Genomic DNA, 144,179 nt, shown 5'->3' with positions numbered 1-144,179 from the left:
ACTGCACTGTACAAGCAAAAGAGAAATACAAAAAGGACAAAAGGTAAAAGATACAAACACCCATCAATCATAACATGTAACCATTTGGTTTCTACACTCATTGTCCGTTTCATCAGCTCCACGGACAATTACAGACTGTAGTTCATCTAATGTATTACTTACATTGTCAGCCCCTTCCACATTGTTTTTCCGCCAGAGGACAACCACATGGAAGGTATTATTTAAGTGGTGGATCACTCTCAGTGCTCCAGTGACACTGAAGTGGTGGTGGTGGTCTGTTAGTGTGTGTTGCACTGGTATGAGTGGATCAGACACAGCAGTGCTTCTGCAGTGTTTAAGTGTAATGCATGCTTGCAGGGATTTCACAGTCTGAAGTCATCATTGGCAGATACAAGGACTCTGAATGTATTAATACCCTTCTTCTACTATCTTATATCAGCATCTCACTTCCTGTCCCAGCTGTTTTGGAATGGGGATGTAGTTTCCAGCAGCAGTGGTTTTGTAGTAGTCTATTTTGTAGTTTACTTTGCTGTTTGACTGAAATATGAAAAATTGTATCTCCAGCTGAGCCGATCCCTCAGAGCGTAATGCAGGCCGATCCTGGAGAGGTAAGTGATTTAACACGTTTAAGTTAATCACCTTACAGTTAAATGTAAAACTAGCTTTAACTATTACAGTATGGGTGATGACACGTTTCAGAAAATGTAATGTCATGTAATGTAGAGTCAGCTGCACCATTTAATGGTAAATTAAAATCTAGAATATATATTGTCGCTAACCCACTGGAGAAAAGTCATTTTAGCTGATTGTATCCACAATCATAATTTTTCAGGCATTACCATATGCATAAAATAAGAGCTTAGTTTTATAGCTCAACTCCCTTGCTACTTCAGATGCTGCATCTCACGTCTGTCCAATATCACAATCCCTTTTCCCATCCCTTGGGTTAAGGGAGAATACAGTCTTTTCTGAGAGACAACCATGGTCTCAGACTTCACATTGGTTGCAAACAACTCAAGTGTTCACTGGAGACCTCTGTAGAAAGAAGCCAGAAGACAACATCATGTGCAAAATGCAGATATAACATCTCCTGAACCCCCTGACAGAAGCCTTTGCTGTCCCAAAATATTTGTTGCCACCCTGTCCATGAATATCTTTAACAGGCATGGAAACAAGGCACAGATCTGTGGATCAGACACAGAGCACGCTTGACTTACTGCAGAAACCCAACCCACACTGAAAGTACAAGGTAATTTGCCAGTGCAGAGTTTTTCAACTACCTGGGTAACCTCCACCAAATATATGTAATTTCAAATGATGCCAGCCTCCAACCTGACCTCCTGCAGAGGAGGCATGTCTCTCAAGTTTAGAAGTCCCCCAAGTGCTCCTTTCAACACCTGAAAATATTATCAGTTGAGTTCAGAGTTGCACCATCCTTGCTGAACACTTGTATCCCATTCCCCCTTGAGCTGTGTTTTATAGAACCTCTTTGAGGTTGCCAGGAAGTCATTTTTCATGGCCTTTTCAAAGTGTTCCAATCAATAGATTCTCCTTCTGCCAATGCTGCAAATGTTTTTTGGCCTGCCAGAACCATCCACTGAGTCAGGATTCCCCAGAACCCTTTCGAAAAGCCTCCATTCTCCACAAGAGCCTACATCACCTGAAGTGTCCATTACTGGGTTCTTTGGCTGTCACCGTAACAGGCACCAATATGATTTTAACCACAGCTTTATGCAGCCACTTCCACAATAGTGAGCAGGGCCTATTCAGGCTCTATGTCTCCTACCTCCTTCAAGATATGAGAACCTCAGTTGGAGCTGTTTAACTTTAGTGTTTAAATTAACTATACACTTTTATACAGTTAACATGGTGGAAGGGCAGCTGGTGAGTTTGAACTGAGGAAACAAAAACAGACTAAAAATTGAGATGCGCCCTTGTGTTAGGAGATAATTTACAGTAGAACTAATGGATGTGTTTCTTCAGGATGACAGAAACTATCAGGAGGTTGATGAGAATGAACAGAAGACTGGTGTAGAGTACACGGTGAATGTTATCTACAGTACATCAGAACCTACTGATGATCCACTTTACTCCAATGCTGAAACATCTTCTGATTTACTCATATACATTACACCAACCCTGTCTCAGCAAAGTCCAGAACAGTCCCTTGTCTCCACTGATTACTCTACTGTAAACTCCACAAAGAAATCCCCTATTTATTCTGCAGTGTCTGTCCCCAAGTAAAGTCAAAACAATCATACACTGCAACAATGAGGTCTTGGAATAAAAAACATATACATTTTATTGTAACTATATAAAAATATGTCATTTAAGTTATGTAATAACATAATTATAAGAGTAGGGCCACTCCCATACTCCTCCCCTCAGGTTTATATACAGTATACCCTGCAAACTCACATCATTTCCATGTTGGAAAACTCACTTCCACCTCCACCCTGTATCCCCACTCCAATTTCATTAATCTGAGTTCACCTCCAAGTTTCAGCCTTGGCATGGTCCATAATAGCAAATTCAGAAACTGCAAATACCTGTGTCAAGTATATATTTAAAAAATGAGCAAAAACTATCAGTAAAGAAATAATTCTTATAATCTTATACTTACTCAGACCTCAAAATAGTAGGTTAATTGACTAAATTAAAGTTATTTTTCACTGGCCTGTGTTTGTGTTTATATGCCCCCCCCCCCCCCAACCCTCCTGTAACATGACATGAAAAAACAGAGGAAACTTGACACTGAACCAATGTTAAAAATTCATGTAACTGTAACTTGTAGTGAAATTACAAATGGATGCTACCTTCCTTCATGTTTTTTTTTTATTTAAATATATGTCAAATTCTCTGACTTCTCCAAAATACCAAGTGTTGCTTTTCTTGTTTTATTTGTTTGTAATTTGTTCATTTGTTAATATGCTGACAGGTAAATGTTTTTTATAACATTTAACTTATTGTGCTTTGTTTGTGCAACTTATTTTACTTCATAATCTGGAGTATTTAAATAAAGTTTTGGAAACAATATCTGATGATTGTCTGTGAACGTGGGGTATTTAAAAATTTATGTGTTTTAAGGTGTAATATATAATGTGCAACAGACGTTAAACAAATATAAATGGTTTTATTATCTGACATACAATGCACCATTTTTGTGCAGAAAACATTATGTTATGACTTGCACTGTGCACTATTTTGTGTGGAGGAAGACACTTGAGTTTCAGCTTATGAAACAAAATGGCAGCCAGCAGCTACCACTTGGTACAATGTATATTGCCAAAATAATAGTTCATCATATCCTGTTAGTACGAAACAGTATAGTATGTTAGTATTTTGTGTACTAACATGTCTATATTTTAAGGTTAGTACATACTATGTACTGTGTAGTATTAGTCAGTAGTTCACAATAGGGATTCAGCCTTGTTCTACTTTGTCTGTTGTAGCATTAACATTACTCTTGATAGGAACTAACGGCCAAACTTAGAAAACAGCTCCAGACTACTGTAATGCCTTCCAGCATGCAGTGTTCTCCTGAATTTCATCAAAAACATATTCATGCGTCATTGGTCTATGGAAGACATATTTCCACTGCTTCTTAGTTCAGTGTTAAACAAGAAACATTTCATACCTCTTTATCTCTCACATTAACCAAGAGAGTATGCACAAGTTCTTTCTCAGAGTAGAGTACTGCAAGGTTAGCAGCTGTTCGGGGCCTACATCAGAAAGCTTTCAGGTCAAACGTGTGAATAAGTTATGGTTCAATATCAGTTCATATGAATGTGTTGCACACTAAATCTGTACCACAGGGACCATGAACACACCACAAAACACACCGAATACAGAGGTACTGCAAAGACATGGTCAACTGCTGTACATATTCTACAGCAACGACAATCACAAGTCTCTCTCTCTCTCTCTCTCTCTCTCTCTCTCTCTCTCTCTCTCTTTCTCTCTTTCTCTCTCTCTCTCTCTCTCTCTCTCTGTGTGTGCTGAAGGCAAATGAGAGTACTCTTTGTTCTGGTCTGCTGAACCACAAGCACATAAACACATAAAGAAACAGTGCTCAAACAGGAACTGAAAAAGAAAGACAACAGGTTAAATCCCTGAACAGCTAATGTCTTATTTCAATATTGACAAAGCACAAATGACCATGAAGATCCTCCTCATCTTCAGCCTCTACTTGATCTCAGGTAAGAAACACACTTCTAAATCATCAGCTCTATCAGCAGTGTGACATCCAGCCTTTCTTCACACAGACATTCCTCCTCTTTTAGCAGCTGCTGGAGGATCCAAGAACAAGAGTCCTGCACAAAGCCATCCAAAAGTGACTGAATCGTCAGGAGGAGTCTTCATCAAGTGCAAATATGAGAGCCAATACATATCAAATGCAAAGTATTTCTGTAAGTCTTTATGGAGAAAATGTGAGGAAAAAGTCAGGACAAATGTTAACAATGAGTGGGTGAATTCACAAAGATTCTCACTGTTTGATGACACCAGTGCTGCAGTTTTCTGGGTGAAGATCAGAGACTTCAGTGTTAAAGATTCTGGAACATATCAGTGTGCAGTGGATATTCGTAGCATGAAGGACCGCTATACCCAAGTGGAACTGAAGGCACAGAAAGGTGAGTGTCTCCATCACTGTCACTGTCTTTATGATATGAATCCTCCTGCATCATTAGCTTCAGTTTCAGTGAGAGAAAACACATAGAAGCCCATGAAGAACCACAATCAGGATTTGTGTTCTCACTGTGATTTCAGCTGTTCAGATGATGACTAATGGACAGTTCCTATGATACTTCCTCATTCATGTTTATTTTTAAAATGTGTGTTACTGAGGTTAATATGTTGACTTGTTTTCCTTAGTAGAAATTTGGCATAGCTCACTAAGTAAATCTGATTTCACAGTGGAGAGATGAATGAGTTTTCACACTGAATTCAGTTTAACCGTGTTCCCACACAGAGACTTAATTGCTGCAGTGTCCTCCACTGTGGAGAAATTTGTGATTTTGTATTTTGTCTGAGAATAAGATAAATAAATTTTGAATATAACTTCTATCAATAAATAAAAATAATTAAGAATAGCTTAAGATACATTTTCTCATTTTCTTCAGTGTGCAGTAGAGGGGTGTATAATAACCAACTGTGGAGCAGTGTTCTCAGGATCCAAGTTCTTTTCATGTGATTGCTGCATTTATTCAATCTTTTATGTTTGACTTTTACAGACTTTGGAAAGAGCATCAGTATGACTGTCCATGCAGGAGAACATGTGGCAATCAGCTGTAAATATCCACAATTCCGTGGTTATCGACCCATGTTTTTCTGTAGAATGGACTCTGGTGACTGTGTTTCTAAAACACCTGGTATAAAAAGTGGAGAATGGGAAAATCAGGGGAAGTTCACATGGTATGATGACAGAATAAAGAAAGCCCTCTCTGTGTGGAGCAGTGATGTAAGAGAAGGAGACTCTGGTGAATACTGGTGTGGAGCTGAATCTGCCTGGCATTCCTCTCATGGATACAAGCTCTACTTCACACACATCAACCTCACAGTGACCAGTGAGTAGAGTGAACTTTTATTTCAACAAAATAATATATATATATTTCTTTTTTTACTAAATTATAAAGTGCTCTTGTTAAAATTATGGCTTTTCTGTTGTTAGGGTCAGTTTCAACCCAGGTAGAATTTTAAATAAGAAAACAAATAAGAAAGTGCCAAATCTGGAATCATAAACACACTATACAGTAACAGCCAGCTCTTCCTACAACCACTTAAGCTTCAGTCAGGGGTTTCTATCTTTGCCTGTTTCACAAAACAAGGAAAGACATACATGTCCAGACATGTAAGGCCAAGTCAGTTTAGAGTCTGTGTTTTATAGAGCATACATCTCCAGTTTACAGTATGCAATGTTGTTAACTTTTGCTGTATTGTGAAGACAGGTGATGGAAAAGAATCTACACAGACACGGTTAAAAGTGTAAATACATCTTTATTTACCAAAACAGTGTCTTACGGGTTCTTAAGGATCCCGTGAGAGGGTGTTCAATTGAGCGCTCCGATCATCTCTCCCCTCCTGGCTCGGATCCTTTCGTCTATATTGTTCTTTCCTTTCCAAATAAGGCAAACATAGAGAATAGTTTACATTTGCATGCACTTAAGGGAGGGTGTAAAATTGATAGTGTCCTGCCTCACTGACAGCTTATCCTAAACATCCCTCTCTGTAGCGCACATACATATGTTCAGCCATATGCTCTAAAAAACACACTGAACATTTCTTAATACTGTCTTATGAGGCCGTCTGATAAATATACCTCAGCAACAATGACAAATTAAAACCAACCCTTTCATGGACAAAGAAATCTAACAAGGTAAACAAGAGGTAAGAAACAAATTGGTTGATAATTAATTGTTTTTAGGGTGTCTTATGGCTTATTTAAGACACGGGTCAAAACCAACCCACTAACATAAGAGATGGTGACAGAAACACAGGAGGAAGGTTAAGTAAATTCACTTTTACAGCTGCCTGTGAGCACAAATGAACTACACATGATTTCTGTATAAACCAGGTGTGACTCTTTGCAAGTTTTATGTTTGTAACACATCTGTATAAATGACACTCACTGAACAAAAACAGGTGTATGACATGTGTGTTGTTTGTGTTTAAATCATCCATAAAAATACATGATTCAGGTGTAATATTTTACCTGTGAAATTTTCATCTACATCAACAGAACGAGAACAACTAGCAAAAACTACAACTACAACCTCAACTACAACCTCAAGCTCAACTCCAACCACCCACACATCAACTTACAAGAGGACATCAACAGGTAGAGCACTGACCCTATGCTCCTTGTGTCCATCTTGTCGTATGTTTACTATGTGTGAAAGTCTGTGTTATTGCGATATGTATTTTGCAGATCTGAAGCAGCACATATACAATGACACTGACTGGTCAACACCAGGGGGAGCTGTCTATGAAAGGGACCCACCTAGGGAGAAGCGACAATGCTTTTTTTTTCTGAGATGGCTTCCGTTCTGTTCCTGTTTCCCTGATCCAGCTCAAGAGATAATATGCCCCTATGTTAGAGTACTGTGTGTATCTATGATACTCTGAAATATTCACCTGGTCTGACCAGGAACTCAGACTTGTTTACTACAAGACCACTCCTCAATATGTAACCCTAACAATAACCCTAACCCAGAGTGTGTGTAGTTGTTTATGTACTACACTTTTGGAGATCTTGGAAATCTACTGTGAACGCTGATCTAAGATTGTGGCTCAGTCTCTGCATCTAAATGTGTTCTTCAGAGATCTGGGGAATTTGGGTGGAGAGTCAACACATTGAATTGTTAGTTCCTCAAACCATTCATGAACAGCGTTTGCAGTGTGGCAGGGAGCATTATCCTGCCTCGGTGATTAGGGGTGTTCTTGGTCTCGAGTGATATTTAAGTTAGTTGTACCTGTCAGTTTACATCCACATGAACACCAGGACCCAAGGTTTCCAAGGAGAACACTGATCAGTGCCACACCCAGTCTCTACCAGCTTCCCAAGTTTATCCTGGTGTCCCCTATTCCCCAGGAAAGCACAGCACATGGGCCCAGCCATCTACATGATGGAAATTAAATCAAGATCCATCTTGTACCAGTATAGCTACATGCTCTAGTTATGGTGCTCACATGCCCTATTTGGACACTTTTGGCAGTTGCCAGTGGATGAGCTCGTCTTCACTCCCTTGGTGCATCAGTGAGATTTCAGGAACCATGATCATGTCACTGGTTCATTGCTTGTCCTTCCTTTGTCCACTTTTGGTCAGTACCAACCATTTACCACTGGGACACCCCACTAGACCTGTGTTTTGGAGAAACTGTGATGAAAATATGACCATCACAATGTGGCCCTTGTCGAAGTGGCTGAGATCTGTCCGCTGAGTACTGCTCCTGCTTCCAACATTACCTTCTACCCTGCCAGTTCATATCCGCACCTAAACTGGGGGCCCAGTAACCAGATAATCAGTGTTATTCACTTCACATGTTAGAGGTTTTAATCTTGTTTTCATCTTGAGACAAGAATGTCTGTATTAAAACAGTTCTATATATCGTGAGATTATGTTTATAACGTGCAATTGTATTGAATTTTAAAATAATGCAAAATTAAAGCTTTCTCTTTCATGGACTGTGGATTCAAAAGTGTTTGTCACAGAATTATAAACTGCGACTTTTCCCTGTAATACTAGTTATAACATTATGACATTTCCTTCCCTTTAGGAGCAGGTGTTCAGCCATCAAGGGAAAATTCACAGACCACACAAGTAGCCACATCCCCAGTTTCGAACACTAAACTATCTTCATGGTCTGAAAATGGTGATTTCACATATGCAAATCCAGCCTCTCTCTCTCTCTCTCTCTCTCTCTCTCACACACACACACACACACACACACACAACACCAGTCTGATCACATCTGAATGATCAGAACTGATTTCATGATGATTCTGTTTCTCCTGAATTTCCAGGTTCCACTGTGACCTCTGTGGTGTCTGTGCTTCTGACTCTTCTCTTGATTGGACTTTGTTTCATTGTACTCACTCTGCAAAAGAGAAGGAAGAATCGAGGTAGCACACACACAAAACCATGGATATATTACTCTTTAGGCTACACAATTGTCCATAGAAAACAAAGAAGTTACAGGATGTAAACGTAAGGATTTTAGACAATTTTAGGCACAAGATGTAAGTGAAGAGCAAAACCCGTTAGTCATGGTACCCCCTGCCCCACAGCTTGTTTCTAAAATTGGACCCCTGTATGTTATATGGGTGATTTCATTCTTTTCTGTCCTTACTTTGGGACCCTCTGTTTTAGTCACCGTGAAGATGAAAAATTCACCGTTTCCAGTTTCTCCTTTTGAAAATAATAATTTTCTGTTCATACCAAACTTCAAAAGTGAAGCCCTGTATTAAAGTGACTTGTTTACAGACTTGATAAATCATCAGAAAATTGCTGGGATCCAGACCTTATGTAAATATTCTTTCATATTTTATATGGTCTGGCTGAAAAAAACGTGCCGTATTTGAGAGCTATAATTCAGTCTCTCCACTGTTCCCCTTTAATGATCCGGAGAGTTGCCCTGTTTTCATCTTAAGTTGATATTAAACAAAAAAAGCTGTGCATATGTAACTCGACTAACTCGAAAATCAGTAACCATCAGGTGTGTCCGTGTATTTGTCTCGTAATGGGGACGAATGGGACGACTTTCAGTTTTGTAAAATACAGAGCAGGAAGTGAAGGCTTCTGGGACACAGAAACACTTCCAAATGCAGACTATGTTAAATTAACACATTTCTGTTTGAGGCTCCATTAAATCAGTGATGTAAGCACCAGAAGGCGCGGGCTTGATCCCTCACAGCGCTTTTGCTCACCTATAACAACATCATCAAACATAATCGAAGTGTACACTTCAAGAAAGGGATTTGGGCATATTGTAGGAATTGGGACAAGGGAAAGACTGTGAACGGCAAAATCCCTCACAGTTTTGGAGATTTAGAAATCCATTTTTATGTCCCGAAAAGAGGACATGCCCAGCGAAAAGAGGATGTCTGGTCACCCTAGCTAAATTAACAGTGGTTTTCCAACTGTGGTGCATGTAACTCAGGTGGTAGTCCCACTGCATGGCTAGGCTCAGCCCTTTCACTAAAACGTGTATGGTAAATACATGTATGCCTATGGTATAAAGGTTTTTTGGTATGTGTGTGGTGTGTGTTTCTGTTATATGTCACACAGGTGATACTTGAAATTTGAGAACCACTGCTATAACAGATATGTGCTGCCCTCTGATGGACGTAGGTCCTCATTTTAAATTCTATGCATGAGCTAGAAGTTTATAAATATTTACAATAATATTCTGAAGGAAATGTTCCATTACTTAATGTAAATGATTCCCAGAAGAGCAGAGGCTGAAAGTGCAGTACGACTACCACTAATTTCAGAAGAAATGCAGGATGAACTTTTATTAATTCTTTCTTCTCAGACAAAGCCTCAAGTCCGAGTAAATCCATCAGAGGCTCCTTAAATGGTCCTCAGGTGAGACAGCTCTGTTTCAGTGTTATATTTATCAGTCAAGTCTTTAATAATGAACTCACAATAATTTATTATTATGTTATTCATAATTTATATAATGAAATTAGGATCTTACAGAGCAGATATAATAATAATATATTACTCTTATTATTATTTTTATTTCTACTTTAATATTTCAGGTGACTCTTGCTGAACTGGACTATGAGGACATTAAAGAACTTGAAGTTTCCACAATCTACGTTACTGCCAACATGCCCACAGGTTCCTCTGACCTTTCCTCAGCTCTTTATGGCAACGTTCAGTTATCCACAAGCTCCTGCAACATTTCAGACCCTATTTATTCCACAGCTGAGATATCCACAAATCTCTCTGATTCTGGGAAGGATCTGAATTACTCCACAGTGAATGTCAAGAAAGCAGACGGCAATGACACAGTTACCAAGGCAATGACCAACAAACCACAATACTCCTGTGAATATGCTACTGTCAGACATCCCAACAAACATGGTTACGTTGTGACAAGGTTGTGACAATGTATTTTTTTGGTGCCCACAACGTTGTCTTTTTGGTTGTCACTACGTTGTCCCAACGTTGAAATGAAATTCCTCAGAAGGTTGTGAAAACATTGTCTGACATCTTTCTTGGAGGTTGTCACAACTTCTGAGGAATTACATTTCAATGATGTCACATGTTGTCACAACATAATCCTGTTTGCTGTACAACTGTTGTGAAGTATAAATAAATACGAGACCTTCGTTTTGAAGGAACAAATGCAAAAAAAAAACAACAACAAATAAATAAATAAATAAATAAATAAATAAATAAATAAATAAGTAAAATAAAATATTAAAATTGTATAATTCTAAGATAAACTCTGCCAAAACTTCTTTCTACCAACAGTTCTTTAATTCCACTATCAAGCTGAGACTGCAAATTATTAGTGTGACTGTGTGTTTAATTTAGACTAGTAAAACATATATACACTGTAAAAAAAATCCGTAAAATTTACGGTAAAATACTGGCAGCTGTGGTTGCCAGAATTTCACCATAAAATATACGGTCACATTTTTGGCAATCATAAATTTTACATTTAAGGACTGTTTTGTTTACAGTACATTTCTGTTAAAAAAGATGGTATTTACAAAAAAATAACAAAGAAACATTGTTTTGCTATAAAATTAACATGTAAATTGTGTGACAAATTACAGAAAGGAGACTGACATATAGCCATATTTAGATATAGCCAAACTGCATCCTGTTTTCAGCCCTTAAAAGGTGCCACACGTGGAACACAGGCTGATGGTGAACTTTCCTGACCAACACACGTCTAGACATAACATGCACAGAAACACAAACACACACAGTGATCACCCCAATACAACCCAAAATCAGTAAGTCTCAAAGACAGAAAAAAACAAAGAAACAAAGTCACAGAAAATATGGCGAATCAAAGCATGCTGGGAGCTCCCTAATGAGTCTCTGCTCCTCCCAGTCCTTGGACACTTGTACCGTCCCCAATGGTTTGTGTGTTTAACAGTGAAATAATGTATATTTTACAGTAAAGAGATGTTAAAATTTATATTTTGGCTGATAAAAGTATTTACGGTATTTCACTGTTACAGAAACTGTTTTTAACCTTTTTAGAGTTTACAGTCATTTACTGTCATGGTTTTACAGTTTTCCACCGTAAAATTCACAGACATTTTTTACAGTGTGTGTATAATAATAATAATAATAATAATCAATTTTTATTTGAAAGCGCCTTTCAAGTGACCCAAGGACACTGTACAATAAATAATAAAGATAAAAAATAAAATAAAATAAAATAAAATAAAAATGAAAATAAAAAGTTAAAAAAGAAGAAGAAAGTCAATGAAAGGTAAATGCACATACAAATATAAAATGACCATAGAGACATATACATAGTATCATCCATATGCTAGTTTAAAAAGATGAGTTTTTAGTCTGGTTTTAAAAACATCTACAGGTGAACAAGCTCGCAGTTCTTCAGGAAGACTATTCCACAGCTTTGGACCCGCAACACAAAATGCTCTATTTCCAGAGGTGCTTAGCTTAAAATGTGGGACCTCAAGCAAATGGAGGCTTGAGGACCGAAGAGTGCGCACTGGAGAGTATGGTTTCAGTAGACTACTTAGGTAGGAAGGGGCAAGGTCATGCAAGGATTTAAACACCAACACAAGCAATTTGTACTGTATTCGGTACTTCACTGGAAGCCAATGAAGACGACTTAGGACTGGAGTAATATGCTCCCAAGATCTTGTATGGGTCAGCACCCTAGCAGCAGAGTTCTGGACATACTGCAACCTGCTCAAAGCCCGAGCAGGGAGGCCACACAACAGAGCATTGCAGTAGTCAAGTCTAGAAGTGACAAATGCATGGACTATGGTCTCGGCAGCAGTGAGAGAGAGAAAAGGGCGAACCCTAGAGATATTTTTAAGATGATAGAAGGCTGTCCTACATGTGTTGTTAATATGTGAGTCAAACGATAATGTAGAATCAAACATTACTCCGAGATTTCTCACTAGTGATGAGGTAGAGACAACAAAACCAGGGATACAAACAGTAGTGTCACCAAGCCTCCTAACTGTTGCAGGAGAAGCAATTATGATGGCTTCAGATTTTTTATTATTTAAGCTCAGGAAGTTCTCGATCATCCAAGCCCTCACATCAGTTAAGCATTCCAGCAAGGCACTAGGTGGCAAGCTGTGGGAAGGTTTTGTACAAATATATATCTGGACATCATCAGCAAAACAGTGAAACTGCAGCCCATGATGTCTAATGATGTCACCAAGAGGAAGGATGTACAAAATAAAAAGCAGGGGCCCAAGATCAGAGCCCTGGGGGACACCATGTGACAAGGAGCATGTGTCAGATTTTCCTAAAACCTGATTGGAAGACCTCAAACAGATCACATGATTGAATATGTTCTGTTAACTGAGCAGCTACTGTTCGCTCCAACAGTTTAGCAAGGAAAGGGAGATTAGAGATGGGCCTATAATTTGCGAGGTTCTCAGGATCTAAGCCAGGCTTCTTGTGAACTGGAGTAATAGCTGCCAGTTTCAAAGAAGCTGGGACCATTCCTGAACTAAGTAAAGCATTGATAATTTTGGTAATAAGAGGAGAGATAAATGGAGAACAGGCTTTCACCTGCTGTGTAGGAAAAGGGTCTAATTGACATGAAGTTGCCTTTGAGAAATTAATAATCTGTGAAACAAGCTGTTGGTTTACAGTATTGAAGGTGGAAAAATAGCTGCTGCTGAACTGAGGAGATAGTTGTGGAATGTTTAGCCTGGTTGCAGTGGGCTGGAACTGAGAGTAAATTGTAAGTATTTTATGATTGAAAAAGTCCATGAACCGAGAGCAGAGTTCAGCTGAAGGAACCATAGGGAAACTTTTCACAGGGCTCAATAGCTTATTAACAGTAGAAAAGAGAGCTCTAGGGTTACTGTGGGCACCAAGAATAACATCAGAATAATAGAGTGTTTTAGCTTCCTGTAGTTTTTTCTTATAAAACAAGACATGATCACTGTAAGCTAGGGCATGCACAGTCAGGCCAGTTTTGTTTGAGAGTCGTTCAAACTGGCGACCAACAGCTTTCAGCTTGCGCAGCTCAGCAGTGTACCAGGGAGCAGGCTGAGAAAATGTAACCAAGCGTGTTCTTAGAGGTGCCAGGTGGTTTAAAATATGTGACAATGTTTCATCATAGTGGGTCACTAACAAATCAGGATCTAAGCAATCAGGTACCGGGCTCTGACTGAGCATCTCCATAACAGCAGGAGGACTGATATTTTTGACGCTCCGGAATGTAAACTGGCGTGATTGACGCTGCCCTCGCAGTTGACATGTCAGTGGAAAGTCAAAGAACACAGCTTTATGGTCAGATACACACAGATCAATGCCTCTCATATTAAAAGGGGTTTTACCCAAAGAGCAAACAATGTCCAAGGTGTGGCCCTTGTTATGTGTAGGGAAATCAACGTGCTGAGAAATATCAAAGCTCTGTAAAACATTAAGAAATTCTTTAGCAAACAAACAGTTACCAGAATTGATATGAATATTAAAGTCACCAAGCAGCAACAGATCAGAATAAACAGGAATAAGTGTGGAGATTAGCTCAGAAAACTCTGCCACAAAAACAGATGAGGTTTTTGGGGGGCGATAGATAAGCAGAACCAATACAGGCTTAACAGCAGAGACCAACAGCGCCAAACACTCAAACGATGTCATATTTGGGATTAAAACAGTTTTAACTTTGAGGCCAGGGCTGTACACCACTGCAAGTCCTTCTCCTCGTCCAGTTAAACGAGGTTTATCCACGTATTGATAGTGTGGAGGCAGAGTCTGATTGAGCGCGAAATACTCGTTGGGCCGCTGCCAGGTTTCCGTGAGACAAAGCAGGTCAATGTCATGTTCCTGGATAATATCTGCGACAAACGTTGCCTTATTATTTAAGGAAAGAACTTTAAACAGAGCACATTTAAGATTATGATCAGTGCTCGGAGCGTGTAGAGATGTTGTAGACACGTAACACAGGTTCCGGTTATTTGCGTGATCAGTTGAGCCTGCCGTCGCCTGGGAAGATTTACGGCGACACGATGACCACAGTGAGGAAATATTGTTGGGGTGCTGATAGTAGTTATAAGTCCGACCAAGACCCCGATGACAATATTTAGGTCGTCGCAAAATACCAAGGTGACGATGGATCAATAGAGGAGCAGGAGTTTTACACTGTGCATTTCGGAGCGTAAAAAGTTCACCAAAAGAGTACCTTATCCTCCTTGTCGTCATGATAAGGCCACAATGGAAGTTGCAGCCGTAACAGCCCAGGATAAGCCAGAGAAATAATCTCGAAATAATCCACATAGCACGGGCGACACAGGTGCTCTCGCGGCAGATGTTAAACACAGTCACGGACGCTAAACTCTAAGAGAGCTCAGAGCCACAAGGAGAAATCCAAGGCTCATATTACAGTAAATCCAGTACAAAGTTTGATACAGTGTGTTGGGTTCCACAGCACTTTTGCACACAGCGGGCAGAAAAACCGAATACAAACTTTAAAACTATTACAAACTTTGTCACCGGGGGAGAAGCGGCAGCCAAACGTGCCAGCGTATCTCTTGCAACCCGGAAGTCCTACCTACCCATCTTTTTATATATATATAATGCTGAATTTAAGCCAGGTTCCAAATTTGTGAAGCTATCAACCCAGCAAAATGCAGGTTCTCTAAAATAGAGACTGAATTCTTGAAGAAGGAAGTCACAGTCTTAAGAGTAAAATGGCCAAAACCTTAACAGGAACACTTTCAAACAGGTGACATACCATTTGGGGCTTGAAGAGTTTGCTCTATAGGGATTGAATTCTGTTGGTGCATCTGTTTCATAGTCCAACAAAATGCTTTGCCTCAAATTTTTGTTTTAGGCCATCTGGATATTTCAATTTCAGTGCATAAAACAGTCCAAACAGTTCAAATCCTGAAACTATGGATACTGTAAGCCTGTGCTAGCATTTCTCCTGCTGTGTTGCTATCAGTGTGTGAAGAGTGGGAGAAGAGCGTTGCATTGACAATCCAACACTTTGAACACATTTTATATGTGGTCAGAAACTTGTAAATAACTCATGAAAGAATAAATTTATGTTAAAACCAAGCACACTATTGTTTTTCTTAAGAAATTCCCAATAAGTTTGACGTGTCACATGACCCTCTTCCCATTGAAAAAACAAAAGTTGGATCCAAAATGGCTGACTTCAAAATGGCCGCCATGGTCACCACCCATCTTGAAAAGTTTCCCCCCTCCCATATACTAATGTGCCACAAACAGAAAGTTAATATCACCAACCATTCCTATTTTATTATATATATTATCCATTATATGGATAAATATAATATAATTCCATAAAATCCATATAAATGGCCCACCCTGTAGATGAAGTTACATATAGCTTAAAGTTAATAACAAACTGTAAAAACACGAAACTGCATTATGTTAAAGTTACATAGTTTAATTAAATATATCTCACCAGTGTCAGAAAATTTCCAGACAAGGAATACTAATTTCAGAGTTACTGTTCCTTTTTCCTTGCATTGCCCATGCGCTCCACTCGCTTTGTTCGTCTAAATCATGGCCGCTCCAGGATCAGATATCAATCCCTAATTTCAAATCCAAGTCTTTGGTCACATGAACAACTGATTTATTCAGGAATTATATACAGCTCTTCAGTTCTGAGTCTCTCCTTCACTGTTACACAGCTGATTTATACTGAGTGGCAAGAACATTAACTTACTGAGCGACAGACTCTGTTTTAGGGTTTCATTTTCATATGTCATTTGAAATAAAAAGGTTATTTTCCCTTTTATTTCCCATGTTTTTTGTTGTTTTGAAAAAAATAGAAAAAAAGGATTTTAAATGATTTTTTACTACTGACAATATCAAATAATATAATAGTTTCAGTATATATACTCAGTTCTCATGCTTCCCTTTTAGGAAGTTACACTTTAAATTACTGCATGCACTGCCTATATTACAGGGAACAGAAATACCAGAAAGTACAGGGTACTAAACTTACTTATGTTTAGAATTTCAATAGATTCATAATTGTAGTTACATGCTTTATTGGTAAAATATTTGTAATATACCTGGTAATGAAACCATACATCTACTGTCATATCCTTAACTGTAATAATGTTTTACACCTAGAGGTACCTATTATTTGTCTAAGTAAAATGTTTGTAAAAACCACTTACATCTATTATCAAACCCTTTATTAGTCTTCGTCTTACTTAACAGGTACCTACTCCTTAAGTTACTTGTAAACTTTTTTATAAGATACCAGTGATAACTGCATACATTAGGTACTTTACTTACACTGTACTTATTTTTTGTTATACTTACCCTGTAATTTGCAGGCCGTAATTTAAAGTGGAAGACAACAACGATGTATATTCCCTGCTGTACCCATGTGAGCAGAAGAGAAACACCCATTCATAATTATTCAGTTATGAACATATAATGCCTCATTACATATAAGCAAAGTAGTGTAAAATATCTCTGAAGTATGTGATGATCATTATTGTGGTAAATCATATGTCTTGAACCTAATGAGTATAAATCACCTTGAAACTCTGCTAGTGCCTGTAATGAAAGTAGCCGACTATGTCCTTCTCTGTATGTAAACTGTAAATAATTTTAAAGGATCTATAACTACATTCAGACCTATAGTGAATTCAAAATATTAAAAGCATTTCTTATTTATAAAAAATGATAGTAATCGTCATTTGCATAAACTGTCATATTTTTAAGTCAATTTTATAATCTATAATTATGCTTAGAAGTACAATGGTTTTCAGAATGCAATACTTTGTAAAATGTACTTATTTGTAAAATATTTGTAAGATGCCCAGTAATAATCACACATTTCTAGTATCATACCCTTTACTTACTCAGTGCTTACCATATATTATGGCTTACTTAACAGGTACTTTACTCTGTACTTACCCAGTAATTAGCAGGCTGTAATTTAAAGTGTTACGAGATACTGTTATATACAGGATTCAGAGCTTGTCCCTACAAAGGCTGAAATACCAGGTAAACATAACCCAAATGTAAGACCAGGCTGCAGTCAATGTAGAGCGACACAACACCTTTCAGTAGAGCTAGTTTAAGAGCTGCACAAAGAGAATGGTCCGCAGTCTACTGTGAAGACAGTGATATGGACAGCTGTACTATGGTATAGTCAGAGTAGTTCTGACATTTCATCTCAATTCATCTGAGGTAGCCATATGTGTGAGGTTATGCAGAGTGCTTATGATGCTAACTTTCACTGCAGGGCAGAGAGAGATAAAGATAGGGAGGTTACTGAGAAAGAGAAGTGCGAGAGGAAATGTGAATGGTTGAGCAGTGACAAGAGCAGAATGCAGAAGCGACAAAATACAGAACAAGAAACAAACAGTTTCGGACACAGAGTCCAACATGTGGCCACTCGTACTCCTCCTGTCCAGCTGTTTTCCAGGTGAGTTTTATATTGCACTTCATTTACCACAACTCCTCCTCACTTACCACTACTGCTACCACTACTACAACTCATTTACCACTACCACCACAACTACTACTGTTACTGCTTCTCGTTTACTACGGTGTCTTCTACAACTATTTCAACTACTAATCTTTTACCACTGCTACTTATACTGCTCATTTATTGTTACCTCTAAAACTTATTTACCACAGCTTTGTTAGGGGCTACTACTCATTGACCCCCATTACGTCTACTAATACTACTATTGCTAATTTGCAACTATCAATATCATTGTGGCTGCTTATAGTTTTATTATTATTACTACTGCTCATTTTCAACTACAGTATATAGAGCTTCCCTAATTCAAAAATGAAGTATAGAAAAACACTGGTGCACAATGAGATGTAAGTGTGTGGTGTTCAAAAGACGGATTCAGTTAATTTTTCAGTGTTTTTCAGTATTTAGCTGTATTTAGTATTAAAGTCTTTATTTCATTAATTTCAAGTGTATAACACTAAATCAGTGAATGTGTCATCTTTACTGTAACCAGCATGTGATCATGGTCAGAAAGTAGCGTTATACATCATCAGAATTTTAAAAGTGGAGTGTCTAAAGTAGATGTTTTGTATATAGAACCTCTGAAACTAAACCTGGTTTATGTATAATGAAACACAACCAAGGCCACATCAACTTCCCGCACTGAAACCAGTACGCAAGTACTCAGAGCACAGCCAATGAAGGTTTAAAATGGTCACAGAAAGAGAACTTAAAACTGAAACTTAATGAACGACTGTAGTCAGTCCAAGATAAATAATTATTTTTTCAATCGAATTAGACCCCAGTTCTACTGTAACTGTTACATGAGAATCAGACAGAAATAGAAGCATATATAACTTAAATCATTTAAATAATTCATTATATTACACAATGTATTGGCTCTAATCACAGTGAAGAGTAATAACATGTAATTATTATTTTATTATTCCTATTATAAATGTATGATTACTAATATTTCTTTTTGATCATAGCTGTGTGGCAGTGAAATCCACATTCACAATGAGCTATCTCATTATGCTTTCATCAAGAAGCATATAAAACAGCCACTGTTGGTTGTTGCACTCAGTGTTTAGCTCATGTTTATTGTTGCGGATTGTGTTTTACAGCTGGAGTCAATGCTGTTAGAACTGTAACTGGACTCAGAGGACACTCAGTTCAGATTCACTGTCCCTATGAGTCTGGATATGAATCCAAGACAAAGTATCTCTGCAGAGGGGAATGTTCTGTCTGGAAGACTAAAGACATTCCTGTTGACTCTAAATCATCTAAAGATCAGAGATTCTCTCTAAAAGACCACACAGTGAACAGAGTCTTCGTCATCACAATTACTGACCTGAGAACAGAGGATGCAGGAATGTATTGGTGTGCAGTAGAGGGAGCTGTGCGTGATGACTACAGTGAGATTCAGTTACAGGTGAAATTTGGTGAGTGACTCATCTAATTTTAAAACTTGAAAAATACTGACATTTCAGCTCCAATTGTCTGAACTGAATTGTCCATTTTCTAAGGAATGTGCTGAACTAAAGACAATATAAATGAACAAATATAATGTATGCACAAAAATTTGCAGAAAAGTACCATATTTTAAAAGCAACACTGTTTTGTTCTAAGAATGTGTGCTTATATTAATTCTAGAAATCAGGAGAGCATGACACACCCACACTTTACCACACAACCCTATGTATGTACATTGTAAATGCTTAAATATATTAGAAGTATATGTAAATGAATCTAAGGTACTGTGGCCAGGAGGAATGATGATCAGATGTCCAAAGAGACTTGGACATGTAGTGTAGGAATTCTCAGTAAAGTATACAGAGATTCTACAGGTTTATGTAAAGGGCACAAATGTCAGTGGGATGAAAATATCTTTACTTTTTTATCATTGCTTAGATAACTCAACACCTCCTCCATCAGATCACACACAGTCTACATCTCTCTCTAATCCTAAAGGTATGTGCTCTCAATTCATCTGTGGTCTTTAATGTGTATCCATGTGTATCCACTGTTAACCCACCAATCCAGTGTGTTACATGATCCTCATGCTTTAAAGCCCACATTATCACAAGATTATGACTCAAGCCGAACAAATGACATATAGCCGAACTCTACAACATATTCAGCTCCAGCTTCATATTGTCTGAAATACACTGGCAGTCAGGATGAAGTGTTACCAGAGAGTGGGCTTTCAGGGTCATTCTGAAAAATAGCTCTGATTTGTTCACTCACTCTCTCTCTCTCTCTCTCTCTCTCTCTCTCTCTCTCTCTCTCTCTCTCTCTCCTTCCCAAAGGTCATGACCCATACTCAAACTCTTCCAGTACAACTCTCACTGACCAAACCACAGTCCAAAATCCACCAGAACATGCATCATCAGGTAGATGCTCTGCCTCCTCACTAATCTGTGATGACATCCATCTTGGAGATGACATTGTATAAAATCTTATGTAGACGACTAGAGTAGAACCCTAAATTTATTTATAAAATATAAAATATGCTATGCTCAAGGACTCTTATGGTGCATTTACATGGCATAGAACCTACTCTACTCAGATATTTTGCTTTTCCACTAAGAAAATCTGGTATCTGTTCCCTGAAAGCGTCGCTGCTCAAGTCTGGTTTGAAGCAAGCCAAGTAGGTACTAAACATCACGTGTTGACTTGCAGAGTGCTGACTGGCCCAAGAGACTTGTCAATCACCACGAAATGCAGATCTCCAGCACAATTTCTCTATCTCAAAAATTTCCAGCTACAGCAGATATCCCATTTGTTTTTATCTGACTCATGACAGGCATGATCCAAGTACTCATTAAAACTCCCTGGATCGGTAGCTTAAAAAGTCCAGTTAGATCCGGAAAACGCATGGATTTCAAAGCCTGCAGTTCCCATTAGAGACTGGATTTTGAGACTATGCCAGCTATATTTTGTGGGGGAGCTGTAGTAGTGGAAAAGCAGTGAGAGCAAAGAAAAGGAAATGAGGTCAGAGCAACTCAGTGGTGTCCATAAGTGGAGTTTATAATTAGGTATCCAGTGACTATATATAGATGTTTCCATTAAAGTGGCCAGCAGGTTGGGTCTACCAGCTGGTTGGGTCTACCAGTAAGTTCCCTAGTGAGTGAAGGTTGGGCTTTCCGAAAACGTGACAGTGAGTGAAGTTGTGGTGTTATTTCCTCAGTGGAATATGTGAAATTTATTCATGTGACACAAAAAAAAAGTGGAAGTCATGAGTGTGTGTTTTGTCATGGTAACTGTGGTTTTAGTGACATTGATATGCTCTTTTAGATGACCTCATGGCCTCGAGTGCCATGTTAAATTTCACTACACTGGTCGGAACATAAAGTGTTTTGTTGGTTATGAATCTTATTTAATGGAAGGCATTTAGGATTTTGCTGGGGTTAGGGGTTTTGCTGGACAACATTACATTTGATCTACATTCTTTTTATGGGCTTGGTGTAAGAAGGCCTCTTATTTTTCCTCACTATATATTTATTAATTATTTCCTTCCCTTTTCTTGTTAGTACTTCTCCTATTTAAGCACATGGTTGTGGTTTAATATTTCTGTTATTGAGTAAATGTCCACAGACCTGTGACTACAATGAATGCAGTTACCTCTGTGTCTAGACTCTGTGATGTACATCGGTGGTGGGTTGGCGTTTGTGGTGATGGTTCTGCTGGTGGCCATGACAGTTCTATACAAGCAAAAGAGAAATACAAAGAGGAAAACAGGTACAATCAAACACCAATCAATCATAGCATTAAACACATTTGTTTCTACACTAATTTCAACAGCTCCACTGATGAAAGAATGAACATCTGCAGTGCTACAATTACAGACCGTTGCAATTCTGATGACATTAATACTTTGTTAGCCCCATTTCACCTTGCACCTAGTGGATCATTCTGAGAGCTGCAGTGACACTGACGTAGTGGTGATGTGTCAGTGTGTGCTGTGTTGGTACATGTGGATCAGACACAGCAGTGCGTCTGCAATATATCTTTGCAGAAAATTCACAGTCAACAGTCAATATCAATACATTTAGGGACTCTTGAGTATATTTATCACTTCTTTCTTGTTTTTACCAATTGGGATTTGTAGTTTCCATTGGATTGCTTTATTGAAATATGACCCTTGTGGGGTTTTTTTTATCTCTAGGCGAGCCAATCCCTCCAAGTGTAATGCCGGCTGACCTTGGAAAGGTAAATACTTTAAGTATGTTTATTAATTGATGATGCACCAACGTTGGAAGCAAAATTCAGGACACATTAAAACAAATGCTCTGGCTGAGTAAAACACCTTCACTCATTATGTCTTACTCATGACTTACTGCAGAGAGTGTAAAACAGCTCACACTCAGAATACAGTAACTGAGCATCTAAGTGAATCCCAGATTACCTAACACACAATTTCCTGTGATATATGGTCATATGTTTTCTCCAGATCTATATAACACATCTAGAGTACCAAATCCCATGTCCGCTCAGTTATCTGCAAGAAGGCAAAGACCTGGTCTTTGGTTCCTCCTGAATCAGAGGTTCAGTCAATAATGGATTCCCCTTTTGAGTGCCCTGTCATAGACTTTCACAGTCTGATGCCTCAATTATTAGCAAACTTGGTCCAATCCCAGTTTTAAAAAATAGGGAACCACCACCATGTTGTGCCAGTCCAGAGGCACTGTTCCTAAGGTCCATGTGATACAGAAATGACAGCCCTCCAACGTCTGGGGCCTTCAGTAATTCTAGTTGAATCTCATCCATGTCAAGTGCCTTATCACTATGGAGCTTTTCAAACATCTCAGCAACCTCCACCAAGGAGGCATATCTCTCATGTTTAGAAATCCTCAAAGTGCTCCTTTCAATGCCCAACAATGTTATTGTCGAGTTCATAGTTGCACCATCCTTGCTGAGCACTTGGATTTCATTAAGTCCTGAGCCTTATTTCTCAGAAGCTCTTTGAGGTTGCCAGGATTCTCCATGGCCTCTCCAAAACACTTCCAAGCTCTGGAGATTGCTTCTGCCACTGCTGCAAGAATTTTTGGCCTGCTTGTACCAGTTATGCCAACCAAGTTTGAAAAGCCTCCATCACAGGGTTCTGGGGGTGATGCTGTAACACCAACAAACTTTTGCCCACACTTATATGCCGCCGCTGCCACAATGGTGGTCTGTTCAGACTGTGTGCCCCTACCTCTTACGCAAATATCTGAGATTCTAAATATTCTAAATATGGTGTTTAATAAATTTTTCAAAAATTTCACACAGCTAAGAGGGTGAAAGTTCAGCTGGTGTGTTCAAACTGAGAAAAAAAAAAAAAAAATAAAAATAGAGATGCACAAGGGTGTTGGTCTATGATGTACAGTAGAACTGATGAAGGTGTTTCTTCAGGATCACAGGATCTATCCAGAGATTGAGGTGAAGGAACCTGGTGTACAGTACACGGTGAATATGATCTATGGTACGTCAGATCCTACCAATGAGTCACTTTACTGCAATGTTGAGGAACCTTCTAATGTACTCATATACAGCACACCAACCCTGTCTCAGCAAAGTCCAGAACAGAACCTTTACTCTTCTGTAAACTCCACTGAAAACTCCACTATTTATTCAGAAGTGACAGTCCCTAAGTAGAGTGAATACAGTCATACACTGCAAAAATGAGGTCTTGGAATGTAAAATAATTGTAGTCAATGGATTTACTATTTATTGCTGTAATAATAGCAAATGTATGTAATTGATATTTCTCACATAATTTGTATTCACTGTGACTTATTTTGAAGTTTCAAGTACACCTTGTAAGAAATAGTAAATTGACTAAATTACTCTTGGAAATGTATTCAAGGATCATGTCTTCTTTCATGAAACGGTTATAATTGTAATTGTTTTTGGTAATAATATACTGAATGTATATATTATATGTATTTAAAATATGCTGAAGTGTAAATAGTTGTATAATGTTGAATTTTCTGTGTTTATTCTTCTTTGTGCAACATATTTTACTCATGTTTTAATAATATAATCTTCATTTAAATGTATGTATATATATGTTTAAATAAACATCCAGATAACAAATGCAGTATGGGATGTTCTTTATTAATATAATATAAATGAATGTAATATAATGTTCAACACGGGCAGCTTGGTGGTGTAACAGGTATTGTCGCTGTCGCACCGCTGCAGGGTCCTTGGGTTGTGGGAATATAAAAAGGGGAATATATTCCGTATGTGGACACACTGAAACCAGATAATACCAAAGAGGCAATGCTGGAAACATACGCATTCCTTCTGGTACACAACTGCACATAGCTGTAGATTATTCACAGAGAACATGTCGTTTGACCAGAGTCAATCCTCATGTGGCCGTGTGGACATGGGTCTTGAGGGCCTAAATCTTTGTACAAGCTTTAGGGTGAAATATGTTTGAATAAGTTATGTTTCAGTAACAGTTTATATGAATCTGTTGCACTGTAGTTCTGTACCACAGTGACCAGGAACACACCTCAAAACACACCGAGTACAGAGTTACTGCAAAGATTACTGCAAAGAGTCTACTGCCATTTTTGTATGTCATTCTACAGCAACCAAAATCACACCTCACTCTTTGTTCTTATCTGCTGAACCACAACAGATTGTGTGAAGTGCACAAACACAAAAAAACAGCCCTGAGAAAGAAAGACAACAGTTAAAAATCCTGTACAGTTAATGTCTTTTTCAATAGGGATAATGCTGAAATGATTATGAAGATCCTCCTCATCTTCAGCTTCTACCTGATCTCAGGTAAGAAACACACTTCTAAATTATCAGCTCTGTCAGCTGTGTCACATCCAGCCTTTCTTCAGCTGCTGGAGGATCCAGGAGAGTGAGGGGATTTTCAGGAGGAGTCCTCATCAAGTGCAGATATGAAACAAAATAATAAAGAAAGCCCTCAGTGTGAGGAGCAGTGATGTGAGAGAAGGAGACTCTGGTGAATTCTGGTGTGGAGCTGAATCAGACTGGCTGTTCTGTCATGGATATATGCTCTACTACATACACTTCAATCTCACAGTGACTAGTGAGTAGATGATGCTTTTACCTAAATTTACATTTACAGCTGCCTGTGAGCACTACTGAACTGTCACATGATTTCTGTATAAACCAGCTGTGACTCTCAAAAAAGTGGTGTATGAAATATGTGCTGTTTGTGTTTAAATCATACACAAAATACACGATTCACCTCGTTCAAGTGTAATATTTTAGCTGGGAAATTTTCATCTACATCAACAGAATGAAAACGACAAGGAAAAAAATCGACTACAACCTCAACTACAACCATCCAAGCATCAACTTCCAAGAGGACATCAACAAGTACAGCACTGCATTCTGACACTGTGCTCCTTGTGTCCTTCTTGTTGTCTGTTTACTGTGTGTGAAAGTGTATGTTATTGCACTATGTATTTTGCAGCTCTGAAGCAGAACATATGCATTGACACTGACTGTTCACCACCAGGGGGAGCTGCCTATGAAAGGGACCCACTCAGGGAGAAGCAACAATGCTTCTGTTTCTGAGATGGCTTCCGTTGTGTTCCTGTTTCTCTGATCCAGCTTGAGAGATAACACATCATATTGTAAAATCAGTCCTCGTATTAAAATGGGAATACGGGCACGTTAGTATCTCCTGCTTGAATCACATTTTCCTCAACAGGACTGCAAACCACTCGTTTAATATACAATTAAGACATGCAGGTGAAAATACAGACGGCTCTTACTGCTGTTCCAAGAGATCAGCTGGATTCCAAATGTCTCTATACAGCCTCTGTAGTGCACAGTGTAGGTCAGAAAGTAGCAGTTTCTGCACTCATAAAATACATTCTATATTGAATTAACCTGCCATAAGCTTCACATCCTCCAGTCGAACTGGTGCACTGCGTAAGGGGTATGATGCTATGTAGGACAATGATGGAGCCTCTCCTCTGTTGTTGTTTTGCAAAGTTACTGCTCCTGGCTGAAGTGATGACAGCTCTAGGCTTATGTGTACAGACTAAACGATATATGTATTCCCATCTGACTGTTCATATTCATTTCATATGCCCACAATTACATGTCTGATCTAGGACCACATTTTGAAAAAAGACAAAATCGGATTTCACGTGTCCACACAGCACTAAGACGATTAGATTTGAGTGACATTCATGCAGAAAATGAGTCACTCCAGCCTGGTAATGTGAACATAGCCTAAGTTTAAAAAAGTGTTTGTTACAGAACTGTAAACCACTGCACATCCCTGTAATGTTCAAAATAATATTATGACACTTCCTTCCCTTTAGGAACCTGTGTTCATCTCTCAGCCTGCAACAACCCAGACACCACAAAACAAGCAACATCTTTAGCACCAAACATGGAACTACACTCATTTTCTGGAAATTATGATCACACATATGCAAACCCAGGTGCTCACACACACAGTGCCAGTCAGATCACTTCCACTGTGATCCCTGTGGTGTCTGTAATTCTGGTCCTGCTCCTGATTGGACTTTTATTTTTTGTCCTCACTCTGCAAAAGAAAATAAAGGCTCAAGGTAACACACACACACACACACACAAACAAATAAATAAGACATATTATTATTATTAGGCTATGATATTTTCCATAGGATACAAAGACTGTAATCACTCTCCTGGGAAGATTCACCACTGTTCCTGTGTCCACTGTCCATTGTTTCAAAAGGTTTCTCCTTTTGGAAAAAAAACTCTCAGTGTGTTTTTCTTTTGCTTAGAAACTGCATTTAAACCCTTTCCTGAAATTAGTTAAACTATAAATAACCACCCCAGTGGACATAGATTAACAGGTATGTGCTGCCCACTGCTGGATGTACTTCACCATGCTACAGGCCAAGCACGAGCGCTTCCTAGAAGAGAGGGTGCTGTAAGTGCAATACGACCAGCATGGATTTAAAAGGAAATGCAAGATGAAGTGTTATAATTTTTTTTTTCTCAGATTCAGCCTCAAGTAAATCCCTCAGGGGCTGCTTAGATGGTGACAAGGTTAGACACATCTCTGTTTCAGAATCATATTCACCAGTGAAGCCTTTTTTAATGAACTCTCAATAATTAACTAAACATTATTATTATTATTATTATTATTATTATTATTATTATTATTATTATGTCCCTACAGGTAACCCTTGCTGATGTGGAGTATGAAGAGATTAAAAACTTCACAATTTTCACAATCTACTCTACTGCTGACCTGCCCACAGACTCTTCTGATCATGGAAAATCTATATTAGTAACCACGATAAATGTCTGATATGAACAGAGCTCAACAGGACTCTGCTGTAAATTATATTTTACAGAAATAAATGCTAATGTGTTCTGCTTCTGCTTCATTCGCTGTGTCGTTTAACACAGCAGGAGATAAACGAGAGATAAAAGAGTTCATTTAAAGATAAACATTACATTTACCTGCAGTTTAATAAACAGCTTCTTGCTCCTTAAAAAAAGGCAAATACATTTTTCTTCTTAATAAAATTTAAACTCTGTTTAATAAAAATTAAACCCTGTTCGCTCCTCTGCTGACCTCTCAATATTCTGAAATCCCCATGACACACAATGAACTATGGGATATCTCAGCTGGTGAAGGATAGTCCTGTTGCAGCCTTTGTTTCTAAGGAAAAGAAGGATGAATTTGTCAGCCACAAATGAAGGTGCTTCCGAAGTGGGACAGTCTAGTAGATCCACTGAGATGTAATTAGCCTACAAATGCATTCTTCGAAAGATTCAGCCACTGAACTGAGATGCACCTTGTGTCTTTATGAATCTAACTTTGTGCACAGGGGCACAGTCCTGTTTGAACAGGGAATGGTCAAATTGTCACAAATTTAGATTTGCACAGTGGTCAAATGAAACTTTGACTCCTTTGACACATGGAACATCTGGTGATATGACAGTACCTGGTCAGCACAGAATACAGGTGTGAATAGGGTACAGTGCATCTCAAGGACACATTGTGATTCGATCACTCAAACCATATTCAGAGATAGATAATGGCATTATTCTTGTAGAGTAAACTACAAAGCATCTCAATCAGTCGTTGACAGAAATAAGAACCACCCACATCAACCTCATCACGGCCCCATGCAGGGTTTTAACGAGTGATGAAGTTTCAGTAAACAGCCCTGTATTTTGGCCTTCACATGTAATCAAATGATCTGAGCCAAACCTGGGGGAAAAAAAGCCAGACCCTTATCCCTCCTCCACAAACTTTACTCTTAACCCTATACATTCCAGTGTGTAGAGGTCTCCTGAAATGCATCAAACCCAGATTCATCCTTCAGTCTGATAGTAAAGTAATCCCTCTGTCCAGAGAAAGAATTTCCACTGCTTCACACATTCAGTCATGATCTTATCTCTCTCTCATCAACACAAGTTCATTCTCAATGTGAACAGTTGACGTATAGCTGTTGTTTATTCGCTGAGAACTTGTTGGTTGACCAGAAAAGGCCAATCACTTTCATGTGTCTGTGTGAACACTTTTACTTGAGGACGCTTGTAAGAAAGTTTTCAGGTCAAATAGGGACAATGAGTTTACGGTCCAGTGACAATAACAAAGACTTGTAGTGCACTCTGTAGTTCTGTTTCACAGAGAGCAGACGAATACTGCAAAACACACTGAGCATACACTGAGTTATCTTAAAGATAACAAAAAGTTAACTCCAGTTTCAGTTTTTGTCACTCTACTACAACCCCAACCACAACTCTCTCTCTCTGTCTGTCTGTCTGTCTGTCTGTCTGTCTGTCTGTCTGTCTGTCTCTCTCTCTGTCTGTCTGTCTCTCTCTCTCTCTCACTCTCTCTCTCTCTCTCTCTTTCTGTCTCTCTCTCTCTCTCTTTCTCTCTGTCTGTCTCTCTATCTGTCTGTCGGTCTGTCTCTCTCTCTGTCTGTCTCTCTGTCTCTCTCTCTCTCTCTGTCTGTCTCTCTGTCTCTCTCTCTCTCTCTGTCTGTCTCTCTCTGTCTGTCTGTCTGTCTCTCTCTCTCTCTCTCTCTCTCTCTCTCTCTCTCTCTCTCTCTCTCTCTCTCTCTCCTCTCTCTCTCTCTCTCTCTGTGTGTGTGTGTGTGTGTTTGTGTGTGTGCGGGCTAAAAGGAAATGATCATATCCACATTATTACCACAAGTGCACAGGAAGATGATGAAACGGCACTCAAACAAGCTGAGAAATACAACAGTTTAAAGCTTTAAATGTCTAATGGACAAAGCTCAAATGACAATGAAGCTCCTCCTCATATTCAGCCTCTACCTGATCTCAGGTAAGAAACACACTTCTAAATCATCAGCTCTATCAGCAGTGTCACATCCAGCCTTTCTTCACACGGACATTCCTCCTCTTTTAGCAGCTGCTGGAGGATCCAGGAGAGTGAGGGGATTTTCAGGAGGAGGAGTCCTCATCAAGTGCAGATATGAGACACAATACACATCAAACACAAAGTATTTCTGTAAGGGTTCACGGGTGACCTGTGCTGACCAAATCAAGAAAGATGTTAAAAATGCATGGGTGAATTCAGGAAGATTCTCACTGATTGATAACACCAGTGCTGCAGTTTTCTGGGTGAAGATCAGAGACCTCACTGTAGAAGATTCTGGAACATATCAGTGTGCATCTGATATAAACTGGAGTGGTGACAGCTACACCCCAGTGGAACTGAAGGTAGAGGCAGGTGAGTGTCTCCATCACTGTCCTTTTTATGATCTGAAACCTCCAGTATCATTAGCTTCAGTTAGAGTGAGAGAAAATACATAGAAGCCCATGAAGAACCACGATCTGGAACTTTGCACTATTTATATATATTTCCTTAATACTGCTCTGTGTTCACACACTGTTTTTTTGTTGGTTGACCAGAAGTGAAGTGGTTCACATTGTTAGTCAATGATCATATCATAATTCTCTGGTTCTGAGCAAGATTTTCCTGCCAGTGTTGCATTGGCAATGCTCACTTACTTCTAGGACACTGAATTACCTTAATTGCTTTGTGAAAATAATGCACCAACTGTAAATAATGTCATCTATAATCAAAGTTGAATTCAGGTGAGTGCCATTTAAAAACATGTTTCATTTGATTGTTAATGTTTTTATTAATATTATTCTGACTATTTTTAATTGACAGATCCCGAGTTTGGAAAGAGCATCAATGTGACTGGCCGTGCTGGAGGAAGTGTTAACATCAGCTGTAAATACCCACAATCCCTCAGGAGTAGCCCCAAGTTTTTCTGCAGGGGGATGGACAGTGTTGGCTGTTTTTATAAAACAGCAGTTAAAGAAAGTGGAAAATGGATAAATCAGGAAAAATACTCACTGCATGACGACAGAGTAAACAACACCCTCAGTGTGATCATCAGTGATGTGAGAGAGGGAGACTCTGGTGAATTCTGGTGTGGAGCTGAATCGGACTGGGAATCTGATAATGGATACAAGCTCTACATCACACACATCAGACTCACAGTGACCGGTGAGTAGAGAGCAATTTGGATTCATCCATTTCTGTTGAGCGTTTATGGGAGTTCAGAGGAAATGTATGTACAATATTATAATCTTTGATATTTTAAAAAAATTGCAGAGTCTAATACTTGCTTTATCTGTGAAATGTTAATCTATATCAACAGAACAAGAACAACCAGTGAAAACATCAGCAGCAAGCACAACTCCACAGACCACAGCAACAACCACAACAACAAACACCCGAGAATCAACTTCCAGAAAGTTAGCATCAGGTACCACATTCTGTTCTCACATTCTGGCCCATTTGTACATGCTCCATCTGGAGAGATAACACAGTGTGTTTAATGTGTAGGAGCTCCTCTGTTAGAGAAGAGTGAATGTTTGGGTATCCATTCTCTCTGAAGTCTACTGTAAACCCTGATCTAAGATGGAGGCTCAGACCCAGATCTGTTGTATATAATAACTCTTATCAGGAGGCTAGTTCTGGTTTGTCTTGGTTTTCTCCTGGTGTGAATTAGTTGGGTGATTTAGTTCTCTCTCCTCTGTTCTAGTTTTCCTCAGGCCTAAAAATAATAAGTGTTTATTTGGCAGACTGGTTGATTGTGAAGATGGTCACCTGCTGCAGACAGTGCAGACATGCTCCAATGGTCTAAGACCACTTTGAAATCTTTCAAAATATTTGAGTAAGATGAGAAAAATGAAGTAATACATGCAGTATTTACACCTATCAGCCATTACATCAAACCACATGACTACTATTTTAACTGACTTGCACATGCCACTAAAACAGCACTGACTCACTTAGTCATGGATTCCACAAGACCTCTGATGGTGTCTTTCAGACTCCTGGGATCTTGGAGGCCAAGTCAACACCTTGAGCACTTTGTGGCAGGGAGCATTATCCTCCTGAAAGTGGACACTGATATTAATGTAATTTTTTTGATAGGGTGCTTTTTGACATCTGCGCAGAATAAAAGTGCTTTCACTAGGGAACAGGGGTAAACTGTCTGAACCTACACAACCCCCATTCACAGCACTCTACACTGCATGGTGTGTTCTGTCCCTGTTAGATCAAAGCAGCATTAACTCAATATTGTTTGCTACAGTAGCTCTTCTGTGGGTCTGGACTAGAATAGCTGGCTTTCACTCCTCTGCACTTCAGTACACCTTGGGTGCTCTTGACCTTGTTACCAGTTTACCGGTCAACATTCTTTGGACTATTTTGGTCTGTACTCACCACTTCATACTGGAAACACACAACAAGACCTGTGGTTTTGGAGATGCTCTGACAAGTCAGATGACTTCTGAGTGATCCGGTCTGATTTAATGATGATTCTGTTTTTACAGGATTTCCAGCTTCCACTGTGATCGCTGTGGTGTCTGTGATTCTGGTTCTGCTCCTGATTGCACTTTTATTCTGTCAATACTCTCTGCAAAAGAGAAGAAAGTCTCAAGGTACCACACACACACACACACACACAAGGATAAATTATAATTTTGGATACATTATTTAACTTAGGGGAAAAATCAGTTCCTAAGTCTTGTACCACTGTTCCCAGATTTGAAAACAATGACTCTCAAGGTGGTTTCTCTGAAATTATGATATTACCCATTTTAAACACAGTATATATATATAAATCAGTTCACTAGGCCCAAACTGTGGATTTACCGTAATAGATATGTGCTGCACTCTGCTGGTTCTTGGTTACAATGCTAAATGGCCAGCATGAGCTAGTAGGGGTGGATGTTGTTTTTTTTTTATTAATAATCATATCCTGACAGAAATTTTACATTATCTAATGTAAGTTTTTCCAAGATGAGCGGAGGCTGAAAGTGCTGAACGACTACCACTGATTTCAAAAGAAATGCTGGATGAACTTTTATTAATTCTTTGTTCTTCAGCCTCAAGTCCGAGTAAATCCCTCAGAGGCTTCTCAGACGATCGCAAGGTGAGACAGCTATTTCAGAATCATATTCACCAGTCAAGTCTAATAATGAATTGTAAATAACTTAACAAGTTATTATGATATTATCATGCTATAGAAAATGTTGTATTAAAGTCATTAAGCACACTTAATCAAGTCTAATATTTTGTATTTTCAGGCAAGCCTTGCTGAAGTGGAGTATGAAGTGATTAAAAACTTTGGAATTTCCACAATCTACATTACTGCCAATCTGCCCACAGACTCCTCTGACCCTTCCCCAGTTCTTTACGACAACGTCCATTTACCCACAAGCCTCTGCGACATTTCAAACCCTATTTATTCCACAGCGGAGTTACCCACAAGACTCTCTGATTCTGCAGAGGGTTTGACATACTCTAAGGTGAACTTCAGCAAGAAAGCAGATGGCTGTGATATTGTTACCATGACAACTGCCAACAAAGAGCAAGTCTCCTGTGAATATGCTACCGTTAGACATTAGCAAAGGTGTCTAGGTTAGCATGCTAGACATTAGCTTCCACTTCCACCAAACATAGATGGACAAAAAAAATGTTATAACAATAAAAATTGCAAAGTGTTTAAAAAGTGATTAAGTAACATATTTGCAATTTATTTTATGGAGTGTAGCTCACAGGAGGTGAAAAATCAAACTGCTTTGCTACACCCTAATGAATCAGTTTAGGGGTGGACATATTTAAAATTGGTTTAGTACACAGTTTATGACATATCCAGGCCACTAGAGGTCTGTAAATGACCGGTTTTAAAATAATAGAAAAATAAAGTGTCACTAATTGTAAATGTGAATGTAATGTAAATGTGTAAATGTTCATATTTCTGATCCTAATGAATTGATAAACTCTATGATTCTGCTGTCAGAGATTTATGGATATATTATTATTAACCTAATTATTATTTGTTTATTATTCTGTAACTGCTTTAATTTACTCATTAACCACTATCAAACTAATAAGCAGATGATGTACAAGACCCTCTGAAACAGCTGCAATCAAATCCTCACAGCAAATGTTGCAGCATGGTGTGTACTTACTCCAACAGTAGAAGCTGTTCCTGTAGTAAAGGGGATTAAACTCCTGATGATGATGAACTCCCCTCAGTTTGGAAGAAACTTTAGAGTAGCAGGTGTTTAAAAACATAGGGACCTTTCATTCCATTCTTCTAGGAATTGAACTGGTGGTGTCAGTAGAGCTCTCATCATTCAGACCAACACAATGCCATGAGTCATGAGTTCTAGACCTCACTTTCTGGATTTTACATACTGCGGAAAATATCAGGTGAAAATGTGTAAGTATTTAGATATTTAGTAACTAAAGTTTTTTTTTTCAATAACCTAAACACAGAAAAGATTTATACATTTAAACAGAACCCTAAGCAATATTTGGTATGTTTGCTACTTGTTTCCCCTTTACAGCTGCAGAGTGTAAGGGTGGTTTCTTACCCTTTACATTTGCATTCAGAAGTTTTTTTGGGTTTTTTTTTTGCTTAGTTTCTGTAGTGCAGAGACTGGAGTATCAACAACAAAGGCTATTATCCCTATTATAGTGGAGCATTTCTGATTTTAAGCTGTGATTTTAAGGTTAAAATGTTACCTAGTAGTCAAATTGGTTCATGTGGTGTTGTGGATATGAGATTAAGAGCTTTTATTAGACATTTTCCAGGCTGAACCATGGATGATTAGGGTAGGATTAAGTGATAATAACAAAGACTTCTATTGCAGTCTGTAGTTTTACCATGTACAGAGACCAGAAAAACAACACAAAACACACCGAGCACTGAGATGTTTAAAGATCACTGTATATAGTTCACTGCAGTTTCTGTTCATGTCATTCTACATCAACAAAAAAGAAAATGCCTCTCTCACTTTCTCTCTGTGGATGCTAAAGGGAAATGGGCGTACACTTATTTTTGTTATGGTTTGCTGAACTACAAGTGCATAAACAGATGACAAAATGGCTCTCAATCAGAAGCTGTGAAAGAAAGACAACAGTTTAAATTCCTAATGATGTAATGTCTTTGTTAAATACGGATAAAGCTGAAATGACCATGAAGATCCTCCTCATCTTCAGCCTCTACCTGATCTCAGGTAAGAAGCACACTTCTAAATCATCAGCTCTATCAGCAGTGTCACATCCAGCCTTTCTTCACATGGACATTCCTCCTCTTTTAGCAGCTACTGGAGGATCCAGGAGAATGAGGGGATTTTCAGGAGGAGGAGTCCTCATCAAGTGCAGATATGAGACACAATACACATCAAACAGAAAGTATTTCTGTAAGGGTTCAAGGTTAAACTGTGCTGACCAAATCAAGACTGATGTTAAAAACAAGTGGATTGATTTTAAAAGATTCTCACTGTTTGATGACACCAGTGCTGCAGTTTTCTCTGTGATGATCAGAGACCTCACCATAAAAGATTCTGGATTATATCAGTGTGTGGTTGGTAAATGGTTGTGGGACAGCTACACCCCAGTGGAACTGGAGGTAGAGGAAGGTGAGTATCTCTTGCTCTTCCTTAATTATGTTAATACTTAAAGTAAAATCCAGTTAGTTTGTAAAATAGCTGGGACACAATAAAGAGTGAAAAGCTTATACTATATTCAAAATATATCACAGTCTTGAAAGATTCCATAATAAGCAGGTGAACTGGTAAAAAGTGAGGTATTCATGATAGAATATAAACTTTGTGAGAAAACTGTCAAAAAAATTAAATATTCAATGCAAGATTTGATTTAATGAAATATATTAAATCAAATGTATTTCACCATATACTGTACCTAATATTTTAAGAAGAGGTACTCATGACAATTGCTGTATGTGTATGGCAGCACTTTTATGTTACCTTGATAAATATAGTCTGACTATATAAACTGACTAGGGAGAACTCTCGAAAGCTTTTGTCAAATAACAGTCCACTGCTACATGAGGAAATGCAACCTGAAACTATATTTTGCAAGGAGAAATTCCTACATCTGTCGAATGATGAATATCTAATAAGTTGTCTGGAAGCAAGCTCAGTTCTATGGTCAGAGGAGTCCATGTTTCAGCTTGTCCATGGTTATTTAGGAAGAAAATGCCAGGCATCATTCTGCACATGCTACAACAACATAGCTTAATAGACACAGAGTAGTGTGGCTGATGGATCTGCCTGCAGTCCAGATCTGTCTATTATGGCGCAGGACAATCAGGCATCAGGACAAACAGGCTTTAACCACAGACTGATGAGTAGCTGAAGCTATCAAACCAGAATGCACAAACATTCCACTTGCAAAACTTAAGCAACTGGTATCCAGTTATCATGTTTAAGAGAGAGCTGTTGGACATGTTTATGTGCTTTTAATTACTTTAATAAAAATAGCTCAAAAACGAATCAATGAATTGCTCTAGAACAGCTGCAAATTGGTTAAAATCCACTCTGCCCAATGAAAACTGTTCATTATAGAGGTATAAAAGGCACAAGTACTGAGGTGTAAAACAGTGGAATTGTGTTCTCTGGATAATCAGACTGTTGTGCATTCATCATAACTATAATTCTATGTTCACACTGCTCTGTGTGTATACATTGCTCTTTGTTTGTTTTGTTAGATCATTGACCACAGGAGGATGGGTTCCTTTTCTGATTCTTGGTTCATCACAGTAGTTCTTCTTGTTCTGGGAAGCTTTATCTGACACTGTTGCATTGCCAGTGCTCAGTTGGGGCTAGGACTTGAAAATCTGTTAAACAGCTTTATGACAACACCGTCTGTAAAAAGAGATTTATAAATAAAATTGACTTTATGATTGACAGATTTAGAGATTGGAAAAAGAATCAGTGTGACTGGCCACACTGGAGAAAGAGTGAACGCCACCTGTAAATACCCAGAATTCATGAGGAGCTACCCCAAGTTCTTCTGCAGGAGAGTGAGCAGTGGTGAATGTTTTTATAATACAGCCGTTAAAGCAAGTGGAGAATGGCTGAATCAAGGAAAATACTCACTGCATGAAAACAGAGTAAAGAACACCCTCAGTGTGATCATCAGTGATGTGAGAGAGGGAGACTCTGGTGAATACTGGTGTGGATCTGAATCAGGCTGGGAATCTGATCAAGGATACAAACTCTACATCACAAACATTACACTCACAGTGACCAGTGAGTAGAGAATTTTTTGGCTAATTTGTAAATCTTCAGACACTTTCTGTGGAGTGTATGACAGAGTAGAGGCAAGACGTACAAAGATACAGTCTAATATCCTTTCAGTGTATTACACAATGTACAGACTGGATGTGAAATATAAAAAATTGGGAATGGCTGAATTCCTAGGTATAGGCTCAACCAAATTTTAAAAATATTTGATCTAAATTCACATTTACAGCAGTCTGTCATTAGAGCTATGTAAAAGTCACATGCACATCAGGCTCACAACTGTAAGAGTTATGTTTATACCACATCCGTAAGGAGTACATGCAGGGGTGGCATATGGGGTGGAGATTAAGAGAGTCCTAAGGACCTGAGACTGACAGGCCCTTATAATTTACATGAAAATACATGTTACATAGGTTTCAGTCCAAATAATTCAGCTGTGAAATGTCCTACATCGACAGAACAAAGACAACCAACAGAAATATCAGCATCATATCCACAGAGTTTGATAACAATCTCAACGTCAAACACAAAAATCACCGCAGTGACAACCACCCAAGAACCAACTTCTAAGAAGAGATCAAAAGGTACAGCATTCCTTACTGGTCTTTTGGTTTGTTTCGGTTTTCTTCTGGTTTAATTTAGTTGGGAAGACAGGCGCTTGTGTTTCTGGTCTTTTGTCTGTTAGGGAATTCAGAGTTTAGTAAATGTAAGTGATGTTTTTTTTTTGTTATTTCCCCTTCTCTGTCCTCTATTACAGTTTTTCTCTATCCTTTCCTCTTATAATTAATATAGAACTCGAACAGCTTAAACTGATACACTTTATAAAGTGTTTTTTTTTCTGACTGTGGGAACATAGTAAGGGGATCTCAACTGTCACATTTAGTTCTGACTCATCAAGTGTCTCTGTGTCCTTGGTTATTGGGCACCAACTGATTAGATGTAAAAACTTAAAATTCCTGACATTTGCAATTCAGCCATGTTAAATCAACAAAATATGTGTTAAAATGTAACAGACTTTAAATGTAACAGACTTAATAATGTTCATTTAACACTGGTTAATTTGCTGTGTGGGGTCTCCAGAATTCAGACTTTTTCCAGCACATCCTGTTGATTGGATTAAATTTGAGGAACAAAGTTTCCCAAAAGTTGAAACAATTTTTTCTATCATGACATAATGTGTGTAATATGATTTGTTTTTATTAAACATAAAAACAATTGAAAGTAATGCAAAATTAAAGTTTTTTCTTTCATGGTCTCTGAATCCGAAAGTGGTTCTTACAGAATTATAAACTGTTGCATGTCTCTGTAATGTATTCTGACATTTCCTTCCGTTTAGGAGCAGGTGTTCAGCCATCAGCCCCCAACAGTTCAGAGACCACAGAACCAGCCACATCCTCAACTTCTACTGCTGAGTTATCTTCACTGTCTGGACAAGGTGATTGCACACACACACAAACACACACGCACACACACACACACACACACACACACACACACACACACAAACACACACGCGCGCGCACACACACACACACACACACACACACACACACACACACACACACACACACTAATTTCTAAATGATCAGGTCTGATCTAATGATGATTCTGTTTCTTCAGGATTTCCATCTTCCACTGTGATCTCTGCTGTGTCTGTGGTTGTGGCCCTGCTCCTGGTCGGACTTTTATTATTCATACTCACCCTGCAAAAGAGAAGAAAGTCTCAGGGTAAAACACACACACACATGAATATGGAAATGTCATTATTTAGGCTACAATATTTCAATAAAAGGCAAACAATACACTATTCACAAGTGTGGGAAGATTTACCACTGTTCCCAGGTTTCTCCTTTTGAAAATGGGTCTGGTAAGGTAGTTTGCCCATTCAAATATGGCACTGTAACTCCTTCCAGCTATACTTAAACAAAATTTAATTGTTTTTATTATTATTATTATTTCCCATTTATTGAAGAGCAATCAGCTCCGGTTTCCTCCCACAGACCAAAAACACACGTTGGTGGGTGGATTGGCGACTCGAAATTGTCCGTAGGTGTGAGTGTGTGAGTGACTGGCGCCCCCTCCAGGGTGTATTCCCGCCTTGTGCCCAATGATTCCAGGTAGGCTCTGGACTCACCACGACCCTGACCTGGATAAGTGGTTACAGATAATGAATGAATGAATGAATGAATGAAGAGCAATCATAATTAACTAGGTTTCACCGGTGCATTTGAATAATGGCTCTGTGCTGCCCTCTGCTGGGTGTAGTGACCATGTTAAATGTCCATACTGTTCTAAAAGGGCATAAAGATGTTTTTGCTTTGGTCTGTGGAGAAATGAAACTGTGCCATCAGTCATGTTACTTTGGAATCTGTTGGAGTGGAGTTAATGATCCATAACTAATCATTCAGCACCTGATCTCATTAATATTATGGGGATGGATGTAATCAAATCCTCTCAGCTAGGTTTCAATGTCTAGTGTGTAAAGCCTTTACAGAAGAAAGGAGGCTGTAAAATGGGGTATGAGTACCATTTATTTTAAAAGAAGTACTGGATGAACTGTTAATTTTTTATTCTGAAATTCAGCCTCAAGTACGAGTAAATCTCTCAGAGTCTCCTCAGATGTCCACAAGGTGAGACACAGCTCTGTTTCAGTCATTCACCAGTGAAATTTTTAATAATGAACTGTAAATAACAATAATAATAAAACAACATGACCATATACATTGTATCTAAACACTTTACCAGCTTTGACATCAACTTATTATTATCTTTCAGGTGACCCTTGCTGAAGTTGATTATGAGGAGATTAAAGACTCTGGAGTTTCTACAATCTACTCTACAGTTGACCTGCCCACACACTCCTCTGATCATTCCTCAGTTCTTTATGACAACATCCAGTTACACACAAGCCCCTGTAACATTTCAAACCCTATTTATTCCACAGCTGAGTTACCCACAAGTCTCTCTGATTCTGGAGAGGGTCTGAATTACTCCACAGTGAATTTCTGCAATAAAGCAGATGACTCTGACATTGTTATCACTGCAACCACCAACAAACAGCAAGACTCCTGTGAATATGCTACTGTCAGACACTAGCAATGGTGTCTAGATTAGCATGCTAGATGTTAGCATGCACCTAATCCAAATATAGGAGGATGAAAGTTTAAAATAAAATGTTAAAATATAAATTAAAAACGTGTTTAAAAAGTGATTCCGTTTTTTTTTTTTTTTTTTTTACCATACATTCAATGGCGTGCAACTCACAGGGTGTGAAATATCAAACTAATTGTTTTCCTTGAATTAACCATTTTATTGGTGAACAGATTTTTCTGATACATCTAGGCCACTAGGGGTCTGTGTAATAGATTCAAAAGATTTTGCCTGTAAATGTGTTTAATATTGACAGAAAAATACATATTTCCTAATCATAGATGAGAAATGTACTTACATATTTTTGGTGTGAGAACTTAAATGAGTGTGTGTATTGCAGCCATAAAGTGACCACACAAACAGAGATTGTTAGTTTTCACTGGACATAAAAAGTCTCAGTGCTCTTCTAAAAAATCTTCATGACCAGAGGAATCACTGGCCATATGTTTGAAAGATCGAGGCAGCTTAGAAGCAGCAAAGCTGCCAAAACTCATTTTCTCCTGAACAGGTAACATCAAGTCATTTCTGAATAATATGTAAAAATACAGATGCCTATGTATAGATTAAAAGTGTAACCACCATAGCTTGGGGTTGATTGAAAGGTGCAAGGATGGTGTTTTGTGTGTTTTATGTGAAGGTGGTGAATAACAACATGACTGAAATTGTAAATAAGATTATTTTAATGAAATTGAGACAGATTAATGTGTGTTTCTCTGTTGTTTGGGTGTGTTTTAAACTAAGTCAAAAGTTGAGTTGAATAGTTCAGTAGTTGAATCAGAATTTAATTTTTTCTCTGAAGCAGCACTGACAAAACTAATTTCAATTTCATTTTCTATGCTGGTATTTCCTGGTCAAATCTAAAACGAAAACTTTAATGAGGAAAACAAAATTTCATACACCACGTTAGCTTTACTTTTTGAGCTACATAGTAAGAGTGAAAATGAAAAAAAAAATTCATTTAATTTTTAAATGCAGTATGCAACAGATGACACAAAATTAAAATGAAATTGAAAAATTCATTCATTCATCGTCTGTAACACTTATCCAGTTCAGGGTCACGGTGTGTCGGAACAACACGGAATCACTGGCCGCAGGGCAAGAACACACCCTGGAGGGGGCGCCTACACAGGGCGACACACACTCGCACATTCACTCAAAATCTCACACCTATGGACACTTTTGAGTTACTGCAACACTACCTGCTGCGCCGCCATTCCGCCCTACAGTTAATCAGTGTTTGATTTATATTTGTTTACTTTTTTAAAAGAAGCAAAATAGAATTATTGATATCGAATGTAATATATGCTAACCACAGTTCATCCCAAAGTTGACTGAATTAGGTCAGTGCCCAGGAGCTGTACAGTCGTGCTACAACCAGAAATGGCCATTCCTGAACTGTGGTCATAAATTTGGTTTGTGCAACTTTAAATTTGGTGATTAGATGCCAAAGATGCCAAACTGATGAAAAACATCCAGTCTATTAATGGTTTTGGAGGCGGGATATCCAGACCATTATCCCGCCTCCAAAACCATTTATATTTAGCACTATGAATTCCATGGGTGGCACGGTGGTGCAGCAGGTATTGTCATTGTCATAAAGCTCCAGGGACCTGGAGGTTGTGATTTTGAGTCCTGCTCCAGGTGAGTGTCTGTGAGGAGTTTGGTGTGTTCTTCCCGTGTCCACGTGGGTGCCTTCTGGGTGCTCTGGTTTCCTCCCATGGTCCAAAAGTATGTTGGTAGGTGGATTGGTGACTCAAAAGTATCTGTAGGTGGGAATGTGCAAATGTGTGTCACCCTGTGAAGGACTGGTGCTCCCTCCAGGGTGTGTCCCTGCCTTGCCCTCAGTGATTCCAGGTAGGCACTGGACCCATGATGACTCACCAAACTCCTGGTGTATAAGTCATTGTACCACATACACAGGAAATTTGTCTTCCACATATAACCCATCTGTGGTAGTGAACACACACACTCACACACACAAGTGCACTAGGGGCTGTGAACACACTCTCAGAGCGGCAAGTGCCTTGCTCAATTGTACCTCAGCCGTGGACTGATGGAGGAAGACAGTGCTGTTCCTTCACACACACTGCCCCCAGTTCTCCTGCCGCTCGTGGGAATCGAACAGCAACCTTTGTATTTGAAGCATAAGCAAATATGATTAATCATTTTCAGTCCAACTAATTCATCTGTGAAATGTTCATCTGCATCAGCAGAACAAGAACGACCAGCAGAAACGTCACCGACAAGCACAACTCCACAGAGCTCAGCCACCTCAAACACAACCACAACAATGCACACAATAGTACAAGAATCAACTTCTAAGATGACATCAATAGGTAAAGCATCCTGTTCTGACCATGTGTTCTTGTTTGTCCCTGTTTAGTGTGTGTTCTTGTTTTATTTATTTTTTTTGCAGAGCTATTTTTTTTGCAGAGCTCTCCTCTCCTGGTGTGTCTTCTGGTGTATTCCCAGGTCCCAGATGGATCTCTCAAGACAATATAGTCTGTTTAATCCATACAGACTACATTAGCTCATGTGCTGATTTTAGTGTACTGTAAATCCTTAGTTAAGATGGTTTCTCAGTTCTGTACCAGTTGGACATTGGGCAACACTCCACCCTGAATGATAGTCACTCCTCCAAGCAGTTTGTTGAGCTCTTCGTCATTACGAACGGCTAACTGCAGATGATGAGGAATGATATGGGTTTTCTTGTTGTCACAGGCAGTGTTCCCAGCCAACACCAGAATCTCAGTGGTCAGATACTCCAGTACAGCTGCCAAATAGACCAGGGCGCCAGCACCAACTCGCTCAGTGTAGTTTCCTTGCGCAGATGCTTATGTACACAGCCAACTGGAATCTGCAGCCCAGCACACGATGAACTAGTTTTGGCCTTGGCTCTGGTTTTCCCTTTTTTAAAATCAGCTTTATTAAAGGGAAATCATCACAGCACATTCATATACAGGGGTTGGACAATGAAACTGAAACACCTGGTTTTAGAGCACAATAATTTATTAGTATGGTGTAGGGCCTTCTTTTGCGGCCAATACAGGGTCATTCATTGGGAATGACATATACAAGTCCTGCACAGTTTTCAGAGGGATTTTAAGCCATTCTTGTTGATCTTGGTCTGATGATGATTCTGTTTCTCCAAGATTTCCAGCTTCTACTGTGATCTCTGTTCTGACTGTGATACTGACTCTGCTCCTGATTGGATTAATATTCTTCATAGTCTCCCTGCAAATGAGCAGAAAGACACAAGGTACCACACACACATTATTGTTTATGCTACAATATTTTCAATAGAAGGTAAAGACTTTGTTATCACTGTCTAAGTCTGGGAAGATTCACCATTATTCCCAGGTTTCTCCTTATAAATGACTCTGAAGTAAGCTTGCTGGCTCTAAAATGGCAGTGTAACTCCTTCCAGAAATGCTTAAACTACTCTTTTTATTTATTCAATGTAGAAAACTACTGTATAATCAACCATTTACTAAAGATCAATAATTAAAAGAAAAACAATTCACTTGACCTTAACAGTGACTTAAAATAATGACCCTGAGCTGCCCTCTGCTGGATGTAGTTGACCATGTTAAAAGCCAGTCATGAGCTAAAAGGGTATAAAGAGTTTTTTCTCCTGGTTTCTGTCTGCGGAGAAGTGAAACTTTTTAATCCAATTTCTTTGGGATCAGTTAAAGTGGAGTTAATGATCCACAACACTGATTCAACATCAGTACCTGATCTCACTAATATTATGGGGCTGAATATAATCAAACCCTCACAGCTATGTTCTGGTATCTAGTGTGTAAATCTATTCCAGAAGAGAGGAGGCTGTAAGTGCCATATGGTTTCTTGGTTTATAAAGAAATGCTAGATGAACTGTTATTACCGTATTTTCCGCACTATAAGGCGCACCTAAAAACTCAAATTATCTCAAAAGCCAACAGTGCGCTTTATAATCCGGTGCGCCTTATATATGGACCGATATTGAGCCAGGTCTCACAACTACGGTAAGCAGCCGTCTACTTCATTTTCTTCCGCGCGCGGTGCATGCTGGATATATACCGGTATATATATTTCATTTCCATTTGTTTTTTATGTAAAGACCCCAAAATGGCTCCTATTAAGAGACACGCATATGACGCAGAGTTTAAACTCAAGGCGATCAGTCACGTAGAAGAACACGGGAATAGAGGAATAACTTAGTAAAGTGAGCTTTACGTGTTTATTTTGTGTGTTGTGTGATTTTAACGTTTGAGCAACTTTGAGTTATTGATATATTGTTATCGCTTTGCACTATTTCGAGTGTTACTATATTGTGATTATTATTATTATTGAATCGAAGAAAAGTCCCCCCCCCACTATGTGGGGTATATTAACATTGCACTACATGTTTTACCTTAAACTACGCTGGGTTGTAATCTATTAATAAAGTTGAACTGACCTATCTGACTGTTTTGTTGACATTCCCTTTAGCGCAGCTCCATCTAATTGATGCATAACGTAACCCCCAGCCTCTACTGTAGCGTCTATTGTATGCGCCTTATAATCCGGTGCGCCTTATATATGGACAAAGTTTTAAAATAGGTCATTCAATGAAGGTGCGCCTTATAGTGCGGAAAATACGGTAATTGTTTGTTCTCAGATTCAGCCTCAAGTTTAAGTAAATCCCTTTTTTTCAGGTGACCCCTGAAGAAGCTGAGTATGAGGAGATTAAAGAATCTGGATTGTTCACAGTCTACTGTAAGGTCAACCTGCCCACAGACTCCTCTGACCCTTCCTCAGCACTTTACCACAACGTCCTGTTACCCACAAGCCCCTGCAACATTTCAAACCCTATTTATTCCACAGAGTTTTGTTGAGTCTGCAGAGGGTCTGAATTACTCCATGATGAATTTCAGCAAGAAAGCAGACAGCTACGATATTATTACCATGGCAACCACCAGCAAAGAACAAGTGTCTAAGTTAGCATGTTAGCACTTAAACTAAATATATTACAATAGAAGTTTTTAAAAAATGTCATGTGCCATGCAGTTTTTTAAAGAGTTTTAAGTTGAAAGTTTTAATTAGTTATTCTAAGCCGTGCAGCTGAGACGAAGAATCAAACTGCTTTGTCATCTCTGAAGGAACCAGTTCAGGAGGCAGCCATATTTAACATAAATATAACATTTCTGACCCATCGAGACCACCAGGGGTCAGTATTACTGCTATTATAAAACATGGTAAAAATGAGTAATTCAGTCTGTTAATATGTTTGTTTAATATTGAGAATTACATTTTTATTTATATTTTTTTAATTTAAATGTATGTGATGTAGATACAAGACGCTCTGAAACAGCTGCACATGAATCTAAGATCACCATGTCCAATCCTGAACATGCTAATGTGACTGAGTGCCATCAAATCCTCACAGAAAATGTTCCAGCATGTTGTGTAAAGTCTAACTCTCCTCAGTTCAGAAGAAACATTGGAGGAGCAGGTGTTTAAAACCCTAGGGCTCTTTCATTCCTGTTCTTCTACGAGCTGAACTCTAGGTGGAAGTAGAGCTCACCTCATTCAGACCAACACACTCTGACTCATTGAATTATGCTCAACGTGCTTCAGTTCTGGACACTTTCTGGATTTTACTGGGACAAATATCACGCAGAAACTTCTGAAAATTATGGAAAATTTTATAAATATAGAAAGATTTATATAAATATATATAACAAATATAGAAATCTAAATTCAGAAAGTGTTCCCTAAAATCTGCATATTTAAGAGGAACTTAAATTGCTTTAACTGGTGTCTGGTTTTATTATAAAACTAAGTTTCCTAAAGATACCCTGCTCAAAGTGCAGTGCACTGGTGTTTACAGAGCATCAGAAAGTGGCAGAGGTGTGACATCACTACTGTTTTCACCATGGAGCAGGTTAAATAGTGAACTCTCCTTGGCATCGGGAAATGTAAGTTTTAGAGCTGACCATCAGACTGATAACTTAGTAAGTCTTCTGTTGAGAGAAGGCCTTTCACTTCTCCTGATTTCAGTGTTAAATTAGAATCATTTCACACTCTCAGTATCTTATCTCTCCTTTCAACAAACAGTGTACACAAGTTAATTCTGTGTGTAAACTACTGCACTTCTAGCTGTAGAATATTAAAAAAAATAGTGAAAATTTAGTGAGAACGTGTTTTGATCAGAGATGGTGAAATATTTTTATGTATGAATGGACATAAGGTTTAAGAGGCTTCAAGACTGCACAACTCCATAAAACACTCTGAGCTCTCTCTCCCTCTCTCTCTCTCTCTCTATCTGTGGGTACTAAAGGGAAATGGGCGTACACATTGTTCTGGTCTACTGAACTATACGTTTTTAAACAGAAGCTGAGAAAGAAAGACAACAGTTCAAAGTCCTACATGTTTAAGGTATTTTTAATAGGAACAAAGCTCAAATGACGATGAAGATCCTCTTCATCTTCAGCATCTACATCAGGTAAGAAACACACTTCTAAATCATCAGCTCTATCAGCAGTGTCACATCCAGCCTTTCTTCACACAGACATTCCTCCTCTTTTAGCAGCTGCTGGAGGATCCAGTAGAGTGAGTGGATTTTCAGGAGGAGGTGTCCTCATCAAGTGCAGATATGAGACACAATACACATCAAACAGAAATTATTTCTGTAAGAGTTCAGCGCCAAACTCTGCTGACCAAATCAAGACAGATGTTAAAAATGCGTGGGTGAATTCAGGAAGATTCTCACTGTTTGATGACACCAGTGCTGCAGTTTTCTGGGTGAAGATCAGAGACCTCACTGTAGATGATTCTGGAACACATTAGTGTGCGTGTGATATAAAAAGGAGTCGTGACAGCTACACCCCATTGGAACTGAAGGTAGAGGAAGGTGAGTCTCTCCATCATTGTCCTCTTTATGATCTGAATCCTCCAGCATCATTAGCTTCAGTTACAGTGAGAGAAATCACATAGAAGCCCATGAAGAACCCAGATCAGGAACTGTGTTCTCACAGTGTTTATTTTCACAGCTCTATTAAGAGGCGAGTGATTAAGAAGCAGTGCCAGTGATACTTCCTCATTTATTTTTATTTTTAATGTTCATGATTTTGAAGGCTAAAACTAATTTTCTACACTAGAGACGCCTGATTACAGCAGCAACTTTTGTTTCAGGACGACGTTTTGTGTTACTGTTAATATGAGGCATGTAGGAAGGATGCACCTTTTAGTGGCCTCAGCTTATATTTATAGTCAGGGTTAGGATTAGCATCAGTCAAAGCACAGGAAGACAAGCACAAAGTAGGCAGTTTCTTACTCTGCATCCAAAACAGAGGTTCAGAAACAGAGATACAGTAGTATTTTTTAATTTTTCATAACATAATAACATTCTGCTTAAAACCAAACAAAATATTGAGATGTCTGCTACAGTAACAAAAGAGAAAATTAGATTGCATATTTATTTCTTCCAGAGACATTTGTGATAGTCAGAGCAGGTAAACACGATGGTCTAGGCGGAGCCTTACCGGTTTATGGTGTTGTCTTTGAAAATCTTAACCCAATGTGTACTAACCAATCAGGTTCATCACCAACTTTGGGCTGGTAACCAGTAATCTTCCTTCTTCCTCAAAGGCAACACTGCTTCCAGAACCATTCTGAGCAGTGATTTCGCACATGAGTGTGTAATTACCGAGGTGGGGAGCCAGGAGGGAGCTGGAGCAGGAAAGAACCTCTATCCAGGAAGAATGTTTCAGTCCATACAGTGTAGAAGTGACAAAAACAGTTTCGTAACAAAAACACAAATTATTATTGCTATTATACAATGAATAGCGCCCCTTTCTGGAGTATTTCCAAAAAATGAATGAGTATGTATGTGAGTGAACGAGATATAGTCAGGTCCCTGGTCCTTCTTAAAAAAAACAACAAAAATGAAACAAAAGATCAGTATTAAATTACTACAATGCTGTAAGCTTAGTGTCCACATGCTCAGTGCTAATTCTATTCAACCCGGTCTCACACCTACTCGTGATATAGTCACATATGTAGGGGACTGCAATTTGTGAGTGAGGGACCTGGAGGTTGTGGGTTCGATTCCCGCTCCGGGTGACTGTCTGTGAGGAGTTAGTGTGTTCTCCCCGTGTCCGCGTGGGTTTCCTCCGGGTGCTCCGGTTTCCTCCCACAGTCCAAAAACACACTTAGGTAGGTGAATTGCCGACTCAAAAGTAAGTGAATGTGTGTGTGTCTGTGTTGCCCTGTGAAGGACTGGCGCCCCCTCCAGGGTGTATTCCCGCCTTGCGCCCAATGATTCCAGGTAGGCTCTGGACCCACCGTGACCCTGAACTGGATAAGCGCTTACAGATAATGAATGAATAATGAACTTTTCTTGCCGTGTGGTCCATGTTCATGAAATTCCTCAGAGTAGGAGTTTTGACTTAAGATCAGATCCATCTCTTATTTACTTTGACTTGCATCAAGAAATCCTGAAACTCACTTATATTAAGAAGCTTGACGAATACAGACCAATGTTGCCAGCATTAAACCAGCCCAGTTTGGCTCACTATAATCATCATCATCATTAAGTTACACTCTTAAAAAAATAAATATATATATATATATATATATATATATATATATATATATATATATAATACAAATAAAACATAAGTACTGTACATGTACTGGGGATGTGCAAAATAATTTTCTGGGATTTTGTTGATAAGGTATAAATTGACTATATTTTTGCATTATTCAAATATGTGAAAAGTCTTATATTTTACTAGCTTGCATTTCTAAAAAGATATGAATGGACTAGAAGTCATTAATCCAAAATGTCATATCAATAATGCATGCTTCTTACCGTAAATAAATAAGTGAATCAAAGTTGTGTCTGGAATGAAGAGTTTATAGGAAGATTCATCTCTACTTATGGCTAAAACAGAGCATTACATCTTCAATATCATATTAAGGAATTAACATGATTGAAAAAACGGTTAAATTAACACTCCCCCCACCCCACACACACACGATGAGTGAATATAATGCTAATGTCACAGATGAAGAAAAAAAAACAATGAGGAAAAAGACAAAAAGTACATAAGTAGAATCACACCTTCACCAGGACAAAGTAAGGATGAGTATGAACAACAGCAACAGAAAGCGTAGATGGAGACGTGGAGAAATAAAAGGAAAACAAATAAATGAACATTAAAAAAGCAAAAGACAAAGAGTACTGTGTAAACGGAAAACCTGTGTTTTTACTTTGCCATATTATAAATCACCTGTAAAAATTTGTTTTAAAAAGTTTAAAAGTTAACAGAGGAACAGTGTCAGGATCACGAATTACTGTTTCTGCATGAAAATTGCAATGGGTGGAGCTGGGGAATTAATGGAAAATTAAATCAATTTCCACATTCAGAATCTAATTCATGTAAATCTTGCAAATATTTATTATATTGATGTTTCTTTTAATTCTGGTCATTCTATTTTAATTTTGCTAATGTCCTGGTGTGTGTGGATGTAGTGTCCCTTTTAAACTAACTATACTGAGCTGTAGTCATGTGATTCTGACCCATCCAATCTGCCACATGGAGGCAACAGAACCTAAACACAGCGCCAAAAATATAGCACATCCTATGTCTGTCAGTTAGTTCACAGTTCCAATGTAAACACTGACAAAAACAGTTTAACACAGAGGTATTTCATTAAACACTCAATTCACCTGAGATTAATGTAGACTAAACACACACAAATACTTAGTTGAGTGCTACAGTGACTTGAGTGCAGCATGATTTGGTGGAATTATTGGTCATTGTACGTGTTACGAAATGTGTCTTCCACATTTAACTCATCCGTGACAGTGAACAGAAACACACGCACACACTAGGGTCAGTGAACACACCTGGAGCAGTTATGCGCCTTGCTCATGGGCACTGCACATGTGGATGGTGATGTAGGAGGGCAGTGCGGTTCCTTCACTCTCCCCATTCCCAGTTTTCCTATTGGTCAGGGGAATTGAACCAGCAACCTTCTAGTCCCAAGTCTGCTGCTTTTTCTGTAAACATAACCATTCACACGGGGTAGGTAGAAAAAAATTCTTCTCTGGTTACTGTTCTACTGATGACTGCTGTGTCTAGCAACTTGAATGGGTAAAAAGGTGGCTACGATCATGGAACCATAGTTTGAACAGTATCCTGACATCAAATATAACCACAGAGGGCTGCATGGTTTTCATTCCAAGCAGGGGCACAGCCGATTCCAGTTCTTTAATAAACTGGTTTCCAACAACTGATTAGGTGATGCTTCTAACTTGACATAATAAAAACCTGCAGACACGTGGGTCCTTTGCAATAAGGACTAAACACCTCTGATCTATAATATGCTGAGCGTTAAAAATATCACATAACTGTCCCTCTCTAACACATTTGACCTGTAAAATTATCAGTACATTCTCCACGACATTCAAGAATGTTGACTGATGAGTGTTGACTCAATGGACTGTGAGTAGACTATAAGAAAGGACCAATAAGCATCCAACAGAAGTATTATAAGACCTGGATGAGTAACTGAAGGATTTCTTCAGAGGAATGGAAGAAGCAGCACAGCCCGAGGTAAAAATAAATAAATAAATAAATAAAATAACCGGCTGTTCAAAGAAACTAATATCTCTGAATGAGAAATCAACTAGATAAGGTTAAGGTACATAATCAGAACTCCTGGTAACCTGCAATTTACTCCAACCCCAAAGCCCCCACCCCCACCCCCCGGTTCTCATTTCAATAGTGAAATTGAACAGCTTATTACCATTAACAATCAATATATTCTTTAACAAATTTGCCAATTTTACTGAGAGTACATGATTGCGTTAGGTATAATCTTCTAATTGTCAATTTACTGTAACTGGAAAAAGTGCCGTTAAACGGCTCTGACAGGACACTCACGCGAGACTTCAGCGCGAATATTACTGGCCCGTTAGCTTCTTGGCTAACATTAGAATTTTCCGTTCCACCTTGAATGGAGCAGTAGTTCCTATTTGCTGTTTAAGGTGGAACAGAAAATTCACCTTAAGAAATTTTCCAAGTTCACTTCCGAAGTGCTTGCTTCACAGTACAACCACATCTGTGTCATATATGGCTAAAATAAGCCACTAGATGGCAAAATAACAACACAACTTCCATACAGTGGAAAAACTACACGTTTAGCTTCATTCCGCGGATATTATCTCTTTATTTTCAAAGTGTCTCAAAAATATGGAAGGCTCACTGATAAGAGACTATTAATATCCTGAAGATGAAGACATTTTACTGTGGAATTTTTTTGTAATTGCCCTGTGGACATGGACTGGACATGATAGAATGTGTGGAGAAATTGCACATTTGGCTTAATTAATTTGATATGATCTCTTTATATTCAAAGTGTCTCAAAAATCTGAAAGGCTCATTGAAGACATAATATAACAGACTATTAATATCCTGAATATGAAGAAATTTTTACTGTGGAATATTTACATAGCCAACTTCAGCGTTGTATGTTGCACCCAATGAATTTCCTGTTCAAATTCACGTTCATTTCAGAAAAGTCAGATTTTTTTTAAACAATTTTTATTATTATGATTTTTATTATTTCTAAAATAATACATTCAATAGTATCATATTTCACACTTACCTCTGCCGTGAAATATAGATCCTATATAGATCTGTTTCTCAGGCCAATTACAACCAAGAGAAACGCACCTTACATTAAATATTAATCATAATAATCAAAGATCTTCTAGCATTTGTTAATAAGCATGAAGGTAAATAAAGACAATATTTATAGACAGTTAAAAAGCCCTGTCCAAATCAGTTCCTCCATAAACGGACACAATAAATGTGGATAAAAGTTCTAGCTAGGAATACAAATACTACATTGTAATTATTATTTAGGCACTACGGGGGATCAGTCTTTAAGTTCGAGGAATATTTATAGACTTGGTTCCCTAAAAAAGCATCAAGTAGGAAAAGATTTCAACTATACAGCGCTTTTAACCCAAGTGGTGCACCTGTGTTACTAGCATACTTTGTGGCAACTTACCAAAATTTGTGAGTTTATTACCTCAAGTAACATTTATATCTGCGATAGGGTAGCCAACTATATAAGGCCTCACTTTATTTTGCACTTGTTTGGTGGTCCGCTCCCACCCTAGCAGTGACAGTTTGTAAAAAAAAAAAAACTCCAGCAACACTGATGTGTCTGATACACTCATAATAGCACCACCCACAATACACTGAGTGTCACCTCTGAGCTGAGAATGATCCACCACCCAGACATCTGGACAACAGCAATCCTGTGGTCAGAAACTGAACAATGTGACAGAGGGTACAGTGGCAGAGAAAGCCCAAAAGCACTGCAAATTATAACAAGCTTCAAAACACAAAACACATCCATCAAAACAACAACACCTGGGCTTCATTTCACAAAAATGATACATATTCAGAAAACAAATGCAAGTTCTTAAACATGATCCAGGTTCAGAAAAGCTGCAAATCCAGTTACAACACAACCAAAGTTTTCTGGAGGACCCTAAAAGGTGTTGCCCCTACAAGGATATGTGATGTGTGTACACAGAACAACAAAGCCCCACCAGAATCTGACTCACACACACGTCACAAAGCAGCACTGGCACAAGAGATTGCACTCTACATTCTTGTTGTTTCTGTATGAAAGGTACTATACAAATAAATATATTACAGTCAATTGTATTTAATTGGTTAGTAGCATAATTTTTGTATTGTATAAAATCTAGTAGTTAAAACAAAAAGCAAAAGGTTTCCCTGTACCAACATTTAATGGTCATTTCAGCCAACATTCCTAGATGTTTCAGGTGCTGTTCTAGTCTTTGATGTAAAGGAAAAACAAGCCTTATACTTGTTTTAAACAGAAATAGGAATTGTGAGTGTAATCTGTTGTGCCCGTGCTGATTTGTGACACGCGTGCACACAAATGGAATTGGATTCTGGTCTTTTGGTGTGCAGCACCTTTCAGGGTCCTCCAGAAAACTTCAGTTGTGTTGTGACTGGATTTGCAGCTTTTCTGAAATAGCATTGCACTTCTTAACATTGTTTTAAAGGATGTGTTTTTATGCTTTTTTGCATTTATTCCTGCAGTCTATAAAAATCTATACAAAATCTACAAATTATTTACATACCCTCTACCCCATTAATCATTGGACAGTATATACACTGAACAATTACTGCATTAGGAACACCTACCTTGCACTCACTGCCCTAAGAATTATCCACCACTCAAATCATACTTGCTCTGTGAGGATTCTGACCATTAAAGAACAGAGTGAAATGATGATAAAGAATGCAGAGAAACAGGTAGATGACAGTCTGCAGTTGTAGAACTACAAATTGCTTCTATGTGGTCATTGGAGCTGATAAAATGTGCAGTGAGTGTAGAAACAAACAAGGTAATGGTTCCTAATCGTGATCGTTCTGTGTATGTTCTGTTGGGGTCTATATTGTGTTTGGGGTCTATTTTGTATATTGTGTCGTCCCCCCCCCCCCCCCCCCCCCCAAGGTTGCAACTGAGAGTATGTATGGTGGAAAGGGATTTTTTTATACCGTTGACTGAGACAATTGTTTGTGTTCAAATTTTTTTGTTTGTGTATCTGTCTTTCTCTCTCTGAACAGTATGGCCAACTCAAAATATGCCATCATACTGGACATTAAGGCGAAAAAGTAAAGCCAGAGTTAAAAGACAATTGGAGTTAATAAAGAAAGAGGATACGAGAGTCTGTTCAAATGACTGTGTTACTCTACAGGATGTAGCTGAAGACTCTGATGATGACTTTATGGACTGTCAATCAACAATAGATGAATCAAACACAGATGATATATTTGTTGATTCATATATGGGATTTGAATCAGAGACTGATTCTGATTCTTCAGAGCATGAGTGTGCTACATTGCAAAACAGTCTAGCCATATGGGCAGCAGAGCACAACATTTCTCATGCTGCTTTAAATGATCTAATTAAGCTACTGTCCAACCATCATACATCTCTTCCAAAGCATGCTCGGACATTGCTGGGCACAGCTCGATCTGTTCATGTACAAGAAAAGGCTGGTGGCCAGTACTACCATTTCGGCGTTTTAAATTCAATCTCTGAAATTTTGGAAGAAAGGTCTGCATTTAGACAATAACCATATTGACCTGCAAATAAATATTGATGGCTTACCTCTTTTCAAAAGTTCAGGGACTCAGCTGTGGCCAATTCTTGCTATCGTCCAAAATTTTCCCCACAGTGAGCCTGTGGTTGTTGGATTGTTCTGTGGAACAAAAAAACCAAACTCACTAGATGGATTTCTTGAAGAATTTGTTGCTGAAATTGTGAATCTAGAAAGTGGGTTTGAGTATAAAGGCATTCAACTTATGCTGAAACTTTCATCAATGGTATGCGATGCACCAGCTTGTGCATTTCTTAAAAACATCAAAGGACATAACGGATATTATGGATGTGGAAAATGTACACAGGAGGGGATATATAAAGACAACAGGGTTGTATTCCCAGAAACTAATGCTCCTAGAAGAACAAATGAGAGCTTTAAAATAATGAGTGATGAAGATCATCACCTTGGTCCATCCCCACTGCAAAAAACCTCATTAGGAATGGTGTCAGGATTTCCACTTGACTATATGCATCTAGTTTGTCTTGGAGTGATGCGACGTCTCTTGATGCTTTGGCTAAGAGGTCCACTTACTTGTAGGCTATCCAACTTTAATGTTAGCAGGCTCTCCCAAAGGCTTATGGAGGTCAGACAATTTGTGCCCAATGAATTTTCTTGAAAGCCTAGAAGCCTTCAGGAGCTTGACCGATGGAAGGCTACTGAGATGAGACAGTTTCTGTTGTACACTGGACCAACTGTCTTGAAAAACATTGTGAGCACAGCAGTTCACAACTTCTTACTGCTTTTTGTGGCAATTTTCATTTTGTCAAACAGAAGACTCCTTGTTGACTATCTACAGTATTCAAATTAATTACTCATTTTATTTGTCCAGAATTTTGGAGACCTGTATGGGGAGCAGTATTTATCCTACAATATACACAATCTTGTCCACCTGGCAGACGATGTAAGAAATTATGAAACTCTTGACAATTTCAGTCCTTTCAAATATGAGAACTTCATGCGCAAACTTAAGAGACTCGTGAGAAAGCCTGAGTTTCCACTGAGTCAAACTGTGAAAAGACTTTCCGAAAGGCCCAGATGTAGACAGAAAAAGGACAGACTCCAGCTCAGACAAAAGCATACGTCTGGTCCTCTACCTACATCACTTTTCAAATTCACAAGCAGAACAGTTCAAGGAGATTACAACAAACCATTTCACACTGAAATTAGATATGACAAATAGTTTTGTTTGCATTGGAGGTTCTGTGGCCCAGGTTAAAAATATCATAGTTTCTGGCACTGAAACATACATTGTATACAGTGAATTTGCACACCAAGAGTCATTTTTTGACTATCCACTGGCAACAAACACATTCGGAATAAATGTAGTTGACAAGTTGTCCAAATCAATCAAAGTCTGCAAACTTGGCTTTATAGACAAGAAAATACTTAATACCACATGAGAGCAAATTCGTTGCAACGCCCCTTCTACACTGTGACTGAAGCAGTTAGCCTTTTTTTCTTTTTTCTGTCTGTATGTTTTGGGTGGGATGGGGTTTATAGCATCATGTATCTATTGGTGGAATTTACTGCAGAGGGAACAGCAAGTCCATTACCCAAAGACTGGGTCATTAATGACCTTGCATGGTGGCCCCCATACAAGGACCAGTCGACGTTCCTAAGAAGTATAAAAATTAGTGAAATTCCTAAACCAGACAAGGGATGGACACAACACCAGGTCCGGGTCCTGTACGAGTCAGGTAAATTGAAAATGCAAATCACAATCAATTTTTTCATGTCATACTTAAAGATTTGTGAAAGGGGTAAACATTTAAATGCAGCTTACATTATGCTAATAACTTATTTTATATTTTATTTGAATTTTAAGATAAACTAGACAATGATACAATAAAATGGAAAGCTTCATGTAACACATCAGATCTTAATTCTGACGAAGAAACCAGAAAAAAATCACGGTGCATAAATTTCTGAATATAATACATTAGTATATACTGTTATGTATATGATTACAACTCTAACTTACCTGCAGGTCAAGAAAGAGACCATGTTGGTGGTCTGATGAATATAACGAGGACTCATCCATCACAAAGAGGCCCAAAAATAAATTTCCTCGGCCACCACAACCTCCAAATGTTCCAAGTAAGAACCAACGCACCTAAATACTGTCAAGCTAAGAATTAGTAATTATATATGGCATTGTTTCCTAAACTTGCTCCTAGGAACCCATAATACTGTTGTAGTGGAGTATGGACCAGATCAAGAAATGAAAAGTTTAAGACTCTCCACTCTGATAAGGATTTTTGGAACAGAACCCCACATTCCACAGAATGTGTGTGTGTTGAAAGACTCTGCACACACCCCCACACACACAAACTCACGCACACACACATGTCTACAACCAAAGACTAAGCAGAACACACTTCAGTGACCCCAGGATGAATGAGTCACCATCTTCAACCCAGATGACTCCTAACCCAGGGTTATGACTCTTTTAAGCCTAGGAGATCAAACAACATTTTGGAGACCAGGATTAAAGAACCCCAGTTTTATAGCTATTGGCGCCTAGATAGCGCAATGATTATCTTCTGCAAATCAACAGATGGCTCCCAGAACTGACCTTCTAGTGAACTCTCGCAACCTTAGTTCAAACCAGACAAACAGCATGGACCAACAGTGCCCCCAAGTGGACATTTGCGAAATCACGTTTCGCCCTGCCGCCCTCTAAATAAATAACGGACGCATCGGGGCGCCGCTGTTTATAAACATGTTTATGCAATATGTATTAATGTTACCCTCTGTTATTCTCAGGTGAATGTCTACTAACTAATGAAGTGATGTGTATTACTGTTTCAATCATGAGGGAAAATTTCTGTCTCTGTTTAGGAAAACGAATTAGTTTCTAACATCTAGAATAGTTGGTAATGTACTCAAGATACATACATACATATATATTTGATAAAAATAATCCAGTATACTCATTATGCTATGTCCAAGTATGTATAAGTATTTTATTTTATCCAGTATTTTATTCTATCCAGTATTTTTTAAGAGCCAAAAATATGAATTCTCTCTCTCTCTCTGAAACGTGAAGAAAGTCACGTGAGCCTCAGGCCCAGGATCCAATCAGAGAAACGAGACCTCCCAAATGGGCATGACCGCGCCACATCTGAAAAGGAGTCACCCAGCCCTTGACTCACTCTCTTGCTACCTTCCGCTCTTGCTACACTCTCTTCTTTCCGAGCTCTTCTTCCGCTCACCTTTTACGGAACTTCTCGTACGCTTTTCTTTTCGCTCCTTTGTCTTCTCTCTACGCCGACAAGACGACTCTTCAAAAGAACTCTCTCAGAAAAGGACTTCACGCAACTCCCAAGGGACGCCTTGTGTCAGTTAGCAGTGCGATACAGAAACTACAGAGTAATGTCGAGTAATTGTCAGTGATCTTTTCTTTGTTTTATTTGTGTTCGTGTTTGTAGCCCAACCCAAGTTTAATTTTACGACTGATCAAAGCAGGTGAAACTTATTCGTGGCCAGAATAAAAGACACCGCTAAGACAGAGGAAAATCGTAAAATAAATAAGCTAAGTAATTCGAGATTAGTTCTGGTAATCGGAGGAAAAACAGCAAGCTTTTACATATTGGGAAGTGGAAAGTCCAGTCAAGCCAGCAGCTCTCTGTGAAGGGAATCCCCGACTGACGTCACACCTTCCGAAGGACGTCGAAAAGTGGCTGACTCATCCGGGAGAGAATCTCCCCACTGATCAGACTAACTTCAGCCGTGACAAGTCAAGCCTCAGAGAAACAACAGAGCAAAGATCTGCGGGACATCAGCGGCTGTGATCATAAACCCGAAATCGGCAGAAAAGCAAGCTAAAATTCCTCATTTTCAGAGCTGAAATTAAATTAAATCTCTTGATAAAATCATATCTTGATCAGATCATATCAACAAGCCTCACTCCCAAGCCATATCGCCTAGCCTATCTCTAAATTCGAACCGGTTTCACCTGCATTGATTCCGTGAGATTTTGATGATTGTGCTATGTTTATCAAATATTATCTTTTCTCTTAATAAAGTATTTCCATTATTTGAAATAATAGTGTGTGGAGTTTGTTCATTAAGAGTCTGAAAATCCTGAAGAACTCACGTAGCGGTAACAGTATTCCCTCTCTAATACATTTTCAATAATTTTGTCATTTAAGTCATTAATAATAATAATAGTTATTATAAGTCATGATCACTATTAAGCACGAATATGGTCACTCCGCTACACTGTACATTTTAGAGGTATATATAAGAATATGAATGCAGGAAATATACAGTACTTTGGGGTCCTAGGAACAGGATTCAGAAACACTGACATACAGTATGTTCTTGTCCAATATGTCTAACTCCTAATATGTCTATATACTTGCATAAATTAAAAGCATTGTGTCTCACCTGTTCTTAGCTCCAATACCAAAACCACAGCTTACGGAGAAGGGGAAACCAGTAGCATCTTCATACACTTGTAGGTTCGTAAGAACATACCTGCATTTAAATAAAAATAAAAAACAATTAACTAAAATTTACATTTATAGACATAAGCCTCTTATGTTTTCACAGCTCCACGTATACACAGAGTGAGACAGCAGCCTAAGGAGGCCAATATAAGGACACTGCCTTCTTTCAAAGTAAGAACTTTCTGAAAAAGTAAACTATGCCAAAAACATTAGCTGCTGCATGTTAATATCAAATAAATTCACTCAGAAATACACATCAATGTGTGCTTGGCACTGCACTGTAAAAAAAAGTAAACGTTGCACACTTCCACATGTTTCTATTAAATTATTACAATACAATATTTCAACCATGGGGGCGGCACAGTGGCGCAGCAGGCAGTGGCGCAGTCGCACCGCTCCAGGTACCTGGAGGTTGTGGGTTTGTTTCCCACTCGGGGTTGACTGTCTGTGAGGAGTGTGGTGTGTTCTCCCTGTGTCCATGTGGGTTTCCTCTGGGTGCTCCGATTTCCTCCCATGGTCCAAAAACGTGCGTGAGTATTGCCCTGTGAAGGACAGGCGCCACCTCCAGGGTGTGTTCCTGCCAGGCTGAATCACCCAGTGATTCCAGGTAGGCTCCGGACACACTGCGACCGTGAACTGGATAAGGGTTACAGACAATGAATGAATGAATGAATGAATGAATATTTCAACCCAGTTAAGTATACTTAATCTAATTATGCAGAAAAACAGCTTTACATAAACATTACACTTTGCAAGGTCAAGATATGAACAAGTTTACATCTGTTTTTTTTTCTTCATTTTTGGTTTTGTTTACTTCTTAAAAAGCCCCAGTTCCTACTGTAAATCAGCATCAGAGGAAAAATAATCCTAGAGCCCTGTCAACTGTTCAAAGTAAGGCCATATCAAATGTGTGAAACGGTGATGTACATTAATATTTGCTCTTTCAAACAAACAGTGCACAAGTCATATAAAAACTTAATTTAATATTCAGTCCAAACTGACGTTTGCTTGTAATTTTTTTCTTTTTTGTGCATTTCCTTTACTAACAAAGGACTTGATAGCTGCATATTCTTTCAAAACAATAAACACGAAGTTACATTTTACCTCAACCCTTGGATATTTTCAGATATGAAGCAAGAGTGGAGTTAGATTTTCTCCTGTCCCAAAAATGAAACTAATATGTGCAAGTTTTTGTTTTTTCACTTCTGCTTTTTTGACTTTTTGAATTTTTTAGATAGTTTTGAGGATGTCAGATATATAAGATAATCCACTTGTATGATTATCTTAGAAGAAAAAAGTCAAAGGAATATCATTTGCTTCTTTGACTGTAAAATTTATGAAAGTTGGTCTCTGACTTACACAGTAATGTATGCTTCTTAACTGGTTACAATACTCCTTTCCAGCACAATATTCACCAAGTGAATGAATGACACCACTCAGTGGTCAAATTTCAGTGGACACTTTTCAAAGTAAGAAAGCACTACTAACCTAAAACCTAAAAACTACCATTATTAAAAGCTGCAAACCTGCTTAATTAACTTTGACACAGTTAGTGACACACACTGTAACAATGCAACAGTTAATTCTGATATTTTAGGGAAATAACTTCACTATGCAACACTCAATGACATTTTATTTATTTATGTTTTTTCAAATTATCATTTTAATGCCATATGTGGTTTGGTCAGTAGGAGGATCACTGCACTCACAGCTTAGAGCATGCACATGATTTGTAAAAGTGCTCTTTCAAGCTTTATGCTCAAATCCCCACTTGTTTCCACATTGTACAAAAGTTTTATTTAGATGCAGAGTAATTCCTACTTTCATATCAAAGGTGGTAAAATCCACCTTTTTTCTTTGATATCAAGGTAGGAACTACTCTGCATCTAATTCATAAAATTCTTGAAGAAACACCTTATTTAAAAATCATGTAAATGCTCTAAGCATGTTCAGCAGTGAATGAATGAATGAAATTTACACTTTTATAGCACCTTTCTAGATACTCAAGGACACTTTTACAGTTAACACTCTCCACAACACACTTTACAGTCAACATTCAACCAACACACACCGGCAATTGGGCTACAAACACGAACACAAATAAACAAATAAATTGTGTGATACCAGGGTATCACACAATTTAGAGTAGCCAATTTACCTGACAATTTACACTGTTTTTGAATGTGGGAAGAAACCAGAGTCCCCAGAGGAAACCCACGCAGACACGAGGAGAACGTGGAAACTCCACCCAGATCGAGTCTTAAACCCAAGACCCCAGTGCTGTAAGGCAATCTTGCTAACCACCAAGCAAGCTTGAAATTGTTAAAGATAATAATAAAAAGTTTTTTTGTTAGTTAATGACAACGCTTTACACTCAAACACTCAGTACTACCAAACACGAGTTTATAGATACACCAAATATTAAATTGATGGACAACAAAATTATCAATGAATTTGTGCTTGCTCATTTCATGAGCAGATGTGACCATATTCACCTTTGATGTACTATAAACAAATATAATTAATAATAAACTAATTAGTAGTATATTTACTAAATATTAATGGTTCATTATAATAATTAGCAGCATTAATGCATAAGTAACAGTAAGTTATTATGTTAATGCTTTACATGAATTGACATACTTAATAATTTATTAACAATGGAGTAAGTAGCAGTTAGTACACATAATGAGTAATTAAGATGTAAACTAACCTATTAATTAGTTCACTTAATTACTAATGCCTAGTAAATTAATCAATCGCTAAGTAACAGTTAATGCTTAGTAACAGCTAGTGTAGTATTAACTACTGAGCAAATTATGGGAAATTGTTCATTATTCATTCTATAAATAATGATTAATTAGCGAATATTAATGTAAAGTGTTACCAAAAAAATATGGTGCAATATAATACTTCCACTGGGTCTTCACATCACATGGATGTTGAGGGGCACAACCATTTAAGTCTTAAAGTGAAATATCTAAGTTTTAATTTATACCCAGCTTGAGGATGCCAATATTACAACACTGCTTGTCAGTCAAAGTAACATCCATTTACAAGAAAACGATGTTGAAATGGCTGTGATATAGTACATCTAAATCATACCTAAGATCATTTACACAAATGCCATTGCCTTAACTTTGATTACTGCATATATGTTTTTTCTAATTTAGCATCAAGAGTTTGCACTTCAGGACGTCTCATACCCTCCCAGTGTACATGTATGTTTTCAGCTTGTTCATTCTTTACTAATCAAATTTCACAAAACTAAGTTGCTGCAACTGAATTTTCTGATTTTTTTTTTTTTTCAGAAAAATAATTTCAGAAAGTGTTCCCTAAAATCTGCATATATAAGAGGAACTTAAGGTTATTTGGTGTCTGGTTTTATTATAAAACAAAGTTTACTAAAGAAATACTCCTCAAAGTGCAGTGCACTGGTGTTTACAGAGCAGCAAAAAGTGGCCGAGGTGTGACATCACTACTGTTCTCACCATGGAGCAGGTTAAATAGTGTACTCTCCTTCAAAAGGCATCAGGAAATGTAAGTTGTCAGTAAGTTTTAGAGCTGACCATCAGACTGATAACTTAGTAAGCCTTCTGTTGAGAGAAGGCCTTTCAGTTCTCCTGAGTTCAGTGTTAAATAAGAATTATTTCACACTCTCAGTGTTGATCTTATCTCAATTTAACAGAGTGTGCACAAGTTCATTTTCTGTGTAAACTACACCACTTATAGCTGTAGAATATTTACTGAGAACATGTCTTTTTATCAGAGATGAAAAAAAAAATTGTGTCTGTTTGGACATAAGACTTAAGGGGTTTTATCAGACAATTTCCTGGTGAAATTGAGATAATAAAATTAAGGTTCAATGACAAAAACTGACTTCTAGTACACTCTGTAGTTTTGGTTTCATTGCGCAGATATTTGATGAGCTCCATAAAATTATCCAGTCTGAGCAATGAGGTATTTCAGAGATCAAACAGTGACTGCAGATTCTGAACAGGACATTATATCACAACCACAAATATCTCTCTCTCTCTCTCTCTCTCTCTCTCTCTCTCTCTCTCTCTCGCTCTCTCGCTCGCTCTCTCTCTCTCTCTCTCTCTCTCGCTCGCTCGCTCTCACTGTGGGTGTTAAAAGGAAATGGGTGTACACGTTGTTCTGGTCTGCTGAACTATATATGTTAAACAGAAGCTGAGAAAGAAAAACGACAGTTCAAAGTCCTACATGTTTAAGTGGTTTTTAATACGGATAAAGCTGAAATGACCATGAAGCTCCTCCTCATCTTCAGCCTCTACCTGATCTCAGGTAAGAAACACACTTCTAAATCATCAGCTCTATCAGCAGTGTCACATCCAGCCTTTCTTCACATGGACATTCCTCCTCTTTTAGCAGCTGCTGGAGGATCCATGAGAGTGAGTGGATTTTCAGGAGGAGGAGTCCTCATCAAGTGCAGATATGAGACAAAATACACATCAAACACAAAGTATTTCTGTAAGAGTTCAGCGCCAAAGTGTGTTGACCAAATCAAGACTGATGTTAAAAATAAGTGGGTGAATTCAGGAAGATTCTCACTGTTTGATGACACCAGTGCTGAAGTTTTCTGGGTGAAGATCAGTAACCTCACCATAAATGATTCTGGATTATATCAGTGTGCCATTGATAAATGGTTTAGGGACAACTACACCCCAGTGGAACTCAAGGTAAAGGAAGGTGAGTGTCTCCATCACTGTCCTCTTTATGATCTGAATCCTCCAGCATCATTCTCTTCAGTTACAGTGAGAGAAAACACATAGAAGTCCATGAAGAACCCAGATCAGGAACTGTGTTCTCAGTTTTTTTCAGTTGTTCTTCAGATGCTGATTAATGGGCAGTGCCCATAATACTTCCTCATTTATGTTTATTTTTAAAATGTGTGTTGCTGAGGCTAATATATTGACTTGTTTTCCTCAGTAGAAAGGTGGCATAGCTCAGTCTAAGTAAACCTAACTATCTGAGTTCACTGAGATTTTTAAGTGAGTTTTCACAGTGAACTCAGTTTAACAGGGTTCTCACACAGAGACTAAGCTGCTGCAGTGTCCTCCACTGTGGAGACAGAGAGAAGCCTGTCTACAGCTGCAGCTTGGGTTTCAGTGGAACATGATTGTGTGCTTTGTGTGTTTCTGTTTAATATGTATATAGGCAGGGTGCATGGGCTGAGTACTTTTAATGGGGTTAAATTTTAAATCATAATCAGGGCAGGTAGGGCTCAAAATACAGACAGTTAAAGGCAGCTCCATACTCAGCAGGTAGTGTCTCAGTCACACAGCTTCAGGGAGCTGGAGGTTGTGGGTTCGAGCCCCGCTTCTGGTGACAGTTTGTGAGGAGTTTGGTGTGTCCTCCCCGTGTCTGCGTGGGTTTTCTCCAGGTGCTCTGGCTTCCTCTCATGGGCCAAAAACAGTCCAGGGTCTGTTCCCCACTTGTGCCTAGTGATTCCAGGAAAGCTCTGGAAAAGCAGTTACAGACAATGAATGAATGACTTCACAACATGTGTTTACAAGAGAGTCCATTAGGGTTAGGCGGTATAACAATAATATCGTATACCATGGTATGTTAAAATGTGGACAGTATCTTAAAATGAGGGCGGTATTTGTGGTAAGTGTGTGGAGTGTCAAATTTTGGTCATGTGTCTTTAAAAGTTGGCTAAAATGATCATGTGCACTTAAGAGAGCTACAGGGAGGGGGCGCTGTGGGAGCACAATGACTGCTAATGTCACGGCCTGAAAACGAGTGGGGGATAAACCACAAGCAGTGGCCCACCGCAGTTGTAAGTCTGGCGCTGGATTTAGGTTTAAAGAGAATGGAATTAAGCTGTAAACAGAAATAATTCTCAGAAAACCCTTCACTCGACTTTGTGCTTACAGGTATATGGCTTTATCCTCTCAGTATATGTGTGTTGAGCCTCAGTTTGCTGAAGATTCTGCCGTGGTGTGCTAAACCACAAGTGCCCGTTAGTGCCAGCCAGCTGTGCTTCTAAACAGTGTACACTGTCCTATTTCGCCTATTTTCTAAATTTTCTGTTCCTTCAGCACCAGTTGCTGAAATTTTCTCTCACGGATTTTTTTTATTTGTTTAGCTAAATTCACTCGACTTGGTGTGGGTACAAAAAATGTGGGTACCGCCCATCCCTAGAGTCCATGAGTCTTTAAAGAGCTGCAGGTGTGTGTAATTGCCCAGGGGTTGAACCAGGAGTGAGCTGGAGCAGGACTGAATCATTATCCTGTAGAAACTGTTCAGTCCATACGATCTAGAAGCGAGAAACTGACAAGTTCATAACAACCACACACTTATTACAATTATTAATGTAATGCACCATATAGTGCACATTTCTGGGGTATTATACACACATAACTTTGTGAGTGAGTGACTTGCAATTTAGTTCCATTAGGGCCTTTGCTTCTAAAAACAGTGCAAAATATGATTAAAGATATGGGACACTGGAGCAGCTGCACATGAGCTTAAGATCACCTTGCTGAATTGAGTACATTCATAGGGGAATGCTGTTAGACAAGGCACCAGTCCATCACAGGCCACTCTATAAACCTTCTATTATTTGTTAGCGGTAGCATTAATCAAACACAAAACACTGTTTCTATGTTTTTAAGCTTAGTTTTAGGTTTACAGTAATACTTTGTATGCATTGTAGAAATACTGGGTATGAGAGTTTAGTAAAATATCTACAGTGTAGTGGGAGATTAATATGTTTTTCATTTTTCTTATAAAAGAAATTAGATTTTTGGGAGACTGGTCACTTTCAGAGATCTCTCCAATACCCCCAACTTAGACTGGAATCCGAGATAGCACCCAGAGAGGGTCATAAACCACATTTCAGGCCACTCCAGGCCCTGTTTAAGACTCTAAAGGTCTCTAAAAGGAAAAAGAAAAGGATTTGGCCTGAGCCACAGAGACTCACATAATGATCAACTTCAATTCTCAATTTCCACTCACACATTTTAAAGACAAACATTCCATAATCCCTTAATTTAATGAAATGATTATTACATGGTAAAAAACTGTGTAAAAGTAATTCCAGTTTTACAATGAAAACTGAAATTATAAACCTTTTTAAAATGATCTTTTTTATGAAATTATTCAGGAACCAAGATGTGCCTATCTGTGTGTTATTTGGTTAAGAATTATGTAAAACATGGTTTTGTCTGAATGATATTACATTATGTTAACATATATTCTTTAATAAGTGCAAAAGCATGACTCTTAGATACTCATTCAGCAGGGGTCTGTGTCTTGTCAAGTGTCATAAATTGTATGTGATATCACTAAGGGAGTTTGTAGTCTTAAAGAACATCTAATCAGAGGCAAGAGATGCTTCAATCCTCAATCCCTGAGTACCAATCAGGCCTTCAATGTGGGTTTCCTGAAACCTGGTTTAAAAACCAGACTTTAGGCTCACTCTCGAGGGTAGAATGAAAGAGAAATTTAGATTCACCCAAGTGTGAATCTGCTTCCAGTCAGGAAGCTCAGCTAAGAGAGCCCAGAAATTCCAACAAATGTTTATTTTTTCATTTATAGTATTAATATTAGAAAGCTATAGTTTAAATCCAGCAAAGATTGACGTAATTGGCCAGGGCATGAAAGAGACCTCAGGCCTCTGACCCTCAAAATGTTGAGACAAGAGCTTCAAGATCAGCGATCAAGGAGAAGGCACCCTCAGAATAGCACCAGCTCCGACTGAGTGGTCGCAGTGTCCAAGGCTGTGTCTTTGACCAAAAGCCAAAAGGGAGGAAGTGGTGCACTGCTATAAGGCCCACGTCTGCGAGAAGCTCCAGAAAACCCAGCACATCTGTTAAGTCCTGCAAGCCATCTCCACTCCCTTCAGGGACACGTGAGGACATTGGTTAAATTATTTCAAAGCTCACAAGACTGGTGCGGAACGCTTTGCTGGGATAAACTATAGCCCTTTAAAGAATTTAGGGTATTATTCATAGAGAAATTCCCTCATATATTAATCTCCCTCATGTATACCTGTAATCCATTTCATTATATGAATGTATAATCAATATTTATTACTCAATATTACATTTAATGAACAAGTTGTGTGATAAAACCAATCCATGGTTATTTGTTTGTGTGCACCTTTCTTGTAAGGAATTATTACTTTTAGGTCAGATTCAATTTCGGAGCCAAGAACCTACAGCGGGTCAATGAGCATAATTCATTAATAATAGTTAATTCTACCTAATTCTGCTATATTATGTGTAAAGTCATCCAACATGTCCTGTCCTTGACAGGTAAAAACGCAACATATTACTTAATGGCTCCCAACTGTGGAGCTTAACAAAATGAATTAAATAATAATATATTAATTAAATAATAATTAATTTTCAATGACTCTGCTACAACAAACTCCTTTGTGAATTTGATCCAGAACTAATCCTCCAACACCAGAATCTGACCTCAATAATGTTTGTGTGGCTGAAATACATGTAATGTGTTTAATTTCAATGTGATATTTTTCTGATTGTTAATGAGTGACAGATCCAGAGTTTGGAAAGAGCATCAGTGTGACTGGCCGTGCTGGAGGAAGTGTAAATATCAGCTGTAAATACCCACAATCCCTCAGGAGTAGCCCCAAGTTTCTCTGCAGGAGAGTGGACAGTGGTGACTGTGTTTATAAAACACTCGTTAATCAAAGTGGAGAATGGATAAATCAGGGAAAATACTCACTGCATGACGACAGAGTAAACAACACCCTCAGTGTGATCATCAGTGATGTGAGAGAGGGAGACTCTGGTGAATTCTGGTGTGGAGCTGAATCAGACTGGGAATCTGATAATGGATACAAGCTCTACATCACACACATCAGCCTCACAATGACCGGTGAGTAGAGGACATTTTGGATTCAATTGTAAATCATTAGACACATTTAATGATATAGAGAAAAGACATTGTTTTGTCAATGAATGGCACATATTGGACAAGGCCAGTTAATAATGCTAAAACCACTGATATCCAATCAAGTACACTCTTAAAAATAAATGTGCTACAAAAGGTTCTTGGAGCGGTGCCATAGAAGAAGCATTTTAGGTTCCATAAAGAACCATATTTACAAACCATGTATATTATTTATTTATTTATTTAAACTCTGAAGACTTTGCTTATTGTAAAAGTGGTGGATTGCTGGATTCCTGACTGCAGGCATTAACACAGTCTAGACCAGTTCTCAGGCCTGGTCATGGAAGGCCTCTGCCCTGCACCTTTTTCGGCATTTTCACAATTGTCCTGAATAACTGCGTCCACACCCAGGATCAGTTGTAGACTTGTTTGCCAGAAGGGCTCATTATCACTGGTTTGCTTCCAATTACAAGAAGTGAACAGTCACATTTTCTGTGCATCCGGCACAGCAAGAGTTATGACTGTATCACAACACAATCTGTATGTAAAACACGCACTGAACCAGTAAATGTGCATAAACTTTGTGCACTAATGGTTTGATGTCTAAATAGTTAAGATGGGAAATGTTTATCTACAGCAACAAAAAAAGAAGAAGCAGCCGAAACATCAGCAACAGCCTCAACCGCCCAGACCAGCACAAGAGCCTCAACCGCCCAGACCAGCACAAGAGCCTCAACCTTAACAACAAAAAATGGCAACACAACAACTGCCCAAGTATCAACTACCAAGAAGTCAGCAACTGGTACAGCACTCTGTTTTCACACTCTAGCTCATGGGTTCTTCTTTTTCATTTCTAGTGTGTGCATGTGTGTGTTTTGCAGAACTAATGGAGGACAGATGCACTCATGTTGCTCAGTCACCACCAGGGGGAGCTGTCTATGAAAGTGTCCCATTCAGAGAGAAGCTCCAATGCTTCTGCGTGTGATGTGTCTTCTGTTGTGTTCCGGGTCCCTGCTCCATCTGGAGAGATAACACAGTGTGTTTAATGTGTAGGAGCTCCTCTGTTAGAAAATGTTTGCTGCTTCATGATCCAGACACAGAGTGCTCTGTGTTAATGATCCATTCTCTCTGAAGTCTACTGTAAACTCTGATCTAAGATGGAGGCTCAGAGCTGGATCTGTTGTATATAATAACTCTTATCAGGAGAAAAGCTTGTTCTGGTTTGTCGTGGTTTTATACTGGTTTGCTTTCGATGGGAACACAAGTGGTTGTGTTTCCTTTTGTTACATTGTTACATAAGACAGAGGTGTGAAAAATTATTGTCATTTAATTTTTTATGTTATTTTCCTTTTTATTCTGTTTTTTCTTAGTGCTTTTGTTTATTATCTCAAAATCTGAATGAACTAAAAAGTTGAAAAATTAAAGTATTTGAACCTCATCAACTGGTTGTTTGTACACTTGGGGAATCTGGGTGGCATGGATCTCTCTACATTTACCATGGGGCACGATCTAGACCCAGATCATAAATATCTGTCCGATCTTCAAAACAGAAATGGTGTAAATGTCTGATACCATTTTGAAAATCTATTTTTTAGTTTTTTTTTATATATAAAATGTTATTTTATGACAAGTACAATATAACATAAATACACTCGTGTAGAACCACCATTTTCTGCTAAAAATATCTGTAAGCCATTAACTTGTCCACTCTGTGCGCAGTGTAATCCAGTAACAAAGATTAGTCATAGATCCTTAAAGGTCCTGAAATTTGTGAGATGGTGTCTCCAAGAAGGAGATCTGTTTTTTCCTGCACCTCCTACATTATGTTTGGTCCAATCTAGAGCTGATGAATTTGGAGGTCATACTCTTTCGATGTTCCTCAAACCAGTCATGAACTGTGTTATCCTGCTGAGATTAGATACTGCCATTAGAGAATACTGCCTTAAAGGGATGAACTTTAGGGAGGTGGTCCTTGTCAAAGTAAGATCTTTGTAAACAACAGGACCCAAGATCTCTGTCAAGTGCATCTCCTTCCTAGTGTGCCTTCTTCACCAAATTAAAAACAGCTGCATTCCCTGAAATTTTATTAATACTATTCTGACATTTCCTTCATGTTAGGGGCAGGAACAAGTGTTCAGCGATCATCCGCACCCAACAGTTCAGAGACCACAAAATCAACCTCATCACTGACTACTCAGTCGACATCACCTCCTGGTGATTACACACACAATCCCAGCTTTTCACACACACACACACACACACACACACACACACACACCAGTCTGATACATTCTGAACAATCAGGTCTAATCTAATGATGATTCTGTTTCATCAGGATTTCCAACTTCCACTGTGATCCCAGTTGTGGCTGTGGTTCTGGCTCTGCTCCTGATGGGACTTTTATTATTCATACTCGTCTTGCAAAAGAAAAGAAAGACTCAAGGTACCACACACAAATACACACACACATGCGATCGCCTATAACTTAATGACTCCTTGTTTCTACACTCCAGTCCATTCTCTCAGTGCCACTGTCCACACTGGAGCATTTTGTAGATATACACTTAATGACTTTAGTTGCTGTGTTGCTTTGCAGCACTGCTGTGTCTGATCCACTCCTCCCAGCAAAACACACACACCACCGCCATGTCAGTGTCACTGCAACACTAAGTATGATCCACCACAACATCACACATGACCACTGAAGGACAGGGTGAAATGAGGCTAACAAAGTGTGCAGAGCTAAAGATGGACTACAGTCTGTAATTGTAGAACTACTGTGCTCCTGTGTGGTCAGCGGAGAGTGGAGAAACAAGGGGCCATAAAGTTACGGTTGATATATTTATCTTAGTGCTATGAAGCCATTAAGAGGCCAGGGCTAAGTAATAACACTGTATCATGTATATGTACCTATTTATTAAAGGGCAGTAAGAAGAAAATAATAATTCAGTAGAATAATGGCACTGTGCTGCCCTCTGCTGGATGTATGTGACCATGTTAAATACCAATCAGCTGAAAAACCAATGAGCTGAATGGGTATAAAGTTTTGTTCTGATTTGGTCTGTGGAGAAATATTTTATTTTTCACCCTACTGTTCCTTTGGGATCAGTTGGAGTGAAGTTAATGATCCACAACTAATCATTCAGCATCAGCATCTGATCTCACTAATATTATGGGGCTGAATATAATCAGATCCTCACAGCTATGTTCCAATATCTAGTGTGTAAAGCCTTTCCAGAAGAGAGGGGACTGTAAGTGCCATATGGGGGCCTTGGTTTATGAAGAAATGCTGGATGAACTTTGTTTGTTCTCAGATTCAGCCTCAGGTCCGAGTGAATCCCTCAGAGGCTTCTCAGACGGCCGCAAGGTGAGTGACAGTTCTGTTTCAGAGTCATGTCAGTGAAGTTTAATAATAACTTTTAATAACTTAATTGTTGATATGTCTATGTTTGAAAATATTCATGGTCCTGTCTTCACTTTTTGAGGGCGTATTCCCACTTACTCAAATTCTCAAATACACTAGTCCACACCTACAGTCGAATCCGGACTTGTTTGCCAGAGGGGCTCATTATCCGTGGTTTGCTTTTACAAACAAGAACTCCATCTGAACCGTGGATTGATTGCAGAGTTCCATATGTCACCTTTCTATTTGTAGTTTTCCAAAATGGCAGAAAGACGCTTAATCTCTTTGCTGCTTTTTAATGATTATATTTGAATAAAAAAACATTCAAGCGGTGAGGACCAAAGCTGTTGTGATGCAGGGCATTTCACTGTGCAGGAGTCTCTGCCACAATCTGATCTTATTACACTAACTTACCCTGGGAGTGGCTTCCTCACCTGCAGCGGACTGCACCAGAGCCCACTAGAAGTGAACCCCTGACCCCCGATTACAAACGGATCAGAGACCAGGAGAAAAAATTCTAGTGTGAAAACGTGCTAACATCATGTTAAAATTGATGATAAATCTTTGACCAAGTCTAATATTAATGTATATTTTATTATTATTATTATTAATGTTATTGTTATCTTATTATATTTTATCCTGTCAGATGACCCTTGCTGAAGTTGATTATGAGGATATTAAAGAATATGACGTTTCCACAATCTACACTACAGTCAAACTGCCCAAGGACTCCTCTAGCCCTTCCTCAACTCTTTATGGCAACGTCCAGTTACCCACAAGCCTCTGCAACATCTTAAACCCTATTTATTCCACAACTGAGTTACCCACAAATCTCTCTGATACTGGAGAGTGTACAAATTACTCCACAGTGAATGCCATCAAGAAAGCAGGCACTGACACTGTTACCACAGCAACCGGAAACAAACAGCAAGGCTTCTGTGAATATGCTACTGTCAAAACTTAGCAAAGATGCTCAGGTTAGCATGCTAGGTTTTAGCATCCACTGCCAACATACATTGATGAACTAGTTTAAAAAAAGAAATATTTTAACACAAAAACTCACGAAGCCATTTTGCCACTGCTTTAAGGGTGTAACTCAAAGGAGATGAAGAATTAAACTGCTTTGTTCTCCCTGAACAAACAGGTTTAGCTGAGACATGTTTGAAGTCGGTTTAGTACAGAGATTCTGATACACTCGGGCCAATAGGGGTCAGTGTAATGAGGGTTTAAAATACAGAAAATGTCATTAATCCTTTTTATAAGTATTTTAATATGTAGAGTAAATATTACATTTCATAATTAAAGATGAGTCATTGACCTAAAGATTTTGCTTTGCTGTGTCATTCTGTTGTTTACTCAATACATTTCTTTAAAAAAAATGCTTTCATTCATTAAATTCCATTGTGTTCATATTTCTTGTATTTCTGAAGGATCAGTTTGTGTTCAATTTTATACAGTCAAATGTTTTACTGTGTTATATTATTATTATTATTATTATTAATCTTATTCAGTAACTGCTTTTGTTTTCCTATTAACTACTATCAAGTTAATAAATAGATGATGTAGATAAAGGAAACCTCTGAAGCTGCTGCACATGAATCTATGATCACCATCTCCAATAAAATAATAAACAACTGTGACTGAATGCTATCAAATCCTCACAGAAAATGTTCCTTCACCAGTAGATACTGTTCCTGTAGTAAAAAGGTTCGAACAACTGATGAACTCCCCTCAGGTTTGTGTAATGTTCTTGTAGGAGCTGAAATGTAGGTGGCAGTAGAGCTCTACCCCAATGTAAACCAACACACCTAGTGTCACTGAACTACTCAAATTTGCTTCAGTTCTGGACCTCTGGACACTTTCTGAATTTTATATAATGAAAAATACATCAAGCAAAATGCTGTGCAAATATTATGAAACATAACATTTTGGGGGTGTGTTTGTTTTTTTCAGCAAGCAAATCTCAGCAACTCTTCCCTAATATTTGCATATTTGAAAGTGAAAATGTTAAAGCAACAATCCTGGAAAACATCTGTTTGTTTTCTTTCAAAAGGTTTGTATCTTTTTAGGTGGAATAGTGTGTTTTAGTAAGAAGTGACTGTAGCTAGTGGTTGAAGTTCAATTTTTCTGTAAGTATATATTCACCATTTGAATTACCACAGAAACTCATTTGTAACTCCAGTTGTTTAGTTTTGTAGCAGTCTGTGTTTACTCTTTTTCATGGAAAGTTAAAGGTCTCCCCAATTTGGAGTCAGTTCCACCTTAAGTAATATAATTAATATTGCTAAACTGATCCGATTTTAGAGTTTTCAAGTGGGTAAAAATTTTTTACTTTCAATCTGGAATTTATTCCATAGACTGGAGCTGGGTGACTGCAAATTTGATCATTTACATATCTTACATATCTTGCTCAGTTTGCATAATATCATCCTTCTTGGTGCTCCAATCACAGAGCTGAGGAGTGTATTTATACTTTGTATAAAATAATAAAAAAGAACAGTAAATAGACTAAAACCTGCTAAGAATATAAACCATGACAAAAATGACAGTTGTGACACAGGACCTTAGTGACTGCACTGAGACACCAATAAAGAAACACTCAATTCAATTCCAGTAATCTCTCCCAGTCTCTTTTATTCAGAGAAGTTCAGAGTCTGGTGTTGGGCAAATCAGAGAGCTGACACAAGGAGACATCTGAGGTTAGAAACAAGCACAAGAGTCGGAGCAGCCAGTTCTTCTCCTCGTCCTCAAAGGTGTCTGTTTAAATGAGAGAACTGAAGAGACAGCATTACAAACAGCACATTCTCCCAGGAGCTCTCTTTCTCTACTGAACTCCTGGTCCCTTGACGTTTCTCGTTAGTGAGTGCCAGCTGTGTCTCGTTACTCCTTCATGTCGTGCAAGGCCATGTGACCCTGCAGGATCTGTTTGAGGGGCCAACTGGGACAGCTTCTGACTTCCTCAGCACTCTGAACAGGGCTGGAAAGCCCTGATAAGGCTTTAAATCATTGGTGACCAATCTTATCAACAAAGGGCCAGTGTGGCTGCAGCTTTTCATTCCAATTAAGCAGGATTCCAATTAAACTAGTCTCCTTCTCTAAACATTTAAACAGTGTGTGTTTCTGTTTGGTTGAAATGAAAATCTCTGCCACACCGGTCCTTTGTGGATAATGTTGGTGACCTTGCGCTAAATGGTGGATTCTATTGTGGTGTGTGAGTCCCCATGACACAGTACATCCCAAAGGTGTTTAGTGAGGTGTTCCACAGCAAACTCCCCAAACCAAGTTTTTATTAACCTTGGTTTGTGCACAGGGGCAGTGATCTCATTTCAGTGATCTCCTGAAATCCAGCAAACACAGATTCCTCCATCATTGGTCCAGAGAAGGTTTTCTGAGTTCAGTGTCAAACAAGAAACATTTCACTGTTGATCTTATCTCTCATGTTAAACAAGTTTCTAAGTGTAAAATACTGCAACTGTAGCTGTAGGATATTCACTGAGAACATATTGTTTTGACCAGAGATAGTGAATTATTTTCATGTGTCTGTGTGCATGAGACTTGGTGGCCTTTATCAGAGAGCTTTCAGACAAAACTTATCACTTTAGATGTGGTCCTGTGACAATAACAAAAGATTCTGTAGCACTCTGTAATTTTGTTGCACAGTAACTGGCCAAAAACAAACAAACAAACAAACAAAACTCCCTGAGCACTAAAATATGACTGAGATATATATCGCTGCTCATTCTACAATCATTCTATATTCTCCAGAAGAGAACTGCCACCCCATGCCCACCCCCGGGCCATAAAAGGAAATGGGAAATGGCTTCCTTCTGGTCTGGTGAACAGCAAGTGCATAAACAGATGATGAAACATCACTCAAGCAGAAGCTATGAAGCAAAGACTACTGTTTAAAGTCCTGAACGTCTTTTTCAATATGGATATAGCTGAAATGACCATGAAAATCCTCTTCATCTTCAGCCTCTACCTGATCTCAGGTAAGAAACACACTTCTAAATCATCAGCTCTATCAGCAGTGTCACATCCAGCCTTTCTTCACACAGACATTCCTCCTCTTTTAGCAGCTGCTGGAGGATCCAGGAGAGTGAGGGGATTTTCAGGAGGAGGAGTCCTCATCAAGTGCAGATATGAGAAAAAATACACATCAAACACAAAGTATTTCTGTAAGAGTTCAGTGTCAAACTGTGTTGACCAAATCAAGACTGATGTTAAAAATAAGTCGGTGAAATCAGGAAGATTCTCACTGTTTGATGACACCAGTGCTGCAGTTTTCTGGGTGATGATCACAAACCTCACAGTAGAAGATTCTGGATTATATCAGTGTGCAGTGGATAAAACCTTGTTGTGGGACTGCTTCACCCCAGTGGAACTGAAGGTAGAGGAAGGTGAGTGTCTCCATCACTGTCTTCTTTATGATCTGAATCCTCCAGCATCATTCTCTTCAGTTACAGTGAGAGAAAACACATAGAAGCTCATGAAGAACCAAGATCAGTAACTGTGTTTACAGTTCTTTTATAAGATGTATGATAAAGGAGCTGTGCCTGTGCTTCCTAATTAAGATAATATTTAAGCTGAAGCTGAATGGCTTTCCTGAGTAGAAAACTGGCTTTAACCTGGCACAATTAAAGTTCAGTTTTTTATTAAATTAATGAGAGGAAGTACTCACTCCACCCAGAGACTGAGCTGCTGCAGTGTCCTCCACTGTGGAGTCAGCAGCTTGTGTTTCAGAAAGGACAGTGGAACATGGTTTTGTAATTTTGGTTTGTTTCACAACAACAGCCCAGAATCTGATGTAATGAGTCACTCTAGAGCAGCTGCACATGAGCTTATAAGGTCATTCTACTCAAAGATACATGCGCTACAGGGGAATTAACCCCAGCATTGATGGGTGAAGCAGTGGAACTGTGTTTTGCCTTAAACTACTTTGTGAAAATTGGGAAAAAATTCTGTTTAAATTTTTAATTCAGTTTGGATCATTTCTTCTGATTGTTTATGATTGACAGCTCAAGATTTTGGAAAGAGCATCAGTGTGACTGGCCGTTCTGAAGGAAATGTAAATATCAGCTGTAAATACCCACAATCTCTCTTGAGTTACCCCAAGTTTCTCTGCAGGAGAGTGGACAGTGGTGGCTGTGTTTATAAAACACCAGTTAAAGAAAGTAGGAAACTGATAAATCAAGGAAAATACTCACTGCGTGATGACAGAGTAGAGAACACCCTCAGTGTGATCATCAGTGATGTGAGAGAGGGAGACTCTGGTGAATACTGGTGTGGAGCTGAATCAGACTGGGAATCTGATCATGGATACAAGCTCTACATCACACACATCAACCTCACAGTGACAGGTGAGTAGAGAGTCATTTTGGATTAATTTGTAAATGTTCAGGGCAGTACAGTGGCGCAAAAGCTCCAGGGTTGTGGGTAACTGTCTGTGAGGAGTTTGAGGTGTTCTCCCAGTGTCTGCTCTGGTTTCCTCCCAAAGTCCAAAAACACATGTTGTTGGGCGGATTGGCGACTCAAGTGTCCACCGTAGGTGAGAATGTGTGAGTGAATATGTGAGTGTGTGTCACCATGCGAAAGACTGGCACCCCCTCAGGGTGCATTCCCTCCTTGCGCCCAATGATTCTGGGTAGGCTCCTGACCCACCACAACCCTGACCTGGATAAGTAGTTACAGACAATGAATGAATTAATGTAAATGTACAGACACCATTAATGGTCCATGTGTCCTTGTGTTTAAAATCATACCCAAATACACGTTTCACTACTTTCAGTCCAACTAAACTGCACAATGTTTATCTACATCAACAGAACAAAAACCACCTGCTGAAACATCAACTCCAACAACAATTCCACAGGCCACAACAACCTCAACAAACCCAACCACTCAAGATTCAACTTCCATGAAGACATCAGCAGGTACAGCACTCTGTTCTGTCCATGTGGCTCACGTGCTCTTCATTTTCATTGCTAGTGTGTGTATTCTTGGTTCTCTGTAAATGTTCTGATGGAGGAGAAATGTGCTGATGTTCACTGGTCACCACCATGGGGAGCTTCCTTAAGTCACCCATCCAGAGAGAAGCTTCTGATGTGGCTTCTATTGTGTTTCTAGTCAATAAGAATATGATCAATTTGGATGATATAGTATCCATTGTATTCTGGCACCAAAGGTTTAGATGCAGATCCTTACAGTCCTGGAGGTGGTGTCTCTAGGAATCAGACTTGTTTTTCTAGCACATCCTATAGACACTGGTTCCAGTTGGGATCTGAACAATTTTGAGGCCAGTTGACACTATGAACTATTTTCCATTTTCCTTAAAACAGTCATGAACAGTGTTTGCACTGTGGCAGGGAGCGTTATCCTGCTGAGATTAGACACCGCCATTAGAGAATCCTATTGCCATGAAGGTGTGAACTTTAGGGAGGTTTTCCTTGTCAAACCAAAGACACAAGATTTCCCAGTAGAGCACTGACCAGAGCATCTCCTTCCTCTGCTAACATGCCTACATCCTGTTATCATCTCTTCCATACATCAAGCCATGGTTCATCAGAGCAGAGCTCCCACTGCTCCCTGCTCTAGTTCTGAGCCTCATGTGCCTAGTGTAGATACTTTCAATAATGCTTTCAGATCCACAGTTCAGCCCTTTTAATTCCTTGTGTGTCAATGAACCTTATGTGGATATGACCATGTATCCAGTTCACAGGTTCTCCTTGCTTCTCCTTTGGGAGGTGCTAACCACACTAGAAATACCCCACAAGACACTGCTGTTTTGGAAATGCACTGAAAATAACTGTACAGCCATCACAGTTTGGCCTTTGGTAAAGCATCTCAGATCCTTACACTCGACCATTTCTCCTACTTCCAACATCAACTTCAAGAACTTTAAGAAGTCTCTCATGTAGAGTTTTTGAAGTACATTAGAAAGAATGCAAATTAAAGGCTTTTCCTGAGTTTGAAGCAGTGTGTTTTACATAATTATTAAATTGTTGCACGTCTCTGTAACATTCTGACATTTACTTCCCTTTAGGAGCAGATGTTCAGCTTTCAGTACCCAACAGTTCAGAGACCACAGAACCAGCCACATCCTCAGCTTCTAACAATAAGTTATCTTCACTGTCTGGACACGGTGATTAAACACACACACACACAACCAGCAGTAGTCTGATCACTTCTAAATGATCAGGTCTGATCTAATGATGATCTAATGATGATTCTGTTTCTCCAGGATTTCCATCTTCCACTGAGATCTCTGTTATGGCTGTGGTTGTGGCTCTGCTCCTGGTTGGACTTGTATTATTCATACTCGCCCTGCAAAAGAGAAGAAAGTCTCAGGGTATTACACAGAGACAACCATCCCACCACACACACACACACACACACACACACACACACACACACACACACACACACACACACACACACGTATCCCATGACTTATGGGGACATTGCACAGATTTCCATTAATTTTGTGGAAATTTACCCTAACCTTAACCATAACTTTTACTACACTGACCCCAATCCTAACCTTAAAATTAACACACATTCACATTAAAATGTTATGAATTATATCACAAGGACATGGTCTTTGTCACCATAAAGACAAGAAGGACCCACAATGTGAGTACATACACGTATTTTTGTCCCCACAACATGATGAATAGATGAATACCACACACATAAACATGGACACGTTATGATTTAGCCTGTAACCGTGGGAAGACTACACTAATCACCATACAAGCCTGGAAATATACACATATTTTTGAGACTGCTAATATTGGCTAAATTCACAATCAGTCATTGGTCTTAAGCCTGTGTCACACTGGACAATACTCTTTTCACAACTCTGGGGGTCATCCTGTGGTAGAGTTTCAGACCAGCCTCCTTTATCACATGGCAGTGATTATTTAGAAATTAATATATACTACTTTTCAAATATATTTAAACATATAGCTTTTGTTTATCACACATCAGTGCTGTGGAGCTACTGAAAAGCCAGGGCTAAGAAAAAACACTGTACCATTAACCATTTATTTAAGGGCAATTAGTGGGAAAAAATCTCTTAACCCCACCAGTGGCTTAGAATAATGGCTCTGTGTTGCCCTCTGCTGGATGTAGGTGACAAAGTTAAATGCCCACTGTGAGCTAAAAGGATATAAAATATCTGCATTGGTCTGGGTAGAAGAATATTTTTTCACCATCCTGTTCCTTTGGGATCAGTTGGAGTTGGGTTAATCACCCACAAGTAATCATTCAATAACCCCCACCTTGGATGTGTTACTATGTAGGTGTCATTATTGTTTATCTCACTGCCATGTCCTGGTATTGTCTATTGGATGAACAGCTGGATGAACTGTTAAATCTTTGTTCTCAGATTTATCAAGTCCGACTAAATCCCCCAGAAGCACCTTAGATGGCCACAAGGTGAAACGCATTTAACACTGAAGTCTTTCATAATGAACTGTAAATATCTGTTGATCTCTGTCTTGGAAATTAAAGAGATCTTAAAAATATATATATTTCTGTTCTTCTTCTACTTCAGGTGACCCTTGCTAAAGTTAACTATGAGGCGATTAAAGACTCTGGAGTTTCCACAATCTACTCTACTGCCGACCTGTTCACACACTCCTCTGACCCTTCCCAAGCTCTTTATTACAATGTCCAGTTACCCACAAGTCCCTGCAACATTTCAAACCCTATTTATTCCACAGCTGAGTTACCCACAAGTCTCTCTGACTCTGGAGAGGATCTTAATTACTCCACTGTTTATTTTAACAGAAAATCAGATGGCTTTGTTATGACAGCAACTGCCAACAAAGAGCAAGACTCTTGCGAATACGCTACTGTCAGAAATTAGCAAAGATTTCTAGGTTAGCATGCTAGATGTTAGCCTCCACTTGAACCAAGTATAGGAAAATGGAAGTTTAAAAAATAAATGATTAGGCATGATTTAGAATAATTATTTAAAAAGTTAATTTTGACTTTAGAACTTTTAATGGTGTGGCTCACAGAAGTGAATCAAACTGCTTTTTTTCTACCTGAATAAACCAATTTATCAGCAGACACTTGAAATCGCTTTAAAATAGTGATTCTGATTTTTTCAGGCCTCTAAGGCTCAGGGTAATGCCAGTTTAGAAATTTGTGATTTACTCCTGCAAAACATCAGGATTTTACATTAAATTGTAATGTGTTCACATTTGTTTTCCAAGGAACTGTTTTATCTCCAGGATTCTACTGTTAAGTTTTACTATATTATATTAAAGTTAATATTAAATGGCTTCAATAAGTTACCCTTTAACTATTATCAAAAAAGCAGATAATGAAGACACAAGACCCTCAGGTTTCTGCATATGAACCTCAGATTATCATGTCCAGTGGTGAACCAGCTAGGTGGCAGTATGGCTTGCCTCATTCATGCCAACATACCACTGATGTAATTGAATTATCCACAGCAATGTGCTTTACCTCTGGACATCTTCTGGATTTAACATACTGGGAGAAATATCAGACAAAAATGTACTAAATATTAAATTTTTCAGTAAACTAAACTCAATCTCAAATTGCATAGTTGAAAGTGAAAGTTTTAAAGTCAGTTCTGGAAAATTACTGTGTGTTCATTCAGAGGTTTTGCATTTTAAATTTTGAATATTTTTTGTGAAGAAGTGACTGTAGCTGGTGATTGAAGTATAATTTCTCTAATTTTATTCACTGTTTGAATAACTACAGAATCTCATTTGTAACTTGAGCTGTTTACTTTTGTAGCACTTTCAGTCTGTTTACCTGGCCTGCGTGACATTACCTGAATGTATTTATTCTTTGTTTAAAAAGTAAAATAGTCTAAAACCTGCTAAGAATACAAACCACAAGAATAAGGGGAAAAAAATAAGTGTTTACTGCAGGCCACCAATAAAACAGACAATTCACATCCAATAATCTCTCTGTTTCTCTTATTCAGAGAAATTCAGAACCTGGGAGAGCTGAGACATCTGAGGTTAGAAACAGACCCAGAAGTCAGAGCTGTTGGTTCTTCTTCTTATCCTTATAGAGTCTGCTTACAGACAAGGACTGAAGTTCCATCTACGTAAATCCTGGCCTCCTTTTAAACCTGTTCCTTCAACTTCAGTGTTGATCTTATCTCTCACATTAAACAAGTTTCCAGGTATACAATACTGCAACTGTAGCTGTAGGATATCCACTGAGAACACATTGCTTTGACCAGAGATAGTGAAATATTTTCATGTGCCTGTGTGCACATGAGACTTGGTGGCCTTTATCGGAGCGCTTTCAGGTAAAACCTATCACTTTGGATATGATCCAGTGACAATAACAAAAGATCCTGTAGCTCTGTAATTTTGTTGCACAGTAACTGGCCAAACCACCCAAAAAAACTCTGAAATATACATCATTGCGCCTTTTGTATGTCCACATTCGAAATGTCTCTCTCCCCTGGGTGATAAAGGAAATGATCGTACCCTTCCTTCTGGTCTGCTGAACAACAGCAGCATATACAGATGAAGAAACGACTTTGTCAAATCAGAGGTTGTGTAAGAAAGATGACAGTTTAAATTCTAAACATCTCATTAATTTTTTTCAATACAAACAAAGCTCAAATGACCATGAATGCCTTTAAGTAGCATTGTTAGAGATACCAGTTGATAATAATCAGTTCTTTCAAACAGCCTGGTAACACATTCACATACAGCGATAGAAGAGTGCTGTGTATTTCAGTGATTCAGTGACATATAGAGAGTAGCACTAATAAACTGAATGGTCAAACTTCTTTAACACACTGTTGATACACAGGCAGACATCTTGAATTCTGAATTCAGGGCTGTTCCTCTGGTCTTCCTCTGACAACATGGCTTCTTCCCATAGTGCATCCTGGTATCGTCTCTTCCCCAGGCCAAGACGTGGTTAATCAGAGCAGACCTTCTCCCACTGATCCATGCTCTAGTTTTGATACTCATTTATCCAGTGTAGATATTTACAGTGATGAACTGGGGTCAGTATGGGTCTGGTCTACCACTGTTCAGCCGCTTTGATCTCTTATGGAATTCTTATGTGTCAGTGAGCTTTATGGCACTTTTCCAATTTACTCGACTTGGTAAATCTGGTACCTGGTCCCTTCTATATGTTCAGTCAGTGTTTGTGTCTACTTTGGAGTCAAGTAGGTACTAAACCTTGCAGAGTAGTTGCAAAACTGCTGTAGTTGCAAAAAAGTGCTGATTATCCAGAGAGGTTTGTTTACACTGTGAAATGCCTAGCACACACTAGCCACTTGTAAAATCTCCAAGTTACAGCTGAGATCACATTTGTTTTTATCCAAATCAAAATGCCAGCTCGTATAATTACACCATGGACTTCTGAAGAGGTTCAAGTGATCCTTGGTGGCCGATGCAAAACTCTGACTCTCCATGGAGAGCCAGAAACAAAAGGAAAGCTTTGCTGATCTGTGAAATCTGGGGTACAGAACTGCGTTCAGTTCAAACAAAGTCAACACATGAATATAGATGTAAACAATGCTTAATATTATCACTGCCATTGTTTTGATTTTTAAAGCCCTTTTAGAGACTAGGTTTTGCGATGTCACTGTCTCCATTTTGTGATTTGCTGTGCTGGTGGAAAAGCAAGTCGAACTATGCCAAGCCAAGCCGATGCCATCCAGTGGAATCACACCATTAGGTGTTCATGACCCTGTTGCTATTTCACACGTTCTCCTTCTTTGGACCTCATTAGGGAGGTGCTAACCACTGCACACCAGGAGCACCCCTCGAGACCCTGCTGTTTTGGAAATGCACTGACAGTGACTGTAAATCCATCAGTTTGGCCTTTGTTAAAGTGTCTCAGATCCTCATACTGAACCATTTCTCCACCTCCTCCACCACCTCTCTCATGTACAGCTTTGGTAGTACATTAAAATAATACAAAATAAAGCATTTTCATGAGTGGCCTCTGAGTTGGAAGCAGTGTGATTTACAGAATTATTAAATGTTGCATGACTGTAACATTGTGACTGTCGTTCCCTTTAGGAGCAGGTGTTCAGCTGTCAGTACCCAATATCACTGAACCAGCCACATCTCCTCTCTCTGGACACAGTGATCACACGCACACACACACACACACAACATCTGTCTGACCACTTCTGAATAATCAGGTCTGATCAAATGATGAGTCCTTAAGTTTTCCAGCTCCTGCTTTGATCCCTGTTGTGGCTTTGGTTCTGGCTCTGCTCCTGGTTGGATTTTTTGCACTCACTCTGCAAAAGAGAAGAAAGACAAGGTGTAACCCCAGGACCCTGATCCTATGTTACAGTTACACTATATGTTTTTCCAATGTGGCAAGCTAGGTCCCACCAGTGACTTAGAATAATGGCTCTATGCTGCCCTCTTCTGGACATATGTGGCCATGTTATATGCCAATCGTGAGGGTGCAAGTTTACCTCATTTCAGTAGGAAATAATTTGGAGTAGAGTTAGAATAGAGTATGAACCACAACTAATTATTCAATATCAGCAGCTGATCTCACTGGGGCTGAACAGCTATGTTCCATTATCTAGTGTGTAAAACCTATCCAGAAGAGAGGAGGCTGTAAGTGCCGTATGGTTGCCTTTGTTTAAGAAGAAATGCTGGATGATCTATTAATTCTTCGTTCTCAGATTCAGCCTCAAGTTCGAATAAATCCCTCAGAGTCTCCTCAGACTGCAGCAGGGTGAGACACAGCTCTGTTTCAGAGACTTATTCACCTGAGTAGTTATTATAATATTATGATGCTAAAGAAAATGTTGCATTATAAATTATTAAGCACACTTAATTTAGTTTAATATTTATTAACTTTACTATGTTTCAAGTGCCCCCCTGCAGAAGCTGGGAGTTTAAAGAAGCTGAGAGATTAAAGAATTTGAAGTTTCCACAATCTATTCTACTGCCAAATTGCCCTCTGACATTTCCTCAGCTCTTTACGACAAGGTCCAGTTACCCACAAGTCCCTGCAACATTTCAAACCCTATTTGTTTAATAGCTAAGTTACCCACATGCCTCTCTGACTCTGGAGAGGCTCTGAATTACTCTACAGTTCATTTTAACTAGACAGGCAGAAGGCTCTGACACTATTACCATGGCAAGTACGGCAATACACATTAGGCTTTACAGTTTATGGGTTTTACAATTAATAATTTAAGTTACAAAGGCAAAAAAGTTAGATATAAACCAAGGTACAGACTATTATTGCATTAGTACATTCTCAGTGTAAAATAGATCCAACAGTGTAGAACAGATCCAATAAGTTGCCCAGTATGCTTACAAAGCAGTGGTGAGATCATGTGTGTCCAAACATATGAACTAATCCATGGTGGAATGAAGAAACATTATGAAGTGTCCACTTGCCTTAGTTCATCAAAAGTAATGTCACTGAGTCCAAATGTGGCATTTAACATGGGACAGAGTCTTACACAGACATGTTCAACAAACTGGAATTAAAAGCGTGTATTGCCACCAGTTCTGCTTGAAGACTCACATCTCAGGCATTTGCTGCAGACTGACATGATCCTCTCTGCAGCCCAAAAAAAACAAAAAACAAAACAAGCAAAAACAACATTAATAATATTAGAATTAATAATAATAAACATAATAACAATAACTATTTATATTGCACTTACACAGTTGCAGAGTGCTTCTCAAAACAAAAATAAAAATACAAAACATTAAATAAATGAAACAAGAAAACATAAAATTGTTAACAAACAGTATGTTAAAATGAATTGTAAATAATAAATAAACAAACAAACAAGAGAGCAAGTCACATTACAATAAAGATTTCATGAGCCATCTAAAACAATGAATAGACTGAGAAAATGAAGGAGACTGAAGGAGCTCAGTCTGTGCTGTCTCCAGCCCATAAACAAACTCCATTGTATCTTCTGAACCAGATTATCGGACCAATAGAACATACATAAATCAAGCACAGCTGCACAAGTTTGTCACTATGACAAAAATCACCTGACCTGTCTCCAGTCTGCTGTGACGGCAATCACTCTCCATAAGGAATAAAATACCTAAATCTTAATAGTTAATAAAATCACTAATAATAAAAGATTTATTAAACAGTTATTAAAACATCTGAAGAAAGGGACTAAAATGGGTGAAATTGAAATCACATTAGGTTATATAATTGTGACAGTGTTTAGCATCAGCAAATGCATACACTGTTTGAACATGGAATGGCTACACAGTCTACAAAAAGAGATTAACCCAAAGCCTTCTTTCATTAAATTAATGTACACTGAACTGCACAACCAACTACCACTTTTTATGGATGTGATGTCCATGTCAAGAAAAATCTTAATACCTGAAACAAAAGTAATAAAAGACAAGGAGATGCATTGTTCTAAGAAAAAAAAACATACCACATATTGTTATTGTAGCGGGCAAGGTTCAGTTTTGGCATGGGCCCTTTGCATATCATCCCCTCTCTTCACTGTGTTTGTCTCTCTACCACAGCTGTCAAAAAAAAGGAAAAATGGCAAACAAATCATCTTCTAAAGTATCAAACAACAAAAGCTTGATTTTAAATGAATTAGAATATCACCATTTTCCTGGGTGTCACAAAGGCCAGCACATTGTTCCTTCCACAACCACTCATAGGAGCTGGAATGCAATGCCTGAAAGGTGGCAGGAATGAAAAATTTAAACTGCAACAATCGTTATAAAAACAATTTATAAAACTGAACTGTGTACAGATAACTATGACAACGCAGCCATGACACGATAAAACATTTCTTAGATATATGCAGTTTTCTTACCTTGAAGATGCCTATCTTAGCAATGCTAGCAGCCTTCATTCTAACTCTGAAGATTCATTAAAGCAATCAAATAAAGGATCAAATGTTCTCCAAAAGAATTTTTATTAACTCAAATGCATGAACAGCCATCAAGCTGCATATATATTGCAAATCAGGATCCAAAAATTTGAATACCTTTAAGTGATGCAGGACGTTGAAGAAGCACATTGCTGTTTGCCATTTCCAGAATTACGCAACCGAATCTGGTCTTCCCTTCAAATTGTACGACGTAACTGAAAAAACAGCCGAACAACAAGAATAAATAAATAATAAAAAATAAAGAAATTATGTTGCCTTGACCTTACTGTTCAAGTAAGCATTAGGCATTAGCAATTGCAAAAAAATAATGTTCATATACATTTAACAGAACCAAACACTGCTTGTTAAATCACTAAAGTACAGCAAAGTGTGTACTCTTCCATAGGACTAGTGCTGTGTAACAGTTCAGTCTTGAAAGATGAGTTGGGCGAGTCCATCTTTAACATGTCCCTCTCCACTCATGATCAGAGAGATCTGCAATGAGGGTGAGGACTCTTGGGTACACGGTGAGTTGCTTCTTATTTTTCTTCGTTTCAACCTTTGTTCCCTTCTCTGGATTGATGTTGAAGAAACACCTTTTTGAACACACAAATTCATAATCAACTATGATATACAGTGATTTGTTCTTAAAGAGGAAGTTATAAAAGATGTGTCTTTACCTCTGAAGGAACTCAAGTGTGGAGGCCAAATCCACGGGATAGTGGATATTGAGACAGTAATAGCTTCCAAACATCAAACAGATGGCAGAGATGAAGTTAGGGATTTGGTCATTCACAATCTTGTGGTCTATACTTAGCATGAACAGTCTTGAGGTATAGCAAGGAGTTCCTGCAAAAAAGAGATAAAAACTAAATGGCAGCACAAGTCATTAACATCTGAATGTGGCCTTAAAATGTGCAAGTTGAGGTTCTTCCCTATCCCCTATGGTATGTTCTCCTCCATATGAGTGTAATAGTTTCTCTGAGTTTGACCTATCAACTTCACTGTGGTTTGAATAAGTGCTACACTGGGACTGTTCTTAGACAAAACAAATTACACATATCTGAACAAGCAAATAATTTTTGAGCTGATAAAATGGTTTGAAATATGAAAAACAATAAGATAATCCACAATAATTGTGTTGTGCAACCTTCCAAATTTTCTTCAGTAAAAATGGTATTGTCTGTAGGTACAGACGGGTCAAACTTGTAGTATATATTATAGAGGAGAAAACTATGTGGAAGAACCACAAGAGCGCTTTCAAACATGATATTTCTTGAGCTTAAGTTCATTCTGCATAAGTGAATATCAGCTTACCACATATAATGATGCACGGTGTCACAAGCAAGCTTTCCGGTAGTACATCTTGTGGCAGACATGTTCCTTCTACATAGTGCAAGAGGGTCTCCTCTTTTTCCTCAAAATAGGAGAGAAGCAGCAACACCATATCCTTGACATCTTCTGAGCATCCCTCCAGCTGTCCCCTCAGAAATTTCAGCTTTATGACAGTCTGCATAACTTGTTTCTTCTTGTCTGAAAAAATGGTTCTCATGAAATCTAGAAGCCGTTTTCCCTTTGTTTCTACAATGTTGAGGAAAGTGTCCTTTAGTGATACCCCAGTGAGCTCTTGGAAGTGGACTGTCATGCCAATCTCCTGGAACAAAAAAGGCCAGTCCTCCATGAGGGACTGTAGCTCTGTTCCCTTGATTATGTCTTTACGTTGAGAGTAGTAAGTGCACTTCATAAGAGTTTTTACCTCATCTGGGCTGAAGTTAGTTTGTTCACTGAGCATCTTCATTTTGTCTTTCTTGTCCTGTTGGCTCTCTGGTGTCTCACTCACTGGCATGAATTTCATGTCCCACTGTATGCAACCATATGTATCCTGAACAGCTCCCCTTTGATCGGCTGGAATTCCCTCTGTGTCATACTCATCTGATCCTTGTTTGCGCTTCATTATCCTTTGTGCTGAATTACGCTTCACATTTTCAATTCTGGCTTGTAACTGCTTAACCAGTGAGTGATATCCAGGTCCCACTACATCGCCTTCTTTGACATCTTGCAATGACTGTGGATACTTAGCAACCATTTTTTTGGCAACTTGTGTGGAGGCTTGTTTACCAGGAGAAGCACAGATCGCCATAATTTCAGCAACAACAATACGGACCATTTCTCTCCGTAAACGTGGGCTTGGCTTTTTCCCCCTCTCCAAACACTGCATCAGGGCTTCAGGAAACTTCTCCAATGGAATCTGGAAGCTGTCAACCCAATCTGGAGCAGTAATCAGGTGACTGGGCGAGAGGGAGGAAGAGTGTGAAGAGGGTGTTGAGGAAACTGGAGTGGTTAGTTTTGACTGGCTATGGATTGCAGTGCTCTGATCTGTAGCACAAAAATAATTAAATTAATAATACTTGTTAATTTGAATGATTATTTATCCTTGGTGTTACTTATAAACTCACTGTGTTTTTTCCAGGCAGCCACCAATTTTCTCGCTTGAATTGGTCTCAGTACTCAAAGCAGATCAGCTTCTTGGATGAAGCAAAAATCCTCAGTGGTCTCCACACCTAATGACTGTAGTGTCTCCTCTAAAATATTTAAAATTGCAGCTGGGAGATCTGGCAAAACTTTCATAATGGAACTGATTATGTTGCTGTGCTCTGCATCATCCATTTCTGAGTATGAAAGAATGAATAAAGGCAGAATACATTAACAAAATAATGACAGCCCAAGATATTCATTAAAGTGACAATACAATGTGCTTTAGTGGAACCACTTGGTTTCCATCCTTCATGTAAGATGTCAATGGATAGAAATCAGTCAAGTCATTGATGTTCAGACACAACATCTTTTCATTGTCTTTGATAACGGAGTACAGATGGTATTCAGGAAGAAATTCTGCTACATATGCAGACACCAGAAAATAAACAGAATCATTTTTTAGCAGAATAAGTAGTGGTTCACCAAACTCCACAGAGTCAAAGCTCCCTGTAACAAGGAACTGACCTTGTAAAATGTTCCCTTATACAGCATTTCTACAGCTACATTTGTTTCTGTTTCATGGAAGTCAAAATGTCTGACCGTATCTTGAATGGCTTTACTGTACAGCACAGAGTAAAATGGAGAACCACCTTTAACTTGCCAGACAGCTTGACCCATTGGTCCTGCTGAAAGGTATGCCTGCAACATCTGATGCCTTTCAGACAGAGTAAAGCAGAGGTTCTTGAAATTTTTAAAATTCGTAGCACATCTCTTGAAATAACTGTGCTTACTTTCAAAGCGCATTGTCCATAGCCTAATCAAGGGGCCAAACTTCAGAATCAGTGCTGGGTAATTCCGTAAATAATGATGCTTTGGTTTCAGGTTACTTTCTGGGAACAGGCCTTTCCTTGACTCTAAATATTCTTGAATAAGAACATCAAGATATGCAACCTGAGGCACAACGATTTTTTGAGCACATATCATGTCCACAATGTCTTTCAGCTGCAGAGTCAACTGCCACACAGCATCTTCTGTATCTTTACCTTTATCACCAATTATGAGAGGCAGCAACCTTAGAAAATTCCAATTCTGTATGGCCTGTCCTGAGAGTTGAGCTGCTTGAGGGCTGACATCACATGGCTTTGCAGAAGCATCAGTGGCGCTGTATTTGAACTGTTTACTGCGCCGATTCAGAGTGGAGTAGGTGAACCATGACTTTACCTTTATGAAATACTTAAGATACAGTGCAGTGTCACATGACAAAACACCCTCAAAGATGTCATGCCCTAGACATGGTGGCAAACCTGGCTGACATATATTAAAGTATTTCAAAGAATTGAATATTGACTTGAATTTTACACCTTCCACATCTGATGTACCTTCAGTCATGAGGCGATCAACAGCAGAATTGTATTTGTCAATGGTGCGCACTGGTCCACAGAGATTGGGATCAGCTCCGTGAAATTCAGATCGTGTTATTAAGCAGTAACTACAGAAATGTTCTGACTGACTACAATTTTCAGAGAATCCACCAATGCCATGCGAACCCAAATTATCTCCAGCAATGCAATACAAGGTTCCTTTGACTACTGTTTCATTTGACATTACAATGCCATTCTCTTCCAACTCCTTCAAGTCTGCTAGTAACTCAGAAAACACCTTAGCATGCCCAAATACTTTGAAATCTTTCTCTCTGCACAATAAAACAAGTGACATGTAGTCTGTGTCAGACCGTACATGAACTGGCAAATTACCAACAGATACATAAACAGCTAATATTTTGTGTTTCGTCTTTGCAGAGCCTAAAGAGTTAACAACTTCAAAGGCGTCCTGGTATAATACTAGCTTCAAACATGATGGATTCTGAGCAAAAAAATAATTCGATCTGAATATCTGACCATCACTAATGTCATTTAGAACATCTGAGGGCGACTCATTTGAGTGTTCTCCTGACACATACTTCTGCCACATATCAGATTTTAAGACACATGTCAGTGTTTCTCTCACGGGCACATAATAAGCAAACCTATCTGTCCTGTTCTCATCTCTTCCTAAAAATATTTTCTTAGGCTCCACATAGTTGAACATTTCTTTGAAAGACTGAGCTCTTGAGTATGCTGTCCTCATTGGCCCTGTATGACATGCAGAGAATAGATCAAATCCCCTGACAGACTTACAAAATTTGGTGATGTCCTCATCTGATAATGATGTGTCATTTTTTAACAATGAAGTAAGTTTACTAAAAGTATATGTCTGGCCCAACTCATGTATGTTTTGCATATCCTCAATAATGTTCTGTATGGTAGAAACGGGTAATAGAAACTGCCCCTGTAGTTTCAAGTAGAATAAACAGACGCTTCTAAGAAAAAGATCACTAAAATTTTCTGACCTATCCAGATCACCTTCATCTGTGCCTGTCTCTGTGCGTGCCTCGTACACCTGAGGGTCAAAGTCATCTGATTCGACAGGAACAGATGATGACCGAGAAACAGATTCTCTGTACAAGTCACTGACACTGTGGTCTGCCAAATCTGTGTTTCCGTGACATGTGGGCGGTAAATGAAGATTTGACCTTGAAAGCATTGGTACATCCTCTCACAGGACAACTCACGACACGTCCTTCTACAACATGCTCCTTCAAGTGCATTATTAGATCTTTGCTATCCTTGCACTGGCGTTCACACAAGGACACAGCGCATTTAAAAGCGGTAATATCCGTCCCGACAGTAACATTAGCAGGAGGCATATTATGCCTACGGTAAAAATGAGCCTTGAACGCTCCATATCTACAAAATGTCTGCTTGCAACCGACTCCATAGCACTTAAATAAACAACGTGGTTCATTTCGATGAAGTTTGCAATGAAGCACATAACCATTCAATGTTAACGTGCCACAAAAAGTACAACTAAACATTTCCTTTGCCAAACTAAGAAGTATCTAGTTATCGCTAGCTAATGTTCAACTCGCTCTACTGAGCAGTCCGTCCGTCTCGGTCCGTTACAAGTGTGAAAACATTAAGAACCAAATGCTTCTAAAAGGGTCAAAGGCAGGATGTGGTGTTCTGAGACGTGAACATAATCGCGCGTCGAGAGAACAGAGTCCGTTAAAATCAATAAACGAGCCGAGGCCAAAGCCTCTCCTAACGTCTTTGCAATAGACCTACTTTGGGCAGCGGAGGAATTCCTGCCGATGTTTCGACTCATTTATTCACTCTACCGCCTCTCGTTTTTTTTTTAAGTGGGTAAAAATATCACCACGTAAACACACAGAACCACAAAAAATGCATCAAGCCCAGCGGGGTACACTGCTCTGAAGACTGGCTTAAAAATAAAAGTCATACGTGCATCATACGTGACTTTTTTACTTACTTTGGTTTGATTGTCAGTGTATAGTGGGAACATAAACCAATCCAGGGCTAAACTTTAACAGTCTATGTAGCTGCCGAGGGAACCGAAACAAGTTTGAACACACCCTTAATGTTAGTCAATAAGTAGTGCTACAAACTTAAAGTAACGTCAATACACACACAAACGAGCCTTAAACAAAGTTTTATTCTCACATTGTGACAATTTACGTGAAAAGCTTACCTCAAGAAGATTTTTTTGTCACCAGCAGTCAGGAAAAATTCCCTCAGCATCGGAGTTAGACTAAACCCCACAGATGCGTAGGGTTTTTGGCGCGCAGAAATGGAGTTATTTGGTTTACATGGGGTCAAAAGTTCAGTGTCCGTTAGTATTGAACAGTCTGCCGGCTCGCTCGTCCTTTAAATTACAACATTATCTTGAACTCAGAAGTTATTTTAAAGTAGGCATAATAGCAAATGGTGATGCATGTTTCTATTTATTTATTTAATTTTAATTAAATTTTATTTTGTTTATTATTATATCTAAATGTATTCTTTTACACTTTCCCAGGCTGTAGGGTTAACATATATAAACTCATGCACAGAATTTTTTTATATTGTGTACATACAATTTATTAATGTAACGAGAGCATTCTTTGTATTTCTATTTTAGCAAACACCGGGTAAATAAAAGCAACCAACAAGAACATCCTTTGGCAACCACATTATACACCTAGTAAATACTTATAAGCACTATTGCAATCACCTATAGATCCCTGTACATCCTAACAATCTAGAAATGCTGACAACCACCAAGTACATCATAACAACTATTTGGTACACTGCAGCAAACTTTGCAACAATCCAACATTCACTTGTGGCCACCCAGAACACCTTAGCAACCCATAAACACCCCGGTCAGTTTTTACATCTTAGCTTATATTATGAAACTAGCAACCCATATATAGTTACACCCTAGTAACCACCTACTCTGACAGCCACAAAAATGGTTAGCATTGCTGCCCAGCAATTACTTTACAACAAAAGTTGTGTCTTTCTAGTTTTGTTTAAAATATTCCATTGCAAATAGAAAATTATATGGTATATATAACCAATATTTGCAAAGACATTTCCTAAAATGACATTCTAGTATACTTAAAGATATATAGCTACTTTACCTTACAACACATGCCGTATTTTTTAACCTTTTTTTCAGTAGAAATTAAGGTATTATTTTTTTGAATAATGAACGGTTTAATATTGTAAACTTAAATGTGCAAATCAGCAAAATCTTTAATTTAGACTGAATATTTCTGTTATTTTTAGGGTTATACTTTGCTTATGATATTATGGTGTTTTCCAATATATTTTACATAAAGTAATAAAATTAACACTAAAAATGTGTATATTCTACATATTATGTCAGTAAAAATTAATGTAATGTTCTATTTATTTATTTAAGGAAAACGTCTTTATATGTTACGGTGATTATTTTCGAATTTATGATCTTTTACCGTTGCTATTTTATAGTTTATTACCGTAAATTCTACAAACATTTTTTACAGTGTGGAGTTCATATCTCTCAGAACCTGTCATGGCCCTGCCACATCAAAAACCTAGCAAAGAAGGCCCAACAGCATCTCTTCCACCTCTGATGACTAAGGGAATTCAGACTGCCCTCCAAGGTACTGCAGAACTTCTACTCAAGCACCATTGAAAGCATCCTCACAGGGAACACCACAACCTGGTTTAGGGACACCACAACAGCACCCAACAGGACAGGCGGACTCTGCAGAGGGTAGTGCGCTTGGCTGAGTGCATCATCCAAGTTGTGCTTCCTGACCTCCAGACCACCTATAAGAAGCTGGTCCAAAACCAAGAGGATTGTGAAGGCCTCAGTCATCCTAACAACAAACTCTTCACTCTGTTGCCATCAGAAAAATCATTTTCACTCCTGAAAGCAGGAAGGATGAGAAGGAACTTATTTCCAATGGCTTTTAGGACTTTCAACTAGATCTAAACCCAGACTTAATTCAGCTCACACTTTGCACCACATACAGGACTGTTGACTGCTCTTACTGCACAGATTTTTTTTTAAACATTTTTTGGACTGCATTAATTTGCACATTCAGATATACATTATACACTTTAACCCGCATCTGTGTGCCATATGCACAGCTCACATTTTATACTTTTTTATAATTTTTATATATTTTATTTTTCTTGCATCTTTGTTATGCAGTTTTAGCTTTAATTCTTTTAGTTCAGTATTATTTATTCTGAGAATGTCTACATATTTTATTTTATATCTATTTTTTATTTTCTATTTCCCTAACATTTTTTTTAGTTAATGTGCGTGTGGTCAGTCATCAAAGAATTTCATTGCAAGTTGCACCATGTATAACTATGTATGTGACAAATAAACTTTAATTTGATTTGGTTTGTATAGTGGTCCAGCCTCTGCCTGAAAGAGATAATAATTTCATGCTCTAGGTGGCAGTATAGGTCATACATCACATACCAGCAGCGAATCGATCGCGTGTGGTCATGTAACAAATATAAATTAACGCTGAAAACTGCAGTAGGAAAGTGTCCAATAAAGTGTCCAAAAATGTCAAAGAACATATTCCACATGGCACAGAACAAATGTTCCTCAAAACATTGCACTAAATTAATAATTAATTAATGATTAAAGATTGTTGATAAATTCTCATTCGTTTGGAAACAGTATTACTAAAGATTTTACAGAAGGATATCAAGCTGCAGTTTAGTACAACATTTATTAGTAAATAAACTGTAACTTAAAACTGCACTGAGTAATAAACTCGTGCATAATGGTTTAATAATAAGTAATAAACTGTTAACTAACATACGTAACAAGTTATAAATGACTTGTTAATGACCTATCAACCTTTGCAAGCCCAAAAAAGTGTCTCACAGATATCTTCTATCTTCATAAATGGTGTTAACACTTTTTTCATGTGATTCAAAAAGGGAAGTTGGCAGTTCATCTGTTTCTACAGATAAAACTGGAAAAAAAAAAACAGTGAGTGTGAGAGTGACAGAACTGAGAGAGTGAGTGTGAGGAGCTCTGAGATCTGTGTGAAGTGCAGTAGAGCTGGTGTGGATCTGTGAGATCAGCACTCAGGATGAAGATTCTCCTCATTTTCAGCCTCTACCTGATCTCAGGTAAGAAACCCACTTCTAAATCATCAGCTCTATCAGCAGTGTCACATCCAGCCTTTCTTCACACGGACATTCCTCCTCTTTTAGCAGCTGCTGGAGGATCCAGGAGAGTGAGGGGTTTTTCAGGAGGAGGAGTCCTCATCAAGTGCAGATATGAGAAACAATACACATCAAACACAAAGTATTTCTGTAAGAGTTCAGTGTTAAACTGTGATGACCAAATCAAGACAGATGTTAAAAATAAATGGGTGAACTCAGGAAGATTCTCACTGTTTGATGACACCAGTGCTGCATTTTTCTCTGTGATGATCAGAGACCTCACTGTACAAGATTATGGGACATACCAGTGTGTGTCTTATAAAAACCGGCATAGGGACCCCTACACCCTAATGCAACTGATGGTAGAGGAAGGTGAGTGTGTCCATCACTGTCCTCTTCATGATTTGAATCCTCCAGCATCATCTGCTTCAGTTACAGTAAGAGAAAACACATAAAAGCCCATAAAGAACCAAATTCCGGAACTGTGTTCTCACAGTGTTTATCTTCACAGCTTTAAAGAGATGTTTAGTGTCAGTGCATGTTTTCCTTTCACACATATATTTATTTTTAACTTAACGATACTTAAGGCAATAAGCTGAATTTGCTTACTTCACTAAATGGTGGCATTCCGGGTAGGCTCCTGACCCACTGTGACACTGAACTGGATTTGGGTTACAGACAATGAAAGAATGAACGAATAGTCAAAATATGGCAGCTGTTTTCTGTTCATTATTGACAAGTCCACACTATGGAAATAAAATCATTGTGGATTAGTTGTGAAAATGGAGATGTGAACACCATCTGTAAAAACTCACAATCCATCAGCGATCCACCCAGCTTTTTTTGAAGAGTACTAATCGATGGATGTGATAATAACATATCTGTTAAAAATGGTAATACATTGATAGAAAATTGAAAATATTATCTAATATTATATGATGATGTACAGCAGACCTTCACAGTGCACATCAGTGATCTGAGACTTTGGGGAATTCTGCAAACTTTATTTTTTTCTGTTAAATCATAAAATAAGAACTGTATTTAAATTTGAATTGACTGCGCTATCCACATCCTTTTCATTTGACTGTTGTTTTTTTCTCATGACTGTTAATGATTGACAGTTTCAGATTATAATAGGACCGTCAGTGTGACTGGCCGTGCTGGAGGGAGTGTGAAAATCAGCTGTAATTACCCACAATCCCTCAAGAATTATCCAAAGTTTCTCTGCAGGAGTGTGGTCAGTGGTGAATGTTTTTATAAAACACCTGTTAAAAAAAGTAGAAAATGGATAAATCAGGGAAAATACTCACTGCATGACGACAGAGCAAAGAACACCCTCAGTGTGATCATCAGTGATGTGAGAGAGGGAGACTCTGGTGAATACTGGTGTGGAGCTGAATCAGACTGGGAAACTGATAATGGATACAAGCTCTACATCACACACATCAACTTCACAGTGACCGGTGAGTAAAGAGTCACTTTGGGTAGTTCATGGACAGCAATATATACATTTTTAACTGGCCTGAAACCAAGAAACCATAGCATCAAACTTGGATGGGAGACATTTTCCTGGGTAAACTTGGAATGCTGTTGGATGTGGTGTTGGAGCCAAAAGTGGGCACTGTCCCTGTGGTCAGTGTGGATCTCAGTTTGGCCTCATTCATGAGACCTAGATTTAAAATATGACAAACTGCATGTAATTTGCGAGTAAATGGCATTCCTGAAAATTCCAACAGATTCATGAACGCTGCATAAATATAATATTTTTTAGTAGAATGTGTGCATGTTAGTGAATAACAAATGTTCAAAAACTGGGAGGAGGTGCACATTCCTTTGTAATTAACATAGAATTTCCATAATCTCCTCCCATGAATTTCAAAAGCCCATCTATAAAGAAGCGCTAGGACTGAGGAATCACAACAAGAACCCTTAAAAATCTCTTCAGAAAAGCTAAAGAATACTAATGTTCTGAGTACAAATCAACATTTAATTAAAATGCATTCAAATCTGCAGCTTTGATTTCCATTCTATGTATATTTTTCTCAATATTAGGACTCATAGCGAGGCATTAGACTGATTGTCAAAAGGCTGGGTTCAGTACTGAGCAAAAGTTTTTGGCACCTGAGAGAATTAGATTTTAGAAGTTATTTATCTGAGCAGTAATATTTTATTTGCTCAAAACCCCTAAAAGCTACCACCATTATTACAGTACGTAGTATGTTCTGTTTGTGAATGTATTAGTTCAACATCCCCCAATGGGGCAGTGCAGTTTTATATGAGGTTATCTTTATGCTACATAAAGTGTGCTGTTGATTTAACAAATCCATACAATCAAGGAGAACATCTGGAAACAAACTGTGTTCTTCCCACTCGCTCACAACACACATACTTTTAGAAAAGAATATCCTATTTTGTTACTTTTATACAAGCATCATGCTTATTTAAAATATACATTATATTAAATAACAATCATTTTACGGGCATTTGCACAAACATTTGCACATTACTGCTGTTTGTCCTACACAATTCTGCTAAAGTTGTGGGAAGCTGCACGGGAGCTAAAGGTATTTATACTTGATACAAGTATCAAGCTTCAGGGGCCTGGAGGTTGTGGGGTCGATTGCCGCTCCGGGGACTGTCTGTGAGGACTTGGTGTGTTCTCCCCGTGTCCGTGTGGGTTTCCTCCGGGTGCTCCGGTTTCCTCTCACAGTCCAAAAACACACGTAGGTAGGTGGATTGGCGACTCAAAAGTGTCCGTAGGTGTGAGTGTGTGAGTGAACGTGTGTGTCTGTGTTGCCCTGTGAAGGACTGGCGCCCCCTCCAGGGTGTATTCCCGCCTTGCTCCCAATGATTCCAGGTAGGCTCTGGACCCACTGTGACCCTGAACTGGATAAGCGGTTACAGATAATAAATGAAAGAATGAATGCCTGTGAACTTGTTCCTGCTTTGCAAGAGCGCCTTTTGAATTGTACAAAGCAAGTTATTGCATTGCACAGTGTCAAGGCTTAGAGCAAATGCACAAGACTCAGACACTATGACTGTATTATTTAGGCGTGCACACCCACACATCAGTTGCAGTGAGTCAAGTATAACACAGCTGATTCCTGGGTTGATGATTAGAGGACTTAATAATTCATGTTTTAAAAGTTGCAGTGTCCAAGGAAATTCAGTGGATACTTGGGTTTTGCCTCTAGTCTTGCTCACAAACAACATCCTAAAATGTTTTAAAATCTTAACAGAGGAGGTTCAGGGAACAAACTACAATCACTATATTTTGCCAGAATACCTCATCTTTCCATGTAACAGACTATATTTACTGAAAATGAACAGAATGGCTGCAGTAGGTGGCTAAGGGACTTTTGACAATCTGCGGAACCTATTTAAAAACGTAAATCAATATCCAACTTAAAACATCCTTAATTTTAACATGTGAATATTTTGTTTTAAGCAATGTCGACTTTGCAAACATATACATGTAATGTATTTAAATCCACTAAAATGCTACTCTGAAACATCCATATAACGTAGAAATCTTAAAGTAGTTGTGGTTCACAGAGACATATCCTACCAACATACCACTAATTTTATTTAAGGAAATATGCCTCAGTTCAATTTTAATGTTTTTTTTCTTCATAAAATGAATTGCTACTCTCAGAAATTCATATGACATACAGATCTACAATCTGTTGTAGTGTATAGAGGCACATCTGGCAGACACACTACACCCTTTACAGCTTAGAAAATATGCAGGTCATAGCTTGGTCTTGCTGGTAACACATGTGGACATACTTGGTCACACTGGTCATGCCTTGCTTTGTTAAGTTTTTGAAAGGCAAGCCGTGTTCCAACATCTCCAACTCCAAGTGTGTTTACCTGGTTTCCAGAAAGTAGCAGAAAGTGATAATTGTTCAGGTAAGAATACAATTGATCTAGTCTAGAAATAAAAGATTTTTCAAAAAATAGATCCAGAATTAAAGACATTTTAGGTGTTTTGCTTTTAAATTGACCCTTTTGGAGAAACAGTGTAGGACCGAGTGACTGGAGAATTTCACGGGAATCTGATGAGAAAGTTCCTTTTGTTCTGCCAGAGCAGATGAATGGTTCAATACAAAAAGAGGAAGGAGGTCCACTTTCTGATAAAGCTGAGTTGCACTACCGCAGACTTCTCCATTCTTTCACTCATTAGTGTTTATTTGACTGAATTCCATCTAATCACAGCCATGTTCAAACATCACTCTGCACTGTGTAACACTCAGCTTTATACATTGAGTAGAATCTCTTTATTAATTCCTCTAATTGCTGAAGAAACACTGTGTGAGTGAGTGTCCACAAACTGCTGGAAATTATACAAAACAGTGTCCTCACACCAGACCAGAGTTGTGATGTAAATTAAGATCAACTACTAGCTGCATTCTATCTGTAAAACTAATGCAGACTCAATTAATTTATTAATGTATTCATTCATGTATATATACTAAAATGCTTATTGATCATATTAGTTATTACAGTAGTTATTATTGTTTTGGTTATGTTCATTTTATTAGATAGTATTGCTATGTCTATTGGAATATTTTACATATTTTTAAAGAAACATTCAGGAAATCAATACATTTATAATTTATGTACAAATATAACAGTAATATTACTAATAATAAGATGAAAGATTGCTTACAGTTTTGGAGTACACAATGTACTGTTGTCGTTATTGAATCTGTACCTATGCTTTGGCAAGTGGAATACTGGTTTCCCCTGCATCAGCGAAGGCCTGTAGGACTGGAGTTTTAAAATAGAAGTGTGTATAGATATACAGCAGATGTTTTAGGCACCAGAGATTGTGAGATTTAAAAAGCTATTTATCTGAGTGGTAAGTGTTTATTTGCTAAAAATCAGAAAACAAATAACACCCAACATTAGAATAAACCAAATAATATTATTCCAGTGAGTGTGATATTCTGTGTGTGAAGGTGTTAGTTTTACTTTTTTCCAAATCTCTTGTGAAGGTTATCATCCAATACCTAGTTTTAGTGATTAATAACTAATGATTTTAAATATTGTGTGCTGCTGATTTAACAAATTCATGCAAATCAAGGAGAATCTGAACAAAACACTGTTCTTCAAACTCACTCTCAACTACTACATTATAGAAAAAAAATATTTGATTTATATTATTACTTGTCTGTATTTAGTGTGATTATATATAACTTTATACAAGCATCACGCTCACTGAGAAGGCATTCGTTTAAATACATATCATTATCTTAGGTACCTAAAACTTCTGCACAGTACTGTATTTCTTTAATATTTCTCATTGTGAAACTGTTGTAAGATACTCTGAAAAGATTCAACTTGTTTCTATATTTTCCATTTGTTTTAATTAAGTTTATCAATTGTCTCATTTCAATGACTGAGAAGTGATCTCCTAGTGACATGAGAAATTTCCCTTGGATAAAATCACTGAAAGAAAGTGAAATACACCACGTCAGTTCATCTTAGACAAGTCTCTTATCAAATGTATACTGAAAAATGTTCAATATATTGACTTAATTTAAGATGATTTCACTTAGGAATATGTGATTTTGTTGCAGTACATTACTTTGCTCCCTACTTTTCAACTCTCTCATTAACCCATTAACCCTCATACACTCTGTGATCCAGTTCAGTGGTCTTTTTTAGTGTAAATGATTTTTCATTGTCAAAGTTTGTCTCAGAAAACTGGGATCAATTTAGGCAAAGTTCCACTTAGTAATATTACATCTTCACGAATCCTGGCATATTGTCACTTTTCAAAAAAAAAACCCCACCAAAAACATGCACCTTCTTTTTTGGTTAATCTTCTTTGCTAAACTATTTTAAACATCTCTCTCTCTCTCTCTCTCTCTCTCTCTCTCTCTCTCTCTCTCTCTCAGACACTGATGAGTGTAAGGAACAAATCTGTGGAGAGTATGGAACTTGTATGAATTCACCAGGCAGCTACAGCTGTAAATGTGATCCTGGATACACTAACTACAGAAACAACCAGAGCAAATGCACAGGTAAGAGAAGTGGCAGAAGATTCTGGAGCGCAGGGAATATTACAGAAAAACTATGGAGCACATATAGTTATTACACCAACAAATGAGTAGTTTCTGAACCAATGTGAATATATTTCAAGATTATACATAATAAATTTGATCTGATATGTGTGTGTGTGTGTGTGTGTGTGTGTGTGTGTTTACACAGAACTGAAGTGTGATAAATTTAACACCATGTCCACACAGGTAAATGGCCACCTGTTCACACTCGTTTGTACTTCAAGAGTAAAAATAATTTGAATATTCAAACACATTTCCCTCAAAATTGTAATCTTTCTCTCTCTCTCTCTCTCTCTCTCTCTCTCTCTCTCTCTCTCTCTCTCTCTCTCTCTCTCTCTCTCAGGCTGGAGTGAGTAAACTGTTGAGTCTGTTTGTGTCGAGTTGTGAGTCTCTGAGAACTCACACTGCTCCACAGCTCTCAGGAGAGTCTTTACTGCAGGTAACAAGTCTCATTTTTTATTGCAGATTTATTGCAGGCCATTTCAAGTACAGTGACCTAAATATAGAAAAAATAAACAGAGGATACCAGCTCAGCAGTACAGTCCACTAGTGCAGTCATCGGTTCTGGATTGTTATGTGTTCTCATTGCTCCTGACCACATCTGACCCCTATCACTGTGTCTGAGCTGATGTAGTCATGTTCAAGCAGGAAATTACAGACATTTCCAGGACAGGAGGTTCATCTGGAGCATGGCTGAGAACTGGAGCTTTAATCCATATGTGCTGAGTTATTTCACAGCTAGAAAAACTTCCCATATTTTACACACATCAGTACAAGATATCGAGACACACACACACAGATCTCACACAGCTTTGTCCCTGTGGTGTGATTCAGGACCTGATGAAGATCAGTGATGAGGTTGTGCCCAGTGGAAATATCAGTGACCGCTCCAAGTTGAGTGAGTTCCTTGGAGTAATGGAGAACACACTCCGTCTCATCGGACCCCAACTCAACGAGTCTGTCACCAGAGTGGAAAACAACATCTCAGGTACACACACACAAACACACACACACACACACACACACACACACACATACACAAATCAAGCTGGACTGTGTTCTTCTGTTTCTCATTTGGTGCTTGTCCAACCTAGCAACTATTGTTATGAAAAGACAAGTTAGTGGGTGGAGCATGGGGCTGATTTTTTTTGTTGTTTTTCTGATTTCACGGCATTTCTTCCACACAGAGATATGGCTTGCGGTGAAAAAGGATGTGACTCCACCCACTGGCCGTGTGACTTTAAACACCAGTGATATCCATCTCAACATCAGCTGGAAAACTGTAGTGGGGGAACAGTATCCAGGTAAAGCACACACACACATACACACACACATTCATTCAATATCTGTAACCGCTTATCCAGTTCAGGGTCGCGGTGGGTCCAGAGCCTACCTGGAATCATTGGGTGCAAGGCGGGAATACACCCTGGAGGGGGCGCCAGTCCTTCACAGGGCAACACACACACTCAAACCTATGGAGACTTTTGAGTCGTGCTGCGCCACCATGCCGCCCCTACACAGACACAAACATATTCGATTCATTGTAGGACCACTGCATAGACTGTGTTCATTTTAGAAGAAAAAGTATTTGAAAAAAGAACAGAAACAGAGTTAATCCCTTTGTCCGGACACTCTCCTCAGGTTTTGCCTACGTGGGTATGATCAGTTATAAAACTCTCAACACTTCAGTCCTGGAGGAAACAAACGTTGGGGGCAGAGCCTCTGACTACAACCTCAACTCTCCAGTGGTGACAGTCTGTGTCAGTAACAAAAACACAGAACGCCTGCCTGAGCCTGTTACATTTACCTTCAAACACCAGCAGGTAAACATACACACACACACGCGCACACACACACGCACACACACACACACACACACACACACACACACACACACACTCTTGCATGTTCTGTTTGATTTCAGGATCTGCATTCATTTCAACTTTATTCAGTTTTAAAAGTATAACAGAGAACAGGTTTGTTGAATACCCATACTTTTGACCGCCAGTGTATTTATGCTCCATGCATCTTACACAAACACAACTGATAAAATAATCAATCATGATTGACTGTAATTTCCATCGACTGATCTGTCCTCAGGGACTGTTTCTGCGACAACAATAACATCCTGTTTCTACTCCTTCATTTAATGCTCTTGTTTTCATAGAATTATCAAATGCTTTTCACTGCCCATGTGCTTTTGTTTTGTTTTGGTTTCTGGCTCCTCCCCATTTCACCTGAGAGCAGTAATTTGTCATGTTTCTAATCACTCTCAGCCCTTTTTTTTCCATCCTGTCCTCAGCCTGGTGTTACATGTATTACTCTGCACTGGTTCCCACACCTACCATCCCCATCACCCTACACACCATGTTTCTCCTCACATACCTTGTTCACTTCCCATCTGCGGCCCCTGTCGTCCTTATGTAGCAGGTCCTGGATATTTGATGGGACTGATTCAGCACAGACCTTTACTAAATACCTCCATTATCCACAGAGACTCCACAGCTGCTTCTACCTGCCTTTAAATTAAAGCCTCTCCACTGTGGCCTTTAGCTGCTCACCTGAGGTTATTCACTTTTGCTTTTATTTTTAAAGCCTTTAAAGCTGCTCTGTGACACCACTCAGTAACCTTCAATTCCTTTCTATATATTGCATATCTGATGTCACCATAACTGAGACAAATTTCATGAGATAAACCAATACAGGCTCAGCTCAGTGAGACCACATCCCTCTACAGCCTCCACAGTGCAGAATAACTCACATCACTGGTTCCACATTCACCTGTTACACATACTCACTCTAAAAACAGGTCATGGGTTAGAATTGGTGCAGCATTCTGCTCTCCTCCCTGACCACAACATTCAGCTCCTCAGACATTGGTCTTACCAAGATTAGCATAACAACATTCACAAATTCAGCATCTCCAATAAGCCTCTGAGTGGCTGATGTCATTGTACTCTGGAGTTCTTTTGGTGCCTGTCTTACTGAACCCCACCCCAGGTTTCTCTCAGTTCTCCACCCATCTCTCAAGATCAGCTTGGTCCGTGTGATCCACAAACACAATTGAACCCTGATTCCTTGACTTACAGCTGCTACAAGAATTGTAATTTTGCATGGTGTAAGAGTCTCATGACTGTTCTATTCTGTGTAGGAAGTTGTCTCTGAGAGTAAACCCTCCTGTGTGTCCTGGAACAACACTAAATGGACTAAAGATGGCTGTGACCTGCTCCAGTCCAACATCAGTCACAGTGTGTGCTCCTGTGTTCACCTGTCCACCTTCACTCTCATCATGCAGACAGGACAGTGCCCAGATGATGAAGTAAGAGCAACTATAGTTGTACGTACAGCAATATATTTAAGAAATAACATACTTTACAGAAAGATGAAGTGTGCCACAACACACACCAAAGGTAAATGTCACCTGTGTTGACTTCTGAGCATTACATTATAAGAACATTAGAGTTACCCTGGATCACCAGCCTAAGCTCCAAAAACGTAGAGCAGGTGAAACCTTTTAACTTTTGGGTTAATGCTGTTATAACAGTTTCCTGAGTGTTGTTTTTCAGAATAATACTGTGATGATGGTGATTGGGATCCTAGCTGTATCAGTGGGGATGGTGTTCCTGACCTTATCCCTGGTGACCTTTGTTAATTATCAACGGAACACAAGACTGACCAACACCGCTCTGATCAACCTGTGTTTAACCCTGCTGCTGGCTCACCTCCTCTTTCTGCTCACACAGATATTCCTGCGTTACATAAAACCTCTGCAGGTGAGTGGAATTACCTTTTAGGGATACTACAGCCTGCATTAGGCTTACTTTAATGACCTGCATGTCTGCCTCTCTCTCTCTCTCTCTCTCCAGGTGTTGTGTGCAGTGCTGGCAGGTGTTCTACACTTCCTCTTCCTCTCTGCTTTTGTGTGGATGTTCATTGAAGCTGTGCTGCTCTTCATCCATGTGAAGAACCTCACTAAGTTAAGATCAAAGAAGGAGGGGCTTAACTGGAAATACCTGGTTGTGATTGGATACATTATTCCTCTGGTTGTGGTGGGTGTGTCTGCTGGCCTGGTTCCTGATGGATACGGCAGTGAAAAGTGAGTGTGGAGTGGGGTCTCTTTAATCAGGGGTGGAGTTCAGTTAATTGAGTTAATTTTGAGAAAGACATAATCAAAATGACTAAAATAAAACAGGTCTTAGGTTTAGGAACTTGATTGTGTGTGTGTGTGTGTGTGTGTGTGTTTGTGTTTCATTGTAGATGTTGGCTTAAGAAAAATAAAGACTTTGTGTGGAGTTTTCTGGGGCCCGTGTGTTTCATTCTCATTGTAAGTAAATTATATCTAAAAATTTTAAGTTTCTGTTTTGCTTTTTGAGAGCAATCCCCTCACAGTCTCATGAACAGACAGAAGCACACCGTACATGAGGTCTTGTTGTGATTTAAGATCTTCCTCCAACTGAAAGAGGATCAAATAGGACAGAGGAAAGTACGGGAACATTGTAGCTGCAGCACTAATTAGACCTTTCCACAAGATATAATTAGACAGACAATTAAGGCATCCTGCCCAGTGATTGGTTGGACTAGTAATAATAATTTTAACTGTTCTTACTGGCCCAGAAGGGGGAGCAACAAAGATCTTTTAGAACAAAAGTGTTTTTTTTTCTTTTTGTCAGGCCAACACACTTCTCTTCCTGAGCATCTTGATCATCATGACCTCAACTCTGAAAAAAGTGACGAGTGAAAGTCTGAAAACCAGACCAACTGAGCGTGACCAGCAACTCTTTAAAAGTGTGGTCCTGAAAACCATGATCCAGTTCTTCATCCTCGGCTGCTCCTGGGTCCCTGGGTTCTTCACAGGCTGCAGTAAGGTGTTGGAGATGATCTTCCTGCTCCTCAACTCCCAGCAGGGAACATTCATCTTCCTCATCCACTGTGTCTTCAACCAAGAGGTCAGTCTTTACCTGCTCCACCTTAGCAAGAATCCAACTGACCCACCATTTCTCAACAAACCCCAACACTACCATGTTACCAGCTGTGTGCTAGGATGATGAATGAGGAATTAATACAACATTCACATAAATATAGCAATGTTTAAATAAAAAGAATACATTAAAAACATTTCCACTTCCAACACGCTGTAGTATTACATTTGTCAACATTATATTCCTATACTCTTCATTTTATAGACCGTAGCATAAAGTTGAAGTCACTTGAAGTCACAGAAGATTAGAATTATTTGTCAAGGTTCATTGGAAAATTGGAAATTTGTGTTTGGTAGATTATTTCTTTGTTTTTGCTCCTTGAAAATAAATCTTACACCATTGGAAAGTCTGTTAATTTCCCTTTTAAATGGTGCCACATTTGTAAGGAAGATGCATTTTTGGGATGAGCAGTAGAGCTGAGTATGTGGCTTTCGCCCATGAAAAATTTGCCAAATCCTCTCTGCCAGTGGCAAACAGCTTATTCTACCACTGACTCATTTGGTGTTTGCTGACTGGATTGAAATTTGAAGAAACAAGACATATTGACAGTTTAAACATTTATTCATTTAACAAACAGGAGCCTCAGTAGCATGTGGAAGAACCATACACAACCACAACAGCCTGGCACCTCCTCCTCATGCTGCTCACCCGCCTGGTTACACACTGCTTTGGGATGGCATCCCATTCTTAAGCCAACATTTGTCACAAGTCAGCCAACATGGTTGTGTTGGTCACTCTGGCACCAACAGAACGCCCAAGCTGATCCCATAAGTGTTCAAAGGGGTTGAGGTCAGGACACTGGCAGGCCATTCCATCCTCTCCACTCCCAAATTCTGGAGGTAGTCTCTGATAAATCCGACTCTGTGGTGGTGAGCATTTTCATCTTGGAGGATAAATATTATCCTGATAAATTTTATCCTGAGATATGGGATTGCCACTGGTTGCAGAATGTCATCATGATGTCTCTCTGCATTGAGATTGCCTCCAATGGTGACAAGCCTCGTTTTTCCAGTGAGGGAGATGCCGTCCCACACCATCACACAGAATAAGCTGTTTGTCATTGGCAGAGAGGTTTTGGCAAATTTTTCAGGGGTGCAACCCACATACTCAGCCCTACTACTCATCCCACAAATGCATGTTCCTTACAAATGTGAAACCATGTAAAAGGGAAATTAACAGGCTTTCCAGTGGTATTAGATTTATTGCCAGGAAGCATTGCCACAACAAAGAAATACTCTACAAAACACAAATTATATATATATATGTTGTTAAAAAAATTATATATATTACCTACACTTTTCTCGTTCACACTCTGATTACTCTTTTTATTCTTCTACTTTCAAGGTGAGGCTATTGTATGTGAAGTGGTGGCGAACTCTTTGTGCAACCTATACTCCAAAAACTGAAGAAGATCCTGATACCACAACATCAAAGTTCTAGATTTAAGAATTGTCCAGCTTCTTCTGGTTTAATCACTTATTGTTTATTTCAGTGATAATGGCTTATTCAGAATCTTACTAGTGTTATTTCAGGATTACATTGATGATGTTTTTGTATCTATATGCTGCCCCTTTGAGAAATTATCATGCTATGTTGAAAATACAAAAAAATAGTCGCCCCATTAAACCCAGAAAATCATTCCCTACATCCTTTCTTTTGTCTTATATTCATAATTGGGCAAAATCTAAATTCTTAAACCTAAATTGTTGGTACTAATTCAGATACCTTTCTAAATTATGTCCTTCCAGTTAGTAACACTCTAGTTAGCCCATCTCCCTCTGAGTGAAATATTGGTGTTACATTTGACTCATTCCTCCCCTTTTCTACTTATATTAAAGCTCTGATGAAATCTGCTTTCCTCCATCTTCGCAATGTTGCCAGACTTCGCCCTGTACTCACCCTAAAGCTGCTGAGATCCTTATACATGCCTTCATCATCTCTGAATGATCTAGATTACATCACTGTAATACTCTATTCCATGGATTTACCAACCAAAAGACTTTGTCCTCTTCCATGCATCCAATTTCTGCAGCCAGAATATTGGTGTCCACTAAGAAGTCTGTTCATATCTATCCCATCCTTTAACATATACACTGGCTTTGAATCACACAATGCCTCCAACACAAAATCCTCTTTAAAGACTTGCATGATCTATCTCAATCTATTCTGTTTATATCCACTTTTTGTAAGAAAAGTATTTATTTCCCTTAAATTGTAAAGTGTCATTGGGTTCTTTAAACAGCACTATGCATGTTAAATAAAGCATAATAATCTTCATCCCTTTCTAGTGCATTAGATTTATCATTTATGATTAATCGTTTATTATTATTTATATATCATTATTTCATTTTTTTATGTTTTAACTGCGGAAGTATTTTGAATAAACTGGCAAAACACAGTTTTGATTAAGACAACCATATTCCATGATTTAAGTCCAACACTGAAACACTTTCAAGCATTTAAACCACAACACCAACCAATCAGATTCCGTCTACAAGACTCAACATCCCCAAACCTACCAATAAGATGTAGACTACTACATCTTTTCTATAGGAGCTCTATTTCAATGAGAACTTTCTGTCCTGGCAGAGTTAAACAGTATAATAGTGGTTCACCTCACATTCTCACAAGAAATGAGAGGCAGCTGGTCATGAAACTGTATTTGAAGATTAAAGGTAAATAAAGATTCTCTGATGGCTTTTAAGGTAATTGCTATGGTTTATTTCAAGTGTTTGTTTAGTAATTGAACTAGGATGCCAGACAGACCTGGCAGGCCTAAACGTGTGCTGAGGGTTTGCTGGGAACGTTTGGTAGAGGAATCTGTCAGAAAGATCTTCAACTCCCACATCCGGCAGAGCTTCGACTGCATCCCGTGGGAGGCCGGTGACGTTGAGCCCGAATGGGCCATGTTCCGGATCTCCATTGTTGAGGCGGCTGAACGGAGCTGTGGCTGCAAGGTTGTTGGTTACAGTTGAGGTGGCAATCCCTGGACTCGGTGGTGGACACCCCAGGTGAAGGAGGCTGTCAAGCTGAAGAAAGAGTCCTATTGAGCTGACAGGTACAGAGGAGCCAAGCGGCTTGCAGCTTCGGCTGTCGCTGAGGCAAAAACTCGGGTGTAGTAGGAGTTCGGTGAGAACATGGAAAATGACTTTCGGTCGGCTCCGAGAAGTTTCTGGCAAACCATCAGGTGACTCAGGAGGGGAAAGCAGTTTTCCACCAACACTGTATATGGTGGGGGTGGGGAGTTGTTGACCTCGACTGGGGATGTCATTATGCGGTGGAAGGAATACGTTGAGGATCTTCTCAATCCCACCAGCACATCTTCCGCAGAGGAAGTAGAGTTTGGGGACCCCGGGGTGGGGGCTCGTCTATCACTGGGGCTGAGGTGGCCGAGGTGGTAGGAAAACTCTGTGGCGGTAGGGCCCCGGGCGTGGATGTAGTTCGCCCCAGGTTCCTCAAGGCTTTGGATGTTGTGGGGCTGTCCTGGCTGACACGTCTTTGTAACATCGAGTGGACATCGGGGGCAGTGCCTCTGCACTGGCAGACTGGGGTGGTGGTTTCCCTTTTTAAAAAGGGGGATCGGAGGGTGTGTTCCAACTATAGGGGGATCAAACTCCTCAGCCTCCCCAGTAAGGTCTATACGGGTGTACTGGAGAAAAGAGTCCGACTGATAGTTGAACCTTGGATCCAGGAGGGACAATGCGGATTCCGCCACGGTCGTGGAACACAGGACCAGCTCTTTACCCTTGCTAGGATCCTGGAGGGTGCGTGGGAGTTTGCTCAACCAGTCTACGTGTGTTTTGTGGATCTGGAGAAGGCATTTGGCCGTGTCCCTCGGGATATTCTGTGGGGGGAGCTCTGGGAGTATGGGGTACTGGGCTCTTTGCTACGAGCCTAGAGCCATAGAGCCATAGAGCAGGAGTCTGGCTTGTATGGCTGGCAGTAAGTTGAACTCCGTCAAAGCTGCCCGTTGTCACGGCTTCTGTTCATAATTTTTATGGACATAATTTCTCGGCATAGCCAAGTGGCAGAAGGTGTCCAGTTTGGTGGTCTCAGGATTCCATGTCTGCTTTTTGCGGATGATGTGGTCTTGTTGGCTTCATCAAGCCAGGACCTCCAGCTCTTGCTGGACCAGTTTGCAGCCAAGTGTGAAGCGGTAGGGATCAGCATCTCCAATTCTGAGTCCATGGTACTCAGTCGGAAAAGGGTGGAGTGCTCTCTCCAGGTTGGAAGTGAGATCCTGCCTCAAGTGGAGGAGTTTAAATACCTCGGGGTCTTGTTCACGTTTGAGGGAAAGATGGAGCGGGAGATTGACAGGCGGATAGGTGCAGCGTCAGCAATAATGCAGGCTCTGTACCGGTCAGTTGTGGTGAAGAGAGAGCTGAGCAGAAAAGCTCTCGATTTACTGTTTGATCTATGTCCCAACCCTCACCTATGGTCATGAGCTTTGGGTAGTGACCGAAAGAACAAGATTGCGGGTAAAAGCGGCTGAAATTAGTTTTCTCCGCAGGGTGTCTGGACTCTCCCTTAGAGACAGGGTTAGGAGCTCAGATATTCAGGAGAGACTCGGAGTGGAGCCGCTGCTCCTCCAATTCGAAAGGAGCCAGTTGAGGTGGTTCGGGCATCTGGTCCGGATGCCTTCCTGGTGAGGTGTTCCGGGCATGTCCAATGGGGAGGAGGCCCCGGGGCAGACCAAGAACACGCTGGAGAGACTACATGTCTCAACTGGCCTAGGAACACCTCGGTATATGCCCGGAGGAGCTGGAGATGGTGGCTGGGGAGAGGGAGGTCTGGGTTTCTTTGCTCCGACTGCTTCCCCCGTGACCTGGACCCGGATAAGCGGTGGATAATGGATGGATGGAAATGTAATTGTTCTGCAATACTACATTTTGTACAACATAGTGTAGAGGAAGATGTCTGAGTTTCAGCCCTAGTGGTGTGGGTGTGTAGTTGTTGAGCAACGGAGATACCAACATAGATGTATAAATGCTTGCAATGGTGTAAGGCTCTTGAGTAGCCTATAGCGTAGGCTGTGCATCAAGTCGACACATAAGTCGACATAAATCGGCCTTCAGTGAGGCATGTCTGACAGCATATCCAACAAAGTGTGACTTGGCAAAAGATTCTGTCTCTTTCAGACCTCAGATGTACAAAGTGACTGTGTGGACCCAGAATGTTGTCGTTCTCTGCCAGTTTCAAAGCAGAGCAATGATGGTGCAAGTGTACCAGTCTGACAGCAGACAATTTCCTGTTGAGGAGAGCTAGAGTAGTGCCCAGGTAAGCAGGCTTTCCCAGTCAACTCTTAGAGGATGCAGATGGTTTCTTATTTGCCAGCTGTTTTTTTTTTCACCTTAAAAAGGGTGCTGCAGTTAGAATCTGCTTTTTTAACACCCAACATTTAAAAAAATGCTGTGTAAACTCCCTGAATGAAAAATACACACAGCAATTGTAGACATTTAATTTACAGCCTTTGTATAAGCTGAAAAATGCAAAATCTATTTATTCTTTATTTTATTATTATTCTTTTTTATTATTGTATTTGGGGTGCTGCTTTCTCCTGAAACTCTTCCAAACATATATTTGTGGGCAATCACAGCTGAGTAGAACAAAACAAACACAACCAGGACAGAATAGAGTGTAGTTTCTCAGATGATATGAAGAGCACAGGTTCAGGGAGTGGAGTTTAATTCATGTGTCAGACTCCAGTCCAGGCAGGTCACAGCTCTGTAGACTTCAGTTTTCATTCACATTCCACATTTCATTAAAGCCTTCATCAGCTGAGCTCAGATCAGCAGATCATTCTACTTTACCCAGAGCTGTGGACTATATCGAGCCTAGTTTAACATGCCAGCATTTTTCAGTGTACTGCAGCCCTCTAGGGGGTTAACGTGAGAAAGGAAATTGTGTTTGCAGGAACTTCCACCAACTTTTAAATACCCTGCATTAATAAACTGTCGTAAACAAAGTGATGGAGGAAGAATTAGTTATAGAAAAACTTACTGAGTCAGGATTATTTAAAGTTGTGGTGAATGGAACCAAACATCCTGATCTCAAAGCTCCTCACAGGAAGTGACTATATAAAATGTTGTAAACATGACATTGTTTCACCAGGGCTTGAGAAGGTTTTGGCCACAAACATTCAGCAATCAGCCACACGATTAAAACCACTGACAGGTCAAGTGAATGCAAGTATAATCATTTTCAATGGCATCGGACAGATCATTGCATCTCAGCTTGAAACATATGGTTTTAGTAGCTACAGACAGAGTCAGACTGCCCAAGCTGATGTAGTGGAGTATGGATCGAATAGAGAAATGAAAAACTCTCCACTCTAATAAGGATTTTGTTTGGAACAGAACCCCACATTCCATTCGGAGTTGTGTGTGTGTGCGTACAGACTCTGCTCCCCACACACACACACACACACACGCACACACCTAAGGCCTGCATCAAAGGACGCCTATGACCCCCAGATAACAAGCCAGTTTATTATGCTTTTAGGCAAAAAAAAGATCAAACAAAGTGAGAGAATGGAATTAACGAACCCAGTTTATGACCCTCGGCGTCAAGATGGTGAAACCTTATCTATTGTGGAAATCAACAGATGACGAACACTGACTGACCTCAGTCTGAACTCCTGGTAACCCATCCGCACAGGACGAACAGCATGGACCAACAGCGACCCCAAGTGGACGTTTGTGAAATCGTGTTTCGCCCCACTGACTCCTGAATGCATACCGAGCGCAACGAGTGTTCATGAACATTGTTTTATGCAAATCTGTATTAATGTCAACCCCTTTTGTTGTCCTCAGATGAACGTCTACCAACCAATGAAGTGATGTGTATTACTGTTTCAATCATGAAAGAAAGTTTCTGTCTCTGATTAAAAAAACGAATTAGTATCTTCTAGCATAATATTGTAGTGGGATGTAATCATAAATTACCCAAGATATATATATGTAGATGTTTGATATTAATAATCCAGGACACTCATTGTGCTATATCACAAACATGTATAAGTAATTTTTGTGTATACGTGAATCTTTCTTCTCTCTCTCTCTCTCTCTCTCTGAAACGTGAAACAAGTCAAGCCTCAGACCCAGGATCCAATCAAAGGAAGGATACCTCCCAATTACCTCCAATTGCGCCACCTTTGAAAAGAGAGTGCCCGACTCCCGTCTCACTCTCTCAAGCTTCCACTCTTGCTCTCTCTAACTTCCGACTTACACTTTCAACTCTCTATCGCTTCCTCTTCGGCCGCTTTCCGGCGACATCCTCACGTTGCGCTCAACCTCTCCAAGCGCGACGCTCTTCTTCTCCCTTATGCCGATGAAACAAAGACTCTAAAAGGACCTCACTCAGCTCCAAGGGACGCCTTGCGCCAGCTAGCAGTGTGATATAAAAACTACAAGTAACGTCAAGTAACTCTAAATAATCCTTTGTTCTTTTTATTGTGCTTGTGTTTGATCGCCCAATCTAAGTTTAATCTCACGACTGATCAAAGCAGGTGAAACTTATTCGTGGCCAGAATAAGATATCACCCCTGAGATTAGTTGATAGCGGATACATTAGCGTTATAAGCTGACTTCTGAGGGCATCGCTTCTGGAGACTCGAGTAACGGACGGAACAACTCTGAGACGCCCCCCTCATTCAGGGGAAAGACCAGCCAGGCCTGCAGTCCTCCGTGAAGGGAAACTCCCGACTGACGTCACCCGTCTAAGGCCAAGAGTGTCTGACTCAACCTGGAAAGAAGCAAAAACCCGGAGCACGGAGGTTAAAACAGCGGGACCCGACAGCTCGGTGAAAACGGCAAAAGAGTAAGCAAGCAAAACTTTACTCACTTTTCAGAAGCTGATGCCTAATTAAGCCTCTTGATAAATTTATACATTAATTAAAACCTCATTTAGTAACACATTAGTCAAGTCATATCGCCTAGCCTATCTTTAAATTCGAACCAGTTTGACCTGCGTTGATCCAGTGAGAATTCCTAAGATTATGCTATGTTAAGTAAATATTCTTTTTCTTTTTAATAAAATATTTCCATTATTTGAAATAACAGTGTGTGGAGTCTGTTCATTAAAAGTCTGAAAATCCTGAAGAACTCACGTAGCGAGGACAGTATTCATTCTCTAACTACTCGTTAATGTTTTAATTATTTAAGTCAATCATAAGATCAATAATTATCATTAGTCAAACATCATTAATCATAAGAGTTTGAATAAGATCAAACGCTACAAATACAATATATAAATATATATAATATATATATTTATATATATCACGGTGTATACACAACATACACTACACTGACCATTGACCGCTGCCAAAAACAGCTATATTCAAATAAATATCTTTTAAAATCATTGTAACTTTAAGATTACCTACCCCTCTGTTTGCCTTTGTCTTTAAGGTGTGTGTGTTGATACTCCCCGGTGTTGTTTTCTTTTACCTTACATTGCTTTTGTACATCTTGGTCAGAGATAAAACATTCTTTAGTGTCATAGTTGTTTAGGTCTAGTTTGCTCTTTTCTTTGGTGTTTCTTTCCCATGTTTTCCACCTTAATCTTTTTTCTTTGAGATATAACTTTGATCAATCATGCCCATGATAAGCTGGGTTCTAGAAGCAGGGGGATACATACACTGTACTGTAGCAATAGTATCACTGGGGTTTAAATGCACTGGTAAATATAGTCCCATGGCATTGGAGCTATGTCGAAATCATACAACACAGACATAATCTCTTATTATCTGTCTTTAACATACTGTGGTCACTGATGCTAAAGGAAAGACGTGTGAATGTCATCTTTGACATTTTCTAGAGAAAGAGGAAGCAGCTAAAGCAGAGTGAAAGGCACACAGAGACATTCCAGTCAGAAGTAGAATTGACCTCTGTGGAGGATAACACACTCACACAATCGTAAAAAACAATGGACTGGAGTTCAGTTCTGGAAGAAGACCCATCTTCACCGTCTTCCTAATCTGTGGTCGAGTTTTTTGCTTCAAACTGAAGATGATTTATATTTAACTTTAAGATTACACAGAAACATATGGTTCAGATTTTACATCACAACAGTGGTCAGTACATCACTGTCTCAGAGCGACAGGTCCTTCATCTCTGAAGAGAAAAGCTCTGAAGTTATCAGTTTGAGAATCAGTGATGTGAGAGAAGAGGATGGAGTTTAATAGTGTGCAGTGTGGATTTTAGGCTAAGGTTTAGAGTTAGATCAGTTTGTCTGTCTGGGTTCTATCAGATGTTTCGAGAGTGTCTGACCACAAATGACTGCACAGAATTACTAAAGATATTACTTTTTTTATGTACAATAAAATATAAAACATAAACATAAAAACATAATGTAATAGAAATACCCACAAATATTCCTACTTTATATAAAACCTCTGCAGGTGGGTGTAATGTTTATGGGGGCTGGGAGAACCTTATAAAATGTTCTCTCAGTGTAGTCACTGAGTACTAAAAATTTAATTTTCAACCCCTCTTTTTAATTTGAATCCACAACTTTTCAGTAGCACATGAATAGTTTTAAATCTCCAAAAAAAAAAAATCAGTTTTTGGTGAGTACCCTCTGATATTTTTACTATTTCTTTTATCCAATTTCGCTGGTGACATTGGATAATGATAATCATATCATAGCCTGAGCTTGTGGGCGGCACGGTGGCGCAGCAGGTAGCGTCGCACTCACACAGCTCCAGGGGCCTGGAGGTTGTGTGTTCGAGTCCTGCTCCGGGTGACTGTCTGTGAAGAGTTTGGTGTGTTCTCCCTGTGTCCACGTGGGTTTCCTCCAGGTGCTCCGGTTTCCTCCCACAGTCCAAAAACACACGTTGGTAGGTGGACTGGCGACTCAAATGTGTCCGTAGGTGTGCGTGTGTGTGTGTGTTGCCCTGTGAAGGACTGGAGCCCCCTCCAGGGTGTATTCCCGCCTTGCACCCAATGATTCCAGGTAGGCTCTGGACCCACCGTAACCCTGAATTGGATAAGCGGTTACAGATAATGAATGAATAAGCCTGAGCCTGTTCAGACAACACAGGCTGCAACTAGCTACTTCAGTAGACATTAAAAATAAATAAATAAATAACAGTTTCATTTGTGTGCGGCACAGTGGCACAGCAGGTAGTGTCAGTCACACAGCTTCTCATGGGGTTGTGGGTTTAAGTCCCACTCTGGGTGACTGTCTGTGAGCAGTTTGTTGTGTTCTCCCCATGTCCACATTCCTCCCATGGTCCAAATACACAGGTTGGTAAGGGGATTGACAACTGAAAAGTGTTCATAGGTGTAACTGTGTGTTGCCTGTGATGGACTGCCATCCTTCCAGGGTGTTTTCCCTGCATCCAATGATTTTGGGTTGGCTCCAGACCCACCACAACCCGGTACTGGATAAGCACTTATAGACAACAAATGAATGTAAGGTTTCCCAGTGAGTCTTTAGAAACTGGCTGTACTTACTGTACTTCTTTTCCGCTTTTCCAGTTCAGGGTCGTGGTGGCAACAGGGCAAGCAAAGAAGCCCAGACGTCTCTGTCCCTCGCAACATCCACCAATTCCCCCTGGGGGATCCCAAGGCGTTCCCAGGCCAGCCGGGATAGATAATCCCTCCAGTGTGTCCTGTGTCTACCCCGGGGCCTCCTTCCAGTTGGACGTGCCTGGTATACCTCCAGCAAACTGCTCAAGTGAACACTGGAGGCCTCAATGCGAAGAAGCCAGAAGAACAACATCGTCCGCAAAAAGCAGAGATGCCACCTCATGAGCTCCTCGACGGAAGCCCTCCTGTCCCAGGCTACGTCGCACCACCTTGTCCATGAATATCAGGAACAGGAGTGGAGATAAGGCAAGGAACAAGTTTGACTTACTACCAAGAATGCAAACACAACTCAAACTCTGAGAGTACAAGGATGGCATGGCTCGCTGGAGCAACGCTGGCACCCTATACTCCTGGAGCATCTCCCACACAGTCTCTCGGGGAACACGTCATATGCCTTCTCCAAATCCACAAAGCATCTGTAGAGTGGAGTAGCAAATTCCCACACCCCCTCAATCATCTGTTTGTCCCCTTTTTTGAAAATAGGAACCACCACCCCGGTGGTGCCAATCAAAAGGCACCGTTCCCGAGGACCATGAAATATTGTATAGGCGTGTCATCCAAGAAAGCCCCACAGTATCGAGTGCCTTCAGTAACTCGAATCTCATCCACTCCTGGAGCTTTGCCACTGCGAGGCTTTTTCACCACCTCAGCCAAGGAAATAGAATCTGACCCCCCCAGACACTTCTGGCCCTACCTCCTGCACAGGAAGCATATCTCTCAGGTTAAGGAGTTCCTCAAAGTGCTCATTCCAACGCCCAACAATACGCTCAGTCGAGTTGGACGGTATCCCCCCTCCCCCTCCTGAGCTGTCGGAGTGTTTTCCAGAACTTATTTGAGGCCACCCGGAAGTCATTCTCCATGGCCTCTCCACACTCCTCCCATGCTCTGGATTTTGCTTCAGCAACTGCCACAGCTGCAGCCTTTTACACCTGCCGTTACCCATCCGCACATTCGGAAGTTCCCCAAGCTGGCCAATCACAAAAAGCCTCCTTCTTCCACTTGACAGCTTCCCTCACCCCTGGTGTCCACCAACAGGTTCTTGGGTTGCCGCCATAACAGGCACTGACAAGATTTTGACCACAGCTACATGCAGCCGCTTCCACGATGGAGGTCCAGAACAGTGTCCATTCAGACTCCATTCCCCCTACCTCCTCCGTAACATGTGAGAAGTTCTTTCAGAGGTGAGAATTGAAATCCATCTGGACAGAGTCATCTGCCAGCTTTTCCCAGCACACCCTCACTATACGTTTGGGTTTACCAGGTCTGTCCGGCAGCTTTCCCCGCCATCGGATCCAACTCACCACCAGATGTTGATCGGTTGACAGCTCAGCCCCTCTCTTTACCCATGTGTCCAAAACATATGGCCTTAGGTTAGAAGACACAACCACAAAGTCGATCATTGATCTTTGGCCCAGAGTGCTCTGGTACCAAGTACACTTATGAGCGATCTTATGTTCGAAAATGGTGTTCGTTATGGACAAACCACTAGCACAGAAGTCCAAAAACATCACACCACTCGGGTTTAGATCAGGCAGGCAGTTCCTCGCAATCACTCCTCTCCATGTTTCCCAGTCATTGCCAACCTGAGCATTGAAGTTCCCCAGCAAAACAATAGAGTCAGTGCATGGAATCCCCTCTAGAACTCCACTCACTGCCTCCAAGAAGGCCGAATACTCTGAGCTGCTTTTCGGTGCATACGCACACACATCTGTCAAAGTTTTCGTCTCTGCAAGCCAGAGCCACATTGAGGCGACCCTCTTGTTTACTGGGAGAAACTCCAGCTGTACAGGCACCAGCCAGGGACTTGTGAGTATCCCCACAACCGCCCGGCACCTCTCACCTTGTGCAACTCCCAAGTAGGAGAGAGACCAACCCCTATCGAGGAGTTTGGTTCCAGAGCCCACACTGTGTAGAGGTGAGCCCAACTATATCTACCTGGTATCTCTCAACCTCATGCACTAGCATTGCACTGCACCCCTACTCTTTCAGGTGGTGAGCCCACGTGATCCTCCCATGTTACCATTTCTGGCTGAGCCCGGCTGGGTTACATGGGCTGCCCGGCCACCAGAACACGGATCGCATGGGCAAGCACATAACAAAAAGTCAGTGGAGCAGAGGTGTATAAAATCATGAACACAGGACCGGAACTGTGGCTGCGTGTGGCCACAGGTTAGGGGAAGATGAGGGACATGACAAAATGGTGGAGGTTGTTAGATATTGAGGATAAACACTAAATAAATGAGGATGAACACCAAGTCAGGGCAGGACGTTGTGGGGTTCCCAAACAGGAACATTGTGAGAGATTCTACAAAACATAGAACCAGGTTCCTAATCTTTTAACAGCATGGACCACTGTCATTTTTAATGGAGCTATTTCAAGGTTTCAAAGCAACCTCTTCTCTGTGGGGATGCTGCTATATAGACCTGTGGACAATATACAGCCTAGTTTAACATGCCAGCATTTCTCAGTGTAATCCTGCCCTCTAGGGGTTAACATGAGAAAGGCAATTGTTTTTGCAGGAATTTCAACCAACTTTTAAATACCCTGCATTAATAGACTGTCAGGTTGTAAACAAAGTGATGGAGGATGATTTAGTTCTAGAGAAACTTACTAAGTCAGGTTTGCTCAAAGATGTGGTGAATGTAATCAAATATCCTCCTCCCAAGTCTCCTCACAGGAAGTGACCACATGAAATGTTGTAAAAATGACATTGTTTCACCAGAGTTTTGAGAAGGTTTTGGCCACAAACCTACAGCAATCAGCCACAAGATTAAAACAATGTCCCAACTTCATTGGAATTAAAAAAAAAAAACTTGAACTTCCATCATAATTCTCAGAAAACTATCACTTCCCACAGCAAACATACTTTCACTTCCCTGTCCACAAGAACTCTCAGTACTTTATCATCCCTGAGCACTATATTGTCTCCATGTATATGTTCAGTTTCCCCTACAGCAAGCTCAATGAGCCTATGGAATAATCTGATAAATGTCAGCAGGTTATCAAAGCCCTATCTGGGCGTTTGTGGATCAGTTTTAGATCTTTAGAACTGTACATAAAATAACAGAAATAATACCTGTCAATAAGTGCCAACCAGAAACAGTGTGAAAGTTATGATGACAGAGTAGTTTTTCTAATGTGCTTTATCAAGTATACTGAAATGTTGAAGACACGCACCACAAATGATTAAGCTTTTTCAATTCCCTTTATTGAAACAAATGTAATGTAATGCAAAAGCTGTAAAGAAAATACCTTTTGTCCATGAGATACACAAAGCACTTGGTGATTTTGGCCACCAGACGCCGCTACTGTGCACTGTGTCATGAAGCTTTGAGTCATTATCTTTTTTTGGTTCTGTTTGGAGGAGAGTTTCAGTTGTCCTTTATTAATCACTGACTAACCATCAAGATAAAAGGACAACTCAAGATAAGCTAACTAATAAATGCTTCTGACACATTCAAAATTATTCCTTCAACCTCTTCAACCAAGAGGTCAGTCTTTACCTGCTCCACCTTAGGGTCAATCCAACTGACAATATTCCCCAGCAAACCCCAACATTCCCATTACCAACTGTATGTTAGGATAATGTGAAAGGGCAGGGAAAGGGAAGAATTTGGTAACACTTTAAATTACAGCCTGCTAATTACTGGGCAAGTACAGAGTAAGTATGAAGTAAGTAAGCCGTAAGATACAAACACTTTACAAATAATGCTTGTCGTACGTACCTAATAAGTAAGATGTAAGAAATGTTAAGTACAGAGTAAGTAAAGGGTATGATTCTAGAAATATGTGGTTATTACTTGGTATATTTCTAAAATTGGTTAGACTTTGAAATATAGTTAGTAATCAAAGTCAGGTATTACACAAAAAAAAACGTCAGGATGACGTCAATCTCCAATGTTGTATGGATGTTGAATTTTAGTTGGAAATGAAAATCGGGTTGATGTCAAAACACAACGTTGATGTGACATCAAAACTCAATGTTGGATAGACATTGAAATATGGTTAGTAATCAAAATCGGGTATTACTCAAAAATAAACGTTAAGATGACGTCAATCCCCAATGTTGTATGGATGTTGAATTTTAGTTGGAAATGAAAATCGGGTTTGTTTGGAAATGAACGCTTGGTTGATGTCAAAATCCATCTTTGGGTAGACGCTAATTTATGGTAGGTAATTAAAGTCAGACATCACTTAAATGACAAAAACAAAATGACATGTTAAATAATAGGCTTACATTGTTATTAAAGAGGTATATTCACAAAACAAAATGTAACATCACAGTATTCAAAAGAACTATGCAGAAATCCACCGCTGGAACAAACTAACAGGTGTGTTTCAAACAACTGCTTCAAAGTCTTTCAAAACGGTCCTTTACGTAGATTTCTTTCTGCCACCTCCACCAACTCTATCTGGGGCATACTTTAAACAGAAGGCAACTGCTGCTGAAATGTTTGCCTCTGTTGCATCTGTGGTCATCTGGACACTTTCTATAAGAATAAGTTGCATTTGTAAATCTTTGGGTAATACAGTATACAGTACGAAGTAAAACATTACATTATAGACATTCTTAGAGGCCATTCACATTTTCCACATTCCTAGCCCAGCTGGCTATATTCAGACATAATTGCCAGTAGCTTTTTTTTTAAAAAAAAATATGTCAAAGAATTTAAAAGATATGTATATATATATATATATATATATAAGCCACGTTTCTGATGGTTTTACTCACCGGCTGGAGAGGTTGTAAGAAACAATGGTGGAAAGGGGAAGCCAAGATATATATATATATATATATATATATATATATATCAGTGGCGATTGCTCTAAGACTGCAAGGGAAGCTCAGCTTCCCCTAAAATGTCAAAAAATACGTGATCAAATATATTCTGTTGTGTGTACATGTCATTGAATAAATATGCACTGCAATGCGCTCAACTTTTGTTCATAATCAGCTTCTTATCACTGGTAAAGATGCGGCTTTCCTCTCAATCATTCGCGCAGATTCACAGTGATGAGTTCAATGGAGAAGCAGCGAAGTGCAGGGAAACGAGACGAGTCATTGGATAAATGCTGGGCTTTGTCCCGCCCATCGGACGCTCAGTGTCTCTGGGGGTCTATGGGGCAGTGGGCTGGCCTCGGCTGGCCCGGACGCTCAGCTTCTGCATGATGATTTGATGATCTGTCTGAGGCTGAATCCCTTTTTGATTGACAGCGAAATGAGCGAATCAGCGATACTTTGGTGTAAAGATCCGTGGGAGCATTACATTTTCATTATGTTCTGCGTTGAACCAGACTTTCTTAAACTTCTTAGCGGCATTTTCTTTGTTAAAAACGACTAGCGACAAATCGAGCTTCTATTTCTGGTGGGTTTTTTGTAGCTGCTTGTGTTTGGAGACTGACTTCTATCACTCTTTCTGACTTCTATCGCAGTTTCTGTCCAGCGGGTGCTGCTGAGCCCCTCCACTGTCACAAAGCACTCACAGGCGGACACACTTCACATGGGCCAAGGCCGTTTAAGCAGCCTAGCTCTGCTGGCCATTGAGAGGACACTAGACAAGTCCCTGGAAAAGACGCATTGTTGGTACGACAGGGTCACAGATCATTTTCTTGAAAAGGAACAGAGGGTAGAATTTACGTATAAAACGTAAAAGATGTGGCTGACTATATTAAAGGCTGTCTGGTATGTTGCCAATTTCAACCCTCGAATCCTCTTCATAGAGGATAAACTGGGATGTCAAGCTACCCCTTGTAGTGATGGCCATACGGGCGACCCCACACGATGCGGTCGGGGTCTTACCCTTTGAGTTAATGACAGGGAGACAAATGACTCTGCCTCTACATCTGTTATATCAGCCAGGTGAAGCTAGCATAGCTGTAGCCTACACCACTCATCAGTATATGGAGGATCTGCAGAAACACCTCAAAGCCACCTTTGCCTTTGCCCAGCAGAAACTGGAAAAAAGTGCAGAAGGTCGCAAAGCGTACTACGATCACAAAGCATCCCACGATGAACTCCAAATAGGGGACAAAGTATGGTACTACATCTTTGTCCAACCTGTTGGAAGGTCGCGAAAAACACGGGGGAATTTGGCCCGCAAATTCCTACCCCGATGGTCCGGTCCCTATAAGATAACAGACAAACTGTCCCCCGTTGTTTACAGGATCAAAATAAACAAAGCTCAGGGCAGTACCGAATTCAAATGGGTCCACCGCAACCAAATCCGACCACACACAACCCCCATGGGACTTGTAGGGGATACTAACGCTTGTGTTAGATCATAAACGACAGAACCAAAGGCAGGAAGGGTGTTAGTTAACAAACAACTACAACCTTCTACCCACACCTTAGTTCTCCTATCCCTTTTCCCTTTTTCTCTCACTCTTTAGCAGGCAACGAGCTTCTGACCAGACTGAGGACACTCAGGGTGCAAGACCCTAGTCCCTCACCGTCAATTATTATAGAGTGTTTACCCTAGGAAACTTTTATCAAAAGGGGGGTATCGTGAAAAATTTTATAATTTGTCTAAACGACTCGCCGTAAATACCCTAAATCTAACCATGAGCATCTCTTCCGGTAGGATGGCCCCGCTGCTCATTCTCCTGATCGTCGGCTCCCTAGGAACCGCCGTGCTCCCTGAAGTGATTGAACCGGGTCCTGACTCAGGAATAATACTGAAAGACCAGCCGGGACTGCTAATCACTAATTGCCGCCTCCATACCCAGAGAGTATTTGTACGGTTGAATCCCGCCGAAGTGTGTAGCAAAAACCTACCGATAACCACTCTGCAGTCTGGCCGGAATGGAGTTAGATGGACTGAGGAAGCTATCAGCCATGCTGAAGCCGACGTAACTCACATGCTCCGCCAGCTACAAAAGTTTACCGTAACGCAATCAGAACTAAATGGTTTTAATAAACGACCTAAACACTTCATAGGCGGATTGCTAATGGCAGCTGCAACTGTGGGATCACTACTGAGTCTCGGAACGTCCGCCGTCAATGCCGTCAATGTAGCCACTGTTAAACGTCAAGTAGGGGAATTGCAAGCGGAAATTCCGAACATCAAAACCCAATTAGACAAACAGCAGCAGCACCTGCAAACCATTGGGCAAACCCTACGTGGCACCGTCGTAGTGCTCAACGCTCACAGTGTCGCTTTGAACAAAACGCTCCAGACGGTTAACTCTATGCTTTCAGTAGTACAACTTGACCTTGCCCACATCCAGCTTGTGAATATGTTATTGTCTGATATGCTACAAGAAATCAGCTGCTCTGTAGATAGCCTAGCCATGGGGAGAATTCCTCCCTACCTGGTGCCCCTATCTTTAGTACAGGAGATTTTGTCTACAGCAACTCGAGAAGTAGTTACTGACCTCCAGGCCCACCTAGCCTATACCTTAGGTAACGCCATCCCAATTTATGTTAATCCTCAAGACCGTGAATTAGCATTCATTATTAACCTTCCCATAATGACGCCTGAAAACATATACCGTTTGAAAGATGTTATCAATGTTGGCTTCTGGCAAGATTCTGCCTACGTTCGTGTGAAAACAACATCTCTTGTAGCATACCAAGACGATAACCCTGACCTATATCTGGTACCCAATTTGCTTATGTGCACACTCACTAAAGACATTCACTACTTGTGCCCTAGCAAACCTTTCATTCGTGACAGCGCAAATGGGATCTGTGGCCTTAAGCCTATGATGAGTAATACTCAATGCCCGGTAGTCGTCACACCCCGACGTTTGGTAACCAGTACTCAAGCTGAAATTGTTGGAAATCGTTGGTTGGTTAACACCCCCTTTAGAGAGGCCCTACTAACCTATGATCAACATGACACCTCAGAAAGGGTACTCCTTCCTAGCCAAACCTTCTGGGTAGACGTCCCCGTAAACGCAATCTTACATGTAGGAGACCTGGCCCTGTATCACCTAAACCCTGACCAATATGAGAGCGACATAGAAATCTCAGAAGAGTTCTTCTCCAAACACACCATCGAGCTAGATACTAAAACACTAACTCGCCTAGAATATGAGGGAACCCAAGTCATTGACCTAACCCCCATAGATAACACTCTTAGAGAACTATCGTCTCAACCCCTATGGCCAGTTCAGCCTGTCGCCTATGCATGGTCCACCCCGGACACCTTACTAGTTACCCTGGTAGGATTAGGATATCTTTTGACCTTTGGTATAGCTTGGTTCTATTTCAAACGCACTCGAGCCCTCCAGAGCAGGTTAGAAACTTGGTCTAATAAAATGGTTAAATTCGTTAGACATAAAAGAGCCCAGAGAGGTGAACCCCCTAGTTTTAGATATGAAGCCGAAGGCCATGTCGAAGAATCAGCTCTCGAGGTTTCGTTTGAACAAGACCTACCCCTAAATAATTAGGATCCCTTCAGCATGCAAACATACACATTCCATCTACACCCATACACTAATAGGAATACATCAGCTCTGGAAATGTGTTTGAATATGCTTGCTGATCTCACCTTCCTCCACAGCAAAAGTTCTTTTCAGCTCCATGATCCCTGCCAAACCATAAAACTGAAAAGAAAGGGGGGAATGTAGTGGAGTATAGACAAATACCAGATCGAAATGAAGAAATGAAAAGTTTTGAATTAAAACTTTTCCATTCTGAAGAAGACCTTTCATCTGCGACCAAGTCACATTCCACAGGATTGTTTGTGCCCGCGGGGGTGCAAGACCCTACAGCCCGCACACACATAAGCTAAAACATCAAAGAACCCTTTAAAGTAACACATGGCCCCAACACCCCCCTTCTCTCTTTTAACTAACAGGAACTGTCGAGATAACCAATTTTTATAATGCTTTTAAGAGACAGGAACCTCAAACAAAAGGAAGGGTTATAATCCCGTTTATGACAAAGTGGCACCTCAATGTCTCGTTATCTTCCACAGGAATCAACAAATGTTTAAACCAAAAGTGACCTCGAGTGAACCCCGTTGACTCACCTACACATGGACCAACAGCGACCCCAAATGGACACTGGCGAAACTACGCCTCGCTCGGAGTCGCCGGAAACCATAGCGGAAAATATTCGAACTCTGATTATTTGTGTATAAACAAATGTATTAATGTCACTTTCTGTACCCTCAGATGAATGCCTATCTTCTAATGAAATGACATATATTGTTGATTGTCTCTATCCTGAAAAGAAATTATGTCTCTGAAATAGAGAAAACGGATTAATATTCTTTCCCAGCATAGCATCATAAATGGGACGTAAAGATGGAACCTTATGTAAACGTTTGATATTAATAGTCCAGTGTACTCATTGTTATATGTTGATAACAGGTATAAGAATTTCGATACGCGAAATTCATATTCTTTCTGTGTGAATCAATGATTCAAACCCCCTTCTACTCTCTCCCCCTTGCGAGAGTCACGTGAGACTGAATTTGTGCCCAATAAGGAAAAGGACACCTCCCGTTAGGGCGTGACCGCGCCAGCCTTGAAAACACAGAGCAGCTCATTGGAGTTCAGCTCAGCAGCCAAGTTCAGTTCAGCAGTTCAGTCAGCAGCCAAGAAGAGAAGAAGCAGTCCTGAGAGCTCGACAGAAGTAACGGACCACGAAAGAAAGCGGAAAAGAGAAGACGACAACGAAACAAAGAAAAACCTCAGAGACTTCATTAAAAGCTTACGAGAGACGTCTTGAAATTAGCTAAGAGTATGAAGTTTTACTAATACGTCGAGTAATTTGAATATCTTCTTTTCTTTTAATCTTGTTTATGTCTTATTACCCATCGAAGTGTGATCTCACGAGTGATCAAAGCAGGTGAAACTTATTTGTGGCCAGAATAAGATATCAACCTTTTGTTTAGTCGATAGCAGATATATTAACGTTATAAGCTGATTCCTGAAGACATTACTCCTGGAAAACTGAACAACGAGACTAGCTAATACTCTGAAAAAGCCGCTCCACTACGGTAGAAAACCAGCCACGACTGCAAAACTCCAAAGAGGGGGAACCTCGATAGACGCAGCTCAGCTTGAAGCCGAAAGTTTTCAACTCAACCGGAAAAGAGATCTCCTCCATAAGCGGGCCTCCCTCTCACCACGTGGGAACGACGAGAACAACCCCAGAGCACGGAGATTAAACAGCAGGACGCGACGGCTCGGTGAAACGGCAAAAGTAAGCTAGCGTATTTCACACTTTTCCAGGAGCTGATATCTAAGTCAATCACTTTATAATGTACCATTTATTAAACCTTAGTTAGCAACAATTTAATCACAAGCCAGTAGTGCCTAGCCCACCTTAAGGTCAAAATCGGTTTTCCCTGTTGTGATACCGTGAGATTATAAGGCTACGCTATGTTAATTAAATATCTTCTCTTTATTAATAAAACTCTCATTATTTGAAATCACAGTGTTTGCAATTTGTTCATTATTTTCCTGAAAATCCTGACGTACTCACTTAGCGTGATTATTATTCACTCTCAAACTAATTAGTAATGTTTTAATTGCCTAAGCCAATTATAAACTTTAATTAATATCATTAAGTCAAATATCAGAGATTAGAGGAGTTTGAATAAGGTCAACGCTATAAAACTATAAATATAAATATAGAAATATATTTATATTTGTCGGTGTACCTTACTATACTACAACACGCACTACGTTTCTTATCAGCCTGTGAAATTCTTCACAGGGCTGAGGTGGTCCTGCTTTTCTTGGCTGAGCTTGAAAACTTGACTTTAAAACTTTTCTTTTCTTTTTTATATAAATTGAGCCGGAAAGCGCTAACAACACAGCTTGTTACATTGAAAAAACCAGGTCCGTCACAGCCAACGGCAGCTTCACCTACTGCAGAGAACGCGGAAGTGGAAAGTGAGTATACAAAACACAAGGGGGAGGGGCCTACTGCCCCGCCTCCGCCATACAACATAGGCCACGTCCCACCAGCTGACACCATCCTGCCTGTCTTCAGTGTGGACTAGGGCACAGTGAGTTTACAGAGTCACACACACAAACGCAGACACAGAAGGGAGGGGCTGGGCTCTGTGAGCAGGCAGCACACAGAGACACAAACACAAACGCACACACAGAAGATCCATTTAAATTCCGGAGGCCACGAGAGTCAATTTTAATTGCACACAAATATTAACACCGACTGTTCTGACATAGATACCACGGGAAATTATATAGAACAGGATAAACCGCGCCTTCACCATAAACAAACACTGAAAACACCATTTAAGAATCAGATGCCACGAAAAACTAAACAAAACATTAGGATTAAAGCAGATTTAGAGGGCCATGTCACAACTGATGATGATTCTGACCATGATGACGGACACACAGCAGATGATGAGGACAGTGCAAACGGACGATGTGGTGATAGACGGATGACTGATTTGAACAATACATTGCGTATCATGGAAAACCTCATATTAGAAGAAAAGAGACAATTGAAATGAAAACAACAGACTTTAGAACGCACATGCACACCTCTGACAAAACAGACATTTTGAGAAGAAGCACTAGACACCGACACCCGCCTGACAGGTATAGGACTGACACTAACATCGGCATTATGCTTCCATTAGTGGCCACTAGTACAGGAACATATAAATATGTACCATTAAAAATTATATAATAAAGACAAGGAGACAGTTAAGTTACAAAGGGACCTACTAACTGTTCAATTAGCAGAAGCCAGGAAATATATTAATGATAATAAAAAGCAAACAAGGTCTGACACCATGATGCCTATGACTGCACTACTACAACCAAACATTCAACCACCACAAACATACATGAACACACAAACATATATGCCAACCCAAACAGGGCCACCACAAAACCCACCGTATAATTATGGACTAATTTCATATTTCCCATATCAGCCCTACTCAGGGGGCAGGTGAAGGGGTAATGGTAGGTGGAGGGGCAGGGTCCACCACCAGACCGGGGCATGCCTAAGATGTGGAGTCATGGGCCACTGGGCAGCACAATGGATAGCACCACTCTTTACTGACACCAGCTATCCACACCAGGCACCACACCCACATGCGGCAACAAAACCGGAGCCATCACATCTTCCTGCTGGCCAATACAGCGTGGAGCCGTGGGGTGGACATTGACGGGGCCCAGAGGAGCACCAGGACAGCAGGGCCAGGGCAGAACCCATGCTGTCATTAACCGTGGGGGCCTACAAAATCTCTTTTCTGGTTGACACGGGAGCCACATGGTCAGCCATAAACACAGTATTACCCGCACACCTGATGAGACCTCAGCAGGATGAGTCGGTAGACATTTACTGGGGTTTAGTGACTGGACAGACGGACTCGTCACCACCACTAATTGACTTGTTCCAACAGTGGTCGCCTTGGATTACAGCCATGACACCCTATGTCCCTCCGCCCGACCCATTCCATGTCACCCTGTTTTATGATGTAGGGGGAGATTTAACTTACTATGAAGCTTTTCAAACTGAATTAGAGGGCACACAGTGGTCGGTTGACACCACAGGGATTTATGTGGGTCTTGAAGGGGTGGCATCTCCTGTCTCACTAACATCACAACAACGTAATTGGTACAAACTGTCTGACACGGCGGCACCACACATTTCACTAGCTCTCCATCCGGGACACGAGGCCAAGCAGTTGGGCCCTGTGGTAAAAAGAGCAAATGAGGCCACGGATTGGGTCCGGACCCAGCTGCCTGGTGTCATGTTTTCACAGTCAACACAGACATATCATATCACTGATAACTCATCCATCCAAGTCAAATTGCACCATCAATTGCTGCCTAGACACCATGGTTGTGAGGACTCTGATTATCCACAGACGGAGGCATTATTAGAATCACTGCCTGACACATTGTGGTCCACAGAACCAGATGATGTAGGATATAATAATCAGACACCTGTCTCTTTTTTTATGAATATTACACAACCAATTTGGATTCCCCAATATAAACACAAAACCGTGTAAGACATGTTAGCATTTTTAGGACTGACTGGCTACAGCAGACAATAGATTATTGACTTTGTCGAACGTACATAACCTCTTAGGGACATGGTGAAATTTATAGGGATGAGAAATTTGTCTGGTAAGCTCACTTGGACGGTGGAGTCAGAACAGGCGTTTATAGATGTTAAACAAGCCTTATCCGTTGCAGTTGACTTAGCCAGACCTGACTATTCACTACCTTTTTACATGGATGTTTCTGAAACAGACACTGTGATTAATGGTGTACTGTTTCAGAAAAAGGGGGAAGGTAGAGCAGTACTAATGTATTTAAGTGTCCCATTGGACCTTATAGAGAGGAGACTACCACAGTGCACAAGACATGTAGCAGGACTGACCAAATTAGTCCAGAAAACAGCATATCTGGTAGCAGGATACCCATTGCGCATTTTAACCACACACGGAGTAGTAGCGTACATAAACTCACAGATGTTCACACTCACTCCATTGAGACAGAGACGCATTCACAAAGCATTGACTGCACCCAACATCACCTACACACACGAAGGAGTTAACATGGCAGATGGGATGTTGGAAGGTCCACCACATGAGTGTGAGGAACAGGTAGAAAGGCAAGGAAAAGTAAGACCAGACTTACAAGCCACACCCATTCCAGGGTCATGGAATTTATGGACGGATGGGTGTGGGTACAGGGCAGATACAGGTGAAGTCAGAGCAGGATACGCAGTAGTTCAGGAAGTGAAGGGGGAAACGCATGAGTTTCAGACAGTCATAGCAGAGGAAGTGAAACAAAATCCATCAGCACAGAAGGCAGAACTGCTAGCAATAATTTCAGTATTAGAAGTGACAGAAGGAAGGGACGTCACTATTTATAGTGACTCAGCGTACGTAGTGACAGCCGCGCACGTAGACATTCCACACTGGAAGCAGGCTGGATATGTCACAAGCACAGGGAAACCAGTCAAACACAAGACAGAACTGATGCGATTAGAAGCAGCTATACACAAACCAAACAAGGTAGCAATTGTGAAGTGTAAAGGACATCAAAAGGGAGACACAATAATAATCAGGGGGAATGAAGCTGCAGATGGGGCAGCAAAAAGAGCAGCAGGATACACGGAACCCAACAATATGCTTGTGTTGGACTCCAGTGTACCCTGGGAACCGATTCCCACAGGACAAGAGCTTAGACACATACAGGATCAGGCAAGTCCAGAAGAAAAGTCAGTATGGCTAGCAAAGGGGGCTAGCCCAAACAGTCAGGTGTGGACGTCACAAGAAGGACAAGTAGTTTTACAAATGTCACTAGCAGAAGCGGTCTTAGAAGAAACACACTCAGTGGCACACGTAGGAAGAAAACAGACACTGGAAAATCTAAAACAATGGTGGCACCCATACATGTCAGCAGATTTGTAACACTCAGAATGTAGCAAAAGCATTTAAATTAGCTCCAGGAAGGTTTCCATTGCCAGATTCTCATGGACATGAGATTCAAATGGATTACACAGATATGATTGACCCCATTAGGAGATATAGATATCTCCTGGTCGTTGTAGATCGATTCTCGGGGTGGGTAGAGGCACTCCCCACTCTGAGAGAAGATGTAAAATCAGTCTGTAAGTTTCTGATTAATTGTTGGATTCCGAACCATGGGTTTCCTAGGAAAATTCTTTTTCAGATAACGGGAGTCAATTCACGAGCAAAACACTGCAGTGGGTGGAGCAGTTGTTGGGGCTGCGCCATAGCTATGGTTGTGTGTATCATCCTGCCTCACAAGGTCAGGTGGAGAGGATGAATCAAACTTTGAAAACCAAATTAGCAAAAATCAAACTGGCCACGGGCATGAATTGGCTTGAGGCCCTTCCAATTGCTTTAATTAGTGTCTGTAGTTCAGTAAATAGAACTATAGGATTTACTCCTTTTGAATTAGTGAGAGGCATGCCATTTCCGGGCCCCAACAATGCACTTGCGTCCCCACAGAAACCACGTCAAGCAGAGTACCGACAGCTATATGAAGAACTAAAAGCTGTTTGTAAAGATTTCTCTATACAGGTGCAGGAAAGGAGAGAAGGAGAAGAAACGGAGGAGAAGGATCCAGAAGTGACAGTCTCACCCTGGGTCCTCCTGAAGGTCATCAAGCGGAAGTGGTACGAACCTCGCTGGACAGGACCCTACCAGGTGACAGAGAGAACCAGTTGTGCAGTCCGGCTGAAGGGTAAAGGCTTATAGTGTTACCACCTCACACAGTGCAGAGCCGCACCGACACCTAACATCAAACATTCACTGAAGGAAAACAACACCTCAGAAGAGGCTGATCAAGCAGCCTCAACCAACATAGGGGCAGAATAATCCCCTGAGGCAGGGGCACGACAAGGAAAGTCTATCCTTGCCCCCAGCGCAGATCCCTACCAACGGATGAAGAATACACTTTAACACATACACATATAGGGCTCATTGTAATCTCTTAGTCCAGAGAGTGAGTGGTAGGACAGAGGTGTCCACTCCCAACAGGAGCGGTGTAATTGCCCGCTACCACCACAATCTGCCATCACGCTCTACCTAAGTCACTCGCCAAGCCGGGGGTGACCTAGGCAGACCAATCTAACATTAATTGCTTACCATTTATTTAAATGTATTGACCTGTCAGTTGGACAGGTCAAAAGGGGGAATTGTTGTGACAAATAATTTTATTACTTTGTGTTAGTGGACAAATATCCTTAAATGATTAGTTAAAATTAAGCATTTATAATTGTGTGAAATCCTGTACCCTATATGCATGTATATGAATGACTAACCAGCATTTACATTATGAATTACTTACACATGTAGTTAAACATTTTTGCTTGATCCTGCACTACTAACTCATATGATAATTACTCCTAAAGACATATTATAAGCTAACGTCACTATATGGCAGGATAACTTGATATTTACACACAGTTTTAATTCTTAACGTCTAACCTTGAACAGATGTGCACTCCAGAATTGTAACACACTGACATCATAGTGTTGGGCATGGAGGCGCTGATCTGTAGCTTCTGTTTGTGGCCTTGAAGTGTCTATTTCTGACTCCCTAAATTTTAGTCTCTTGGGAAAAAGTGCTGAGAAGAGAGGCCCATTGTCAGCCTGGCCAGATAATGAATGTCTTCAGGGTCACAACAGACACCTGAATATTGCACGTGAAGAGCTGAGTACTAACACGTGAAATTATGCATATTAATATACGCTAATCAGCCAGAAACGCCTCACCACAGGCTATACGTCATCTGGGGTATAACTTGGAGTCAGATCATGGGAGGTCAGAGTTTTTACTTGGGAGGGGTATCACACTGTTCTCAATGTGTTAATTCTCCTGGATCCAGTATTTGGGTAAATAAATACTTTGATTTGCTTCGAACTTCACTCGACTGGTGTCTGCGACTCTCTCGTAACGGACACGCCTCCCCCGAAGAGGGAGGGTGTATTTTGGACCTTTTTGTTATTTTCTCATGAAATCGAAACATGAAATCGATAACATGAAATCGAAAGAGCAGTGTCTGCACATTCAGAGAGTGTTTGAACTGTATTTCTGTGCTGTGTTATCGCTAAAATATTAATAGAAACATTCCGCATTGTTGTATTTGATGTGCCGGTGTGTTCTTTGACCCCAGAAAGTTAAATGATAAGAATAATAGGTGAAAATAAAGGGTAAATGGAATAAAGGTTTTTTGTAGGTCCCTTCCCATTTCCACTTTACTTTCTCCCATTTTTCAAGGGTTTATAGTTTCTATGATTTGGATTTTTACTACAGATGCCCAACAACATTAAAAAAAAAAAAAAAGAAATACGGGTGTACTACGAATAAGGAATATAATTAAGTATAATTACTTAAATTCAGTTTTTTTTGGTTGTAGTCAGTGTAGAGAGCTTTAACATGGCACTCTATATCATGAGGTCATTTACCCTCAAACTTTAAACTTTAAAATGTTTGTGGCCACAGGTAGAAAGTACGTCTCTCTCCAAACCACAACACCATAGCGTTGGTGCTAAAACCACAGTTACCATGCCAACACACACTCCAATAACATCCACTGCTTTTAGTAGTCATGTGAATTAATTAGACACACTCCACTGAGTGCTGGGGAAATAATGTCACAACTTCAGTCACTGGCCACTTTATCAGAAACATTAACTCACCACTCACTGAGCAACACCACTGAGCAACTGATGTTGAATGTTTGGATATATCGTGGACTGTGGTGTTGTCAGTGAGAGTTGTACTGGAAGAGTTTGAGTGTGGGTCATGACCTTTGGGAAGTAAAAAGAGAGAGGGTGAGAGAGAGAGATACTCAGAGCTATTTTTCAGAATAACACTGAGAGCCCACTCTCCAGTCACACCTCCACCTGATGCCCAGTGTATGGCTGACACTCTGAAGCTGAATATTTCACAGAGCAAGATGCAGTTTGTTTGGTCTGAGATGGTCAAACTCTAGTGAACAGTGGGCTATTATACACAGGGATCATGGAATAGTGATGAGACCCACTTGAGTGGTGGGTTAACAATAGATATACATGGATACACATTAAAGATCAGATGAACCAAGAGCACATACCTTTAGGAGGATCAGACTGAGATGAAGGAGGGCTTGTGGTGGTGATGTTATTACTGTTGGTGGTATTACTGTCATCTGAACAATGACACAAAAGAAAAGTAAACTCACTCTCAGACACTTTAATAACTTTGAACTCTGTCCCATTTACTAACAAACAAACAAACAACAAATAAATAAATAATAAGAAACTTACTGTTTAATTTAATATGCACACCTGCATTACACGTCCCAGTCTAACACTGGCTCATCAGAATTTCTACTGAAATGAAGGGGGATCACTGAGAGTTTGTCCTCTCTTTGCCGCAGTGCTTTAGATCCTGGTCAATATGCTTTGAAGAGATATTCATATATTTATCACATTTAACCAGTTTTTCCTCCATATGTTCAACTGTTAATTCCAACTATGGGATAGGACTCTCCTGATCCCTCAATGCCAAAGAGGTGTTAAAAGAGTGATGAGCAAATCTTCCTCGGAGACCACCTCTTACTTAAATGCTGCTAATATTATGTACTTGGAGGAGAGCACAGGCCTCATACAGAATCATATTTTACAGTCCAGGTTACAGCTATGGCATCACCAGGAATCAAACTCACTATCCCCCAGTGATAAAGTTAGATTTCTTGTTTCTCCAATCAGGAACAAATATTTCTGATATATGTAAAAAAATATACTTCCACATGTGTGTGCTAAAATGTGGGCACCCCATGTTTGTTGATTTTCTAAATGAATAAAGTTCACATTTTCTAAAGGAAAGTGTGTGAGGTTCAAATACACAATGTGTTAATTGTGCTGAATTTAAAGTAATGCTGATGACTCACCCAGCCGAACCTGTAACTGAATCTCACTGTAGCTATCACTCAAAGTTCCCTGTACCGCACACCAGTACTTTACTGCATCCTCTGTTCTCAGGTCAGTGATGGTGATGTTGAAGACTCTGTTCACTGTGTCGTCTTTCAGAGAGAATCTCTGATCTTTAGATGATTTAGAGTCAACAGGAATGTCTTTAATCTTCCAGACAGAACATTCCCCTCTGCAGAAATACTTTGTGTTGGATTCATATCCAGACTCATAGGGACAGTGAATCTGAACTGAGTGTCCTCTGAGTCCAGTTACAGTTCTAACAGCATTGATTCCAGCTGTAAAACACAACCCACAACAATAAATATGAGCTAAACACTGAGTGCAACATCCAACCCCCCACAGCTCATCTTCATGTGGAGGTTTAACTGGAGCAACTCCTAGAGGAAGAGCTAAGCCCACAGTTACTTCCCACCACCACACACCATTGTAACCACTCCCAGTATCACCTGAACAAAAGATACAAACAAAAAATATCTTAATTCCAGACTCTACTATAAGCTGTATCTAGAATGCCCCTTCAAAAAAATTTAATAAATAAATAAATAATGAGTAAAATAAATCCCAGTGGCATGTCCTCTGGAAGAAGTAGACCTCTTCAACATTTTTGGGAACCCCTGATTTAAATTAAGTGATATATATATATTTCCATGCATATTGACATGCCACTTTTTCTGATTCTTATTTAACTGTTAAAGATAAACAACGTAAGAATGTTTTTTTTTTTTTTTTTGTCTCCTGGGCTCCCCCTACCTGTTGCTGAGTGTACGTGTACAGTACTGTCATGAAATCCAGTCACACACTCTCTCTCTCTCTCTCTCTCTCTCTCTCTCTCTCTCTCTGCAGTGTTTGCTTAATGTGTGAATGTTGAGCTGGGGGAAGGTGTGTAATCCACTAAAATGATGTTGACTACATGATAAAAGCTATACATTGCTTCTTTTATACATTCTTCATTTAAAAGCAAACACTAGGGGCAGTGAACACACACACAACTGGAGTAGGGGGCTGCCAACCACCTTGGCGCCATGAGAGCAGTTTGGGGGTTAGGGGCCTTGCTCAAGGGCACTTCAGCCATGAACTAATTTTTCCTTGCTGGTTCAATTCCTCTGGCCTCATGTTTGCTTCTCTAACCTCAAGGCCACGGCTGCCCCCAGAAGAAACCAAGACAAATCAGAACAAGCTTTTCTCCTGATAAGAGTTAATAGATAAGATTAATAGTCTTAGATCAGGGTTTACTTAGGGTGACCAGACGTCCTCTTACCCGGACATGTCCTCTTTTTTAGAATTCAAAAAAGGTCCAGGCGGAATTTCACAAACGTCTGGGATTTTGTTTTTCTGGAGTTTACATAGAATTTCGAGAAGCGTTTCGTTCACAAACTAGTCCCGCCCTCCCCTACTCCGATTGGTTCGCTTGAGTGAGAAGGGGGCGTGATGAAGTAGACTAAAATCTTCTGATTGGACGGTCTGACTGTTGAGCTACCGTTATTGGTCGATAACCTTCTCTGTAAACATTTAATTGGTCAGTCTGCACGTCAGTAATCCTTGTTTACGTCAGGCAAAGCTCATGTACCCACCTTCATATGGAGCAGCTATGCCGAAACGTAAATATCAGTTCTCGGATGAATTAAAAAAGAAATTCCAATGTTTTCCCCAGTGTAATAAAGGTGTAAAGGACCTAAAAGCACACATATGTTCAGCTAAGCATACAACGGAAGCGGGAGTGTGTCCTTTTTTTCACCATCTCAGATCTGGTCACCCTAGTTTACTGTAGACTTCAGAGAGAATGGATCATTAACTCAGGGCTCTGTGTCTGGATCATGAAGCAGCAAACATTCACTCTTCTCTAACAGAGGAGCTCCCACACATTAAACACACTGTGTTATCTCTCCAGATGGAGCAGGGACCCGGGAGCACAACAGAAGACACATCACACGCAGAAGCATTGGAGCTTCTCTCTGGATGGGACACTTTCATAGACAGCTCCCCCTGGTGGTGACTGAGCAACATGAGTGCATCTGTCCTCCGTTACTTCTGCAAAACACAGAAACCAATAAAGAATAACACACGGGCCACAGTGTGGGAAAAGGTTGCTCTACCTTGTGCTGTCATTCTGGGAATTGATGGTTGTGGCTGTGTTCATGATCATGTTTCAGACACGTTTCACTTTTTTGTCTATGCTTTAAAAACAGCTGGGGGTTCAGGGGTCTTATAACTAAAAATATAAAGAATTGTATAGATTGTACTGAAAAAACTCCATACTCCATCAAGTGAACAGTTCTCTGCTTTACAGCGTTCACTTAAACTAGTACTGCCCTCTTGTGGCTTTGTCGGGAAACAACCAGAAGCAAAATATTACATTCCTTGCCCTTTAGGTTTAAATAATACTTTTTACAATATTTTACTTTAAACTATGGGCAGACCTCACACTACAGTGACATCACACTTTATACAAGTGGTAATTAATTAAAATTCATTAAGATCCAGTTAGAGACAATTTTCTCAAGCTAAGGTCCGGTAAATAATGCATAGCCTGCATATGATCAGTGCCATATCCTGCACATTGTAGTAGCCTGGTAGGGATAGCAATATTGTATGTAGTTAACAACTGAATTTCAAATCAATATTTCAACAAGATTTATAAATAATTATAAATAACAAATACTCTAAATAAAATGTCATTTTCCCATTTCAAGTCAAATTTACAAATAAAACCATAATTAAAAAAAAAAAAAGAACAATTGCGTTTTTTTAAAATAAAGTCCATAATTACTTGTAGTTGACCATAACCAGAAATGTGATTAGCTTTTTAGTCTGAAGGATGGAACAGAATCCTAAAAAAGTGCTCCAAAACAGCTTTTATCACATCCCTTTGGCTATTTTGCTGGGCCCAGGACAGCAGTGCCCTGCCCTGTGTGTATCATTTGAGTCACAGCACTCATTATAATGCACAGGTATGATTGGCTGAGTAGCCTCATGTGTGATATGCAGAAACACATGCAAAACTGTAAGATGCGCTAAAATGGAGCTGTAATGGCTAGAAGAATCACACCATTTAAAACAAACACTCTGTTCAAAAGTAAACAGCTCTTAATAGTTACAGGTCCAGGTTCGTAAAGGCCCCACCAACTATCTCTCTCTCTCTGCAGGAAGAAGACGAGCATGTGGGAGGGTCAACCAGGAAGTAGGAGGGGCATACACTGTAAGTACGTGTATACAAGGAAGTGGGAGGTTAGGTTTAGGTTGTACCTCCTACTTGGAGGTCCCTCCTGCCTACAGAGACACTTTACTAGAAACACCAACCTCCACTCACTGGACAGTTTACTGGAAACCATATCCCCCACTCAGTGAACATTTTCTGAATAATGTGATGAAGTTTTAAACACAGCTGGTCAATTTTGTTTTTCCAGATGTGTGTTAGAAACTGGACAATTCCCAGCTTGGGTAAAATCATCTTACTAATAATAAATAAATAAATTAATTCATTATCTGTAACCGCTTATCCAATTCAGGGTCGCAGTGGGTCCAGAGCCTACCTGGAGTCTTTGGGCGCAAGGCGGGAATACACCCTGGAGGGGGCGCCAGTCCTTCACAGGGCAACACAGACACACACACACACTTTTTGAGTCGCCAATCCACCTGCAACGTGTGTTTTTGGACTGTGGGAGGAAACCGGAGCACCTGGAGGAAACCCACACGGACACGGGGAAAACACACCAACTCCTCACAGACAGTCACCCGGAGCGGGAATCGAACCCACAACCTCCAGGCCCCTGCTGCGCCACCGTGCCGCCCACAAGCTCAGGCTATGATATGATTATCATAGGGTAAAACAATACAATAATAATAATAATAATAATAAAGCAGTACAAGATTACAGATTAAAACACGATAAGAATTACAGTAAGAAAATGGCAAGACAAAACACAACTATGATAAAATAACAAAGCAGTGAGACAGTGAGACTACGGATTAGGAAAAGCAGTCTGAAAAGGAAAAGTTTTTAAATGTTTTATGAAGGGGATAATGATGGGCAGACATGGGGATGAAATGGAACAGAGAGCCAATGAGCATCAGCAGAACAGAGCAAATGTGAAGGTGAAGGAGAGTCCCTAGGCATGACTCCTAAAACTGCACTTACTTATGGGTGTGATTTGACGGGGGAGTTCTTCTGGGATGATGATATTATTGGGGTCAACTGAACAATGAATAAGAAGAAATACATACTCACTCTCCGACATGATCATCTCACTGACCTCTGCCCTGTTTACAGAACCAATGCACTCCCTGTCTCTTTTATTCAGTACACTTACACCACATGTCTGTTTATTAACAGACAACCTCTGAGACAACCACTTGTCTGGCAATATATCACGGTCACAGCTGTGTCACTGGAGCTGAACACACTTGGAGAAGAACACTAATTGCCCTCATCTGTTATATCAGCAAACAGACGTCCATTGTGCTGAGTGATGAGGAAACAATCAGGCTACATATGATCTTGGGAAATGCTGGCCATGGTTGTGGCGTAAACAGGTGTCAAACAGTATTTCCCAATTATAAATCTAATGATCACATTGTTGATCCAATTTAGAGCTCATTTACATATATTTCTGTAATTTTCATTTACATATCTGCATATTTTAGTGCACAGTTTGTGTTTATTGTGCTGAGATTAATATAGAATTTATACATTACTTAGAAAATCAATAAAACTATTTAGATTGGGGCCAAAACATGACAGTATTCCTAAAGTTGTAAAATCAGACTCATTACTCACCCAGTGTCACCAGTAACTGAATCTCAGTGTAGTCATCTCGTAATGGTAAAGCTCTCCCTATCGCACACCAGTACTTTCCTACATCCTCTGTTCTCAGGTCAGTGATGGTGATGATGAAGATTCTGTTCACTGTGTTGTCTTTCAGAGAGAATCTCTGATCTTTAGTTGATCCAGAGTCAACAGGAATGTCTTTAGTACTCCAGGGTAAAGTAGAACATTCCCCTCTGCAGAGATACTTTGTGTAGGATTCATATCCAGACTCATAGGGACAGTGAATCTGAACTGAGTGTCCTCTGAGTCCAGTTATGGTTCTAACAGCATTGACTCCAGCTGTAAAACACAATCCACAACAATAAACATGAGCCAAACACTGAGTGCAACATCCAACCCCCCAAAAGCTTATTTACTCTGTTACATTAATCTGTACAACCCAACCACACCCAGCAACACCTTTATTGTATTAACAATAAAGATGAACTGAAATGAAAAGTATGAACAGTAAAGGAACAGTGATAGATTAGTGAAATGCAGTGTCCACTCACTGTCCCCTCTGTTAGATCACTCCTACAAAGTTCACTTTGTATTTTGTCCTGACCTTTGGAAAACAGGGAAAAGAGTTAACAATGTATGCAGAGCTGAAACTGTTGATCTACACGGTGCTACTGTCTGATCAGGTGAGCTGAAAGAATGGACCAAGCGTCCACATGCTGGACGTTGTGTGTTTATGTCCTAATTAATGTTTTGCATTTTGTCCTTTCTGCTGATCTCACTGTTCATGATGTTGTGAGTATTTTAACCACTAGCGTTTCCTCTGACACTTCTCTCTTTAACACTTCTCTCTCTCTTAATACTTACCCTGTATAGCATCATTAGCTGGCATCAGCTCAAAGATGTGAGAAATGGAAATAAAACACATTTTTAGCTGCAGCAGTTAAACTCTTGAACTACTGAAACTCTGCTCTGTATTTTTTGGTCAGACTGGAGACCACTTTTACACTTGTGTTTTATTTGTAGCTACCAGCATTTACTGCTCTATCTAACAGCATCTTAATGCAAGGTTATTTTAGACTTCTTTGTGCTCCAAAATATTTAGGTCACATTTGGCAAAAATGATAGCAATGTTAGTAAATGGCTTTAAAGAGAACATCTACGATCGTGGGGAAATTTTGTAACACTTTCTGTAATGCAGTTATGTGTCTCCTGAATTTGGAAACATTTCCACATTCAGTAATCCAAAACAGCAAATACAAGGCAATATTACTCACCCATGGAGCAACATCCTCATCTTGGTTCATGCTTCTCAAACTTTGGAGGTCTATTCATTGTATATAATCCTCTAGATGACAGAAAGTGAGAGCCTAACATACTTGACTGATACTGTTTGATTTTATTTTTACTGATTTACTGACACTGGGACTTTAGAAACATATGACAGCAAACTAAGAGTAGAGTAGGGTAGCAAATGGTAACTTCACTACCAACTTCATTGGGAAACATCTTCTGAATTTTATAAAAAAATATTTTTGTGTGTGTTTTTGTTACTGTTGTGAATGTCACCTTAATTAGAGCCTTAAAAGGTATTTTTACAGCTTCAGAAAGACTGTGAAGCTCCACTGACCTGTAATTGGGACCACAGAGCCCACTGACCACTCATCTGAAGAATGACAGACCTCACTTGCCTCAGTTAAAAGGAGTGTTTATGACTGGGAAAAAAAAACTGTTTCCATTCAAAGGATATTTTCCTAGGGGAGCCAGTGTTTATCGCTACACTTCGGCTGGTACTATAGACCATGCAGTTTGCTGTCATCACCAGTGGTTTGTGTCCTGCTGAAAACCCCAGAACAGGCCAAATTAGCCTATGTTGTAGCCCAAGCTGTAAATCTTTGTTACGCACAGCCCTGTTTCAAAACATAAATTCTGTTATCACACTTATCCTTTGGCATTTGGTGCATGCGATAGGTTTTTTAGCTTTTTCCCGGGTGTACCTCCTTGAAATGAATTTTTGCAACATGGGATGTCTGCAAACCTTTGCTGTTTCAGATTATTATTAAATGCAGAGCAAAAGTCCTAAAAAACTAAACAGTTTGAGGCACAAATGAGTTTCTGTGGTAGTTCAAACAGCGAATAAAAACTTACAGACATGTTAAACAACCTATAAAGTGTGTTGTGGGTGAGGGCACGCTGTTTGTTTTTGTTTGGTCATTTTGTTTGATTCTTTTTTTTTTGTAAAGATTCTGTGTGTGGTGGGTTTTCCTCATCTGCTGCTGTCTGCTCAGATCTGACCTGGTGTGTTTATGCAAAGGTCTGGTTTCTCACATGCTGCCTGACATTTAGTGATTTGCTATCTCAAATGCTAATGAATCATCATGCTGACCAGAGGAGCACATATTTGTTGCTACTGTTTGGCTGGGACTGTAGACCAGGGGATTTGCTGTCATCCCCAGTGGCTTGTGTCCTGCAGTCGCTGTTGCTAATGATGACAAGGGATCTGTTAACACTGGTGGGTAGCCGTTTATTCACATTGGCTCTAGTGCCTGCTGATTGGCTGGGAACCACTTTCTCATGCCTTCTCTTGTATTTGTGTATTGCTGTGTTCATTTTTGTTTGTGATGTGATCATTTTTTGTGTTTTGTAAGTGCTCTAGGTTTTTAAAAGTGCTATATTAATAAAGTCCCGCGACCCTAAATTGGATAAGCGGTTACAGATAATGGATGGATGGATGGATGGATGGATATTAATAAAGTGGCAGTGCTTTACTTCTGCAAGACTTGGATGACTTGACCTTATTGATGGACCATGAATTCTGCTCTTTATCAAAATCCTGAAGTAGAATGTACACCCATTAGTTCTTAACCTAAAACCTATGTTTAGAGAAAATCTTCATCTTCAGTCAATAGAATGATAATTTAAAAACTCCATATTATCTTACACTGATTGACAAAAATAATGCAGCAAGAAGGAGTCGCTATAATACAAAAGTGTGACTGTAATTATCATATAAGTGAATAAAATCTTAAAGCAAATGTATAAGTGTACTGGGGATATTATTACTGGGGTTTTCTATACAAATGCAAGGAGACTTCAGTACTGGTTTGTACCACCTCTAGCCTGGATACAAGAAGAAATACGGTTGAACATGTAGGTGTACAATTTCTGTACAGCATTCTGTGACATATGCTCAATTGGTGATCAATCTGGGGACTGAGGCCAAGGAAGTGTTGCAATCTGGTGGAGACATTCCTGGGAAACCCTTGCTGTTTGTGGGTGAGCATTATCCCGCTGAAAAATGCCTGTTACAAACCCTGCCATGAGAGAAAACACGTGGCTGCAGGATGTCCTGCACATATCGCTGAGCTGTTACTGTCTCTTGTATCACTACTAGTTGTGACTAAATGTCATATGCAATTATTTCCCAGATTCTCACACCAGCAGTTGGGCCAGTTTGTCACTTCACAACAAAAGCAGGATTGAAGCACTCACCATGAGGCAAACATACTCGTAACTCAACAGTCTATGGTCATCAGATCATAAAAAGGACCTGGATGTGTCCCAGTTCATAACAGTCCAGATTTTTTGTTCAATTACACCACTGTTCCCAACACCTCCAGGCAGCTTGGTCAGAACAGTGTATATGGGGGCAACTCGTCAAAATGACCATCCTGTTTTTCTCAGTCCAGTTATGTGCCTCCTCTCAAAGTGTCCATTGGGCAAAATGTCTTGGACTATGTCATAGAGTTGTCTAGCTATCAACAGCTATCTCACAAAGAGGTAACCTACAGAAATTGTAGCTTCGGGGAGTGTTATAGGACACCCTCTTGTGAAATGAAAATGGAAGTGGAATGGGGCAAGTACTTTTAAACAGCACTATAAATACAAAATGAGACCAGGTTACGCTAAATAAGTATTGCCTATTGAGGAAATAAAATATGAAAACTATGAAAACTCACACGTTTGCAAATTATTGTCCCACTCTAGATCATATGCCAGAAAATCACATGGTGGTTAGTATGACAGTATTGTTGTACATAAACTTAAGTTCCTGTAAAAAGAGTTTGCATAAGCTCCAATATATGGTAACTGTATTTTGTTGGAGTGTGGTGGGCTATGACACAGCCCAGAAGAAAAAAAAATATGATTGTAATTTGTTCTTTGTCCACTGATTCTCAAGAAAATACCTTCATTAGTTAATTAAGATATCAACAGTCATAATCATTCATTCATTCATAGTCTGTAAATGCTTATTCAGTTCAGGGTTGCAGTGGGTCCAGAGCCTACCCAGAATCACTGGCTGCAAGGCAAGAACACATCCTGGAGTGGGTCCTTCACAGGGCAACACACACTCACACATTCACACCTATGGATAAAAGTATGTTGCAGTGATCTGTGGCATGCAAAAGTCATGCTTTTGCCTGAATAATACACTCACACTATGTTTACATGCTTCAGTATTGTGAGATGGAAATTTTAGTCTAAATTTTAAAGTGTTCTCATGTTACTGGATGACACATATTAAGGACTTTTATTATAGGAGGGGGAGGAGGAGAGTGTTAGCCAAGAGGTTGTTTTGGGCTGCTCTCTTATGTGCTGTCTATTTTTTATTTTCTTGGGATTTTGCCCATTAAAAAGTTGGTAAGTCCA

At 39.7% G+C, this 144,179-nt stretch overlaps 7 protein-coding genes across 16 annotated transcripts in view; 6 read left to right on the top strand and 1 right to left on the bottom strand.

The window, feature by feature from the left end:
* LOC136686658 (CMRF35-like molecule 7) overlaps positions 1 to 2,887 on the top strand; it is an 8,181-nt gene extending 5,294 nt beyond the window's left edge. Inside the window, exons 4-6 of the mRNA XM_066660571.1 lie at positions 1 to 43; positions 565 to 608; positions 1,984 to 2,887. The exon at positions 1 to 43 is cut by the window's left edge and continues 56 nt beyond it. Of these exons, the coding sequence (XP_066516668.1) occupies positions 1 to 43; positions 565 to 608; positions 1,984 to 2,244 (348 nt within the window). The 3' untranslated portion in view covers positions 2,245 to 2,887. The remainder of the gene's footprint in view (positions 44 to 564; positions 609 to 1,983) is intronic.
* Positions 2,888 to 18,056: 15,169 nt separating this feature from the next.
* Positions 18,057 to 24,019, top strand: LOC136686657 (CMRF-35-like molecule 4). Its single transcript, XM_066660569.1, has 7 exons — positions 18,057 to 18,111; positions 19,278 to 19,595; positions 20,065 to 20,124; positions 20,463 to 20,546; positions 21,790 to 21,894; positions 22,322 to 22,365; positions 23,548 to 24,019. The coding sequence occupies exons 1-7, from the start codon at positions 18,072 to 18,074 to the stop codon at positions 23,788 to 23,790; spliced, it is 894 nt and encodes a 297-aa protein (XP_066516666.1). The 5' UTR covers positions 18,057 to 18,071; the 3' UTR covers positions 23,791 to 24,019.
* Positions 24,020 to 34,534: 10,515 nt separating this feature from the next.
* On the top strand, positions 34,535 to 39,836 carry LOC136686653 (CMRF35-like molecule 8). Its single transcript, XM_066660561.1, has 8 exons — positions 34,535 to 34,671; positions 34,756 to 35,076; positions 36,370 to 36,711; positions 37,164 to 37,289; positions 38,042 to 38,140; positions 38,326 to 38,433; positions 39,289 to 39,335; positions 39,481 to 39,836. Exons 1-8 carry the CDS (start codon positions 34,596 to 34,598, stop codon positions 39,799 to 39,801), a joined length of 1,440 nt encoding a protein of 479 aa, XP_066516658.1. The 5' UTR covers positions 34,535 to 34,595; the 3' UTR covers positions 39,802 to 39,836.
* A 22,908-nt stretch (positions 39,837 to 62,744) lies between these two features.
* Positions 62,745 to 72,099, top strand: LOC136686652 (polymeric immunoglobulin receptor-like). The gene is made up of 8 exons (XM_066660560.1): positions 62,745 to 62,808; positions 62,893 to 63,213; positions 67,036 to 67,377; positions 68,030 to 68,194; positions 69,511 to 69,606; positions 69,728 to 69,835; positions 70,707 to 70,759; positions 71,442 to 72,099. The coding sequence occupies exons 1-8, from the start codon at positions 62,763 to 62,765 to the stop codon at positions 71,757 to 71,759; spliced, it is 1,449 nt and encodes a 482-aa protein (XP_066516657.1). The 5' UTR covers positions 62,745 to 62,762; the 3' UTR covers positions 71,760 to 72,099.
* A 1,430-nt stretch (positions 72,100 to 73,529) lies between these two features.
* Positions 73,530 to 79,853, top strand: LOC136686651 (CMRF35-like molecule 8). Of its 2 annotated transcripts, XM_066660559.1 has the most exons (8): positions 73,530 to 74,787; positions 74,875 to 75,195; positions 75,814 to 76,155; positions 76,621 to 76,728; positions 77,838 to 77,936; positions 78,036 to 78,143; positions 79,185 to 79,234; positions 79,353 to 79,853. In XM_066660559.1, exons 1-8 carry the CDS (start codon positions 74,682 to 74,684, stop codon positions 79,665 to 79,667), a joined length of 1,449 nt encoding a protein of 482 aa, XP_066516656.1. In that variant the 5' UTR covers positions 73,530 to 74,681; the 3' UTR covers positions 79,668 to 79,853. The 2 variants fall into 2 exon arrangements, with proteins under 2 accessions (XP_066516656.1, XP_066516654.1); XM_066660557.1 differs by having other exon boundaries at positions 73,530 to 75,195.
* Positions 79,854 to 80,030: 177 nt separating this feature from the next.
* Positions 80,031 to 135,113, bottom strand: LOC136686655 (uncharacterized). 9 transcript variants are annotated; one of them, XR_010800348.1, is made up of 11 exons: positions 134,725 to 135,113; positions 133,906 to 133,980; positions 88,121 to 88,333; positions 86,982 to 88,040; positions 86,345 to 86,513; positions 85,782 to 86,260; positions 85,608 to 85,653; positions 85,394 to 85,466; positions 85,212 to 85,305; positions 84,193 to 84,358; positions 80,031 to 83,066 (listed from the first exon to the last, which is right to left on the bottom strand). XR_010800348.1 is itself a non-coding variant. In XM_066660567.1 (10 exons), the coding sequence occupies exons 4-6, from the start codon at positions 87,880 to 87,882 to the stop codon at positions 86,125 to 86,127; spliced, it is 1,206 nt and encodes a 401-aa protein (XP_066516664.1). In that variant the 5' UTR covers positions 87,883 to 88,040; positions 88,121 to 88,333; positions 133,906 to 133,980; positions 134,725 to 135,113; the 3' UTR covers positions 80,031 to 83,066; positions 84,193 to 84,358; positions 85,212 to 85,305; positions 85,394 to 85,879; positions 86,005 to 86,124. The 9 variants fall into 9 exon arrangements, 5 of the variants coding, with proteins under 5 accessions (XP_066516664.1, XP_066516663.1, XP_066516661.1 ...); XR_010800345.1 differs by having other exon boundaries at positions 85,394 to 85,653; XR_010800347.1 differs by lacking the exon at positions 85,608 to 85,653.
* On the top strand, positions 95,860 to 108,123 carry LOC136686650 (adhesion G protein-coupled receptor E3-like). Its single transcript, XM_066660556.1, has 13 exons — positions 95,860 to 96,171; positions 100,615 to 100,740; positions 100,928 to 100,965; positions 101,123 to 101,218; positions 101,614 to 101,767; positions 101,967 to 102,083; positions 102,421 to 102,602; positions 103,931 to 104,098; positions 104,346 to 104,552; positions 104,646 to 104,875; positions 105,037 to 105,103; positions 105,450 to 105,725; positions 107,103 to 108,123. Exons 2-13 carry the CDS (start codon positions 100,662 to 100,664, stop codon positions 107,196 to 107,198), a joined length of 1,710 nt encoding a protein of 569 aa, XP_066516653.1. The 5' UTR covers positions 95,860 to 96,171; positions 100,615 to 100,661; the 3' UTR covers positions 107,199 to 108,123.
* Positions 135,114 to 144,179: the final 9,066 nt, after the last annotated feature.

This window comes from Hoplias malabaricus, chromosome 2 (genome assembly GCF_029633855.1).
Source record: "Hoplias malabaricus isolate fHopMal1 chromosome 2, fHopMal1.hap1, whole genome shotgun sequence".
NCBI lineage: Eukaryota > Metazoa > Chordata > Actinopteri > Characiformes > Erythrinidae > Hoplias > Hoplias malabaricus.
Note: the sequence above shows the minus strand (reverse complement) of the source record. Positions and strands in the feature narration are given on the sequence as shown.

Excerpts from the sequence above, each read along its gene's own strand:
- LOC136686657 (XM_066660569.1), top strand. The coding sequence starts at position 18,072 with ATGTGGCCACTCGTACTCCTCCTGTCCAGCTGTTTTCCAG. Across the intron at positions 20,125-20,462 it reads ATCTCTCTCTAATCCTAAAG|GTCATGACCCATACTCAAAC; the intron begins GTATGTGCTCTC and ends TCCTTCCCAAAG. Across the intron at positions 21,895-22,321 it reads AAATACAAAGAGGAAAACAG|GCGAGCCAATCCCTCCAAGT; the intron begins GTACAATCAAAC and ends TTTTATCTCTAG.
- LOC136686651 (XM_066660557.1), top strand. The coding sequence starts at position 74,682 with ATGAAGCAAAGACTACTGTTTAAAGTCCTGAACGTCTTTTTCAATATG. Across the intron at positions 75,196-75,813 it reads GGAACTGAAGGTAGAGGAAG|CTCAAGATTTTGGAAAGAGC; the intron begins GTGAGTGTCTCC and ends TATGATTGACAG. Across the intron at positions 76,729-77,837 it reads TTCCATGAAGACATCAGCAG|GAGCAGATGTTCAGCTTTCA; the intron begins GTACAGCACTCT and ends ACTTCCCTTTAG.
- LOC136686653 (XM_066660561.1), top strand. The coding sequence starts at position 34,596 with ATGTCTTTGTTAAATACGGATAAAGCTGAAATGACCATGAAGATCCTC. Across the intron at positions 36,712-37,163 it reads CATTACACTCACAGTGACCA|AACAAAGACAACCAACAGAA; the intron begins GTGAGTAGAGAA and ends CTACATCGACAG. Across the intron at positions 37,290-38,041 it reads TTCTAAGAAGAGATCAAAAG|GAGCAGGTGTTCAGCCATCA; the intron begins GTACAGCATTCC and ends CCTTCCGTTTAG.
- LOC136686655 (XM_066660564.1), bottom strand. The coding sequence starts at position 87,882 with ATGCAGTGTTTGGAGAGGGGGAAAAAGCCAAGCCCACGTTTACGGAGA. Across the intron at positions 86,514-86,981 it reads ACCGTGCATCATTATATGTG|GAACTCCTTGCTATACCTCA; the intron begins GTAAGCTGATAT and ends TCTTTTTTGCAG. Across the intron at positions 86,261-86,344 it reads ACACTTGAGTTCCTTCAGAG|GTGTTTCTTCAACATCAATC; the intron begins GTAAAGACACAT and ends GTGTTCAAAAAG.
- LOC136686650 (XM_066660556.1), top strand. The coding sequence starts at position 100,662 with ATGAATTCACCAGGCAGCTACAGCTGTAAATGTGATCCTGGATACACT. Across the intron at positions 101,768-101,966 it reads AGTGGAAAACAACATCTCAG|AGATATGGCTTGCGGTGAAA; the intron begins GTACACACACAC and ends TCTTCCACACAG. Across the intron at positions 104,876-105,036 it reads GATGGATACGGCAGTGAAAA|ATGTTGGCTTAAGAAAAATA; the intron begins GTGAGTGTGGAG and ends GTTTCATTGTAG.
- LOC136686652 (XM_066660560.1), top strand. The coding sequence starts at position 62,763 with ATGACCATGAAGCTCCTCCTCATCTTCAGCCTCTACCTGATCTCAG. Across the intron at positions 62,809-62,892 it reads CAGCCTCTACCTGATCTCAG|CAGCTGCTGGAGGATCCATG; the intron begins GTAAGAAACACA and ends CTCCTCTTTTAG. Across the intron at positions 68,195-69,510 it reads TACCAAGAAGTCAGCAACTG|GGGCAGGAACAAGTGTTCAG; the intron begins GTACAGCACTCT and ends CCTTCATGTTAG.